At 41.3% G+C, this 144,179-nt stretch overlaps 2 protein-coding genes and 1 pseudogene across 9 annotated transcripts; 1 reads left to right on the top strand and 2 right to left on the bottom strand.

Moving 5' to 3' along the window:
* Nucleotides 1–25,929: 25,929 nt before the first annotated feature.
* On the top strand, nt 25,930–119,961 carry ARHGEF6 (Rac/Cdc42 guanine nucleotide exchange factor 6). 8 transcript variants are annotated; one of them, XM_036919164.2, is made up of 22 exons: nt 25,934–26,339; nt 27,701–27,784; nt 53,644–53,728; nt 55,835–55,959; nt 57,260–57,461; nt 68,026–68,096; nt 79,094–79,188; nt 81,825–81,920; nt 83,355–83,477; nt 97,860–97,998; nt 100,648–100,707; nt 102,641–102,787; nt 105,128–105,214; nt 106,008–106,086; nt 107,090–107,235; nt 108,270–108,395; nt 109,984–110,004; nt 111,171–111,264; nt 112,450–112,539; nt 114,818–114,917; nt 116,321–116,375; nt 117,542–119,961. In XM_036919164.2, the coding sequence occupies exons 1-22, from the start codon at nt 26,175–26,177 to the stop codon at nt 117,680–117,682; spliced, it is 2,331 nt and encodes a 776-aa protein (XP_036775059.1). In that variant the 5' UTR covers nt 25,934–26,174; the 3' UTR covers nt 117,683–119,961. The 8 variants fall into 8 exon arrangements, with proteins under 8 accessions (XP_036775063.1, XP_036775060.1, XP_036775061.1 ...); XM_057496090.1 differs by lacking the exons at nt 25,934–26,339; nt 27,701–27,784 and adding exons at nt 34,707–34,826; nt 34,882–35,051; XM_036919165.2 differs by lacking the exon at nt 112,450–112,539 and having other exon boundaries at nt 25,931–26,339.
* On the bottom strand, nt 89,120–89,606 carry LOC118929236 (40S ribosomal protein S25-like; annotated as a pseudogene).
* Nucleotides 119,962–128,700: 8,739 nt separating the features above from the next.
* On the bottom strand, nt 128,701–140,579 carry CD40LG (CD40 ligand). Its single transcript, XM_036919184.2, has 5 exons — nt 140,351–140,579; nt 138,347–138,478; nt 134,604–134,664; nt 132,571–132,633; nt 128,701–129,835 (listed from the first exon to the last, which is right to left on the bottom strand). The coding sequence occupies exons 1-5, from the start codon at nt 140,504–140,506 to the stop codon at nt 129,459–129,461; spliced, it is 789 nt and encodes a 262-aa protein (XP_036775079.1). The 5' UTR covers nt 140,507–140,579; the 3' UTR covers nt 128,701–129,458.
* Between the last annotated feature and the right edge of the window lie 3,600 nt (nt 140,580–144,179).

Below are 144,179 nucleotides of genomic sequence, written 5' to 3'. Positions count from 1 at the left end.
CTCAAGACAGCAGAGTAAGAAGGCAAAATAGAAACCTCCTCCCACACTCACACCAAGGAAGCAACTTCAGCAAATACAACTGAATCTGAAAATGACCTGAAGACTGCAGAACAGACCACCTACACCTGGGGAAGAAGAGAAACCCACACAGAAAAGGGTAAAGTGGCAGAGCTGTGATCCAGCAGGACCCAAGCCCTTCCCCCTTCTCACCTCACAGGAAAGAGAAGAGGAACAGAGCAGGGTGCAGATAGGAGCCCAGAAACTGCACACCTGGACCTGGAGATCTGCTCTGGGAACACAAGTCCACACTGCATTGGGTTCCGGTGATTAGCAGGACTGGATACCAGAGGCAGTTGGAACACTCTGGGAGGCTGTGACCCCAGCCTGTGGAGGACAGGCATGCTCCACTGGTCCTGCTGAGACCCAACACAGAGGCAGGAGTTTGAAAGACTTGCCAGCAGTGGGAGGAGAACCAGAGGGGTGAGGGTTGGATGGAACTCTCTCTACACTAGAAAGGGCAGGTGGGCATACCTCCTGAGCCTTAACTCAGCCCAACAGATCAGGCACTCTTGGGAGCCCCAGATGTTCCATCACCCTTTCTGGTGGCTCAGCCCTGAGGTGATTCTCTGTGCACCACCTATGCACCAGCCCACTCAGCCAAACAGTGTTGGACTTAGCTGCCTGACAGGCAGAAGGAGATTCTCCCAGCTTTCATTGGCCTGTTTCAGCCCAACTGGGGAGGCACTTGCAGGAGCCAGCTCCAAGAGCTCTTTCCTCCCCACCATGGCCAAGCTTGGTGCTGTGTGCCTCACTGCTGCTAGAGAGCCTGTGTGCAACTTGCTGCAGCAGCTTCATGCTGCTGAGGTGTGACTAGCTGCCTCTGCCTCAAGTGGGGCCTCCCACCATGCAACTTGCTTGCTTTCACACCCTCCCACTGTGCACATTGTGCTGCCTCTGGGAGCCCGCTCACCCTTACACTGTAGGAATTGCTGCATCTGTGCATTTGTGCGCCCTACCAGTACATAGCCTGCTGCCACTGCCAAGAGCCCTGTATGCTCTGCAGCTGGGCAACTTGCCACTGCTCTGAGCCCATGCACCCTGCCATTGTGCAACATGCTGTGCAACTGCCCAGCCCACCCCATTAACACAGAAGCCTCGGCAGCACTTCAGGGCAGGCACAGGGTAGCCCCACCCACAACAATCCCAGAAGAAGCCACTGCTCTGATCACAGAGGGCCAGCTGAGGCAAACTTCCAGCCTCAGCAGAATGAGATAAACCACTGCTCACAGACAGAAAGGCAGTGCCATCCATTGCCCACCAACAGCAACTGGGATTCCACAGCAAAGGAGAAACCAGGCACTGGAGAGGAAAGAGTCCTGAACTTCTGGGCACCACAGGATACCTTCATAAAGCCATTACTCTCTAGCCCAGGGAGCATAAATTAAACTCACAGAAAAATAGTAGAACAATTAATTACCAAGCAAGTATGAAATTAAAACAAAAGTAGCAAAATCAACTATACACAAAATCAATCACATAAAATGGAGATTATGACATCTCATACATAAAGTGTGGAGGAGGAAAAAGAAAAGTACTTCTAGATTGTGTTTGAAATAGAGCAATCTCATACATAAAGTGTGGAGGAGGAAAAAGAAAAGTACTTCTAGATTGTGTTTGAAATAGAGCAATCATTAACTTAATATAGACTGTTACATAGTCAGGAAGCCATTCATGAACCTTTGGTAACCACAAACCTAAAGCCTATAATAGAAAAACAAGAAATTTAAAAAGAGAAATCCAACCACAACACTAAAGGAAACCAGCAAATAACAAGAGAAGAGTATTAGAGAGGAAGAAAGGAACAGAGAGAAGCTATAAAAGCAAACAGAAAACATTAATAAAATGGCAGTAAGTACATACTTATCAATAACTACCTTAAATCTAAATGGACTGAATGCACCAATCAAAAGACATAGAGTGGCAGAATGGATAAAGAGACAAGATCCACCTCTATGCTGCATACAGGAGACCCATTTCAGACCCAGAGACATACAAACACTGAAAATGAAGACCTGTATGAAGATATTTCATGGAATCAATAGGGATAAAAAAGCAGGAGTAGCAGGTCTTATATCAGACAAAATAGACTTCAAAACAAAGAAAGTAACAAGAGACAAGGACATTTCATAATGATAAAGGGTAGTCCAACAAGCAGAAATAACCATTATACATATATCTATGCACCCAACATAGGAGCACCTAAATATATAAAACAAATACTAACAGAATTAAAGGGGGAAATAGACTGCAACACATTCATTTTAGGAGACTTTAACATACCACTCACATCAATAGACAGATCAATCAGACAGAAAAGAAATAAGGAAACAGAGGCACTGAACAATGCATTAAATCAAACCTATTTCACAGATATGTACAGAAGACTCTACCCAAAAGCAACAGGATACATATTTTTCTCAAGTGTACATGGAACATTTTCCAGAATAAATCACATACTAGGCCACAAGAAAAGCCTCAATAAATTCAAAAAGATTGAATTAATTCAATCTTCTCAGACCACAGTGGTATGAAAATACAAATAAATTACACAAAGAAAACAAAAAAGCCTACAAGCACATGGAGGCTAAACAACATGCTTCTAAATATTCAGTGGATCACATGGAGATAAATGAAAATAAAAATACAACAGTCCAATGTTTGTGAGAAGCCACAAAGGCCATTCTAAGAAGGAAGTACATAGCAATACAGGCCTACCTCAAGAAACAGAAACAATCCCAAATAAACAGTCTAAACTTATAATTAAAGACACTAGAAAATGAACAAATGAAACCCAGTTAGTAGAAGGAGGGACATACTAAAGATCAGAGCAGAAAGGAATAATATAGAGAAGAATGAAACAATAGAAAAATTAATGAAATTAAGATCTGGTTCTTTGAGAAAATAGGCAAAATAGATAAACCCCTAGCCAGACTTCTCAAGGAAAAAAGGGTACACAAATAAAAAGAATCAGAAACAAAGAAGGAATAGTCACAATGGATACCACAGACACACAAAAAATTATTAGAGAATGCAATGAAAAATTATATGGCAATGAACTGGAAAGAAGAAATGGACAAATTCCTAGAAAAATACAATCTCCCAAGATTGACCCAGGTAGAAGCAGAAAATCTGAACAGACCAGTCACCAGCAATGAAATTGAATTCATAATAAAAATCTTCCAAAAAACAGAATTCCAGAACCAGATGGCTTCACAACTGAATTCAACCAAACATTTAAAGAAGAGCTAGTACCCATCTTTCTTAAAGTATTCCAAAAGGTTGAAGAGGAGGGAGTACTTTCAAACTCATTCTATGGGGCCAGCATCACTCTAATACCAAAACTAGGCAAAGACAATACAAAAAATGAAAACTATAGACTAATATCCATGATGAACATTGAAGCAAAAATCTTCAACAAAATACTAACAAACCACATTAAAAAATACATCAAAAGGATCATCCATCATGACCAAGAGGGATTTATTCCAGTAATGCAAGGATAGTATAACATCTGTAAATCAATCAATATTGTACACCACATTAATAAAAAGAAGGATAAAACCACATGATCATCGCAATAGATGCTGAGAAAGCATTTAACAAAATTGAACATCCGTTCATGATAAAAACTCTCAACAAAATGGGTATAGAGGGTACATACCTCAACATAATAAAGACCATATACAACAAGCCCTCTGTGAATATCATCCTTAATGATGCAAAGCTGAAAGTTTTTCCTCTAAGATCAGAAACAAGACAAAGATGTTCACTTTCATCACTTTTATTCAACATAGTACTGGAGGTCTAGCCACAGCAGTCAGACAACACAAAGAAATAAAAGGCATCCAGATTGGTTGGTAAGGAAGAAAAACTCACTATTTGCAGATGACATGATATTATACATAGAAAACCCTAAAGACTCCACCAAAAAACTATTACAACTAATAACTGGATTCAGCAAAGTTGCAGATACAAAAATTAATACAGAGAAATTTGTTGCATTTCTATATACTAACAAGGAACTAGCAGAAAGAGAAATCAGGAAAACAATTCCATTTACAATTGCATCAAAAAGAATAAAATACCTAAGAATAAACCTAACTAAGGAAGTGAAAGGCCTATACTCTGAAAACTATAAGACACTCATGAGAGAAATTAGAGAAGATACAAATAAGTGGAAATCTATCCCATGATCATGAGTAGGAAGAATTAATACTGTCAAAATGGCCATCCTGCCCAAAGCAATCTACAGATTCAATGCAATCCCTATCAAAACACCAACAGCATTTCTCTTTTTTTAAATTTATTTTTCTTTTCTTTTCTTTTTGCTATCATTAATCTACAATTACATGAAGAACACTATGTTTACCAGGCCCCCCCCCACACCCCACCACAGTCACTGTCCATCAGCATAGCAAGATGCTGTATAATCACCACCTGTCTTCTCTGTGTTGTACAGCCCACCCCATACCCCCCCCCACAACACTATACATGCTAATAGTAATGCCCCCTTTCTTTTTCCCCATCCTTATCCCTCCCTTCCCAGCCATCCTCCCCAGTCCCTTTCCCTTTGGTACCTGTTAGTCCATTCTTGGGTTCTGTGCTTCTGCTGCTGTTTTGTTCCTTCAGTTTTTCTTTGTTCTTATACTCCATATATGAGTGAAATCATTTGGTACTTGTCTTTCTCCACCTGGCTTATTTCACTGAGCATAATACCCTCTAGCTCCATCCATGTTGTTGCAAATGGTAGGAATTGTTTTCTTCTTATGGCTAAATAATATTCCATTGTGTATATGTACCACCTCTTCTTTATCCATTCATCTACTGATGGACACTTAGGTTGCTTCCATTTCTTGACTATTGTAAATAGTGCTGCAATAAACATAGGGGTGCATCTGTCTTTTTCAAACTGGGCTGCTGCTTTCTTAGGGTAAATTCCTAGAAGTGGAATTCCTGGGTCAAATGGTATTTCTATTTTGAGCATTTTGATGAACCTCCATACTGCTTTCCACAATGGTTGAACTAATTTACATTCCCACCAGCAGTGTAGGAGGGTTCCCCTTTCTCCACAACCTCGCCAACATTTGTTGTTGTTTACCAACTGCATTTTTCAATGAACTAGAACAAATAGTTCTAAAATTCATATGGAAACACTGAAGACCCCAAATAGCCAAAGCAATCCTAAGAAGAACAAAACTAGGAGGGTTATACTCCCTGTCTTCAAGCTCTATTACAAAGTATATTAATCAAAACAATATGGTACTGGCACAAGAATAGACCCACAGATCAATGGAACAGAACAGAGAACCCAGATATAAACCCATGCATATATGGTCAATTAATATATGGTGAAGAAGCCATGGATATACAATGGGGAGAAGACAGCCTCTTCAATAACAGGTGTTGGGAAAACTGGAAAGCTACATGCAAGAGAATGAAACAGGATTACTGCCTAACTCCATACACAAAAGTAAACTCAAAATGGATCAAAGACTTGAATGGTAAACATGAAACCATAAAACTCATAGAAGAAAACATAGGCAAAAATTCCTTGGACATAAGTGTGAGCAATTTTTTCCTGGATACCTCTCCTTGGGCAATGGAAACAAACAAAAGAAGAAGCAAGTGAGACTACATCAAGCTACAAAGCTTTTATACAGCAAAGGACACCATCAGAACAAAAAGGCAACATACAGTATGGGAGAATATATTAGTAAATGATTTATCCAATAATGGGTTAAGATCTGAAATATATAAAGAGCTCATAAGCTTCAACACCAAAAAACCAATAACCTGACTTAAAAATGAGTGGAGGTCCTAAAGAGTCATTTATGCAGATAGCCAACAGGCACAAGAAAAGATGCTCCACATCATTAATCATCAGGGAAATGGCAAATCAAAACTACAATGAGATATCACCTCACACCAGGAAGAATGGCTGTTATCCAAAAGACAAGAAACAACAAGTGTTGGCGAGTATGTGGAGAAATTGGAACCCTCCTACACTGTTGGTGGGAATGTCAATTGGTATAGCTACTGTGGAAAGCAGTATGGAGGTTCCTCAAAATACTAAAAATAGAAATACCATTTGACCCAGTAATTCCACTTCTATGAATTTACCTAAAGAAAACAAAATATCTGATTCAAAAAGACATATGCTCCCCTATGTTTATTGCTGCATTATTTACAATTGCCAAGATATGAAAGAACCTAAATGTCCATTAATGGATGGATAAAGATGTGGTATATATGCACAATGGAATATTATTCAGCTATAAAGAAAAAAGAAATCCTGCCATTTGCAACAACATGGATGGATCTAGAGGGTATTATGCTCAGTGAAATAAGCCAGGTGGAAAAAGACAAATATCATATGATGTTACTTATTTGTGGAATATAAATACAAAGCAAAGCAGATTGAACAAAATAGCAGTAGACTCATAGACACTGAGAAGGGACTGATATTTACTGTGGAGGAGGGGTTAAGGTGGGTGGGTGGAGAGGGTGAGGGCAATAAGGGGGCACAAAAATTCTCATTCATAATGTATGTTGGTCATTGGGATGGTAGTACAATATGGAGAATATAGCCAATGATTCTGTAACATCTTCCTGTGTTGACAGATAGTAACTGTACCAGTGGGGCTGAGGATCTAATAATATGGGTAACTGTTGAACCACTGTGTTATACACTTGAAACTAATATAAGATTGTATGTCAACTAAAAAAATTAGAACAGTAAAAAAAGAAATTCATATGTTGATGTTTTAACCCTCAGTACCTTGGAATGTCACTGTATTTGGAGATACGGTCTTTAAAAAGATGAATATGTTAACATGAGATCTTTAGGTCCTACCTAGTATAGTGTAACTGGTGTCCTTATAAGAAGAGGAAATTTGGACATAGAGACTCCAGACACAGGTGCAACAGAGACGACTGTGTGAAGATACAATAAGAAGGCCTCCATCTACAAGCCAAAGAGAGAGGCTTCTGAAGAATTCTAACCAGCCAACACTTTGATCTTGGACTTCTAGCCTCTAGACTTGTGAGAAAATAAATTTCTGTTGTTTAAGCCCCCTAGTCTGTGGTATTTTTGTTAGGGCAACCATAGAAAACTCACATAAAAGTGTTGCAGGAAATATGGGGGATAATTGTAGAAGCAAAATCCTTGAGTAGGTGAGATCAGCATAGCCAGGAACAGACAGGTGGTCCATTATAACAGGAGGGAAGGCAGAATAGATGGGTACAGAAGCTGGCAGGTTGGTTAATTTGGAGAAGGGGATATGACTGGTTCTATTTTCTCAGTTAAATAAGCAAGATCATCAGCTGAGAGTGAGGAGGGCAGAGAGGAAATTGAAGATGTGATGAGAGAAGCCTGTGTTTTAAATAATCTGGTAAGTGGGGAAATAAATAACCAGGGGAATTGGCAAGATTGCCAGGCAGTGCTAAAGAATCCAACTGAGGTGTCAGGTAAGGTGAGTCCAGTCATCACTATTGTATTTTTTCTCCAGTCATGTTCAGCTAGTAGAAAGTTCAGTTTAGCCAGGGCTGGGATTCTGGCAGATGAATATGGTGGAGGGAGAGTGGAGCCAAAAAGATGACGGAATTTCCAAGGAAATAATTATAACAATGGGTCATGAGATCTAAGCAGGTTAAGGAGGAAAGTGATGCTACGAGGGTGGCACCAGGCCATAAAGAGGTGTCGGGTCAAGTGGATAAAAGAATGGTTGGATAGGGATATCAAAAGAAATTATGTGGAAAGATATAAGATTGCATTTAGAGTGTGGATTGTTTGAGATTGAGATTTCAGAGCTGGAGCATTTTGGGTAATGATGTGAATGTGAATACGCCTGTGAGAGGTGGTGGATAGAGGGAAAGCCAAGATAGCTGGAGTGAGAGAGTTCAGAGCAGTCAGCAGCCAGTTTTGGACTGATCTTCTATGTGGACAGAAAAGTTACCAAGAATTATGGCAGGAGTAGTGGTAGAAACAAAGGCAGCAAGCCAGGTGCTAATGATTATTATGTTAAATGAAAAAAGTAAAAAAGAGAATAAGATTTATGGCACAATATCATTTATGAAAATAAAAGATACATGCAAAATCACACTGCAAACTTTATAAGAGAACACATATATTTCATGACATTTATCATGCACATTAGAATGGGTGTCTATGAGGGGAGTGGTGTTTGTGAATGAAGGAAAAAATAAGAGTCCTTTTGTAGAATTGCATGTATGGTAAACTGAGGATTAGGATTAATCCAACCTCTGCACCTGAAAGTGAAGAAATATAATGAGCGTTCAGAGCAATAGCTGTGGTATAGTCTTCAATTTTATGTATACGTAAACATTTATTTTTAAAAAGAGAGATCATACCATATGTTCTGTTTGTATCTTTCTTTTTTTAACTTACTATAACTTAGACATCATTCCATGTCAGTACATTTTATATCATTTTTTAGAAGTTGTTATAAGTACTTGATTTAATGGATATTTTATAATTTAAATCAATCTCCCATTGATGGATGTTTGCTTTTTTTAAGAAAGTGTTCTGTGTATTATTTTATAGACCATCCAACATAAAACAAAATTGCAAATAGTCAACTGTGCAAAATATATACTATTTTGCATGGTGTTTAAGTTTAAATGGGATTTTAAACATTACTTAAATACAACTTGAGGTCCTACAAGAAGCATTTAAACTAAATGATTTCTAGATATGCTTAGCTTGAGCTTCATCTTCTGTGTTCCTATAATGATAGTCGCCCCCCATTCCCTCACCACTGAAATGATCAATACACAGAATCATCAGTTTCAGTGGTCAAATTTGATCACAAGTCTCCTTCTCTATATCTTTCTACAGACATGTCTACAGACATGATCTGGCTTGCTTAAAAAGACAATGGTATTATGCTCAGTGAAATAAGCCGGCGGAGAAAGACAAATACCATATGATTTCACTTATTTGTGGCGTATAAAAACAAAGCAAAACAAATTGAATGAAACAACAGTAGATTCATAGACACTGAGAAGTGATGAGTGGTTACCAAGGGTGGGGGAAGGGAAGAGTGGGGGGATGGGAAGGGAGATAAAGGGGCACAATAATTCGCAATCACAATATAAGTTGGTTATGGGGACAGTAGTACAGTATGGAGAATATAGTTAGTGATTCTGTAACATCTTTCTATGTTGATAGATAGTAACCAAAGTATAGCAGGTGAAGATTTGATAACGTAGGTAACTATTAAACCACTGTGTTGTATATTTGAAACCAAATAAGATTGTATATTAACGATTCTTCAATAAAACAGAAAAGGTAATGGAAATTTCTCACTGGCCAGGAAAATAATTGTTGTACACATTCTTATGATTCTTTTGGTTCCTACTTCTAGTTAGACTGCACTTAGATGGTTTTCTTCAATTTGTTCTACAGAATGAGTATTCCACCAGTGCCTCTAAGAACATTGGACCATGTACTCTTGATAAGGCTTTTCCACATTCATGTCTGAAAATCTTCCACTCATCACATAGGATGTTCCACTATATATGATGTCAGTTTTTTGTGACCAGAATGCACCATCATCCACAACTTCACAGTATGAAATGGGAGGTTAAGACCATACTGCCCATCCAATTTGGTGATTTTCACAAGACAGTCTTCTGTCTTTGAATTTTTTTTCAAACAGAATGTCTCACATATTTATTACTGAATCAACCTACTAGAAACCAAGAGAAAAATCATTTTCCCAATAAAACATGTCCAACTGTCCGGGTAGTGGTAATGTTTTCAGCTTGATACAAGAAAATGCTAGTAACCTTGACACAGCATAAGTAGAGGTGTTCCATCTCATGTGCGATTCCTTTTAGACCTGGCTTGGTTCTTCTCCAATGTCTCCCTTTGGAGTTATACCTGATTTTATAGCCATTTTTCATCAGAATCCACTGGAGAATAGGATGATACTGCTTTTGTTTCTTGGCCAGAAATTACTTGGACTTGAAAGTCTCATGAGAAGACGTGGCAGGGAACAGAGTGAACTGCACACACCATGATGGAGAAAGGGAGAGAGAGATGGATTTTCTTTCCTTGAAAGATTTCCCAATATTGACTGACAAATGGGGTCTGGCAAATTTAAGGAGTAGAAAAAGCTGAAAGAAGTGACTCCCAATGTACCACCAGAGGCTAGATTGTCAGCAAAATACATCCAAAACTGTATGTGCTTGTCCAATTATCCTAAGAAGACCTGCTTAAATTTAACCTTAAAGGACAAGTTCATGGATTGTTTGGGGATATATATGATCACTTCCAAAGTTCCCCTTCCAGAAGGAGAGATTCCACTTCTCCTTGGAAAGCAGACTACATAATCCTCTCTATCTTTTTATTGTTTGTCAGGAAAGTTTTTACATGTATGTTGTACCTCTGGCATTGTGAGACCCTGGGCCATCTATCATTTCAAGAATTCTATATAAATGAAATCATACAATATGTAACTTTCGGAATTGGCTTTTTTTCCCCAGATTATTCCCTTCAGGTCCATCCAGGTTGTGTGTATCAATGGATCATTCCTTCTTATTGCTGAGTAGTATTGCATGATATGAATGTACCACACTTTGTTTAACCATTACCTGTTGAAGGAAGGATATTTGCATCATTTTCAGTTTGGGGCTGCTGTTATGAATATTCATGTATAGGTTTTTGTATTTTCATTTCTTTCTGGGATAAATGCCCAAGAGTGTACTTGGTGGGTTGTATGGCAACTGCATATTTAGTTTTTCAAAGAACTGCAAATTACTTTCCAGAGTGGGTGTAACATTTTACATTCCACCAGCAATGTCTGAGTGATCCAGTTTCTCTGGATCCTCAGCAGCATTTGGTGTTGTCACTCTTTTATCTTCACTTTTCTGATATGTGTGTAGTGACATCTCACAGTGACTTTCACATGAGCAACATTGTGATTATTACATTCACCCATATTATCAAGTCCCCCCCACCCCATTGCAGTCACTGTCCATAGGCATAGTAATATGCTATAGACACATTACTTGTCTTCTCTGTGGTATACTGCCTTCCCCATGCCCCCCTACATTGTGTGTGCTAATTATAATGCCCTTCAATCCCATTCTCCCTCCCTCCCCACCCACCTTCCCAACGTCCTTAGCTTTGATAACCGCTAGTCCCTTCTTGGAGTCTGTGAGTCTGCTGTTGTTCTGTTTCTTCAGTTTTGCTTCATTGTTATACTCCACAAATGAGTGAAATCATTTGGTACGTGTCTTTATCCACCTGGCTTATTTCATTGAGCATAATACCCTCTAGCTCCATCCATGTTGTCGCAAATGGTAGGATCTGTTTTCTTTTTATGGCTGAATAATATTCCATTGTGTATATGTACCACATCTTCTTTATCCATTCATCTACTGATGGACACTTAGGTTGCTTCCATATCTTGGCTATTGTAAATAGTGCAGTGATAAACATAGGGGTGTATATGTCTTTTTGAATATGAGATCTTGTTTTCTTGGGGTAAATACCTAGGAGTAGAATTCCTGGGTCAAATGGTATTTCTATTTTTAGTTTTTTGAGGAACCTCCATATTGCTTTCCACAGTGGTTGAACTAATTTACATTCCCACCAACAGTGTAGGAGGGTTCCTCTTTCTCTTCATCCTTGCCAGCATTTGTTGTTCCTTGTCTTTTTGATGTTGGCCATCCTAACTGGTGTGAGGTGATATCTTATTGTGGTTTTAATTTGCAATTCTCTGATAATTAGCAATGTGGAGCATCTTTTCATGTGCCTGTTGGCCATCTGAATTTCTTCTTTGGAGAACTGTCTGTTCATATCCTCCACCCATTTTTTAATCGGGTTATTTACTTTTTGGGTGTTGAGTTGTATGAGTTCTTTATATGTTTTGGATGTTAACCCCTTGTTGGATATGTCATTTACAAATATATTCTCCTGTACTTTAGCATGCCTTTTTGTTCTACCGATGGTGTCCTTTGCTGTACAAAAGCTTTTTAGTTTGATGTAGTCCCATTTGTTCTTTTTTGCTTTTTCCCTTGACCAAGGAGATGTGCTCAAGAAAAATTGTTCATGTTTATATTCAAGAGATTTTTGCCTTTTTTCTTCTAAGAGTTTAATGGTTTCATGACTTACATTCAGGTCTTTGATCCACTTTTGAGTTTACTTTTGTGTATGGAGTTAGACAATAATCCAGTTTCATTCTCTTACATGTAGCTGTACAGTTTTGCCAACATCAGTTGTTGAAGAGGCTGTCATTTCCCCCATTGTATATCCATACCTCCTTTATCATATATTAATTGGCCATTTTTGTTTGGGTTTATATCATGGATCTCTATTCTGTTCCATTGATCTATGGGTCTGTTCTTGTGCCAGTACCAAATTGTTTTGATTACTGTGGCTTTGTAGTAAAACTCAAAGCTGGGGATCATAATCCCCCAGCTTTATTCTGCATTCTCAGGATTGCTTTGGTTATTCGGGGTCTTTTGTGGTTTCATATGAATTTTAGAACTATTTGTTGTAGTTCGTTGAAGAATGCTGATAGGGATTGCATTGAATCTGTAGATTGCTTTAGGCAGGATAGCCATTTTGACAATATTAATTCTTCCTATCCATGAGCACGGATGTGTTTCCATTTATTGGTATCTTCTTTAATTTCTCTCATGAGTGTCTTGTATTTTCAGGGCATAGGTCTTTCACTTCCTTGGTTAGGTTTATTCCTAGGTATTTTATTCTTTTAGATGCAATTATAAATGGAATTGTTTTCCTGATTTCTTTTTCTGCTAGTTCATTGTTAGTATATAGGAATGCCACAGATTTCTGTGTATTAATTTTGTATACTGCAACTTTGCTGAATTGAGTTATTAATTCTAGTGGTTTTGGGGTGGATTCTTTAGGGTTTTTTATGTACAATATCATGTAATCTGCAAACAGTGACAGTTTAAATTCTCCCCTTCCAATCTAGATGCCTTTTATTTCTTTGTGTTTTCTGATTGCCATGTCTAGGACCTCTAGAACTATGTTGAATAAAAGCAGGGAGAGTGGGCATCCTTGTTCCCGATCTTAGAGGAAAAGCTTTTAGCTTTTTTTTTTTTTTTTGTAGGAGAGCAAGGCACAGACTTTTATTTAGAGATAAAGTGAAAGGACAGAGTTCCTGGCTCATGCTAGGAGGGGACAAGAGAGTCCATAGTGGTGCATTGTCTAGGGTGTTTTATAGGCAGTTGAGGATTTTTTGAGAACATGAAAAAAAGCTTAGGGGTGTGGACTTACTAAGTGGTCCTAGGATATTTACAAGTAACCTGATACAAGTAACCTCCTGCTCTGTTGATTTCTCCCTGAGATACCAGCATCTTGGTCTGGGGGCATATGAAACAAGCCCACCTGCTCAGCCTGACCCCAAGGTGGGCTGAGGCATTATTTGCTAAAGAGTAAGTTAAGTGCAATCTTATCTTTAAGGTGGAATCCTTCTTGCCTTTTACTGTGTTATGGCTGGGCTTGCATGCTAAATTAGTTTGCCCAGTTTGCAAAATCACCTCATTAGATCTGAAGGAGAAAAGACCGCACATAGGCCTGGGCCTTTTAGCATGTTAAAGTGAATCTTATACATGATTATAAATAATTAACATAAAATAAACATGTGCTACTCTTCTTTATATGGGGTAGACCAACTGATCTCACTGAAGAATGACTCTAGAGCTGAAGATTTAACACAGAGTTTTAGTAAGGGGTTTCCTTGCATGTAGTTACATTGCTCTAACTGCAAATATCCTGCCTTGCTTTTTCCGGAGGCCCTCACCCTACTCTGACTACACCCATTGGTCCCTGACTCATTCCCCCCTCTACAGATAGAGACCCTAGCTGCTGCTAGGGAAAGGGGGCGATGACTGCTCTGGCTGCTTCATGCTGAGAGGGGGCACAGTAAGGGGTGCAGCTAGATCTCCATCAGTGGTCGGGAGGGAGGGCCTCAGAAGATGGGAGTTTCCATCCTGGGTTCTATTGCCATCACCATTTGCAGTTTCTTGGCTTCTAGGCGAGATAGAATAATAAATCATGTTATTAGGTTAAGTATACAGGGGCCAAATATTAGTATGAGGATGATGATAAGCCCAATGAGTAAAATGGATTTCCACCAAAAGGACTTAGAAAGCCAGTTTCCTATTGTAGTAGTCTATTGGATTTCTGGGCTTGACATAGTTTGAATTCGCCTTTGGAGATCCTGGAGTGAATCAGAGATATTTTTTGTGAATAATTTGTGAATAATTTGGAATATACACACAACACTTAACTTTGATTGTGGCACAGGTCCCTCCTTGTGCTGCTGTTAAGATGTCTAGTGCTATTCTTCAGATAGTATCATTTAAGGCCTTTTGTCTTTTAAGGTATTATTAATGGGCCAGAATTTTACATTCCAATTAGTTATTTCAACACTTAATACTTTGTGGGCAGTGTACACATCATTTTTAAGGATTTGTCATTGTAACCAATTATGTCCCTGAAGAGGAGACACCCACTAAGGGATTTCTGAAGTACTAGAAACAGGAAGTACTCCACATATCTAACAGGATGAATTTCCATTTATTCTAGCTATGTTTTCAGCCCAATTTAAGGAATTAGATTCATTTATTATGAAGGAAGCACTAGAGAGCAGCAAGTAAAAGAGTAATGTAGACTTCATATTGATTACTTATAAGAGGAGGGAAAAAGAAAAAAAACATATAGTACTTATCTCAAATATTGGTAGTTGAGGATTTTCATTTGAATAGTACTTTCAGGTCCTCTATAGGTTCACAGGCATACTCGGGTTCCCAAATTTTGGTGTCCTGTGCAATGGGTTTTTCTTTATTTATGTTGTCTGGGAGGTCTTGGGAGTTTTTCCAGGCCTTTACTCTGGAGTGGTGAATCCAAGCCATGATACCTGTGACTTGCAGTGGTGACCATTGGGTTCCGTGAGATTGATGAAGTTAGAAAAGAGTTGGGAACTGAAGAAGCAGGCCTCTGAAGTTATCCCGGACGAGCCCCCAAAGATGATGCTGGGGTTCTTGTTCACAAAGCTGAAGAATGAGCTTCACAAACACTCAAGGTAGGAGAGCAAGGTACAGGCTTTTATTTAGAGATAAAGTGAAAGGACAGAGCTCCCGGCTCATGCCAGGAAGGGACAAGAAAGTCCCTAGCTTTTTGCTGTTCAGTATGATGTTGGCTGTGGGATTGTCATGTATGGCCTTTATTATGTTGAGGGACTTGCCCTCTATACCCATTTTGTTGAGAGTTTTTATCATGAATGGATGTTGCATTTTGACCAATGCTTTTTCAGCATCTATGGAGATGATCATGTGGTTTTTGTCCTTGTTTTTGTTGATGTGGTGGATGATGTTGATGGATTTTTGAATGTTGTACCATCCTTGCATCCCTGGGATGAATCCCACTTGATCATGATGGATGATCTTTTTGATGTATTTTTGAATTTGGTTTGCTAATATTTGTTGAGTATTTTTACATCTATGTTCATCAGGGATATTGGTCTGTTATTTTCTTTTTTTTGTGTGGTGTCTTTGCCTGGTTTTGGTATTAGAGTGATGATGGCTTCATAGAATGAGTTTGGAAGTATTTCCTCCTCTTCTACTTTTTGGAATACTTTAAGGAGTATGAGTATTAGGTCTTCTCTAAAAGTTTGATAAAATTCAGTGGTGAAGCTATCTGGTTTGGGAGATTTGTTCTTAGGTAGTTTTTTGATTACCAATTCAATTTTATTGCTGATAATTGGTCTGTTCGGATTTTCTGTTTCTTCCTCGGTCAGCCTTGGAAGGTTGTATTTTTCTAGAAAGTTGTCCATTTCTTCTAGGTTTTTCAATTTGTTAGCGTGCAATTTTTCATAGTATTCTCTAATAATTCTTTGTATTTCTGTGGTGTCCATAGTGATTTTTACTTTCTCATTTCTGATTCTGTTTATGTGTGCAGACTCTCTTTTTTCTTGATAGTCTGGCTAGGGCTTTATCTATTTGTTTATTTTCTTGAAGAACCAGCTCCTGCTTTCATTGATTCTTTCTATTGTTTTATTCTTCTCGGTTTTATTTATTTCTGCTCTAATCTTTATTATGTCCCTCCTTCTACTGACTTTGGGCCTCACTTGTTCTTCTTTTTCTAGTTTCATTAATTGTGAGCTTAGGCTGTTCATTTGGGACTGTTCTTCTTGAGGTAAGCCTATATTGCTACCTATTTTCCTTTTAGAACTGTCTTCACTGCATCCCAAAGGCTTTGGACTGTTTAGTATTGTTGCTTTCATTTGTATCCATATATTGCTTGATCTCTGCTTTTTTTTTGGTCATTGATCCATTGATTATTTAGGGGCATGTTGTTAAGCCTCCATGCGTTTGTGGGCTTTTTTGTTTTCTTTGCATAATTTATTTCTAGTTTCATACCTTTGTGGTCTGAGAAGCTGTTTGGTACAATTTCAATCCTTGTGAATTTATGGAGGCTCTTTTTGTGGCCTAGTATGTGATCTATTCTGGAAAATGTTCCATGTACACTTGAGAAGAATGTGTATCCCGCTGGTTTTGGATGGAGTGTTCTGTAGATGTCTGTTAGGTCCATCTGTTCTAATGTGTTGTTCAGTGCTTCTGTCTCCTTACTTATTTTCTGTCTGGTTGATCTGTCCTTTGGAGTGAGTGGTGTGTTGAAGTTTCCTTAAATGAATGCATATATGTTCTTATTGCCATTGCAGGCTTTAGATTTGTGGTTACCACAGGTTCAACGGCACCTTCTTTACTACCTAACAGTCTAACTTAACTCGCTTAGTATGCTGTTTCAAACGCAGTCTACAGGTTCTTTTTTTTCCCTCACTTCTTTTTCTTCCTCTTCCACTCTTTATATATTAGGTGTCATATTCTGTACTCTTTGTGTGTCCCTTGAATGACTTTGTGGGTAGTTGATTTAGTTTTGCATTTGCTTAGTAATTAATTGATCTACTTCCTTTACTGTGGTTTTATTTTCTCTGGTGTCAGCTATTTAGCCTTAGGACCACCTCTATGTATAGCAATCCCTTCAAAATACACTGTAAAAATGGTTTGTCGGTCGTAAATTCCCTCAACTTTTGCTTATCTGGAAATTGTTTAATCCCTCCTTCAAATTTAAATGATAACCTTCCCAGATAGAGTATTCTTGGTTTGAGGCCCTTCTGTTTCATTGCATTAAATATATCATGTCACTCCCTTCTGACCTGTAAGGTTTCTGTTGAGAAGTCTAATGATTGCCCGATGGGTTTTCCCTTGTATGTGATCTTTTTTCTCTCTCTGGCTGCTTTTAGAACTTTGTCCTTGTCCTTGATCTTTGACATTTTAATTATTATATGTCTTGGTGTCATCTTCCTAGGGTCCCTTGTGTTGGGAGATCTGTGCAATTCCATGACCTGAGAGACTATTTCCATCCCAGATTGGGGACGTTTTCAACAATTATTTCCTCAAAGTGACTTTCTATCCCTTTTTCTCTCTTATTCTTCTTCTCCTGGTACCCCTATAATGCATATATTGTTCTGTTTTCATTGGTCACAAAGTTCTCTTAATATTCTTTAATTCCTACGGATCCTTTTTTCTCTCTTTGCCTCAGCTTCTTTGTATTTCTGTTCTCTAATTTCTATTTCATTTACTGTCTCCTCTACCTCATCTAATCTGCTTTTAAATCCCTCCATTGCATGTTTCATTTCAAATGCTGTATTTTTCAAAATTTCTCTCTTCCTTGAAGTCCTCCCTGAGGTCTTGAATATTTTTCTGTAACTCCATGAGCATGTATATGATTTTTATTTTGAAAACTTTATCAGGAAGATTAGTGATTTCAGTTTCACTCAGCCCTTTTTCTGGTGTTTGAGGGATTTTGGTTTGTACCAGGTTCTTTTGCCGTTACATTTTTGTATTGACTACTATGGAATAATAACTTTGTATAGGTGGCACCCTCTAGTTCCCAGAGCTCTACTCTCTGGAGCTGCCCAGCCCCTGGAGTGATGGCGGGTGTCATAGGCACCTGGTGCTAGTGCCTTCTGGGAGAAAAAAGCTCTTTCCAGCTTCCCAGCTGCAGTGTCTACCTCCACTGCCAGGGCCAGTGGGCCAAGAGCACAGGGAGGAGTGTCTATGCTACACCCCGTAGCTGTTGTAGGCAGGGCTGCCGTCAGGCTGGTCTGGTGCAATATTGGGGGCAGCAGGTTTGCAAACCAGTGCTGACTGGGAGGCAGGAGTGGCAGGCTGTGTATCACAGTGGTGGGGGTGCCTCAGCAGCTGCATTGCCAGCTATGTGGATGGAGTGTGTGAAGCCTTTGAAAGTTCCCAACCTGCTGGGCTGAGTGTGCTAGGACGATTTTTGCCCACCCATCCTTTCTCCTGATCAGCAAGGTCTGTGTAATCCTTGCCCCTTTAGCAGCCCTCTCACTGTTGGGAATTCTTTCAAAGTGTCCACCTTTCTTTTGTCCCAGAGCAGCTGGTTGTGAGTACCTGTTCTCCACAAGCAGCTGGAATCTCAGTCTCTCCTAGTATTCTGCCTGTCTTTGCTTTCCAACCCCTCTAATCTCCAGAGCACCATGTAATGTGGGTTCTTCCTCCCAGAGCTAATCTCCAGGGTTGGGTATTTAACAGTCCTGGGCTTCTACTTCCTCTGCACTCCATTTCTCTTCCTCTGCTAGTAAGCTGGGGTCGGGGGATGGCTTTGGTCCCACCAGATCATGGCTTTGCTACTTTACCCTTTTCCGTGAGGTCTTCTCTTTTCCCCAGATATAGGCCATCTGTTGCAGTCTTCTTTCCAGTCACTCTTTCAGGATTAGTTGTGTTTGCTATATTTTCGTGTTATATATATGCTTTTAGGAGGAAGTTTCTGCCTCACTTCTCACACTGCCATCTTGTTTAATCTCTTCACTGTGACTTTAATTTGCATTTACCTAGTGGCTAATGATGCCAAACATCTTTTCATGTGTTTATTTGCCATCCTCATATCATTTCATGAAATGTCTGTTCATGTCTTTTGCCCATTTTCTGTTGGATTTTTTTTTTTTTGCTGTTGAGTTTTGAGAGTTTTAAAGCATATTCCAGATAGTAGGCCTTTATCAGGTATGTGGCTTGCAATGTTTTCTCCTTGTCTGTAGCTTATCTTTTCATCTTCTTCAAATGGGCTTTTACAGAGCAAAACTTCTTAATTTTCATGAGGCCTAATTAATTAAATTTTTTTGTCCTGCAGATTGTGATTTTATTGTCATCAATATATTTCTTCTGAGCCCTCCATTATTTCCCTAGGATAACTTTCTAAATTTATCTAGAATTCCTTGAGGTAGGAATTTAAGCATGATATAAACTGTGTATATCATAAAGGAAGAGTTTGGTATATTTAATTATGTACAACATTTAAAACTTCTGTAGAATAATTGTTAAGAAATGAGTAAAATTTAAAAGACAAATGCTAGCTACAAAAAAAATGTAAAACGTATATATCAAAAAGTTAATATCTGGGGCTCTCTTGTTCCCTCCTGGCATGAGGCAGGAGCTCTGTCCTCTCACTTTCTCTCTCAATAAAACCTCCACCTTGGCTTTCAAAAAAAAAAAGTTAATATCCTTATTATCAAAAGATCCCCTATAAATTAACAAGAACAAAGTGTATTAGGTCTCATTTGTTGGTGTGGTGTAGAAGACATAACTAAAATTGACTAAGCCAACTTCTGCTTTTACCCATGAAGGATTGCATGGTCTGGACTTGTCTTCCCAATGTAAACAACTAGAAAACTGGGAAAAAATGTATGAAATAACTTTTCAGACATTGAGACAGCCGGCAGTGCAGGACTTTGATCCCCAGGAGAAAGGAAACAAATGAGGAAGGACCCTATGGTCACTCAGATTTTGCCTAGGAACAAATTCAGTACTATGTCACAAGTAGGGTCATATTGATTGGATGCTGCTTTGAAAAAATATCTCAAAGACATTTTAGGGACAACTGGGGAAATCTTAACATGGACTGAAAATTAGATGTCATTAGTAAATTATTGTTGTTTTTAAAAATTGTGATAGCAGGTATTTGGTTATGTTGAAAATGTCCTTAATTCTAGGAGAGGCATGCTGAAGGATTTCGAGTGAAGCAGGGTGATACCTGCAACTTACTTTCACATAGTTTATTTTAAAAAGCCACTGCATCTATATAGGCAAGTGAAATCTGGCAGAATATTATTAATTATTAAATCTGGATGTAGGTACAAAGCAGATGATCATACCAGTCCTTCAATTTTTCAGCATGTTATATGTTTTTCCTACTAACCTCTGTGTGGGGGAAGGAGCACCATTTTTATTTCCCCTTCCTCCTTACTGCTGGCTGGAATGCAGATGTAATGGCTACAGCTCAAGCAATCTTTTTTTTTTAACTCACAATGGCCTTTTAAAAAATAATAGCTTTATTGAGATATAATTCAGATAGCATATAATTCACCTATTTAAAGTATACAATTTAATGGCTTTTAGGATATTCACACAGTTTAGGATTGTGCAACTATGACCAAATCAATTTTAGCACATTTTCTCCCCCCCCCAAAACCCTCATACCCATTAACAGTCACCCTCCATTTCTCCTCAACCCCCACCCCAGCCTCAGGCAACTGCTGTTCTACTTTCTCTCTCTACGGATTTGCCTATTCTGGACATTTCCTATAAGGGGAATCACACAATATATGATCCTTTGTGCTTGGCTTCTTTCAGTTAACATAATGTTTTCAAGGTTCATCCATGCATGTATCAGAACTTCTTTTATGACTGAATAATATTTGATTGTGAAATTTTATTCATCCATTCATCAAGTGATGGATATTTGAGTTGTTTTCACTTTTTGACTATTATGAGTAATGCTGCTATGAATATTTGTGTCCAAGTTCTTAAGTGAACACATGTTTTCATTACTCTTGGAATAGAATTGCTGGGCCACATGGTAACTATGTTAACTTTTTCAGGCACTCCAAAGCTGTTTTCCACAGCAGCTATACCATTTGACATTCCCACCAAAAATGTATGAGGGTTCCAATTTCTTCACAACCTTATCAACACTAGTTATTATCTCTTTTTGATTAGAGCCATCCTAATGAGTGTGAAGTGTAATCCCATTGTGATTTGGATTTGCATTTCCCTGAAAGCTAATGATGCTGAGCATCTTTTTTTGTGCTTATTAGCTATTTGTATATCTTCTTTGGAGAAATGCCTTTTCAGATAATTTGCCCATTTTTAGTTATTTGTCTGTTTATTATTGAGTTATTAGAGTTTTTTATATATTCTGGATACAAGTCCCTAATCAAATATATGATTTGCAAATGTTTTCTCCCATCGTGTGGGTTGTCTTTCACTTTCTTGATGGTGTCCTTTGAAGCATAAAACTTCTTAATTTTGATGAAGACCAATTTTTCTGTTCTTTTTTTGCTTGTGGCCTTGGTGTGAGACCTAAGAAATCACTGCCAAATCCATATTAATATAGACTGTCATTTTGGACTTTGAGGTGGGAAAGTAAAGATGGCAAAGAAGCAGTAGAGCAGAATTCTAGTCTCTGATGACTAAAAAGCTGCATGCTAGCCTTGGACTGCCAAACTCTGGATGTATTTTACATGAGAGTGACATAAAGTATTTTATTTTTAAAAATCAAGAACATCTGTTTCCTAAAATATACCATAGAATGAAAGATAAGAGTACAAGAACATAATTCACAAACACATATAACCCACGTTGGCTTAGTATCCATAACGTATAACAAAATTTTACAAATTGATAACAAAAGAGAAACAACCCAGTAGAAAACTGGGCAATAGAAATGAGCATTTCACAGAAAAGGAAATACTTGTAGCCAATCAGTATATGAAAAAAATGCTCAAACTGGTTAATAATCATAGAAAAGTAAATTTCACACTCACAAAAATAACAACATTTTAAGTCTAAAATATCTATCAAGTGTTAGCTATGGTAAGGAGCAATGGGAAATCATTCCTTGCTTGTGAGAGTATAAATTTGTATAATCGTTTTGGAAAACAATGCTTTGAAGATCTCTATGAGGGTAAGGGCTAGTTGTAGTGGGAATAACTGAACAAGCAAGCTGGAAAGGTGGTAAGTTATGGTTAGAAAATGTAATGTTTGAATTCGTGATTTAGGAGGCAGAGAAGTTTGTGATGACAAAGCATAAGGTGTGAGTGGTTGGCTAAAGTGGAGGAGTGTTCACTGGATATAACAAGGCATGTCAGTCTGGGTCCAGTCAGGACAGAGGAAGCACGGAGGGAGTTGAACAGGAAAAGTTAAACATAAAGAATTATTAATGATAACAGGGGATTGGAGTAATGAAGGATTGCTAGTAAGAAGTAAAGGGGACTCTAAAAGAATACAGAGATAGCAGATGTAATATATAATAGCAGGCAATATAAACATAATATATAATAGTCACTCCCCTAGAGCTGTGATAATAACCCTGCTCTCCATTTGCAGCTGAGATTCAGGCCTTGTTGTAGAAGTTGCTCTGGGGCTGAGTCAGTGAAACTTGCTGGACATCCGCCCTCTAAATAGTCACAGAAAATGTGCCCTTCCAGCGTGCTGGTTTCCCATCCACAGGGGAGGTGTCTCACCAGGGACACTTCGCTACAGAACCATCCACGGACGGTGCTAGTGGAACGGGCTACCCACTGTGCATTGAGGAAGCTGGAGCTGCACAAGGTGAGCACTAGTAAAGCTGGGAGTCCGCAAAGAGCCTGTGGAGTGAGCACACAGGAAACCGGAAGTGAAACCCCTTCTTCCTGCAATGTCTCTCCACCACCGTCTACTGATAAAACTTCATATCATGCCAGCTGGCAAAGTTAAAATTATTTAAAGGTCCCAGGTCCATTTTCCCAGAGCAGGCATAAAGAGGGGCTGAGAGGTAATACATCAATTACAGGAGGAGGAGGTCAAGGAACAGAGCGGTCATGATGTCGGATTGTTCTTGTGGATATTGACATGACCTAGGTACTGGCAGAAATTGGGGTGGAATGGAAGGTTATAAACCAGCTTGTTTCTCCAAGTGTGACCTTGGTCCACTGGCATCGGAATCAGATAGGAGACTTTAATAACACAAATTCCTTTGCCCCATTGAAGATCTTTTGAACTAAGGTACTGGGGACTAAGCCCCCAAATCTTTTTAATAAGTGCCCCGATAGATTCAAAATTTTAAAAGTCAATTATGATATTTCCAACACATAAAAGGAAAGAAAATAGCGTACACTAGCAAGCAGTTTTAACAAATGTTAACATTTACCTTACTTCCTGCAGGTATTTTTATGTTTAATAAAATGCGGCCTCTTTTGGCTCAAGTTCCACTTTCAATCCTGTCGGCGAGATATTTCTGGAAAATCAACTAAACTGTGCTCTGTTAAAGTCCGTTAGGGTGAGAGGATGAGGGAAAGCCAGTGGGTAAGGAAGCAGGCTCAGTGGCTCAGGGCAGATCGTCCAAAGGAGCCCTCTTCGCTTTCTTTACCCACTCTCTTGCGTGGAGCTTGTTGCTCTTTGTGTTACTGTGATCTGAACCCCCTACCCTATGGCCCAACTTCATGAGCTCCTCTCTATTGTCACCTGCTTCCCTCCCGAGCCTGGATTGCATGGATAGTCATTTCACCGAATGCTTGCTACTGCTCTGGGATTCCTTGCTTTCTTGACATTTGACTGTACCAACCCTAACTTTGAGTCTTCATCCTAATAGAACTGTTTTTTTCTGCCTTAAGGGAGTAGCCTTGCCCTTCTGATTTTACTTCGTTTCTTAGAGTAATTTTCTGCAGCCAGTGTCCAAAATGAGGCACATTTTCATCCAGGTGACCTTAGTGGGCTCAAGCCTACTTTGGACTAGGCTGGGTTCCTGAAATTACCCAGGCTTTGTTCTTTATCAGAAAATGTGATATCTCGATAATACTGCCAGATTTGTTTGTCTGTAGAGTACAATCTTGATGAGCAATTATGAAAACTGTCCAAATGACATATAAAAATGTGTCTAAGTAGGTCTGACTTGAGAATTTCATTTATCAACAAATAGATTTTATATTTTTTTCTATTACACAGGTTTGGTCATGGGTCAAAAGTCAATTAAAACTTTTGACTGACTGTACTTGCTTTGCTTATAAGTATAATAACATCAAATCGAATATTTGGAGGTCACATCTTTGTTGTAGAACTATTGATATACACAACAAATGGATGAATCTCAAAACAATGATACTGAGTGGAAGAAGCCAGATAAAAGTAAGTAGCATCCTGTATGCTTCCATTTATATAAGATTCTAGAAAAGGCAAACTCATCTATAGGGACTGAAAGCAGATTGGTGGTTGCCTGGGATTTGAGGGGAAAAGAGGCAAGAAGAGGTTGAGAGAGCACAAGGACACTTTTGGGGGTGATGGAAAGGTTTATTTGGAGTGTGTGTGTGTATGTGTGTGATTGTATTACAGGTGCACATATGTGTCAAAATAAGTAACTTGTATATCTTGACATACGTTCAATTTATTATCTGCGAATTATATCTCAGTAAAAGTATAAAAATCACTATTAGCAAGGAAAAAAATGTTTTAAGCCATTAAAAAATTCTTATAATCAAGTAGTGCCAATACCCAGGATACCATATGAGTACATTCATTCATTTGGCATTTTTTAAAAAACATCTACTGTGTACCTGGTACTTTGCTGGGAACAGTATTAAACAAGACAGACCAGACCTCTACTCTAGGGTGGTTACATTCTGGTGGAGGAGACAGATTAACAAGTAGTAATGGGAAAGTGTGATAAAAGTGTTATGAAAGGGCAAGAAGGGGATGCTTTGAAACAATTTAGCAGGGTTATCTAAGCTGATTATTTGGTAGTAGATGACTAAAGCTGTGTTGACAAGGATTCTGAAGTTTAGCAGAATCCCATGCGTAAGAAGGGATTGGCCATATAAGGCTATATTGTTATAGCTGAATTTATACATTTCTCAGTAGTATGAGTATTTCAACTGGTTATGAAAGTGTTTGATAACAGTAAAGATCTCTTGTTGTAGACCAGTTTTTTTTCCAGAGCTGCAGTTTTAATGCAAAATGTTTCTTGTTGGGCAAACATCAACCTTCCAGACTGCAGTGTAGACAAGACAAGTACTCTTTTGTTCTCAAAAGTTCTGTTTTCAAGTGTTTTTTACCCACTTATGTGACTGTGTCTGAGCCTTTGCTAAGGGTGCTGCAGCTGGATTGTGCAGTGGAACCAGGTCCAGAAAAAGAACTGCTAAAGAATGTAAGTAAACAGGATGTCAGATGTTATCCTTAGCCTATTTCCCTAAACATAGCTTTTTGGCTGCAGAGTTAAATGCCATTCTTTTAGCTTCTGCTTATACACAGTGATGGCTGACAGCAGCACAATTGTCATTTGCTTGGCATGTTATCACCATGCAACTCAATGCATTTTGCAAGGAATGATCATGACACACCATCTCCGTGAGACAGGATGAGGACATCCGGGCATTTCTTGGGAGAATTTCTCAGCACCACCTTCTTTGAGCCCTGTTGTGCCAGCACAGATCCCCATGAGGCTCAGATCTGTCTGACCTAAGAGGCAGTTGGCATCTTCCTCCTAACAGAAGCCAGATTTTTCACTGGGGTGAGACTAGTTATTGACAGCGTTTTCCCAGACTGGCCCATGAGTGTCTCATTTCCAAGGTCCCCTGAAGTGCTGGCTCACCTCTGTTTTCCAAGTGCACTTGCTTCCTTCTCTCTCCTCCCTCCCCAGCATCCTCCTCACTTCCTTCCCTTCAGCTTCTTGCACTGTTTTGTGTGTATGTGTGTGTTTCTCCTTTTTTTTTTTGTTAAATCTTAATGAATGTGTTTTGCAGGTTTGGAAAAGAAAAGCAGTGTTGTCCAGTATTTTTACATTCATTCTGTTTCCACCTTTTGAGTGTGATCTCTGCAGTTTTCAAATCCCCTAATTTGAGTGGGTTCCACCCTTGTCTAAGAAAAGTGGTTTAAAAGCTTTGCCCGGCAAGCACCAGAAGAGAACTCAGAAAAAGGAAGACAGCAGCACATGCAATCGCGGATGTGGCTTAGTCCTTGCTGCTGCCCCAGAGAGCTGTTCCAGCGTGCCGTCCTCAGTAATGAATCCAGAAGAGAGAATCGTGACATGGCTGATATCCTTGGGAGTTTTAGATTCCCCCAAAAAGACTATCTGTGACCCAGAGGAGTTCTTGAAGTCCTCGCTGAAAAATGGGGTAGTGCTGTGCAAACTGATCAACAGACTCAGGCCTGGCTCTGCAGAAAAGGTAAGGGAAACGTGCAGGGTCTCCGTGATTGCTCGCCGCCAGAGAGCAGCAATAATGTGACTCTTGAGATATTCTATTGCCCAGGTCATGGGACTCTCCTACTTTCATCTCTATGAGTCAGACATTCTTTCTTACTGTAGTTGGTAGTTTGAGAAAGTCAGAAAATGAAATGTTATCCTTTAGTAATTGGTGCCCAACTATTAGTATAGGAAAAAACTGCTACACCGCTGGTACCAGGGGACAAGGAGGACACCCGTATCACAAGCTTGCTTGGTCACAGAGATACATGGTGCACTTCCCTGTGTACCGAGGACGCTTTGAACTTAAAGTACATGTGAGTCTGTGTGTAATAATGGAATGACTTAATAGTTATACGTATGATTTATTTGGTGTTTATTGACAGTTTGACTGGAATCAGTGTAGATTTTCTTCTCAAAGAAGATATATATTGAAAGATTGAATATTTAGCAGCCAGGAGAAATAATCCAGAATGTCACATAGGCTTGTTAAAATAATAAAAACCAAATATACGTTTCGAATGCAACATGTGATCAAAGTGAAACTAACCATAGTCTCTCTTAAAAATCCACAATTTTTAAATTCAGAAACCCATGATCACAAGGATGGATAATTTCTACAGTAGATGCTTTAACTTTAAAATTAGAGTCTTACAATTATTTTCTTAAGATGGGCAGGAAATGTGACTATAGTTCTACCTCCTTGAACCACGTTGTATTTTTACTGAACAAACTGATTTACCTGTAATTTTTGAACTTGAAAAACAGAGATAAACCAGTGGTAGAATATAGAGAACTGTGATCAGATGTAGAGAACAGCAAAGGAGAAAATAGAGTTTTAGTACATTATCATAAAGAGGATGGAGGGAGGGAATCGGTTAAAAGCAAGAACCAAGCTTAGTAAACTGTCTGAGTCTCTGTCGTTTGCTATCACCACACTTAGGCAGAGGGCATGAAAACAATTTGTAAGTGGAAATGGCTTGAGACTAAAGGTTTGCTGACATTTGAAACAGAGACCGACCGTTTAGATTTTGCATCACTTCCTTCAGTGGTTACTGTTCTTCCTGGACTGACAGCAATGTTGTCTCCTGCCTTAAAAGGCCTACCTATCTATGACGGGGGACAAATTAGTGAGAATGTTTGGTATGTTGATCTGGGTGATGGGTATATGAGTGTACACACATGTCAAAATTCATTAAGCTGTACATCAAGGTTTGTGCATTTTATTCTATGTGCCTCAGTTTTAAAAAAAAGCCTACCTATCTACTTATCAGTGAGTGATGAGTATGGTATGTTTGGCACGGGATGACAGTCTCCAAGTGACATGTGACTGTGTTTCTCTAGTACTATCTGGAGCCCCAAACTGAAGCCGACTGCATCGCCAACATCAGTCACTTCCTGAAGGGAAGTGCAACCCTTCAAGTGGAGGTAAGCCTGTCCAGGTTGCCTTCTGCGTGGCCATCATCTTTTGCTCTGCTAAGGAAGATGTGTTGCAATAAAAGTACTTGGTTTATTTGCACTGTCAAACAGAGGTAGCATTTGCTGGAAGCCACGGTTAAGTTTGGTGCTCTCCAGTGGCGGCTTGCTAATTTGTCTTTTCCAGAAACCAGTTCCAAAACAAAATCAAACTCAAAATCTGGTATCTTTTACATACAGCATCCAAGCCCGGCAAGCAGGCTTCTGGGGATAGAGCTCCTGTGCGGTGCTTTGCTACTAAGGGGAACCAAAAGTGAGCTACTGGCTGCTGTACAGGGTCACTGTAACCCCCTGAGTTGAGAAGAGAGAAAAGCTTACTGTCACTTTTTCCCATTAACACTTTAGAACAGAGGCCTTGAAAAGGTGAGAGAATCTGGCCCTGAGGTAGAAATTGGATATGAAATCACATTGCATTGTTTTATTTATATGGATCCTTAGGGAACCATAGGAGGAGTTGCTGAAAAGGAGGTGATACTTTCATCTGTGTGTCAAATTACATAACTTCTCTGTTCCTTGGTGTTTTTATCTAGAAAATGCACACAGTAATAGCTACGTCAAGGGGATGTTTTAAAGATCAAATGAGTTACTGCATAATAATTTAGAGCTAGGAGCTGCAACCCCAAAAGATATCTTAGATAATGTATATAGAGTGCTCAGTGTGAGACCAGGAATATGGGAAGCATAGAGATAGTATTTGTAGTAGTGTTTGTGGAGAAGTATGTGTAGTGGTTTGAGCATGGACTCTGTCTGACATTAGATTGCTTGGGTTCAAATATCAATTCTCTCCCACTAGTAGCTTTGTGACCTTGGGCATGTTACTCAACCATGCCTCTATGCCTCAGTCTCCTCACCTGTCAAATGGGAAAAATAGTAGCACTTATCTCATAGCATTGATGTGAGATGTCAATGAATTCACGTACCAGGAAGAGTCCCTGGCACACAGTAAGTATTCTCTGAGTGTTAGCCAGTAGTAGTAGTCATAGTACAGGTAGCTTTGCTCCAGATAAGCTTTGCTTGCTTAAGAATGTTTCCTAAAGTTAGCCATAGGCTCAGGTTACACCTCTCTCTGAATTTTTTTTTTCGAGGTTCCCCTACTGGCCAATTTTAGCTGTGTGTGCATGTATGGTTTTTGAGGTCGATGTAGCTTGAGACCACTTTGTATGATGTCTACTATGGAATAGGTCATGGTGTTTTCTTTTTGATTTGTCAAATAAAAACATGGTGAAGTTGCCAGTGCTTTCGGCACTTGGAAGCTGCCAGAGGGTATATGGAGCTTCTTTGCAGTTCCAAGCACACTAGATGATACAGGCACACCTCCTGGAGTTGGCATTGCTGCAGAATGAATCGTTTCACAACAGTGGATTTTTCTGATAACTAATGCTTCCTCCATTAAGCGCCAATGCTTTAAATATCTTTATCCACTCTGGATACAAATCTAAAAACTGTATCATAATTTTTGATTTCTTAAGTGAAAAGCACTGGACATTTTTATCTCCTTTTGATAACTCAGGCTGGCCTGAACATTGTATGGATATTGTAGTAAGGCAATAGCTGGTGTCATGGCTAAGGACACACCTTCTCTAGTTTGACAGACTCGGGTCAGCATCATGGCTTGGTCAGTTACTGACTGGGTGACTCTGGGGAAAGTTTACTTGGCCTTTCTGTGATCTAGTTTCCTCATCTGTACAATAGAGACATTAATAATATCTACTAAATAGGATCGTTTTAAGGATCAAATGAAATAATGCAGATCATCTCAGGCACTTAGTATATCAGGGCACATAAGACATGCATAAGAGCTGCTGGCTGCTGTGTTAGTGCGAGGTAGTATTGTATGCAAAATTATGCCTGAAAGGGGTATACAGGAGCCTTATGGAGCACTCTTAGAATGCTGAGGGAAGTCTAATAGAATCATAAGGAATGAGACTGACAGCAGACCTGGGGTGAACCCAGCAGCCCAGAATACTGATCATCCAGTCTCAGGCTCCCAGGGAGAGAGGAGACAGATCTAAGCACAAATATTTTGAAATAAAAAAAATTAATTTTTATTGACTATATTTGACATATAACATTGTGTCAATTTAAGGTGTATACACTGTGTTGCTCTATATTTTTATATTGTAATATGATTGCCATTGTAATATTTATCACATCACATAATTATAGTACAATATAATTGTCTATATCCATTATAGTGTGCATTAGGTCACCATAGCTTATTTACTATTTGTTGCAAATTTTGCCCCCTTAAATGTCAATTTTTACCACCCCCATCCCGTGGTTACCACCATTTTACTGTCTGTTTTTTTGTTTGACTTTCTTAGATTCCACAAAGTGATATCATACCGGGCTTGTCTTTCTCTGACTTATCTCACTTAGCATATTGTGCTGAAGCTGCATCCATGTTGTTGCAAATGGCAGGATAGTCTCTTTTCTGTGGCTGAAAAATATTCCATTGTGTGTCTCACTTGTACACTACATCTTTTTTGTCCAGTCATTTGTTGATGGGCACTTCGGTTGTTTCCATAGCTTGTCCTTTTGGATTGAGTATATCTCAGGCCTAAAGTACCTAGCTCAATGCCCAGTACAGGACACGGTTAGTAGATTTTTGCTGATGGTGTAAAAGTATTAATGAAAAGCAAGAAGAGTAGGGCCTGACTATTGCCCAGCACGCACTATTATTTATCTAAAGAAACAGTGCCAGTTTGAAATGGTTGGTTTGGAAATGCAGAAAAATGGAGCCAGAGATGCAGCAGCACAGTGACAGTCTGAGTATTGGCTGTGAGGCATGGGGCCAGATTAACAAGCTGCTACCTTTTACTCTCTAGGTGGCCAGTTGGCCTTTCCAAGTGGCTTCCAGCGTTGTGTTCTCCTATGGCTATAATGTTCTAAGGTCCCCAGAGTATCACACAGCTAGCAACTGGTCTGGGAAGTCTGCTGAGACACCTGGGAGACAAAGCATTCTTTGAAGTGCCTCCTCAACTTTGATAATGTCCTTTGAAACATAAAAGTTTTTTAATTTTGATGAAGTCAAATTAATCTATTTTTTATTTTGTTGCTTGTATTTTGGGTAGTACCAGGTCTGAGAAACCATTGCCTTATGCAAGGTTATAAAGATTTACTCCTGTGTTTTCTTCTAAGAGTGTCATAGTTTTAGCTTTTACATTTAGGTCTTTGGTCCGTTTTGAGTTGATTTTTGTATATAGTGTGAGACGGGATCCAAATTCTTTCTTTTACATGTGGACATCCAGTTGTCACAATACCGTTTGTTGAAAAGACTATTCTTTTCCCCACTGCTTCAATTAATGTAGCTGGGAAGTAAGTTTCCAAATCAGAAAGCACGAGTCCTCCAGTTTTGTTCTTCATTTCAAAATCACTTTGGCTATTTGGATCCCTTGTGTGCCCATATGGATTTGAGGATCAGCCTGTCTATTTCTGCAAAAGAGCCAGCTGCAATTTTGATAGGGATTGTGTTCAATCTGTATATCACTTTGGGGAGTATTGCCATCTTAAGAATATTAAGTCTTCTGTCCATTAACACAGGAGGTCTTTCTATTTATTTAGGTCTTTTTAAATGTCAGTCAACAGTGTTTTGTCGTTTTCATTGTACAAGCCTTGTATCTCCTTGGTTCAATTTGTTCCAAAGTATTTTATTCCTTTTGATGGTATGGTCAATGGAATTGTTCTCTTAATTTCACATTTGCAAGTATTTGGCAATACAATTGATTTTTGTATATTGATCTTCTTTCCTCCAACTTTGCTAAACTTGCTCATTAGTTGTAATGGTTTTTTTTGATTCCTTGTGGTTTTCTTATACAAGATCATGTCATCCGTGCATAGAGATAGTTGTACTTCCTTTCCAATCTGGATGCCGTTTGTGTCATTTTCTTGTTTAATTTAGCTGGCTAGAACCTTCAGTACATGTAGAGTAGAAGTGAGGAGAGTGAACATTCTAGACTTGTTTTTGATCTCAGGGGGTGGCTTTCACCATTCAGTATGATGTTAGCTGTAGGTTTTTTATAGATGCCCTTTACAGGTTGAAGGGGTTTCCTTCTATTCCCAGTTTTTTGAGTATTTTTATCAATGAAAGGGTGCTGGATTTTGTCAAATGATTTTCTTGCATCTGTTAAGATGACCACTGCCTTCTGTCCTTTATTATATATATATATTGTATTATTTTTCATGATTAATTTTCATGTTAAATCAATCTTGCATTTCTGGAATAAATCCCAGTGAGTCATGTTGGATATGCACAGAGATTTGTGCACATCTGTGATTACTCTTGAAGCATCTTTCTTCACAGAAATGGAATTACTATGTGAAACTTTGATACTTTCAAATTCCCCTATAAAAATGCTATATGCAGTTATAGTCCCAGCAATAGTATAGAAAGTGCCTTCTTCCTCATGTCCCTGGCAGCACTGGATATTAATCTTTAATGTTTACTAAAATGTTGGGTGAAAGTGCCATTTATTGCTGTAATTTGAATTTCATGATTCCTAGTGAGTTTGACATCTTACCCCTTTATCCTCCATACGCATTTCCTTTTCTGTGAACCAAATATATCTTTCATATTTGTTTACAGAATGGAGAAGGCAGGGAGGACACCCAGGCCTCAAGAGAAAATCTTCCAGAACATATTGAAAAATTCTCATGTCTGGATAGAGTGCCACTAATGTGACCAGGAAGTCCTTTGACAACACTATTCTAGCAATGGTAGTTTTGTTTTTGTTCTACCTTTGAACTTAGTGGGAGTCAGGGACATACAGTTCTTCTGAACACTTGAGGGTGGGCTGGGTGGAACTTCTCTGAACACACTGTCTTCACTACAGCCCCTTGAATGATTGGCCTGTCACAGCTCTAGTCCTGTGGTTTTCCGTTCAGCTGGCCTTCCCCTGGCCTTATCCCCAGCAGGTACTTCTGCTTTGCCTCCTGCCACCCTTACTACCAACACATTGCCAGGGATCCCCTACCATCTCCTATTCTGCTCCTGGGCCAAGCCTACTTTGTAAAAAGTCATTTTGTTCAGGAAGGAGTCCATTGAATATCTATGAGGCTCAGTTAGTGCTTCTTTCTCTCTTTATCTGCCCTCAACCCCCTTTCTCCATGTCTCTCCCTCCTTCTCTCTCTCTTCCCAGTACCAGCTGGTATCAGTATGGCTTTTTCTTTGCCCCCACCCCCTCACTACCTCCTGTCTCCCTGAGTCACTCCATCTGCCTTGTCGCTGGAGCAGCATGGGTGCCCTCCCCTAAGTGGGGCCCGTGGGTTAGGCCATGTGCCATTTCTCAGGGGCTGCTCTGTAGGGAAGCAGTTCTGGTAGGACAGAAGGCAAGGATCAGGAGGCAAGGCTAAATCTCCCATAGGACAGCTCTGCTTCAGCTCTAGGAGTGCAGAGTGTCCCTGGAGCAGGAAGGCATCAGGCCAGGCAGCTATCGCATAGCTGTGATGGGTACCAGCAGACCTTCCTTCAAGCCCTGAGCCTGCCACTTGTGTGAAGTCAGAGTCCCCTTCCCTAGGCCTGAGTTGATCCATCTGTAATATGGAGAGACTACAGTAGGGACTGGTAATGTCTAACTGTTGAACACTGTTTTTAACTGGCCAGTTTCCATCAGTTTCCACTGGGCAAAGCTTTGTATATTTAGCTATTCAGTTTGAGATGGAAGACAGGAAAGAAGATTTTGGTAAATTTTTTTTCCTGTTGAGCAGATTTGACACTCTTAATGTGTCATGAGTTACATTAAATGACATCCACGACTCTTTAGGCCATCCTAATTTTTTAGCAACTGCATTGTATTTCCGTAGAAACTGGACTTTCCATCTATCAGGAACCTTTGTATCCTCCCTCAAAGAGACTCTCTGGTTTGGGGCCTGTTATCAGAGGGCCCGGGAAGGGCGCCCGGATAGTTGGTAGGGGGAAGGGAGGTATGTGGAGGGCCGCAGGGGAGCCGTTTCTTGCGAGGTTGTCTCCGCGGCTCGGTATAGAGCTTGGGGTTCCGAGGTGCGTCCGGGGCTGGAGGAGGAAGCGGACCACCGCGAAGGGCTGGGCTGTGGGGCTGCGATTCCCGCCGGCGGTCCTGGGCTCGGGGCTGGAGCGGGCGGCAGCAGCATGCGCAGTCTGGCCGCCGCCGCTCCACCGCGTCTTCAGCTGGAGCGGCGGCGGCGGCTGCTGCTGCTGCTGCTCTGCCCTGCGTCGCTGTCACTTCCAGTTCCTACTTCGGCGATCCAGGTCCGGGTCACTGCGGCCCGGCCGCTGGCCCGGCCCCTCCAGGCCTCTCTCCCTCCCAGGCTCTGGCTCCGGGCAGGAGGGGCCGGCGCGGGCCGCCGAGCAGGGTCCGGAGAAACCGCGAAGACAGCTCTCCGGGCGGCCGCTCCCCGCCCTCGCCGCCAGCGCACCCGGCGGGCGCATCTTCCGCACCCGCTTTCTGCCCTGCGGGCTTCCGGCCGCCCAGCGGCGCGGCTCTGGAAGCAAGAACTTGAGGGCAAGACTCTGGCTTCCCTTTAGATTGCACACACACACACACACACACACACACACACACACACACACACACACACACACACACACACACACACACACACACACACACCCCTGGAAGCAAGAACTTGAGGGCAAGACTCTGGCTTCCCTTTAGATTGCACACACACACACACACACACACACACACACACACACACACACACACACACCCCTGGAAGCAAGAACTTGAGGGCAAGACTCTGGCTTCCCTTTAGATTGCACACACACACACACACACACACACACACACACACACACACACACACACACACACACACCCCTGGAAGCAAGAACTTGAGGGCAAGACTCTGGCTTCCCTTTAGATTGCACACACACACACACACACACACACACACACACACACACACACACACACACACACACACACCCCTGCACTAGAGACGTTGCGGGCGCGGAGTTTGGAGACGGGCGCCCCCTCCTCGCCCGCGTCCAGGAGCAAAGTTGCAGCCCGACCGGGTGAGCCGAGTCCAGCTGTCCAGTTTCGCCCCGGTGGCGGCTGCGCTCAGGTCAGGGTCCCGGTCCCGGCCGGGTGGAACGGCTCCCGCAGCCTTGGCACAGGCTCGCCCGCCCGCTGGCCAGCCTGTGACTCGCAAGGGCGAGCCGCTTCCCGGAGGCGGCGGCGGCGGCGGCGCGGCTGGACTGAGCGAGCAGCGGCAAGACAAGCGGGCAGCGGCGAGCCAGGTGACCGGTCTGGGGGCAAGGGGTCAGGGGAAGGGGAAAGCGACGGCCTGGGTGGTGCCGAAGGACCCCCGTTGGAGAGGAGCCGGCCTTCATTTTCCTGCCGGGTCTGACCTCGGCCGGGGCCTCCCAGTGCACTGAGATCCCGCGTGCCCGGAGCGGGGGCGGGGGCCCAGGGCGCCGAGCAGGGACACGCCAAACTTAGGGGCGAGTTGTCCGGCTCTGGCCGCAAGGTTTGCATCAGACCGGATTCCTTCTTCCCACCGGAACCACGGACGGAGACAAGAGTACTATTTTTGATACTAATTTGATGCCTTCCCCACCCCCTTCACCCGGCATCCGAACACTTTGGGATATTTTATGCGTTGAGCACAGAGGTCCATCGCAGGAATGGTTTGTGGGTGGGGGAAGACCTCTACTCTATAAGGTGTTCTGACGTGCCTATAGTTAATTTTCAGTTTTCATTTTCCAGTCATTTAGGAACCCAACAGGTATTTGAGCTACTTTGTTTTTTAGCTGTAGAGTTGGAGAGCCCTTAAGTTTATCTCTGTCTCTTCAAAAATATTATTTTTATTTTCGTTTTTGGATGTAGGGATGGCTCACATAATTTTTCGTTTCTTAATATGTAATGGGAGTAAAAATAGATAAGGAAATATATTTGTCTATGCCACTATGTACATTTTCCAATAAAGGCTTTACATAAACCAAAGAACATTATAGACTATGATAAATTTCAGTTGATTCTCTATAAGGTATTGACAGTTTTAAAAGCAGGATTCTAAGGTCCAAACTGCTTTTCTAACTTATGTTTGCCTGGAAATCCCACAATTTGTCCTTGAACTTCCTATCTTAATTTTGACATTGACCATGGTAAGAGGAGTGCTGATGACATCATTTGCTCCAGCCACAGTTATGGTATTTCATGGCTGAGAGTACCTCTCTCCAAAATGTGAGGCCTGGGCCTGCCCTTGTACTTCAGCTGAGGCATTTCCAGGGATTTCTCTTAAGCAAAGTATTATGCTACATGCCAGGCAGTGCTGCAGTCCCTTACATAAGTGAGCTTCAGGCTGGTGTAGTCTCCGGGTGTGCTTGGAGCAGTTAATACCAGACTCCTCAGTCTTGGTGGCGGTGGTGGTTGGTGATAAGAGTTTAAAACAAAGTAAATCTCCAGCTATTATTTTCATCCTACATTTCTTTGCCACTTAAGTTTTTGGAATACCTTCTACTTTTCTTATCTGAAACTTACTGTGCCCTTGTAAAAGATGTAGGAGAGGTGGCATTACTTTCATTTGACAGAGAAACAAAAGTTTACTTAAGCAAAGTCCTCCAGGTTACCAGTGGCAGCATCAGAACCCTAACCTGGATCTCCTGTTCACAGCCCAGAGTTTTGTTTGTTTGACTAAAACTTGACAATTTATACAGATGTATCATTTGGCACATTTTATGGATGATATCTCTCCCAAGCCACTAATTCTTTTCTATTCTTTTTGCCAGCTCACTCCTTGGCCTTGTCTTTGCTCGCACAGGGCTGGCACTGTTCTTAGGGGTGAGGACAGGAACAAAGCTTGCCAAGGAGGGTCTGTGGTTTTTATTTACGTACAGGCTGCCTTCTCTCCATTCATCTTCAGGGATTGCTGGTGCTGAACACAGTGAGCACCTAGGGCCCAGAAATGTCTGATACTTGTTTGACATCATTAGTCTAAGTATAATATTACTTCAGTCTTTACAAAGAAACTCATTCATGAGGAGAAATTTGAGAGCATGAGTTTCACTCGCTTACAGGAATCTGCTCATCACTGTACTTAGGAACTTAGACACATAAGAGGAAAAGGAGTTGAGTACACACCATTTCTCAAGCCCCTACTATGTTCTAGGTTCCATGTTAGGCGTGTTAAGTATATTATGTTATTTAACCCTCACAACAATCCTGGGAGGAAGGTGGTCTTGTACCAGTATACAGTAGTGGAAAATGAGGTTTGGGGATAATCCAGAAAAATGCCTCACACTGCCAGTGCAAAACAGGGCCTGAACACAATTGCTGGTGTATCTTTCTCCAGAACTTATTCCCTTTTCCATGTGCCAGACTGTCTCCCCAAAGGACCTATGACAAAATACAGGAACAGCTAGCCCCTTCATTTTCAGACATGGCTGTACATTAGAGCCATGAAGGGTGCTTTTAAAAAATTCAAATGTGTGGGTCCCCCCCTACTGAGCTTCTGGGTTAATTGGTCTGCAGTGAGACCCAGGTGTTGGTAAATTTTTTTTTAATGGTTGGGCAAACTTTATATTGAAGACACTACATTCAGGAGATTGCACAAATCCTAAGCATATAGTTTGGTGGAGCTCTACAAGGTGAACTCATGCAGGCAATCAGCACTCCTTTGAAGAAACACAATGTTGTCAGCAGCCAGCAGCGCCCCTTGCCAGTCCTTTCCCCTCGCCAACAGGTAACAGTGCCCTGACTTCTAAGACAATAGGTTTGTTTTTTCTGTTTTGCTTCTTTTTATGAGTGGCATCCTACATTATGTCCTTGTTTGTATAAGGTTCCTTTCACTCAGATCATGTTTGTACAAGTCACCCATGTTGTTACAGATACTGGTGGTTCATGCCTTTTTATGGCTAGTAGCATTCCATCCTGTGGATGTACCGTATTTTGTGGATCCATTCACCTGTTGATGGCTGTCTGGGTTGTTTTCCAGTTTTGGATGCTATGAACAACCCTATGATGAATATCTTTGGGCATGTCTTCTGGTGTACATTTCTGTTGGGTTGATACATAGGAATGGAACTACTGGGTCATAGACTACATATATGTTTGGCTTCTGTAAGTACAGCCCAACAGTTTTCTGAAGTGGCCAGGTCTTGTTACTATTTTTTTTTTTGAAAGTTCCCAAGTGATTCTAATGTGTGGCCAGAGATGAGAACCATTTCCCTGGTTTATCTGAAGTTTGGCAATCTAGCAACCTCCAGTGTCTATACCTAGCTGAGAACCATGAATGAAAAGACCGGTTTCCTCCTGTGCCTTGGATCTTCTAGAAAATCTTCTCTGTTGAATTGGTCAATTATTGTCCATTATCCCATAATCCTGTGTGCCAAGCTACCTTTATGCTGCCCACCTATTCTCTCTGCAGTAATCTGTGGACATATTTATCTCTCTACTAGCCTTAGAACTTCTCAAAGGCAGGAACCAGAGCTTGATCACCCTCATAACCCCTGCACTCAGGATAGAATGGGGCCCAGCAGGTGCTCAGTACATTTGTATTAAATGAATGATGGACAGAATGACTGAATGGGCAGAGAAGGTCTGACCCATCTTTGCACTAAGACTTAGGCACTTTATTTCACTGCCTCAGGCCCTCAATCGGAGCCTAATTACTTTTACTCACCTAAGCATATTAGAATTATGGGTAATCTGGTTGCTCATCCCAAAACTGATTAGAAATACAAATTTAATTAGATATGGCATGTGGATGCACTTTGAAAACTGGAAAACAGCATCTAAATAGAAAGTTGTGATAATAGGAGGTGGGAGGGTGCAGTTATAGATCAGCCACGTGGTCCCTTGCAGAAGTATGTCTCTCTGTACAGCATGGAAGAAACGCAACCAACACATCAGGAAAGGAGACAGAAAAACTAGGAGTAGCAGACTCCCAAATGTATAACCATGTGGAGCCTTTTGGGGTGGGGTCAGGCAGCCCAGCACATGCTGTGGGGTCTAGAGGCTAGAATTTGTGACTTTCCCTGCCTTGGCTTTTGTTTGGTTGCTAGTCGGGGAGATCTTTGTTCTAAAGAAGTAATATAGTAGTGCAGTGGCTAAGAGCTTGAGCTTTGGACTTGAACTGACCTGGTTTGGCCACTTACTAGGTATATACTAACTTCCTTGGTGGTAATGGTAGGTAAGTATTAGGTATATACTATGTTGTCATTATTAGGTATATGCTTAGTCAGTATATGCTCCCTTTCAGCATTAAATGAGAGAAAGCACAGTGCCTGGCACAGAGTAAACTCCGAATAAAAGCTAGTTCCTAACTGGAATTCTGCTATATTCCAGTAGACTAGTGTCCACAAGTAACATTGCATTGTCACAAAAACAGTTCACTTAGTTCAGTTACGCTCAGCAAACTCCGTTTAAGAAGTGAGTCATGCTTTATAGAAAGATTTGCTTTTGAAATCCTAACGTTAAAAAAATGTTGGATACAGGAAAGGGTAAACTGTGGGCTCTGTGGAATGGGGGTTTCTCCAAGGATTCTGAGGTTTTTACACTAGTTACATTGAGAATTTAGACTGGGATCAAACGTAAAACAGGAAAAAACAATTCAGCCATGTTGCTTCTCAGTTCCATGCTTTATTTGGCAGAGACTGCTTGTTTTTGTAAAAACATTCATAAAAAATAAAGTCAAGGGTAAAATCCCCACATATTTTCTAATAGTTAGCACCCCTCCTCCAAAGGCAAAATAAAGTTGGACTTTCTGGGATTTTCAGATGAATAGTGATGGCGGGTTTGGCCTCTGTTCTCACGTTTAACAGCAGAAATTAATCCTTTTAACATTATTAACATCTTTCACTCATTAATTGAACAGCTTTTTTTCTCTGGACTTGAAATTCTCAGTGCCTTGCATCATAGAAAATAATCTGAATTCAGATTAGTGTGTTGAAATGTGTTCAAAATGATTTATATGTCATATTTAATTTGTTTATGCATTTTGTTTAAAGGCTACATAAAGACAGTTTAAATTTCCGTGATATTGTAGCCCAGTGATATTCATGGAATTAGAGATTGGAGTTTTTAACTATAATTTTTGACAATATATGTGTAATCTTAAGAGTTTTATGAATGGGTTATAAAAGTTCACGTTAAGTTTCCAGCTTATTGTCTTACTGATGTTCTCAATGCTTAGCGTGGCCAGTTTTGAACTGTTGAACTGTTGAACTATATGGTTTCCTTTGTAACAACTCAGGAGTAGATGTATGTCTGGGGATCCAGTTTTAAGAGAACTGGAGAAGGCAAAGCAACAGAATTCTTCAGACTATGAATTATTCAGTTGTTAACCACAGTAACTTCTTTAGCTACCATTTTGTGTGCTAATAATAGAGACAGTTTGGACAGATTCCTCTTCAAATTAAAAAATCAGGAAAGCTTTTGACCCTTTTCTAGTCTATGCATAAACTAGAAGATGTGAAAAAGGGTTTTCAGCTTCTCACATTCACCTGGATGAAATAGTATACTTTTTGCATCTTTTTCCAAACAAGCATATTTATTTTATAATTACAATAGCTCGAAATTTAAAAATACACCCTAGAGCAAGATGCTTGTTGTTCTAGTTAAATGAAGCAACTCAACAAATGGTTTTTGATTTGGGGATGACTAACACAACATTCCTCCTTGCCCCCAGGAAATAAGTAATAAGCTTGTTGAACTGGGCATAGTTGAGGGGAAATATCAGAATCAGTTGCCTCTGTATAAATAGACACAGAGTGCAATACCTAAAAAGGAAACAGGTTGTTTCTGAGTTGGGCTGGATGTATCTTGATAATACCAAAAGGAATGTGTTTTGTTAGGAAATCTGATCCACTGCATCTTCTGGATGGGAGATGTTAAAATGACCTTGTTTTAAATCTAACTCACTCTAATTTGGTCTTAATGTTGGTTCTAACCCAGGCTGTTTCTGGGGACAGTGGAGCACAGTATATATAGCTCTTTATTAAAACCACACAATCTTGGCCAGCTACCCCGTGCTCCAGCCCCATTCTAATTCGGTCATCTGTTATCACCGAGGTGGCCCTCAAGGAGTCAGAGAGGTGAGGCCACGGCCAGGACAGCATAAGGCAGGCCGACCCGCTGGTGTTGACACTGGGGTTAGTACCAAAAGGAAGTGGAGGGTCTGCCCGTTGAACTGCAGATGAGGAAGTGTGAGGGCACCTGCAGTTTTTTAGGGCCTTTGCTTACCAACCCTTTAGAGGAGGTGTATGTCCACTCAGTCTAGAAGTTGTCCATATCTACATTTCAACATTGACAGTGCCACTTCCTCTGCTGTCATCTGGAAGAAAGACTTAGGACACCAGACAGCTCCAGTCTTTGTCATCCTCTGGCAAATTGGACCCTCCCACACAGAGGAGTGTGTGTGTTCAGAGACGCGGACCACCCAGAACAGCATATGGGCATGCATCATTTCTATTTGACTTCTGGCAGGAGATTTCCCTTCTTAATTAAGTTCTGCTTGGACAAATAGAGTGAAATCCCAGCTTTATACATTCTTGGGAACTTGAATATTATTAAAGAGATCAGACATGTCAATTGAGGGATTGGATAGGGCAATACGGAAAAGAAGGGAATAAATGAAGGTGGGATGGAATGCAGCAGTTTGCAGAGCAGTGAGCGAAATTGTCATTAAGGACTTGTCTCGCCTTAGACAATAACATACAGGTTTCCCTACTCCTTAGAAGTGTGGACATTATTTTAAGAGGCATCTTTAAGGTGTCAGATTCTTAACATCTTTTATGAAGAGCTCAGCCTGTGAAGCAAGCCTGAACACTGTGGAATATTCCATCGTATAATTTGTCTGTTATTCGCGGTTAGGTCTCCAGCAAACTGGGGGTATTTATCAGTAATTTCCGAGAAATGTGTGCAAACCAAGAATATGCAGTATTTTGCCAACAAAAGAAATTGAACCACTTCTTTGGGGGTAGTGTATGTTGTGACAGTGTAAATCCACATTTGTAATGTAATACAACCAGTTTGCATTCTTTGAAGACATGCTAGTGTTTGGGAATGTGTTATGGACTGGGAAAAATCTTGATTTGGGATTTAAAAAATCACCTTCAAGGAGAAACAGTAGAATGGAAAGCAATGGTTTAACTGTTGGTATACTTGCGGGTGACCTCTTTATTTGCCAGAGTTTATATAGCGTCCTTTTAATTTCTCATCTTAAAATGAATTATTTTTTAGTGCCTGGCATATACCAGGTATTCAATAAATATTTGTTGAATGGATAATGAATGGATTAATTTTTTTAAAGTATCATTGATATACAGTCTTATGAAGGTTTCACATGACTAACATTGTGGTTTCAACATTCACCCATATTACTGAATGGATGAATTTTTAAAAATTTACTTTAGATAGCTTGTATATCTAACAGTCTATATGTAGATTATCACGAGTTGACTTTAATTCAACTATTGATATAAAATAACGAGTTAGTGGATGAAAATAAGGATAAAAAGAAAGCTGTGTTTCCCTTAATATAGTATTGCACAGGTGCTTTGTGCCAAGCTAGAGTGCCTGTTTCATGATCGTTACAAATAAAAAAAAAAGAAAGGAAAATTAAAGGTACATGAGAGTAGGTCCCATAATGTCGCATGGAAGACCTTCTCTATTCTTCTAGTCCTCAGGCCACTTCTGATTTCTTATGTTACCCAAACTCTCTCAGTGTCATTGGGCATTCAAGGTGTGAAACGGGCACATGAAGATTCTGTAACTTTGATTCTCCAAAGTGTTCCTGGGCAGTGACTTGACTTCCTTTTGGGGAGCTAAGTGCTTTGTCAGCATTCTCCATTCTCACAGGCATAGTCTTCAAAAAGAAGAATCGATACTATCCAGTGATGGGAAATAATATGGTCCCTGATTTATCAAGTTCTACCAGAAAAAATTACCCTCTCCCTGTCTTTCCTTCTGGGGAAGGCATGCCGAAAGGGCAGGCGTTTCTGGTGGAAGAACTGTTTGGGGTTTTGGCTGAAAGGAAGAACTAATAGTCAGTAGGTACTTGTTCACCGTCTACATGGTGAGTGCTGTGCCTGCTACTGTCGAAAGAGGCCATGTTTGGGGAAGACCGCATGGCGAGGAGTGATGTAGGATGGCCTTGAAGGACAGCTAGGATCCAAATAGTTGGGGGAACTTTTCTAGTAGGAGAAGTGTACCTATCCAAGAGAGGCACTGTGAAGAAGGTGAAGGATTCTGGGGCATACAAGGAGGTGATGGTGAGAAATAATGGGCCTGCTAGGGTGGGACCAGCTTGAGAGGAGGAAGTTTGAATGCTGCCCTGAAGAGTGTCAACTCGGTCTTGTAGGCAGTTATGGGCTGGGTTACATCAGGCTGAGAGACATGGATGTCAGTTGAAAGTACTCTTACTAATGGCTCTAATATCTGAACTCGCGAATGCCCACCTAACCATGTTTGGATTGTTTCCTAAGCACACATCTTGTTTGGTATCAGATAGAAGAAAATTAGTTAATTGATTGTTTGATGTCTGTTAGACATTGATGGGCATCTCTGAATACGACATACTTTTGAAAAAGTAAAGAAGAAAGTCTTTGCCAAATGTATTGTTGAAGGTGATCTCTAAATACAAAAGATGGCAGTAACTTTGGCACAGCCTTATTCCCTCCCATGTTAGCTGCTGTAAGAGGGACTTCGGACATGTGATTTGTAGTCTTTCAAATTGCTTTTCACATCTTCTTGCTTCTCATGAGTTCCTTTGCCGTACTATGCCTTGTGCCACTGTGCTCTGGCAGCAACTTGGAGCCTATTGTGGAGCAGGGTATGAATAGGTGAGTGTGACTGATGGTGTTTTCCATTTAAATAATTAAAAAAAATAAGACAGTTCAAACAATACAGCCAAATCCAGCAAAACAGTAAAAGCCCACAGTTCTTTCCAGCTTCACTAGAATGCTTAGGTCATGGTGCTGTGTGAGGAGTTTTAGAGGAACCTGTAGTACCTGGGAGAGGCCAGCAATTACGGGCTTTGCCCATACCCTACACGTCCCCCCCAAGGAAATCCACAGTCATGGAGTTTGAGGCATCCTTGGCCACTTCCCAGTCACAGTGCTTAATTTTGCAGACAGTTCTATGTTATTTTAGATCACACATTTCTTGCACTGAAATTGATATTTTTCTTCCTTAATGATATTGAAATATATTTTTACTTGAAGTATAGTTAACCTACTTTTACATTAATTTCAGGTATGCAACACAGTGATTGGACATTTATGTGCATTATGAAATGCTTAGCACAAATGTAGTTACCACCTGTCACCATACAAAGTCATTACAATATTATTGACTATATTCCCTATGCTGTACTTTTCATCCCTGTGATTTATTTATTTTATAACTGGAAGTTTGTACCTCTTGATCTCCTTTACCTATTTTGACTATCCCCCAACTCTCTTCCCCTCTGGCAACTACCCTTTCTGTTTTCTGTATTTATGAGTGTATTTCTGTTTTATTCCACATGTGAGCAAGATCATATGGTATTTGTCTTTTCCTGTCTGGCTTATTTCACTTAGCATTCTACCCTCTGGGTCCAACCATGGGTTGTCACAAATGGCAAGATTGCATACTTTTTGATGGCTGAGTAATATTCTGTAGTATATAGCTACCACATCTTCTTTATCCACTCATCTGTCAATGGACATGTAAGTTGTTTCCATATCTTGGCTATTGTAAATGATGCCACAATAACCATAGGGCTGCATAAATCTTTCTGAATTGGTGGGGTTTTTTTTGTTTTCTTTGAGTAAATACCCAGAAGTAGAATTACTAAATTGTATGGTATTTCTGTTTTTTATTTTTTGAGTAATAATATTACTTTTTTTAACTTTTTTTATTTTATTGTGATTTTGGCAATGCTTTTTCTTCAATTAGGATTAATCATCTATTGATAAAAGCATCTAAGCTTTCATTAATTCATCAACTATTTACTGAGTGCCTACTTTGTGACAGGCACTCTTCTAGACGCTGAGGATACACACATGAAAAAAGTTTTTTTAGCCAACTGGCCTCATGGGGCTTACATTCTAGGCACAATTTGTATTTAAGTTTGTCTGACAGTGCATCCTCTCAATCAGCCCACGAATGATTATTTATCAAGTGTCTCATGCTGAATACTGGGCCAATGCTTTGGGGTAATTTGGACTCCAAAGAGTCTGCCTTCCAACTGGAAATCCAGGGCAATCTTAGCACCCACAGAATCAATAGGGAATATTAGGGTGGTAGGTGATCTCGGGCTTAAGTGTGCAGCATCTATACAGATTGTAAGTTTGTAGTTGTTCAGAAGAAAGAAATGGGAGGGTGAGTCACAGAAGGTAGCAGATGAAGCCGCCAGAGGAGCTGCTGCTTAAAGCTGCAGGGGCTCCTCTCCTCATTGCCTGCCCTGCTCCCTAATCTTTGCGTGGGTGTCATTTAACACAAGTCTCTCCAGAGCTTGAATTCATAGTGGAGCACGCACTTCTTTCAGGCTCTCAGGCTCCAACCCTAAATTCTAGAAGGCTCCTAGGAAAGCAGGGGTTGCGGGAACCCTATCTTCACAGGTAAGTCTCCCTCCTTAACTGCCAGGATTTCAACAGCTAAGAGCTGTCGACTCTTACCATTTCTAAGGATAGTCTTATAGTCTTCATACATTCAGTGTGACTCCTGCATCACAGGCAGTTCTAAAATAAATAGTACTCCGGTGGTTACACTTGTCAAAATTCATTCAGCTATACACTGAGATTTGTGCATTTTCTTTTATGTGCCTCAGTATAAAAGTTAATTATAATTTAAAAATAAGTACGGGGAAAAATAGTACTCAGTTTCTAAGGTGTGTGTTCATCCTTTATGTGAAAGGACAAGAATGAGGTATGAAGGATGTGGATGTTGATTTAGGACCACACATCCAGGCATTCTTTCGTATAAAAACATTATTTTCTACAAGTTTATTTGTAAGTTACTGTTAGGTGCACAAAAATCATTTTCCCATAGAAACAAAGTTCTATGTGGTGATTATGTTTTCTGGCTGGCTCACAACAGCCCGTTTAATAACTAGTGTGGCTGAACTATAGACCTCACAGAGACTAAGTGGCAGGTGTGACACTATGTCTCTGGGAAAATGTGTTCTGCATTCCATTTGGAAGACTAGGAACCAAGTCCCCTTCTCTGAAGGCGCAGGGGTGAGGGGCTTGCGGAGGGTATCCCCAGCTCTGGCACACAGATGCTGCAGCAGCTGAGCATCACCTGTCCACCCCCACCCTTCAAAACTGGCAGCCAGTGTGGCTCCTGCACAGGCTGTAGTGACCGGAGCAAGGAGGAGGGGCGGGCGGGGGCAGGCGTGAAGGCTGGCTGGCTGGGCAGCAGCTGGTTTCTAGGCCTCCCACTTCCTGTGCTTGGCTTGGCCAGCACTATGGACAAGAGAGATTTGATCTTCCCCTTCCCTTCATGCCTGCTCTTTTTGGTGAGATTATCCAAAGCCAGTTGTTCTCTCTTTCTTTTGAACCCTATGATTGTCCTCCCTTACATGCCTATCTCATTCCTTACTCATCCCCACCCCCTTTCCCAAACACTTAATACTCAACCGAAGATAAATCTCTGTTGTGGAGAAAGTGGCTTTTCCCCTAAAGGAGTGCAAGAAACAATGGAGGTCATCAGCTGTGACGTGTTGCTGTTGGTGATGCCGAAGTGGCCATCAGGAAGTAGCTGTGGTGACTTTACAATGCGGTGTGAGCAGTGAGGGGTCACACTCAGTTCTTCCCTCCTGTCATAGGAGATCTATGGGGCTGAACTTCCCACCCCTGGATTGTATGCGGTCCAAGTAATCTAGAAGCCCATATTAATTGTGTCAAGTGACAGTGCATAAATCCACAGAGAGTAAAGAACAGAGATGGTTGAAACTATCCCCAGTCACAGTCCAAGTCCCACTAGGCAGTGGCAGCAAGATAGAGCCAGAATTTATAAATAAGTAAATTTTTTGTTAGAACCAATTCTTTTTTGTTTTTTATTAAGTTATCACTGATATACAATGTTATGAAGGTTTCACATGAGCAACAATGTGGTTACAACATTCACCCATATTATCAAGTCCCCCACCCCAACCCCATTGCAGTCACTGTCCATTAGTGTAGTAAGATGCTATAGAGTCACTACTTCACCATGCTGTACTGTCTTCCCCGTGACACCCACACCATGTATGCCAATCATAATGCCCCTCAATCCCCTTCTTCCGCCCTCCCCTCCCCTTCCCCTTTTGTAACCACTAGTCCCCCCTTGGAGTCTGTGAGTCTGCTTCTGTTTGTTCCTTCAGGTTTTGCTTCATTGTTATACTTCACAGATGAGTGAAATCATTTGGTACTTGTCTTTCTCCAAGTAGATGATTTCTACTCCACCCACGTTGTTGCAAATGGGAGGATTTGTTTTCTTCTTATGACTGAATGATATTCCATTGTGTAATTGTATGTATCACATCTTCTTTATCCATTCATTAAATAGGTAATTCTTTAAATGACATTTTGAAAAAGTCACCTTATAAACAGGTTATGATTGTGGTCGGCTGCAATACCCCAGACTCTCTTTGCTTTGATTCTATACTATCCAACAACTTTCTCATTCTAATTTGGCTTACCATGTAGATTTCTCCATTGGGAGAGAGTGATCTGGCCATAAAATGGGATTACTTAACCTTCTTAATGGTTCAATTTTTTAGTAAAAAAATAGCCAGTTGGCATTTTGGTTTGTGCTTTGGCCTTTTGTGACCTTGGTTAGCCTGAGTCCATTCTGAAGACCCTGAGAATAGGAGACCAGATTCTGGACTTTGGGAATGCAGTCAAGATGCTGCCTTTGAAAGCCCATATTCAGATGATGGCCAGCAGGCCTTTCACTCCACTTGTTTAGTTCAAGACATATCTCACCTTCCAGATAGGAAATAGAGTCACCAAAACATCGTGTTGCTTTCTTAAGGTCCTTGCAACTGCTCAGCAGTGACAAATCTGTCACCCGAGTCAAGGTCTTCTGACCTTCACACCAGTGCTCTTTTCAGTACCCTGGTGTAATTGCAGCTACATGCACAAGTAGATCTTGTTCCCTAAATGGCTGAAATGGAGAGAAATGAAGGAAATAATAGAGGAGTAGAGAGCAGAGTTTGCTTTCTTAAGTTTGCTCCATAACAAATAGGAACAGCTATTTTTTAAAACCAGGCAGGGTACAAATGCCATCCGCTGTATTCTAGTAAGTGGAATACCAGTGGCTGAGTCCAATTTCTGAGCTAAGAGCATTATTTGTGGCTGATTTGGGGACTGCTTTTAGTAGGAGCTATGTGGAAGCATCCTGGGTTGTGTTCACAGAGCCAGGAGCAGTGCCATCCAGTGAAATATGACTAAGCAGCTCAGATTTGCTTGCTCTGTTGCACAGTGTAATGACATTTCCTGCAAAGTTCAGGGGTTAACAGGGAATGTGCTCAGCTGGGAGAATTAGAGAGTGGGATTCAAGATGGGCTAAGTTAATTTAAGATTTTATTCAGTAAGGACAATCAGAATGAGGGAGAGATGGAAGGCTCCTAAAATATCTGGAATCTTTTTTTTAATGGGCCTGAAACATAAGCTATGTCCATGTGGTTCCACTGAATCACTTGCTTTTCAGTCTATTAGATTTTAACAGTTGAGTGATGGAGCTTATTGTGATCACTCCAAACCCTAAATCAACTTCAAATGGAAGTCCTTGAATGGTACTAAAGCCATACGACACTGGACACATTACCTTGTTCTGAGCTAGTATATGGTACGGCTGCTTCCCTTAAGGAGGTGGTTGGGGCTGCGACTAGTGAACTCAGGTGGTTAGAGCATGATGCCAAGTCACGGTTTAGTTTGGTTCTGTGACCATGGGTGGGACCCCAACCCAACCCACACTTCACACATGAATGCAGCTCCCAAGGCGGAACCAGATGACCAGAGAGGAGTAGCTCAGTGCAGTCCCTCAGTGCCTAGTGGGTCAGGGCGTGAAAGGACAAGAACAGCACGGGAATTAGGCACGGTCCCCGTGGACAGTCTTGTCACACGGGAGATTTTCTTTTTGCTGTGATTAGTTGAATTAGCCATCCTGGAGGTTGTAGTACTTGCTGTAGATGGTACAGATGCTGCTTATACTGAAAGCAGCAAGGGATTTATTTTCATGTGTAAACCCATGAATTTCTTTTTCATTTTTTTTAATGTCTCATGAAGACAAAGTATGCAAAAGGGCTGAAATGCCTCTCAGGGAGCTTTCTTGTGTATTTTTTTTGGTTCCATCACTTTCTTGCTTTGTGACTTAATTACTGTGATTCTTAGTTGACTCATCTATAAAATGGGGGAAATAATTGTACCCACATTACATACACACATTACAGGCTTGCTGGGAGAATCAAGTGCACTGAATGGATATATATATGTATATATATATATATATACATGCACACATATGCATATGTACACATGCACACATACATATAACTAAAAGCATGGTGCCAGCACATAGCAAGGGCTCAGTAAATCAGTAAATTGCAGCTGTAAGATTAGTGATGGAATGGAATAAGGGGGTGGGGGAATTTGTTCTTATAATGCTTCCTTGTGTTTGTCAGTTTAGGGAAAATGTCATAAGGTAGCATGTATGTTGAAACTGAAAACGACCCCAAAAGGCTGTATTTGTAAAGCCATAAAAATATTAACTTCTGTGCAGTTTATACTGGCAGATCCCCAACAGCTCAAAATTAACACCTGGTTTTTAGTGGATAGAAAATAGGTTTTGCTGTCATTGTGGATATCCAAAATGGAAAAATGTAGGGAAACATTCAGTTATTTTATTTTATTTTGTTTTGTTTTATTACTGAAATATAGTTGATATACAATATTCTGTTGGTTCAGGAGTACAACATAGTGATTTAACAATTATGTACATTACTAAATGCTCACCACAGTAAGTGGTTACCATCTGTCACCATACCAAGTTATGAAAATACTGTTGATCATATTCCCTATGCTGTACTTCCATCTCTGTGACTAGTTTATTTTATAATTCGAAGTTTGTACCTCTTTAGCCCCTTCCCTTATTTAGCCCATCCTCCCACCCACCTCCCCTGTGGCAACCACCAGTGTGTTCTCTTGTGTTTATAAGTCTGTTTCTGTTTTATTTGTTCATTTGTTTTGTTTTTTAGATTCCACATATAAGTGAGATCATATGGTATTTGTGTTTCTCTGCCTGGTTTATTTCACTGAGCATAATAGCCTGTAGGGCTGAGGAATATTCCATTGTATATATGTACCACATCTTCTTTATCCATTCATCTGTTGATGGACACTTAGGTTGCTTCCATATCTTGGCTATTGTAAGTAATGTTGCAGTAGACATAGGACTACATATATCTTTTTGAATTAGTGATTTTCTTTCCTTTGGGTAAATTCTCTGGAGTGGAATCACCAGGTTATATGGTAGTTCTATTTTTGTTTCTTTGAGGAACCTCCCTACTGCTTTCCCTAGTGGCTGCACCAATTTACATTCCCAGCAACAGTGTAGGAGGGTTCTGTTTTCTCCACATCCCTGCCAACACTTGTTATTTCTTGTTTTGTTTTGTTTTTTCTTTTTGGCCATTCTGACTGGTGTGAAGTGATATCTCATTGTGGTTTTGCTTTGCATTTCAATATGGGGAAACATTTAAAAAATAAATGCCTTGTCTAACTTTAGCTGCTGATGTAGGATTGGCCCTTAGACTGGCTATATGTAAATACCTTAAACAAACCCTTAATGACATTTGATCCCTCTCTGTCCTATTGCTTACCCAGGGAGATACAATGTTTTGTTGTTGTTGCTATTGTTATACTTGAACCTTGCCTCATCCCATTGCAGGAGTGGGACCTTGAAACCATCTAGCAGTAGTCTTAAGAAGCAATCCTTTTTTTCTTGTCTACATCACAGTCATGGTAAATGGAGGGAGGGAATCCTGCTGTTCATCTGACCTTAACAGATCCAACTGGAAGTCACCAGCTCATTTCTGGACCAAAATAGGTATAAAGTTCAGCTAATCTGGGAGTCTGTTTCATACCATACTAAACAGGCTAGTGAGGCTTGCACAGAGCACCAGAAGATGAGTATCATCATGGTTTTCTACTGGAAAATCGCACACAACGTCAATGTGCACATGAGCATTCGCTTTTAACAAGTCCCACTGCTTTGCTGATAGGAAAGGGAATTGGTTCTCCATCTTGTATGTATATACAATTGGGATTAGTTGAAGGCACATGGCCTGTACTGTAATAGAATTTTCCTTGTTCTCCTCCAGCCTCTCCACGGTGGGGGATTTTCTCTGCTTTTTCACACTTGGCGCCAGTGCCCTCAGTTTTTCTCCACATTGTCGTCTCTAAAGTTGGTCTCATGCCTCTCCTTTACACTAAGGTATGAGAGACTGATAACAGCTGAAAGTGTTGCACAAGCTCCAAATACTATTTCCATTTTAGTAGAGAGCCAATCTCAAGATCATGAAAGAAAGAAAGAAAGGTCTGGGGTGGAATTTTCCATAGCATTCAGTTTGAGGCCTGCAAGGGTGTGGTGCAGTGGAGGGTGTTGGTGGTTCTATGTTCTCCTTCAGCTGCTCTGAAATCATAACCCTTAGGCACTGTCTTCTCTACCAGTCCCCGGAGGGTTCTTCCAGCTCCTTCCTGTGCCATTCTTAGTGCTCCAGAATAGGCTTGCAAGGAGAACAGTGTCCATGGGTGAACTCGAGTGTACTGCAGTTTCCTAAAGAGGGAACTGTGTATATAGTCCAGGCAACTTCCCTCGGGCAGACACAATGAGTCTTGATGCACGTTTCATTTTCTGATCAGTGTACTCATTTTCAAATTTGGTCAAGTACTGGCACAAGTGAATAATGACAGTACCAAGTAGAAGTTGCCACATATAGGCAGTCGATTAACCTGGATAAGGAACAACATAAAAAGAAAGGAGACATTTTAATCACAGCTTTTGCTATTATGCCTTATTCTGTTAATACTTACTTCCACTTATTAGGCTCTACTCATCTCCACCATGGCTACTGAACACTCACATCTCCACATTCACACATGCATTTGTGTTTGCATTAGAAATTATGGGCTAAAAATAAATAAAGTTTGTGTTTTGTTGCCATTTTGGCATACATGTCATTAACTCTTTCCCATTGATCAGTTCTAAGGGAGATTCAATAAGTCTGGAATCTCCTGGGATACTAGATACTCTCTCCAGGGTCTGTTGCATCTTGTTCACCCAGGCTTCATGAAACTAAAGCAGATGCCTATCAATTTATTCCAGGAAAACTTTGGATTTTATATTGTAGCATTCAGAAGTATATTTGGACCATAGTGTCATTTCACTCCTTAGTAATATTGGCACTATGCCTTTACTAAAAGTATATTTGTGTCTCATTTTTAGATGTGATTGGGCTCTTCAGTCATTTTAAGTTTAATTGTAAAACATTCATTGACTAAATGCATGGTGGAGCTGTGGATCCCAGAATAGGCAGACTTCTGTAGGCTCACGTTGGCATATATTATTTGTATTGGCGGGTCCCCTAAATTTGGAAAAAAAATAGATACTACATATTTTCATTCTAGAGACATATTTTAGGTCTTCAAGAATATATACACAAAGAAGATAAAATTGTGTCTTGACGTGGTTCCCAGAAAACATGCAGACTAGAGACAAAACAAATGGCTCTACTTAATCGGAAAATCCATTACCAGTCATGTCCCACATGCAAAGATACATTTTATTCCTGTCACCACATCTGGGAAGAAAGATGTAAACTTCTAGATGAACAAAATATTTTTAGAAGGTGCATTTCCATCTAGATGGTGGGCATCTGGTTACCTATAGCTCTTTGTATCTACATTGTTGGCTGGCCGATTAATAGATTGTGCCTGTGCTTTACAACACTTCTAGTTTCAAATATACACATATGAGATGGGAAGAAGTCTTAATACGCTTTAATACATGGAATACATATAAAAATGAACAAATTGTTTTTAAAACAATAGCTGATTGTTATCTTCACTAGGGATAGTTGCATATCAGAATGATGACCAGCAAAGTGAAATATTGTATTTATTAAATGTTTTGTTTCCGAAAGTTGAGCAGTATCACAAGGCCAAAACTCCTATCTGGGAAAGTCACCTGAGGCCAGGAAGAACCTATAGGCTCAGGCAGGCAAGAGTTCAAATCCATGAAGAGGAGCCGAGACGGGCAAGGTCAAGCTGCAGAAACCAGGAGCTGGAGCTGGGAGCAAAAGGCAGACCTAGGCAGAAAGCTTGGGCGATGTGGAGTTGGGATCCCAGGCACTTGGGACTCAGTGGGTGGCAGTGGGGGGACGGGAACGGAGGGAAAGGGGACTGCTGACAGTGTCCTTACTGAGGGCAGTGAATCGACTGGACAGATGAAAATGTGTCGAAAGGCTCCACCGTCCTTCTTTGTGACTGTAACAGTCATTCTGTAGGTGCTGGGCATTAACTGTAACCCATGCATACAAGTTACGGTAACTGGGCTGAGAGCATTGATAGGCTCCGGTCAGAAGAGTGGGTCTGAGTGTGCACTGTGCGTTTCCCGGCGGGCCCTGTGTTCTCAGCTTGGCTCTCATTTCCCATTACTGCCTCGCTCTGACTCACTGATGGCCCGCCACATGTCATTAGGCAGCTCAGCTGCTGCTTTCATTTCTCCCCACGGTATGCAGAGGTTTGGGTCGTGGCTTTTACGTTTTTTTTTCTCCTGAGAGCTGGAGGAAGCAGCCTTTTGATAGTTTGGTTTGGTGAGTTGAATACTTACAGTGTCTTATAGTTTCAATTTCCTTTCTCATAGGTATTTGATCCTGATGACCTTTATTCAGGGGTCAATTTCTCTAAGGTTCTGAGTACTCTTTTAGCTGTCAACAAAGCAACTGAAGGTAAGCAGGGTCTGTGAGTAGAGTTCTGGGTGATATATTTGGCTCCACATGTTTCTGATTACCCCAGGAGCCAACTATGGCCAAAATTGTTTGATTGGTGCAAATTTCTTCCTTCTCTCCAAGTAAACCCCAGTGGGTATCAAACACTTTAATTTTTCGTGTGTTAAGATTTGAACATACCTATCAGAGAAGTTATTCTAATGCTCTTAATACAATGAGAAGAACCAAGAAACGATTTCATTCAAAGCTATTGAATAGGTAACTGGGTATAACAAGCCAGAAAAGAAAGGCATAGACCAGCTCCCTTTTTCATACTTTACAGAATATAGCTGTTACTTCTCTTTCCCGGTGAGACACACATTTTTCCCATAGTTTTCCGTATGCCTTCATCCATGTCAAGGGACCCCCTCAGTGACCTTGCACTGGAAAGGAAACTTCAGGTTCATAATGAGTGAAAAGACTACCTTCTATTTCAATGTTTAATACCCACCACATTGGACATAGTAAATATATGTCCTAGTAAATGCAAGGCAAGCAGTGATAACCTTAGGGTATATAACTTCCCTCCTTCTGTGGTATTGTATCTTCTCTACAGCTGGGCTGTAATAGCCACAGTTAACATGCTTTGAGCCCTTACCATGGGTCTAGGCTACCCTAAGAGCCATAGCGGTCTCATTCAATTTGAAACAACACTGGGGGTAAGAATTATTATTAGGTCCGTATTACAGATAAGGAAAGTCAGATGCACAGTTGCCCAGCTAGAAGTAAGTGGCAGAGCTGGGATTCAAACTCACATCTGATGCCAGAGCCCTTATGCCCAAACATGGGTCTTGCTGCTTCAACTGCTTTAACAGGCTATGTGCCCAGCCAGCACTGCCAGGTGCTACAGAGGGAAGTAAGATATGGTGTCCGCCCTTGAGAAAATTGCCATCTATGTAGGGAGACTCAGCTTACCCCATGAAACCTTTAGAGAACAAGAGCAGACAATATAATCAAGTGCCAAATAGGATGGAGCATCTAGGAAGCTATCAAGTAATTATAGTTTTAGTCAAAAGAGCTGTATATAATAGCAATAAATGTAAAAATACTTCTCCGAAGTTGTTCTTTTGCTATTTGGAAAAAAAAAAGCTTTTGAGCTATTGCAAGGCGTATAGCAGAAAGTACAACTAATTCAAGTAACTATATTTAACACACATGACAGCTATCCAGTTCTGGGCAGGGAGGATCATATAGTTCTAACATTATGCCACACAAATTATACGTTCCTTTGCCAAACTCTCCTAGCAAGTTTTACAGTCTCTTCCCTTGCCACAGATATTTATAAATATAAGGAGGTGAAAGTTAAAACCCACAGCATCAAGGAAATTACTTGGATACTGAGCTTGTCGCCTAGGGACTGTTTGGGCTTTAGACTTTTGCAGTTTATATCTTTTAAAAATAAATGGAGAGGAAAAGAACCCCTGTTTGAATTTGTCGAGAAGCCAGCTCCACTCTTCAGTACATTCTCAGCACCGGTCGGATCGAATTTCACACGGTTTCAAGGAAGAAAAGACTCTTGAGTTTGACTTAAAAAAATTTTTTTCTACTATCAGGATTGCATCTTTCCCAGACACACATTCTCTCTCTCATCCTCACCTCCCAGGCCAGGTCAAGGGGGTTTTACATTATATATGTCACGTACATTGCTGTATGTGAGCAGGAAAAGAACACTTAGTATGGGCCAAAAACCAAAGAGAGAAATTTGAAATATTTCAAAGTAATAAGAGCACAAACAGCTGTTTGGTACCCAATATAGTTCTTCCCTGGTTTTTCCATACTGTTGCGGCTGGTTCAGGAGGGAATAGTTGTAGGGAAATGGGTTAAGAGAAAATGTGGTTCTGTCGCTGTTTTTCATTCTACTGGAGAGCAATGGCCAGTAAGGTTAAGAGAAAGAAGTTGGCCACCAAAGCGGGAGGGGGATGAAGTACACTTGGCATGTTCGTAATGATAACAGTTGAATCATGGCTAGGTTGCCTTTGATAATGTCCCATGAAAGATAATGTCCTGTTGTAGATGTTTTTCTGATGTGAATGGTTCCCTTTACCATGCCTTTTCCTCTTTTCACAGATCAGCTATCAGAAAGACCATGTGGACGTTCCTCTTCTCTTAGTGCTGCTAATAGTCCTCAGACAAACCCACAGGGAGCAGTTTCTAGCACAGCTCCTGGGCTGCAAAGGCAGTCAAAGGCAGTGGTAAGTATAGTCCCCCTATTCTCCCTGCCTGTTTCAAAATACATAAAGTTAGATTGATATCCCCATCGCAGCCCCATATGTGGTGAGATAGCCATCCTGTTTATTTGGGGCCTTGCAGAGAAAACTAATTTTAAACCTAGCAGCAGTTCAGGCTGGCCTGCTGGAACAAATCAAAGGCATGTGGGGCAGAGAGTCAGGAAATCAGGGTTGAAGCCCCAAAGTTCTTTCCCTTCCTAGAATCAAGCAAGTTTTTTTTTTTACCTGAGAATGCTGTGCAAATGTAAGTCTTTATGACTACTTGCTGATGGCCACTTGGCGTTAGTTCCCCTACCCGTGGTTTATTAGGAGATCTAAATAGTGCTTGGCACATAGTAGGCAAGCAATATTTCTTCCTATGATCATCGCGATTTTATTTATTTCTTTGCATTCCTACTGAGCTTTTGATGAGCTACTGTATTGGAACAGCCCGGGTATCTTTGCATTTGGTCTCAATGGGTGCCTTTATTTGGGAGGAACTGCTCCATCTTCTGCTCTTTTGAGACCTTTATTCCTTGTCAAAAGCCACCGACCTGCTTTAAGCCATCAAGAGTTGTTACTTCCAAAGCACTTTAATTATTTCCACAGCACTTAACCTTTTGAAATCACAGATCCCTTGGAGGAGCTGATGAACACTGTGGTTGCACATGCCTTGGACCCTCTCAAATGATACGCAAAAATCTCCTGTGTATGAACATACGGGTATGTGCTTTGGTAAAGATGTGTTGTGCTCATTAGCTTCTCAAAGGGGCCCGTGACAAGTTAAGAACTCCTGACTTCGGGAACTATGGGGTATTTGATCTTTGCATATGACTAAGTCTTAGCCAATTTAAGATATTCTTAGTGATTGTGAGGTGGGAGGCAGGTTTTATGAGTAGGTTAGGATCTAATCTTGGTCGTATCATTATGTAAGACTATGTGTGTTGGGTAGAGGCTGGGTGGAATGGTTTGGCACTCTACTTTGTCTCTGGGCTCATTTAAATAGTATCTTTAGATAATTGGTGAGGGGAGAGGGAAATGAAAGCTATGGCCCCTCCACAATACATAGTCTCACAAATGCAAGTTTGCATACAGTTGAGGGATTTGTTAATCCCCCCTGAGGGTTATACATGTTAGGGCCACCTTGAAGTTAAAAACTGGAAACTGAGATGGACTTGGGGCTTTATCTCTGGCCACCTCACTTTATTTGCCTAAATTCATGTAATTTCTGTCCCTGTCCTATTTAGATGAATGCTTCATCTGGTGTTGGTTTTTGTTCCTCTAGGAGATGACAGAAAATGGAAGTCACCAGTTGATAGTAAAGGCAAGATTCAACTTTAAGCAGACTAATGAAGATGAGCTGTCCGTTTGTAAAGGGGACATCATTTATGTCACTAGAGTTGAAGAAGGCGGATGGTGGGAAGGCACATTAAATGGGAGAACAGGCTGGTTCCCTAGTAATTATGTTCGAGAAATTAAATCCAGTGGTAAGTGAATCTTTTAAAAGTCTTTTTGAATGTGTCTTGTACTTCTTAGTATTCTTACTGAAAATCTTGTAGTTTTAACTGGTTGACAGAAACTATACTTTTATGCATATGTCAACAATAAGACTAGAATAGAACTGGGAAAAATCTGCTATTAGATATTTTGAAATGCAGTTGTATTTAACTTACATCAAGGCAGCAAAATATTTAAAAAGTGAAAGAATTCAAAGCCCAGACACCTGTTCCACCCCTTCTGTTGACCAATTCTAGTCCATTCCATGTAATAGAGTACATAGGCCTTCCTGCTACTCTAAGAATCAGCATGTGCTAACTTCCCTTTTCTAGCCTTAAGGTCTTGAAGCAGACCTAAATATAAATGTCTCAGACGTGTGGAGAAATAACAATCATAGGACAGCAGGAAGCTGCCTGGCCACTTTGATTCTGAATGAGATTGCCCTTAATTCATTGCATGCTACTAACTGCTTATCATTTTCCAAAAAAATATCCAGAGAATGAAATCTAATCACTCTTCAGTAGTGTTTCTAGAGCTGTCTTAAGTAACTTACTTGCCTTTTATTATTTAAGAAAGTAAGCCCTGGATGAACAAAACAGCAAGAGATTCATAAACACTGAGAAGTGACTAGTGGTTACCATGGGGGAGGGGCTGAGGTAGGTGGGTGGGGAGGGGGAGAGGGATAAAAGTACACAAAAATTCTCAGTCATATTGTGAGTTGGTCACGGGGGTAGTAGTACAGCACTAGTGAGGCAGGTGAGGATTTAATAACATGGGTAACGGTTGAACCACTGTGTTGTAAACTTGAAACCAATATAAGACTGTATATCAATGAAACTTCAATAAAAAATAAATTTAAAAAAAGAGATCCTGTGATTCCATCGTATTAGAATGCAAATGAAAGTAGCTAAAGGAAGCAGGTTCTCACCAGGTAATGAATAGGAAGTCACCTTCATCTTGGACTTCATAGCCTCCAGAACTGAGAAAGAAATTTCAGTTGTTTATAAGTCACCCCCTGGCAAAAAGTAGGTAAAATAGGCCCTGCCTATATTACCAAAAAAACCCTGATTTATAAAAATATGTCATAATACAAATAAAATAGTACTTAGTTATTCACATTGTTATATCTCTTCACTTTTCAAAAATATTTTCCCAGGGGCTCCTTTGAGTGGTTTGCTCCTCAGTGCATTTTTTTCTTTTGTAGGTGTCTTTGCTGCTTTTTAAATGCTTCAAAATTAATACTATTAATTAATGCAATTATAAGCTCACTATAAATAAATTAAAATATTGCAGAAATATATAATGTAGATAATAAAAATTCCTCTCTCCTTTGCCCCCTCCCCCAGATAACTAGTATTAGGAGCTTTTCCCTAAAGCATTTAATATTAAATTTGGTTTGCATACTTTTCTGTGTTGTGTGTTTGGTTAAGGGGTTGGGTAATGGAGTAAGTGTTTACTGACAGACTTATCATTGTAAGCACAGATTTTCAGCATTTTTTACTACCAGAAACCAAGAAGACCCTGTTCAACCCTGAAGTATTTTCTCAGGCCTTATTTGGAATTTCTGTGGTTTTGATGATTTTCACCACTATTTTTACCCCTCGCTACATCTTTCAATGGGTATAAGCTGGTGGCTAGGGCCGCTGAATAACTTTCCAGATTCACTTGTACTTTGGTCCCTGATTCAGTGTCTTCATCTGCAAAACTAAAGCCACAGTGCTTGCTGCCTTGCCTGGTAATCCCAAGCATTGTTGAGGGGACAGGGGACGTGGACAGACAGCACACCTTCATTATACTGTCCCTCACTGAGATGCCTTGTAGCACAGTCGGGCCACTCCCTGGTGTGTTTGTCCTGCTCTTCAGACCTTTCCCTTCATGTTTCTCCTGTCCTCTCTTTGGTTTAGAACTCAGTTAAGGACTCACCTGGTAAGCTCTGGCTCTGATTTGAGCACCTTGGTAACCCCTCAGAGCATCTCTTACCCAGCTGACAAGAGTAGGTCTGGACAGATGAGGCCAGAGGCCTGCAAGGATGTGGAACATCTCTCACCTGCCTTATTGCAGTAGCTTCCTAACTGGCGTCCCTACTCCTGCCCTTGTCATTCTTATAGGCTGCCAGAGTGACTCTTTCAAGGTGTAACTTGGGTAATGGTGCCCTATCTCAAAAAGAGTAAAGGCCAAGGTCATCCCAACAGCCTACAAGGCTCTCCAGGATTTGGCCTCCCATTGCCCATCTGACCTCCTCTCTGACCTCTCTCCCCCTCACTCATTCCACTTGAGCCACACTGGCCTCCTGGTCGCCTGTGCCAAACAGACATCTACCTCACTAGCTGTCCCCCCAGCTGGCCCAGTCCCCAGATATCAGCTTGCTGGTTCCCTCTCCTTCAGGCCTTTGCTTACCTGTCAGTGTCACTTGGGGCTTTCCCCGGTCATCTGGGAGAGAATTAAGCCCTATCTCCACTGCCCCTGGCCCCCTTCCCTACTTGACTTTTTGTTTAGCATTTCTCTCCATCTAACATAATATACATTTATTTCTTTCCTTCATTATCTGTCTGTGCCTTATCATTAAGATGTAAGTGCCATGAGGGCAGAGATGTTCTGCTTTGGTTAGGCTCAGTAAATATATATAAAATGAATGAATATTGTGAGCTAGTTCATTAAATTCTGTTCAGCTTGCCCACTGAGCATAACCTAGGCACTTGGTCGGGGAGGGGGCTGTAATCATCTGTCCTCATGGACCCCGCCTCTAAGGCCCCTACAGTCGAGTAATCAAGATATTGTGTACACAATGAGCTATCACAGGATAGGACAGAATCAGTAACACAGGCAAAGCTCTACCTCTAAATGAGATGCTGTTGAATCAGTAAAAGAAATGATTCAATTAACAATAACGTCAGGGGATAAAAGCACTTGAATTAGGCCTTGAAGGATGGAAAGAATATTCTGACTGGTAGTAGAAGGTTAGAGGGAGTAGTTAAAACAGCATGGAGGGGGGGTAGGATGGTTTGGGTTGAGGGTAAGGTGAGCGAAGAGGAGTGGGGCTTTGAGCTGGAGCTATGTTCAGACGGGTGCCAGTGAAAAGTTTTAAGCAGGGGAATAGAATAGCATACGGGTTGCAACGATCCCTCTAGTGGTGGTGTGGGGCTGGATTGTCAGGAAGGGGTGAGAATAACCAACAGGATGTAGGGAAGCCAGGAGAGACTCTTGCTGGGTCCAGGCAGCCCAGATAGTGGTTTGGGCTACAGTTATGATAGTGGACAGGAAGAGAAAGTGGATGAAAGCAGTGGACACTGTTAAGATAGAATCAAGAAAACTCGCTGATGACTAGTTATGAGGACAAGGGAAGAGGTGAAGATAACTCTGACTCTCGGGGTCCAGGTCAGTGGTGAGCTCCTTAAGGGCATGCAGTGTCACCCACCTAGCCAGTCTTTGTCCTGGGCACCGCTGAGGCAGAGAAACCTAAGACATGACTCTGCCCTCCTGAAGTTCAGAGTCTGGTAAGGGGGTGATGGCATTAGAATACAGTATAAGTTCAGTGCTGGGGCCAATACAGGGTGCTGTGGACAGTGGTGAGCATAAGAGGGGTGCCGAACTTGTCCTGACAGGGAGGTCAGGTGGCACTTGTTCATCTTTGAATACCTTTCTGTCTCCATAGTGCCTGACAGTGGTCCTTTAGACATAGGGAATATTTGCTAGATGCAGAACTCCATTGATAGAGAAGACTGGAGGAGGAGGGTATGAGTGTGTGTGTGTGTGTGTGTGTGTGTGTGTGTGTATTGGGTGGCTGGTTGGCACTGAAGATGATTTGTTTTGGACTTGTTGAGTGGAGGTGCCAGTGAGTCATGGTTCTGAGAATTGCCAACAGGTCGTTGGCAGTATGGATTTGGAGCTTGGGCGAGAGATAAGAGCTAGAGATGAAACGGACAACTGATAGGACAAAGTGGTAGATGATGAAGTGTAAAATATGTAGCACACTATCAGTGGGCAGAAGGGCTTCCTGGAGGAGGTGGGGCTCAGGGACACAGAAGCCATGGATAGGCCCACCAGAGAGGGGAGGACAAGCTAAGTCACAGTGATTGGTTGGGGAGAACAGGAACCACAAAGGAGCTGTGGTAGGATGGCGGCACAGAGGGAGCTCAGGAGACAGTGGAGGAGATTAGCTTGGTGAATTGAAAATGTCCTGCTGGGAAGTGGGTGTCAAGTCTTTGCTGACTTGATTTCTTTCCTATCCCAATTCTTGCTTCCTCCACAAAATATTGAGTAGGCCAAGACTTATCTAAAGGCTGCTGAGGGACATATTAAATTCAATGCTGTGCTATTTTATGTTAGGTCTAGAAAATACCTGCCATTTTTAAATTTCTTGCCGGAAAGTTCATACTGATGTGTGAGCTTATGAATGAAGATTTATCTTTAAGGAGCTTTAAAAATGATTCATAGATTAAATGCATATCTCATAGAAAGAAAACCTTCAATTTGGAGCTTTAAACTCCACTTCCATACAACCTCTTGGGTCAATTATGAAGTTGAATCAGGCATGCAACTAAAGAACTCCTGTGATCTCTATTTGCTTACAATTGGGTCAGACATGTAACACTGAGGTCACTTGAATAGTAATTCTGACATTCATTCATGGTAGCCTGTGGTACCATTCAGGCTCGTATTACACATTCTTTTGTATTGTCTTAAAAACAAAGTGAAGGAGCCCCCACCCCATACAACCTTCACCCCACAGATCGCTGTGCCGAGGGACTGCCATGCATGGATTTCTTCTCTGGAGCCCGTCATTGACCCGAGCACTTTGTCTTCTTGTAAATATGCCCTTGGGGACTGGCATTTTAAGTTTTGATTCCACTGTAGCTTTTGTTCAGAGATCATTATGGACGAAGTCCTGGGGATAGCTTCTTTCCTTTCTGTAGGAGGAAGGCTAATTTCAGAAGACTTACAGAACTACCAATCTAATACTGTAGCAAGTTATGAAATAGAATATTTGAGTGTAAAATACACACATACACACACATCTCCTTTCAACATGAGCTTGAAGCTGAAGGTAGAGTAGGTTTTTGTGACTAAGATGATAAAAGCTTCTCACCAAGATGGTGGGATTGGACACTGGTGATATTGTGAAGCCATTGTTACCAGTCCTGACTGCCTATGTCTCCATTTCTTGTTATTCTTGAGAAGAATACACCCTATTTAAGCAAAATTGTTTTACAAAGATCTTACTTCATGAAAAACACATATATGAGTAACTCAGTCATTATATATACAAACAACAGAAGATATATTAAGGGCCTTTCTTCCTTTATTTCATTTGAGTCAGATATATGTTTTTTTCTTTTTTAATTAATTACTTTATTTTTATTTTTATTTTGTTATCATTAATATGCAATTACATGAGCAACCTTGTGATTACTTGATTTCCCCCTATTATCAAGTCCCCACCACATATCCCATTACAGTCACTGTCCATCAGCTTAATAAGATGCTATAGAGTCACTACTTGTCTTCTCTGTGCTATACTGCCTTCCCTATGGATCCCCCCACATTATGTATGCTAAACATAATGCCCCTTTTTTCCTTTATCCCTCCCTTCCCACCCATCCTCCCTAGTTCCTTTCCCTTTGGTAACTGTTAGTCCATTCTTGAGTTCTCTGAGTCTGCTGCTGTTATGTTCCTTCAGTTTTTGCTTTGTTCTTATGCTCCACAGATGAGTGAAATTATTTGGTACTTGTCTTTCTCTGCTTGTCCCATTTCACTGAGCATAACACTCTTTAGCTCCATCCATGTTATTGCAAATGGTAGGATTTGTTTTCTTATGGCTGAATAATATTCCATTGTATATATGGACCACATCTTCTTTATCCATTCATCTACTGATGGACACTTAGGTTGTTTCCATTTCTTGGCTGTTGTAAATAGTGCAGCAGTAAAGGTAGGGGTGCATATGTCTTTTTCAAACTGGGCCCCTGCATTCTTGGGGTAAATTCCTAGGAGTGGAATTCCTGGGTCAAATGGTATTTCTATTTTTAGTTTTTTGAGGAACCTCCATACTGCTTTCCACAATGGTTGAACTAATTACATTCCTACCAGCAGTGTAGGAGGGCTCCCCTTTCTCCACATCCTTGCCAATGTTTGTTGTTTCTTGTCTATTGGATGTTGCCCATCCTAACTGGTGTGAGGTGATATCTTATTGTGGTTTTAATTTGCATTTCCCTGATGATTAGTGATGTGGAGCATCTTTTCATGTGCCTGTTGGCCATCTGAATTTCTTCTTTGGAGAAGTGTCTGTTCAGATCCTCTGCCAATGTTTTAATTGGATTATTTGCTTTTTGTTTGTTGAGTCAGATATATTATAAATAAGAAAATTTGCTGTTTTATACAATTTCTGTCTTTTACTTAAAAATCAGTGGTAACCTCTGTATATTAACATGTTATTTATACATTGAAATAATTTCTGCCCATACATCAATAGCATAGTAAATTATATGTCTTTTTTATTTTTGTCTTTGTTACTGAGGAAAGCTAAGGGTCTTTTCAGACTTTGCATTAAAATTTTTCTCGTAAAATTTCCATTGCAAGGAAATATTGAGGCAAGTATTATTGGAACAGATATTTTAAGCAAATTCTGTTTTCTGCAACTGTTTCAGTTAAGGAGTCATTAAATCCTTCCTCTAAAACATATTAGCAGGCAATTATAGGTATCAAATGAGGGGATTAGGTAGATGGCTAATTAAATTTGTATTAATGCAGATTAAGAAATGTCTCTTCCTACTGATTATAAACCAAAAGTAGGATTGAGCTTTATATTTAGACGTCCTCTTTTAATCCTCTGGGTGTATCACATAGATGTTTCACATCTAGAGAGAGTAGTTACTGTCACTCGATTTCTTTTTGTCCTATCACCACCAACAGGCAATAAGAATTTCACTGTCAGCACTGGCGGGGAAAGAATAAAAAATTAGTTTGTAAAGGATCTTTACATCAGGATTAGGGGAGTTCTTACGGCTCTGTGTGAGACTGTTGTTGAGTTAGATTATGCCAAGCAACCCACTGGAATCCTTCACTAACTTGATGTTTCTCAGTGATTGCATTGCCTTAGAAACCCCCCTAAAAGGTTTATGTTTTCATGGTAGTTCTGGTTGGGTCACTCTGAACCACCCTAGGGACTGAACTTGTCTCACTGAACCTCCACATATTTATTCCTTCTGTGGCTTTCAGAGCGAACTCATGGCAGGGGCTGGAGGTGGGGAGCAGCGGCAGGGTGGGTGTGGGGTCATAGAGGAACAAGAGGCACGAAGCTGTCACTGAGGCATAGTGCTGGTGCTTTTCTCTCTGTACCCACCCCCTGAAGCTTGTCATGGGGCCAGCCGTTTGCAAGGGCTGTATTTTTGAAGATTCTCCAAGTTTGATCCTTCGACTCTGTGTTGATCCCCCTTCCTGCATTCAGACTGCCGGGAGGCCAGAGCCTCCAGCACTAGGCTCAAGGAGAGTGTGAGAGCAGACCCCCTTCCCTGGCTCCTGATCTGAGGGTGAAAGCATGCAGCAGTCCATCTTTCACCATTGTGTAACATACCAGCTGTACGTTTTTTGTAGATGCCCTTAATTGGGTTGAATAAGTTCCACTTTGTTCCTGTTTTGGGGGGAGATTTTTTTCCTCTTGAATGGGTGTTGAGTTTTGTCAAAAGTTTTTCTGCATTGATTGATATTATCATGCAGTTTTTATTTTTAGACTATTGACATTGTGGGGTCACATTGATTGAATTTTGCATATTTAACCAGCTTTGCATTGCTGGGATGAATTCCATGGTATGAAGTCTTTAAAAATATTGCTGCATTTTATTTGCTAATATTCAGTTAAGGATTTTTGCACCTAATTCATGAGGGAGGGATAGTGAAGATTTTTTTGTACTGTCTGGTTTTGGTGTCAGTGTAATAATGACTTCATAAAGTGAGTTAGAATGTTGTCCCTCTTTTATTCTCTGTAAGAGATTAAGGATGGGTATTGCTTCTTCCTTGAACCTTTGGTAGAATTTTCCAGTGAAAGTATATAGGCCTGGCGATTTCATTTTCCAGAGTTTTAAACTTATAAATTCTATTTCCTTAATTGTTGTTCAAATGGTCTATTTCATATTGGGTGAGTTGTGGTAGTTTTTATTTTCTGAGTAATTGGTTTTTTTCACATCTAATTATGAAATTTACGTGTGTTGAATTGTTCATGTATTGCTTTGTTTTTTGACATCCTCAGGGTCTGTATTGACATTACCTCTTTTACTGTTGATATTGGTAATTTGAGTCTCCTCTCTTTTTATCTCTATCAGTGCTGCTAGAGGTTTGACAATTTTATCAGTCTTATCAGAGCACTAGCTCTGTGTGTTATGTTCAGCCACCCAGAAGTCTGCAAGGCAGCCAGTTCTTTCTCTCCAATTCATGTTTCTCTTCTCTGCTTTACATAGTTAGCATTCTGTTTCAATCGCACTTACTCATTCCTGTGGCCTTTCCTTTCCTCTTCTTTGCCTTGCAAGTTCTCCATTACTGTTTTTCCTTCCTTTCTGCCTTGCTTTTGAAGCATACCTTTTGACCATATCTTGCTACTATCTCTACAAAGTTTCATTTTTAATCAAGGCTAGTTTACATCATAATTGTACCAAACAACTGTGAGTTCTAAGTCAAACCATTATAGCTACATTTGTGGAAAACTTGGAAAGCACACCAGGCTTGGTGGATATACTTGTGTTGCAGTCCTGGCTCTGCCAGTTAGAATCCCAAGTATAGGCAAGGTGGCTCTGATTGCTCAGGTTTGCTTAGTAAAGCCTTGTGAAGCCACCAGGTAGATCCAGACAGATCTTGAAATAGCATAAAGCTTCCAGACACTGGCCATGCCCCACTTGTCATCACTAGGAAGTGACAGAATTGTCCCTCATTGCTACCTGTTTACCTTACTTCCACTCTACCCTGCCTGGCCTAGATGGATGATCCACTGTCATAGGAACAGTACTGCCTTGAGCATTGAAATTTCTATAGCTGTGCTGTCTAGAAAACTCTCTACTGTCTTCTCTGCCTGTTTGAATGCTGGCCACCCTCCCAACCCTGCACAGCAAGGTCATCTCTGACCACCCCATTTCAAAATGATGGCCCCTCTGAGCTCTGGTAGAAACTACTGCTCAAGCCATTGATCGAGCCTTTTGGGAACTTTCTCTCTGGGTATCATGTTGGTGAAGGAACACAGGCTCTTGTTAAGACACACCTGGGTTTCAATCTTGGCTCTGCCCTTTCCCAGCATGGCCAGTTTCTGTTAGGCAACTGACTTTACCTCCTGGAACTTCAGTGACCTCCTCTGCAAAATGAGAAGGTCAGCTCTGCCTGATAGGGTTGTTGTAAAGACCAAATACAATGTCCTAAAGCTATTAAGTGCCTAATAAATATAAGGGATATTTTTTCATATGCTCATTAAAAATCAAGGTTAAATGAGAAAATACTCATGAAATAATGCTGTAGTAAGGAGAATTAGAAAATTGTAGGTAAAGTAAGAAAGAGCCATGTGTGTGTTTGTTCACGAGCACATATGTAGAAGAAATGGGAAGATACACTTCAAAATGTTATTCTGGGTGTTGATTAGCTATGGCTGATGGGCTAATCATCAGTTTTATTTTCTATATTTTGCAATTTTTAGGGTGGGAATGTAATAGATTTAAAAGTGGGAAATATTTTTAAAAAGGAAAAATCAAGGTCTGATGGTATCTTATTCTTTAGTTATTTATATTCCATCATATTTCAGAAAGTGTTTAAAAGCAGCATCCAATACAGCAAGATAAAAATAGAATATAAAGCAAAGGGAAGTAAAAGAGAAAACGAGGGTAGAAAAGATAGTATGTAGTATATAAGTATGTAGTATGTAAGATAGTAATCAGCTAATCATTTATGATCACTGTCTTGTATTTTTTCTTAAGTGGTTTTCTTTTTTAAGGAAACACTGTCCTAAGATGTCTCTTAGTCATGAGATTAATAGATAAGATTAACTTTGTAGAAGAAAGGCAGTGTTTTATAGCACAATGGAATGATACTAAAATGATACATAAAAGGGAGAAGAATTTTCTGCTAGTTTTCAGTGTATTAAAGATTTTGATTATTTTGGCACAGCAGACGGCCTCAAGAAAGGATGGCTGCTATTATTTATATTATATTATACTTGTATAGCAATTTGCAAGTTACAAATATATATATAATTGGTGAGCATTGGCTTTGCTTATCTGTTTTGAGTAAGTTGAGTGGAGAGGCAGAAGGGAGTAAAGAAACAAGCCCACACTGGGAGCAATGTTCTTCATCAGCTCAGCGTTAGCTCCTTGACTTATTCTCCCCCTCAGAAATTGAGGGGCCTGGATAAGAAGATCTAACTTTGACCACCTATAATTTAGTAAAAGTGTAGTTTCCCTTGTTTAGGAATATACCTTTGCACTGATCCTTCCATTTGACAATATTTATAGTATGTCGGTTGACTATTATAAAATGTACATCTCAGTCTTTTATGATATTAAAATAATTTAAATGTCTTTTTCACAGAGAGACCCATCTCTCCCAAGGCTGTGAAAGGATTTGAAACTACTCCACTTACTAAGAATTATTATACCGTGGTGAGTGTTCAGATGATAAACAAAAGTTTTCTTGACTCTCATGGACCCTTTTCACCTGTTGATTCACTGATGTGTTAAGGTGACACAGCTGGAAGGCTGGATGCAGTTGCATGGCAAGAGTCTGCTGCCTTGCACTGGAGCTCTTCTAGAAGTTTTACACACACCACAGTGAAAAATTCAAAGGCAACACAAAGATTCAGAGCACGGCCTATGAAACAGCAGCAGAAGAGAAATTGGCCAATACGTAGGCATATGGGGAATTTCAGCAGTTAGATATAGCCTTACCACAGCTTTAGACGGTGAATTCCCAAGTTCCTCTAAAGCAGTAAGTTGTACGTGATTGCACGCTGTGATTTTATTTTAGAATCAATCAATCCATTGTGATATCTTCTAAAATACTGTCACTCTTGTTTTTGAGGCGCGCCCAAAGGGAAGACTGCCCTTTGGTACAGAAGGAGGAATGAAATGGCTCTGGCTTGAACACAGATACGTCAAAATATATTAGCTATAAATAGGGCATGTGCAATACTCAAAATAAGTTCCCATTTGAAAAAGAAATCACATCATCCTCCTTAATCTTCTCTCAGCTTTCCTTCATGTGTCCTTTCCAGACTTGGCTCTGTCACTAATGAAAAGGTTAAGTCACTATAACCTCTACGATTCTCTGTCTGGTAGCTTTGTTGTTGTCCCCCACCTCTGCTGAAATAGTTTCACTTTTCACCCAGTATTCAATGTGTGTTTGTACTGCATGCTCCTTTTCATTTTGTGCATGGATAAATCATTTTAAAACATCTCTATACATTTGGTTTCAAAAAATTGAATTTCACTCTTCAGTGAATTTGCTCCATAATGATTACATGAGTGGTAGTTGGTGTGAAAAATCAAGAAGGATCATAGGTAACTTGAACAGTAATCACAGGCAACAATTTTGTTACTATTTTTCCTCTTACATTTCTGAAATTTAAATATATGACCCAGCAGAACTTGACTCCCTCTTCCCTTCCTCCACTTCACTTCTTTTAGCTTCCAAATGACCCCCAGTGATTTAATTTTTTAAAGAAAGGACAGAGTTGAATAGCGGATGAAAATTGTTACCATAGTTTCTTCTCCCCATGGATCTGGAGTACACCAGGGCTCTGCTTTGGATGTTTCTCTGCCTCTGCTGATTCTACCAGTTTAAAATGTTTTAGGATTATCTGAGGTGGATTAACCTCTGTGGTTCTTATGGGCCCTATGTAAATCCTATGTATACTATACACAAACTCACCCACCTGTAAGTCTGGGGAAAGGAAATCCCAGGGCAAAATACCTCTAAAAACTGAAATCAGTCAAAGGGAGAAATCAAGTTTAAAACCCGTTTATTGCTTACAAACTGCAGTCCAGGGCCCTCTTTCCTCTGCTCTTGAAGAAGCAAAACGGGCCCTCCCCTCACCTCTCAGGTAGGATAAGCCCTCCTTGCCCAGGTACTTACCCATTGATACCGATATGAACTTCTCTCCACCTCTGAGGAATGATGCAAATGCACTAAGGCCATACTTCTTTCCACCTCTGAACGCCTGTGGATATGCAGATGTACTATAAAGCCAGGCAAGATATTCTGGAAATATTACAATTTTACCCATACCACCTCCTATTGGAGTTCATGTGCACTGTTTATACTTCCTACTATTAGAAACAATTCTGTGGTGAACATCTTATACATGGAACTTTGGCAAAGCATATAAAGATCTGTAGAGTAGATTGCTAGAAGTTTAATTGTCCAAAGGCCTGAGAACCAGGAGAGAAAGTGGTGTAAGTTCCTGTCTGAGGGTAGAAGGCTGATGTTCTATGTCAAGGAATCAGGCAGACAGCATATTCTCCCTTCTTCAGCCTTTGTGTTCTACTTAGACCCTCTGCAGATTGGATGACACCCACCCACATTGGGGACGGCCATCTGCTTTACTCACTCTACCAGTTCGAAGGCCCATCTCATCTGGAAATACCCTCACAGACACACCCAGAAGTAATGTTTAATCTGGGCACCTTGTGACCCAGTCAAGTTGACACATAAAATTAACATCACATCCTATAAAGTTGGGCAGGATAGAGACCTTTTGGAATTTGCAACTCTATGGACATTTTCTTCTCCTTTTTAAGTTTCCAAGGGATTGTCTGCTGATGTCAGCCCCATTCAGTACTTGATACAATTCTGGTGGCACATCAATTTTGAAATGTGAGAAAGTTCTCCAGCGTGATCACAGTTGCTCTGGGTGCCAGGGCAGACCTGCATCTGCCATGGGGCATATTTTATGTGTCTAAACAAGGCTTGGCTCCTGCTGGTGTGTTGTTTTGAATGGGAGTTTGGCCTCCTTTAGGGATGTGGCAGCGCAGTGATAGCTTTTGCTGTGCTGACCTTGGTTCTTTCATTGTCCTCAGAGTCCATTGCCATTTGTTACGCTTCTATCACCATTGAAAAATAGCAGGTACTTTTTCTAATAATTTTCTTCCGCTCATTGTAACTTGATGTTACGTGTCAGGAGGGATTACAAAATAAGTAACAACAACAAAAACAGCACAAAGAAAATGGTAATTGTATAAGGTGATGCATGTCTTAATTAGCTCTATGTGGTGACCTTTTCACTATGTATACATATATCAAAACATCAAGTTGTTTATATTAAATATATACAGTGTTTATTTGTCAATTATACCTCCGTAAAACCGAAAAAGGGAAGTGCAGGATAAGGGATCTCTAGTTTAGCTGTCAGGCTCCGTTTGTGTGCAGCACTTGGGTCTTGGCATTGTTGGTCTCATTGGGAAGACAGGACAGACATGATGGTGTAAGCCATGTGGCAGAGAATGATGTAAAGTTATAGTGTCCTAAGGCGGGTTTCTCACAGTGGGTTGGGGAATACTTTGCAGAAGAAGCCCCTGGGGAGCTTGTTAAAACTGCAGATGTCTGGGCCCCACAGCTGACTTGCTTCATCAGAACCTGGCAGTAGATCTCAGAAAACAGCGTTCTGAACAACGTGCTCAGCCACACACCACTCGCCCAACCTCCCCTTCCCCCCGATTCTGATGCTTACTAAACTAACATTGGAGAACAATAAAGGGAAAGGTTCAATCCAGGAGATAGGATTCATGGAGTGTAGGCACTTAGATAAGCAGAAAAGAGCTGAAAGGGAATTCAGGCGGGGAAGGGGAACTGTATGCGCGGATTACCAGGCAAGGATGCATGTGCCTGCCATCCACGCCCGCAGGTGGTGGCGCGGACTGCCTTCTCTTCTTCCCCCATCAAAATGCTCCTTGGAAGCTGGAATGCAGCTCCTGCCGCGCACTGTCACAAGGCTGTGCTTTGTGCTGCCACCAAAAGGCAGACTCACAAGATCTGAATATTCAACTCTGAGGATGAGCAGGGTGAGAGTGAGAGATGATTTTTCCCTACATCGAAATAGGAAAATACGATCAGTAAGGGCCAGTATTACTTATTTTTACTAACTTTCTTCAGTTCATTGTAACTTATGGTAGACGCCTAAATGGTATGCCTTACAGAGCCTACATGCACTAGGAAAGGTGGGATTTTGCAATCTATGTGTCGATGATAGGCTAGGGCTGCTTGTTCTGTGAGAGCCCAGGACCTGCAGGTGTGCTGCCAATCACTGCACTTGAAGGTGAACAGGCAGCTGTGTCGGCAAACTAGTCAAGTAGGACAGAAATAGAGTAATAATCACCTTTGACATTAACTCCACTGACATTAACTCATTGTTATGGGCAGTATAATTATCTCAAAATTTCTATAATAGGATGTTTTTGCTTTGATTCCAAGTTTCCCGAGGCCATCATAGCCTTCCTTTATCATTGGCCATCATCTCCATTTTCAGCTTTTGTTTATGCATTTTAGCTTCATAAAATAATTTCCTCAGACTTATATAACTCTTTCTCTTTGGAAGGCAGTTATAAAAATGAACTCACTCTAAAGCCTTTCCAGGAAATATCTGTTACTGGAAAATCAATAGCCCAAAATGGAGTACCAAAGGCCTCACCTCTTCTGCTATGGCTTCTCACCATCTGTTTTATTTTGGATTTAGTCAAAGGTTAATTGAGTGAAAGGATACTTCAGCTGCTGTGGTGAAGGCAGAGTCAGGGAGGCAAGGGCGATGTCTGGACACGGTCTATTTTAGTAAGTTTGGATGGACTGCATCTTGATCCAGTTGTACTGCTCTGAGGTTGGTTAGTTTGCCAAACACCTTGCCTTCTGACTCACCACTGAAGCTTTCTGTTTCGGAGCACATAGCCTCCTCTGTCTGCTTCCCTTTTTATCCTTTTATAGTAGATGCCCTGTGGCCTGAAAAATAAAGAGCCAGTCTCAGAAGTTCATCAGTTGTTCTTTTGAGATTGAGGAAAGCAATAAAAGCACAAGTGAATCTGGGAAAGAATCCCAAGCGTCCACCTCCATGAGCATTTCTACCAGTCACACCACAGCAAGGCAGTGCTATTTCACACCTTACCCATCACAGGTTTTTCTGCATTATTTAATGAAGGACTCACTGATCACCTTTGTCAGTTTGGTTTTGTAAAGTCAGCATTCAGCCACCCTCAAACTTGCAACAGCATGAGCTTAATGTACATTTTCCATTTAGCTGTCCCATGCTAATGGTTCCAAGAGAGACAGGACTCCTAGGAAGTGTGCTGCCTCACCTAGCCGACAGACCCATCGGAGCAGGACAGTTGGCACCTAGCTTGCAAAGTCTTGGTGATTTCTTTTAAAGGAGCCCTAGGTGACAGCGTTTTAAAGGAAGTTGAAACAATAAAACTGTTTCAGTGGGGAGAGGGAGGTTGAATTAATAGCAACCATGGAATTCAACCAATGTTGTTGAACTGCATTAAAAGTCACATTTTACTATGGAAATAGTACCTGTGAGTTTTCCAATCTGAAAATTCCCTTCAGGCAATGACTGGTTTGTGTTTTCCTTTTGCTTTTTCCCAACCGGCATTATAATTTGGGTAGTGTGACAGTTACAGACAACAGCACTTGAAAGGACAGTGAGGATGTGAGATGTGAGAGGTGCTCATTAGCACACGTGGGCTTTTCAGGAAAATGTGAGCAACAGGAGATGATAAGACGACCTCATGCCCTCCTGAATATTAGTGGGAAGGCATACACCATCCTTTTTCTCCCCCAGTACAGATACCATAGACAAATAAATATTGTTAATAACACAATCTGCAAATGAGTTTTACCCCTTGCTTAATAAAATATGGTACCGCTGAATTCTAGTGTAGTTCTCATTTCTAACAATAAAACAATGAATACTAAATGTGGAGCATGAGTACAAGTGCTTGCTTGAGGGACTGTGGTAAACAAGTGCCCAGCCAGGCAGAGAGCTGTCCTGATGGACAGATCGGAGTCTGGAGGGACGCTGTCCTGGATAAGAACCTGCAGTCAGAGGAAAAGCAGAAAAGTTTCTATTAGCAGATGACAAATTTGTGCTTTGACCTTTTAAAATAACAGCTTTGTTGACATATAACTCACATACCACAGAATCTACCATCTTAAAATGTATAATCCACTGATTTTTAGTAGATTAACAGAGTTGTGTGGTGATGACCACCATCTTATTTTATAACATTTTCATCAGCCAGTAAGAAACTCCGTACCCATTAGCAGTCACTCCCTTCAGCCCTTGACAACCAATCTACTTTCTGTCTCTACCGATTTTGCCCATTCTGGACATTTCATGTAAATTGAATCATGCAATATTTGTTCTTTTGTGTCTTCTTTCACTTTGCATGGTATTGTCAAGGTTCATCCACATTGTAGAATATATCAGTACTTCTTACCTTTTGATGGCTGAATAATCTTCCAGTGTATGGAGAGATTACATTTTGTTCATCCCATTCATCAGTTGATAGACCTTCGGATGTTTCCACTCTTTGGTCATTATTAATAATGCTTCTGTGACAATTCATGTGCAAATTTTTGTGTGGATATATGTTTCCATTTCTTTAGGAGTGGAATTGCTGGGTTATATAACTCTGTGTTTAACTTTTTGAGGAGCTGCCAAACTGTTTTTCACAATAGCTGTACCTTTTGGCATGCCAACCAGCAATGTATGAGGGTTCCAGTTTCTCCACATGTTCACCAGCACTATATTATCTGTCTTTTTTATTGTAGCCATCCTAATGGTCATGAAGTAATATCTCATTGTGGTTTTGATTAGCATTTCCCTGATGGTTAATGATGCTGAGTTATCTTTTCACGTGCTTCTTGGCCATTTGTGTATCTTCTTTGGAGAAATGGCTGTTCAAATCCCTTGCCAACTTTTAATTGCTTATTTTTACTGTTGAGCTGTAGTACTTTATAAACTCTAGATATTAGACTCTTATCAGGTATATGGTTTGTAAATATTTCTCCCATTCTATGGGTTGTCTTTTCACTCCTTGATAGTGCCCTTTGACACAGAAAGTACCCTTTGACACACAAAAGTTTTTAATTTTCATGAATTTCAGTTTATCTATTTTTATTTCCTTCTGTTTTCTTCTAACAGCTTTGTAGTTTTAACTCTTGAATTCATTTTGAGTTAATTTTTGTATGTGGTGTGAAGTACAAGTGCAAATTCTGTTTTGCATGTAAATATCCAGTGGTCCCAGCACCAATTGTTGAAAAGACTGTTTTTTTTTCCCTATTGAAAGGCCTTGGCAACCTTGTCAAAACTCAATTGACCATGAGTTCATTTCTGAACTCTCAATTCTATTCCACTGATCTATATGTATCTATTCTATATTAGTACCATACTGTCTGTTACTATAGCTTTGTGTTAAGTTTTGAAATTGGAAAGCGTACTCTCTTTGTTTTTTTTTTTTCCAAGATTTTAAGAGTTTGTGAAAGGTTGGTGCAAATTCTTTAAACTTTTGGTAGAATCAACCAGTAAAGTCATCTCATCCTGGGCTTTAACTTATGGGAAGTTGTTTTGAATACTAATTCAATCTCTTTGCTTGTTACAGGTCTATTTAGATTTTCTGTTTATTTCTGAGTCAGTTTTAGTAATTTGTGTCTTTCTAAAATGTTTAAACTTTCTTTTTTCTAGTGGTTGCCCTGGAGACATCAATATACATTTAGAACTAGTCCAAGTTCACTTTTAAGTAACACTATACTGTTTCACATGTAGAAAAGGTACCTTATCATACCAGAATATTCCTAAGTCCTCTTGCCCATCCCTTGTATCATCGCTGTCATTCATTTCGCTTATACATGAGCATCGTAAGCATTATATGTATGCTTATATACATAAGCATATATAATCTAATAGTGTTTCTATTACTATTTGAACCAACTGTTATCTATTAGATCAAGTAAGAATAAAAAACATAAACGTTTTTATTTTTTTCTTCACTTATTTCTTCTCTCATGCTTTCTTTCTTTTATGTAGACGTGAATTTCTGACCTATAACTTTTTCCTTCTCTTGGAAGACCTTTTAAAAAAACACTTCTTGTAAGGCAGGTGTACTGGCAAAAAATTCCCTCACTTTTTGTATGTCTGAGAAAGTCTTTATTTCTCCTTGACTTTTAAAGGAGAATTTCACAGGGTATAGAATTCTAGGTAGGTGGGGTTTTTTTCCCTCAACATTTTAAATATTTTACTCCAGTCTCCTCTTGCTTGCATGGTTTCTGAGAAGTCAGATATAGTTCTTATCTTAGTTTCTCTATAAAAAAGCTCTTCCCCAACCCCCAGCTTCTTTCAAGATCTTTTCTTTATCATTGCTTTTTCTGGAGTTTGAATATGATATACCCAGGTGTTTTTTGCTTTTGTTTTGTTATTTATCCTGCTTGGCATTCTCTAAGTTTCCCAGATCTGTGGTTTGGTGTCTGATTTAATTTGAGGAAATTTTTAGTCATTATTGTTTCAAGTATTTCTTCTGTCACTTTCTCTCTTCTGCTCTGGTGTTCTCATCACACACATTACACATTTAGTAGCTAGCTGTCCCACAGCTCTGTGACATTCTGTTTCATTTTTCCAGTCTTTTTTCTGTTTGCTTCTCAGTTTTGGAAGTTTCTATTGATATATCCTCAAGCTCAGATTCTTTCCTGAGTGGTGCCGTTTACTGTAATGAGCCCATGAAAGGCATTCTCCATTTCTATTAGAGTGTTTTTGATTTCTAGCATTTCATCTGAATTCTTTCTTAGTATCTCTCTGCTTACAATACCCATCTGTTCTTGCATCTTGTCTTCTTTTTCCATTAGACCCCTTGGCATATTAATCATAGTTCTGTTAAGATCCTGGTCGGATAATTCCAACATTCGTGCCATATCTGAGTCTCATTCCAGTGTCGGCTCTGTCTCTTCAAACTGTGTTTTGTGTTTTAGTATGCTTTCTAATTTCTTGTTGGGAGCCAGACATAATGTACTAGGAAATAGGAACTGTGGTAAATAGGTATTTAATAATGTGGTGAGGTGTAGGGACAGGGGAAGTGTTCTAGAGTCCTATGATTAGGGCTCAGTCTTTGGGTGACTTTATGTCCTTAGATTGTGAACTTCACCAGTGCTTCTCAGTTTTTTCCTTCCTTAAGTGGGATAAAAAGGCTGGAGGGGGCTGGAGAGGTCTTTCCCTTCCCCCAGGTGTGTTAGGCTCTGATAAAACCCCAATACGTTAGCCTCTGGTAAAAATCGTTTCTCTCTTGAGTGCAGACTTTGTTACAAAGAACAGAATTCTCTGGTGTATCTCAAAATGGCTGTTTTTCTCTTCACCCTTCTGAAGCACCAAGGGGACTTTCCTCCTATCTTTATTGTGAGAACCTGGGAATGCTACTGGAGGTAAAACTCACAGAAGTGTAGATATGGTCCCCTATGACAAGGTCTCTGGAGTTTTTAACTCTCAGGCTTGTCTGCACTGAGCCCCTAGCTATTCATCAATTACAGCTCAGGTTTCCTGCCCTTATACTGATTCCTGTGGAGGTTTCTTCTCATGGTTTCTGCTCCAGCAAGTTTTGGCTCTCTGTATCTGCCTGTCTCCCCAATTTTGGGGGTAGCATTTTTCCCTGTAACCTCAATTCCCTGACAGATGTAAGAAAAGTTAATGTTAATTTTTTTTCAGTTTGTTTGGTTATTGTTAGGATGGAATAATGACTTTGAAGCTCCTTAAGTGGTGTACCAGAAACCAGAAATCCTCTTTCTTCTTTTTTGATTTAGACATTTACAGCTGTATATTTTAACTATTTTTAAATTATATTTTATTATATTTTAACTCTTTATATTAAAACACTGTTTTAACTACTTTCCATAAGTTTTTTTCATCTTGTTTTCTTTTTTATTCATCTCAAGGTAGTTTCCAATTTCCTCGGTTCTGTAAGGCGTAACATTCTAGTCCATCACTGGATTAATTTCAGAGCTCATTAGTACTTCCAAGTCCCCGGATTTACACTTACACCTTTAGCGGGTAGTTCCTGAGGAATAGAGGAACTGAAAGTGAACATGAGTGGCTGGGGAGGAAGGGCTACAACTTAAGTCCTAGCTTTTGAAGCCACCCTGTGGCCTGTGGCCTTTTAAACCAGTGGTTTTCAACTAGGGATGATATTGCCCTTCAGGGGACATTAGGTGATGTCTGGACACATTTCTGGTTGCCATAACTGGGATGCGGGGGTGGCATGCAACTGGCATCTAGTGGACAGAGGCCAGGGATGTTGGCCTACAGCACACAGGGTAGCTCTCCTGCACAACAGAATTGTCTGCTCTGAAATGTCAGAAGTGCCGCCATTGAGAAACCCTTTTTTAACCCTTTTAACTGGTGGGACTGTTTCCCACTCAGCCAGCACCTGCCTGTACAGTGTCTCACGACCTCTGCATAATGGTCTCTGAGGCAGGTGAAATGTCACAATCTTAGATGGGGCAAGTGAAGCCTTAAAACTGAAGCAACCTGTCGGCCAGTAGCAGAGTCCAGACACCACCCGCAGGACCAGCTGGTTCCCAGAGAGCCCACAGCTATCTGGGCCTCTACTGACCTCTGAAAAGCACATCATCGTGCATTGTCTTGTGAGTATATGTCTGGCATGTCGGTGGGCCAAGGGGCTTCTCCTAGCTAAGAATGCTCCGCTTGTCATGTGACCTTGTTTAATGACACCCTCTGTGAGTAGAGCGGAAACTTCCTGCAGGCAGCATGGCATTGGCCCAGAGCAGGCACTCGGGAAAGTTTTGTTGAGTGAATTAGGAGATGAAATTAGAGAAAATATACCCAAATTGAGCTTGGTTATCACTAGGAGCTTGAAGTGAAGGTTGTAGCTGCCTTCGGAAGAGGCTGGGAAGTGGGGCGTGACTTTAGGACTGGTGAGGGAAGGGAAATTGTGGCCCTGTACATTGGTTGTTTTGTCTATAGGATTTTAATGTGCTTATCATTAATAATACTGGTAAGTATTATTTCCCTTGTAAATTCCTCACATTGCAACTTCTTTTTCTCTTTGGCTTGTTCACACTAGTAGTACCTTTTACCTTCATTAAAAGACCAATTATAACTCTGCTTAAAAATTCACTGTCCTCAGATTTTATCCTCTAAAGGTCTTATCAGAAACATAAAGAAAACTCTTTTGTGATATTTGATATCAGTTATCATTAAATTATCCTGACTTTGAATCTCTATGTCTTAAGGTAGCTGGTCTCAATTTTCTCCTCCGTAAAATGAGAATAATGATCCTTTGTTAGTTAACTGAGACCTTTCCTGAGGATAAAATGATTGAAAGTGCATGAAAGCATTCTGAACAGTACTGTGGAAATGGCAAGATCCCTCAGTTATGGGTAATTCTGAAAAATTGTGTCCGTATGTGCAATGCACTATAACTAGTTGTCATATAATTATTAAAGGAGTTTGGTAGAATGAAACCAAGTACATTCAGATTTTGTGTTCCTTACTTACAGTGCTAGTTCGACTACATAGGACTTTCCATTTTTAATGTAGTTAAAAGATCTAAAGCTATATTTTACCTTGGACTGTCCTGAAAATTAAAATATCCTGACCTTTGTTCCTCTGTAGGTGTTACAGAACATCTTGGACACCGAAAAAGATTATGCTAAAGAACTCCAGTCCCTTCTTGTTACTTACCTAAGACCCCTGCAGTCCAACAACAAGTAAGATTTATATTTTAAACCCCTTGCTAAATAAAGCAAGATAATGTCAGCATATGGAGTCATTACTCTTATGTCACTGAATAATTGATTTTGCTCTTTAGAAGAATTTCCACAGATCACAGGTTGCCAAGAACATGGTCAGGACAACAGAAATTATGCAAGATGTTGCTTTTGGAGAGCTTGGCTCTCTTTCTCTTCTGGCTGTGGAAGGAATGAGCAAATTCCCACTTCTGTCTGTCACAATTTTTATCTTGTACGTTTTACAAGTCATATATCTGTGTTTTACCTTGCAGAAAAAGGAATCACTAGTGTTTTTATGCAGAAAGCACATAAACTGGAAATTTTTGTGCTCACTCTGGCCTTTGCTCGCCAGGGCAGAAACTCCTTCCCATGCTCTGAGAGGGGAAAGAGTGTGGCATTTTGTGAATGTTCTCAAGAGCAATTGAAGCCCGTATTTCATCCAGGCAAAAGGGAATAATAAAGAGATGTTAAAATGGTTTTTAAAGTAAAATGTTCAAACCGTGTCCTGGTCTTAGAATTCTGGAGTGATTGTCTGAGGCCTGAATCAAAAACTTAAGTTTTCACAAAAGAAAAATATTAACCATTCATTTTTTTGTGTGCTTGTAACATGAAATATACAACAAGTAGTGGCTAAATGCATTCATTTCTATGTTTATTTTAGTTGATTAAACTTTACTAGAGATTATGATCTATAAGTCAAATAGAAAATGTACCAGTCAGCCCCTATAATGGACAATAAAAGCTTCCCCTTTTACCTCAGTAAGAGTTTGATTTGCTGGACGGTTGCCTAAACTATGGACTTCAGGCTTAAATAAGCTTACTATGTTTCACTATTTTTCTCCCTTTTTCTAAATCATGCTTACTTAGGTATAAATCTTGCTAAATTTCCCACTTGGATATTTTCCTGGCACTGTGGGAATCCTACTTAAGTATAAAAGGATTTTGTATTCCTGTGTTTTGTAAGAGTTTGAACATGATCAACCACAAAGTGTTCTTTGTTATTATTATATAAAAGATGGAGTGTTCTGTGAATCCTAGTTCTTACAGCTGAATGGAACATCAATGACTCATTGGGTCTAGTGCCTTGGAAGAAATGACTATCCCCATTGAATAAGTAAGAAAAGCCCAGAGAGGCTCACTGCCATGCCCATCACACAGCCAGGAAGTGGCCAGACCGGACCCACTGTGCCTCCTGCCACGGAGTGAAATGTGCCCTCTGTTTCCTGGAGGTGACAGGCGGAGGAGGAGAGGGAGACTGAAGTGGTAACCCTGGGAGGGCAGATGGTAAGATTTCAAGTGAAGGAGTGACTGCTGCGCAGTCAAGAGCCGTGAGAGGCAAGGCAAGGAAAAGCGCGGGGGCAGAGGAGGTGAGAGCCCTGGCTCAGAATGGCACCACCCTCCGGAGACTCTGACTGCAGTCAGAGGACGCTTCCCTGCGCTCTGTTAGGCTCCGGAGCGAGTGGAGCAAATTGTCTCAAGTGATTTGTTTATTGTCTGACTGAGAAGGGGCCAAATGAGTCCCCAGCCAGGTGGCAGTCAGGTTCTTGCTGCCACGAGCGAGCGACAGCTAGGCAAGCTGACTGGCTGAAAGTTTCACTTTTGAAACCCATAATAGGGGTTTTCCAGTTGGTGGTTCAAGAGGGCATTATAGCGAGGAACTGGGAGCTTTCTATTCTCTGGGGTTACTGGTAACATTTGTTTGGCTCTTCCTTTTCTTTGTCAGCAAAACATCACTCTTGGAAACACTCCCCTAATTGTTACTGTATTAAGGAGAAAGAGCATGTGGCAGATGCTGGTCTTTTAAGTAAATCTTCAGAAAAGTTTCCTTCCAAAAAGTGGTTAAGAGCATGGACTCTGGAGCTACAAGATTTTGATTCAACCTTTGCTGGCTTTGTGATGTTGGGTGATTTGCTTAACCTCTTTGTGCCTGGATTTCCTTACATCTAAAATGAAGACAGCAACAGTACCTACCTCATAAAGCTGTTGTCAGGTTAAAATGTGTTATTATTTGGAAAATGCTTGCCTAAGTGCTGCCTATAGTTGTCCACTTTGCCTTTATTTCACTCCATTCTACTCCCCATATCAACCAACCAGCGAGTACTATTTTCTTTCCCCTACTGCTTCTCATAAAGGTTTCCTTTGATTGATGAACATTTTAAATTAGGAGAAACTGGATTTTGCTATTTTCTCCATGCAGTCTGTGAGCATATATAATATCTTTCAGATACTTTCCCAGCTCTTCTAGAAGAGTACACCAAAGCTTTTACAATTATTCCCATCATGGATGATCTTACCTATTTAGATACTTAGATATGAAGAACGTGTTATTCATTTACTCATTGCATTGTAAAATACCTAAATGTCCCTTATAAGCATGAGTTTTCTTTAGGTTCATTATTCTTATTAAAGAAAAGGGAAGCCAAGGAAAGAATCTTTAGAAACTTGCTTAAGACCACAGAGTTGGTGTAAATTAAAAAGCAAAAGTTAAAGTATAAATTGCTTCCCTTGTCCCATGTGCCAGTTATTAGCCAACTGTCAGCTAACTGGACTAGAGAGAGATAACTAGAGTTATTCTCCAGGTCGATTCACTGAAGCCACATATATATTGTTTTCAGCCTGAGTACTGTGGAGTTTACATCTTTATTGGGAAACTTCGAGGAAGTATGTACGTTTCAACAGACGCTCTGCCAAGCCTTGGAAGAATGTTCAAAGTAAGTGTCGCATATTGCCATTAGGATAGCCAGCAGTGTTGTTTTGTGTGTTTTGTTCCCCCTTTTAACTGTTGTCTTGGGTAGGGGTACATTATTTTCATATATTTGTTACATCTTTTGTAAATTGTCCGAGTATAGAAAACAATGCACTAGGTAGTGGTATTCATAGGATCAAACCACTAGTTTTCTATCAGTGCTCCACATGTAGTCAGTTACTTCTGACTTTATTTAAAAATCCTATCGGTTCACAGCTTCTGGTCAATATGAGACAAGGAAGGTCTCCACTGACAATGGATGATGCCTTTGACATTGATTAGATATTTTCTTTTGTACACTGCAAGATTTACTTGGACGAGTTATTCAGATTATTCATTCAGTTTCACAAGCTTGTTCTTCTCCTTTAATCGCTCCTGGTATCATGGCAATTATATTAACGATTGAAACACGTAAAGAACTGAGAAAGGACAAGTATATCTTTACGTGAACCACAACACATACTTGATGTCTAGCTAGATTGTTGAGATGTTCAACTTCATACTGCAGGAGGAACTGTAATGATTATCAACCACTCAATTTCTGTAGCAAGATTAATTTTCCATGCAGTGTATCTTGGAGAAGTTGGTGATGTTCTCCATCAGTAGGGAAGTTGGGGCGATTGCCTGTTTCCCGAGCTTTATGGGACATGGGTGGTTGTCCAGGGAGGAGGATGGTGAGAGGCCACAATAAAGAGACCTGAGGAGCCACTCCAAACGCTGATAGGGATCCAGCTTATTGATATGGAAAGATGGTCACTGAGAAGAACAGATTACAAATTAGATTTGTAATCTTTGTTTTCCATTTTATAGAGAGATATGTAGAAGAAAGTCCAAGGAATATGCCAAAATTGTTACAACAGGTATCTCTGAATGGTGGAATCCTGAGTAATTCTTTTTTCTTTCATATGCTTTTCTGAGTTTTCTACAAATGAAAACAGGTGACTTATAATTTAAAAAATTAATTTTACAAGTCTTGAGGCCACCCTGCTTAGCAGCCACCAGGCTGCTAAGACTACATAATAGTCGTCTGTGCTGTGTCATTTTTGGATTTGATTAGTTTCATCTGTACTTGAACTTCATATAAATTAGCCAAGAGTATTTTTAGTGTGTCCAGGTAAAAATTTGAATATTATAATTTGAATAAGCATCTTAAAAGAAAACCTACCTACTCGTTCCCAATAAGTACCTTACCCTGTGCACTGGTACTATGTTTGGTACTTACAGTTTAAAGCAGTGGTCAAGTACTTGCATTTCATGGGTAAAATGATTATAACATAGTTTTTCGTACAACTTTGTAAAAGAACTTAGAAGGTTTGCATGTTGCCAGATTTAACTGGAATCATCTCCTTCTTTCTTGTTTCCTATTTTACATTCTGTGTTTTACTTGTTTTACTTACAGGTTTCCAGAAAACCAACACAAAGTAGGAGGTTGTCTACTGAATCTCATGCCTCATTTTAAATCCATGTATCTGGCTTACTGTGCAAATCACCCTTCAGCTGTAAATGTGCTCACCCAGCGCAGGTAAATCATTAACATTCCCCCAAACAGGCTGTTTTCCAGTGAGCTCTTTTCCTAGGGCTGCTGATTTGGAAATCCAAAGTCTCCAGTTGAACTTGGGATTAACCCGCTTCATCATGCTAGGAATCGATTCACTGTTATATGGATTCATTGTCTGTTAAGGCCATGAGTAATTTACTGAGCACCTACAATGTGCAAGGTCCTATATGGGCTCATGGGGGTACAGTAGTGAACCAGGAAGAGAAGGCTCTCCCCTCATGGAGCATAGAGTCTTGAGGGATACACAGACAGGCAATTAAATGGTTTAAACATGTTGTATTACAAAAGGGTAATTGAAAGGATGCTGTGAGACTTAGCTTTGCAGTTTCACCTTAGTGTGGGTGGGGGAAGGATCCGGGAAGACCTTCCTGAAGTAAAATTCTGTTAAGATCCAGTGATTTGGCCTTCCCCGGCCACAGTGAACATTTTATCTGAGTTGCTGTCAGAAAGCTAACCCGCATAGTGCATAGGTTCATCTCCTTTCCACTGTGCATTTGTCTGGTAGAGGAAGTCTCAAAGAGTCCACTGGCTAAAAGGCAGGTGTTAACATGGAGAGGGAGAAGGAAACCAACGTTGTGAGCTTAAGCAAAGGGCTCTGATAACAATTATACATAAACATAAATTATTTCAGGTTCATGGAGAACAACACAGTAGTGCCTCCTTTAAGAGTCCTGGCAAGGGACCCGGAGAACTACTTCTCTCTCTAGTCTTCCTTACCCTCTGATTACCCAGCCCTGACGCATTTCCTGACACATCCATCTCGGCCAGGACACAGTATAATCAACTTAAAGGTGCATTTTATTTTTATTAAAAATTTTTTTTATTAAGGTATTATTGATATACACTCTTATGAAGGTTTCACATGAAAAAACAATGTGGGTTACTACATTTACCCATATTATCAAGTCCCCACCCATGCCCCAATGCAGTCACTGTCCATCAGTGTAGTAAGATGCCACAGATCCACTGTGTGCCTTCTCTGTGCTACACTGTTTTCCCCGTGACCCCCTACACCATGTGTACTAAACATAATATTAAAGGCGCATTTTAAACTTTGAAATCATGTGTAGAGGATTCTGGAGGCTGCTTGAGATTGTAAAGAATATTCTTCTCTCAATCCAGCCCAGACTTGAACTCCCAGAGCTAGGCGAGGGCACTAGTTTACACCAATCCTCAGAAGTGGTGGAAATTTTGGTTTTCTCGTACTTTATTAGGACCTTTCTTGACTTTATAGAGCTGTTATGTAAGGATACTTTAAAGGTAGAATTCTGTAGGTCCTACTTCAAGGTCCCTTGTTCTGATCAGAACTGTGAGCTTTTGTGGAACAGTAAACATGGAAGTTGGAGTTTAAAGAAGGAGAAGCCAGAACTCTGGGTTATTTAGGCAAGTGGCTCAACTGCTTGGAGCTAATATTAGCTAATAATAACACTGACAATGTGCCAGGCACATGATATAAAAGCCTATGATGAAGTTACTATTATTACCATCTCTGCTTTACAGATAAGACATTAGAAGGTCAAGTAATCTGCCCAAGAACTCGTAGCTGTCAAGTGGTTGAGCCAGAATTAGAATCCAGGTCTGTCAGACTTCTAAAACAATTTTTTTGTGAAGATTTATGTTTTACCTGCCAAGAAAATAATTTAAATGCAAATTTAAAGAATTACAATAAAATGAACACCCCTGTACACACCACGCAGCTTAAGAAATAAATATTACCATTTCCTCTGTAACAGCTTTATTAAATAAAAATTTGCATGCCAGACAATTCACCCATTTAAAGTGTACAGTTAAATTATTTGTAGTATATTCAATATATTCAGGGTTGTGCAAGCATCACTGTAGTCAATTGCAGAATGTTTTTATCCCTCCCCAAGCAAACCCCTGCTCATTAGCAGTCACTCTCCATTGCCAGCCCAAAGCAACCACTAAAATACTTTGTTACTGTGGATTTGCTTAGTCCGGACATTTCATTTAAGTGGAATCACACAGCACAGTGCCTTTTGTGTTTGGCTTCTTTTACTTAATGTAATGTTTTCAAGGATCATTCCTGTTGTAGCATTCATCACTACCTCATTTTTTAAATTGCCAAAATACATTCCATTATGTGGGTATCACATAATGTTCCTCCATTTCACCAGTTCATGGACATATGGATTGTGAATAGTGCTGCTATGAAAATATATGTGGACATATGTCCTCATTCCTTTTGGGTAGATACGTAGGAGTAGAATTGCTGGATCATAAGGTTAATTCTATGTTTTACTTTTATAGGAACTATCAGATTGTTTTCCAAAGTGGCTGCACCAATTTGTATTCTCACCAAGAGTATAAGAAGGTTCCCTTTTCTCCACATCCTCACCGACATTTGTTTTTATCAGTCTTTTAGATTACAGCCATCCTACTACTACTTGATTTGCATTTCCCTAATGAATAATGATGTTGGGCATCTTCCATGTGCTTATTTTTTTTATATCTTCATTGAGGGAAATGTCTATTCGGAGCCTTTGCCTATTTTTAAATTGGGTGGTTTGTCTTATTGAGAAATTATTCACAACCATAATCTCACCATTTTAAAGTGTACAACTGAGTGGTTAGTATACTCACGAGGTTGTGTAACCATTACCACTATTTACTTCCAGACTGTTTTCATCACCCCCAAAAAAGAGCTCATACCCAGTAGCAGTCACTGTCCATTTCTCCATTGGCTAATGATATGGAGTGTATTTTCACATGTTTGTTGGCTATTTTAATATCTTCTTTGGAAATATGTCTATTCAAATCCCTTGCCCTTTTTTTAGTTGGGTTATTCATCTTTTCATTGTTGAGTTACATGTAATGCTTCTTTATATACTCTTATCAGATATATGATTTGCAAAAATTTTCTCCTACTTTGTGGGTTGTCATTTCACTTTCTTGATAGTGTCCATTGAAGCACAAAAGTTTAATTTCGATGATGTCCAAATAACTATTTTTTCCTTTTGTTGTGTATGCATTTGGTGTTACATCTAAAAAACTGTTGCCTACTCCATGTAATGGAGCTTTATGCCTAAGAATTTTATAATGTTTGCTTTCACATTTAGCTCTTTAATCCATTTTTTGAGTAAATTTTTGCATATGGCGTGAGGCAGGGGTCCAGCTTCGTTCTTTTGCATATGGATATCCTATTGAACCAGCACCATTTGTTGATTCCTATTCTTATAAATTTGTTGCATTATGTTTTATGTCCCAGAATTTGATCTTTCTTGGTGAATGTACTATGTGCATTTGAGAAGAATTTGAATTTTGCTGTGGTTGAATGAAGTAAGCACTCTAAATGTCAATTAGATCTTCTAGACTGATGGGTGCTGTTCAGTTCAACTATATCCTTACTAATTTTCTACCTGCTGGATCTGTTGATTACTGATGAAGGGATGTTGAAGTCTCTAGCCATAATAGTGGATTTATCTATTTCTCCTTTCAGTTCTGTCAGTTTCTGCCTCATGTATTTTGATGTTTTCTTATTAGGTGTATTCATGTTAAGGATTGTTTTGTCTTGTTGGATAATTGGCCCTTTTTTATGTAATGCTCCCACTTTATCCCTGATAATTTCCCTTGTTCTGGTGTCAGCTTTTTCTGAAATCAATATAGCTAGCCCGGCTGTCTCTTGATTACTGTAATACGTCTTTTTCCATCCCTTTACTTTTGATCTGCATCTTGTAGACAATATACAGTTGAGTCTTGTTTATTTACCCACTCTGACAGCCTCTGTTTTTTAATTGACATATTTAGATCATTTACATTTAAGGTAATTATTGATATAGTTGCATTAATATTTACCACGTTGTAACCATTTTCTATAAATTCTTTGTTTCTTTACTACCCACCCTACTGCCTTCTTTGGTTTTAAACAGTTTATATTATTTTCTGTTCTCTTCTCTCCTAGCATATTATACTTCTGAAAAAATTTTAGTGGTTTCCCCTGAGTTTGTAATATCCATTTACCACTAATCTAATAGAACTTTCACTAACACTTTACCATTTCATAGGTAGTACAGGTATCTTATAACAGAGTATTCTCAATTCTTTCCCCCATCTCTTATAACATTGTTCTCATTCATTTCGTTTATCATAAGATAAAACCACCCAATATATTGCTATTATTATTTTGAACAGTTATATCTTAGATCCATTAAGAATAAGAAAAAAGAAAAGATTTTATTTTCCTTGCATTTATCATTCTCTGACACTCTTCCTTTTTTATGTATGTCCAAGTTTCCTTGTCTTTGAAAAACTTCTTTTAGCAATTTTTGCAAAGGTGGTATACCAGAGACCATTTCCCTCAGTTTTTGTTTGCCCAAGAAAGTTTTCTCCTCCACTTTTTTTCTCTTTTTTTCCTCTTATTTTTATTGTGGTAAAAAAACATACATCATGAGATCTACCCTCTTAACAAAAATTTTTAAGTGTACAGAACTGTACACAAGGGGAATTTTCTCTCATCTTCACCATGAGAAGTTGCTTGGGTGCGTGGATGCAAAACCCACAAAAGTGTTGGGGTCCTCAAGACGGTGTCCCTAGGAGTTTTTAACTGTCAAGCTAGTCCCCACTCAGGCTTTTACAATTCATCAAAATTACCATTTGAGTGTCCCTACCAGTTCCTGGCTTCAGTGGCTTCTCCTTCAGGGAAGCTGATCTCAGCTCTAATTCTCTCTATTTGCTTCTTTCCAGATTTGTGGTGGTGGTTTTCCCTGTGATCTCATTTCTCAGGGGATCTGAGAAAGTTTGTTCAGTATTTTTTCTTGCCGTGAGGACGGTGATTATGACTTCCAGGCTCTTTACGTGTGAGAGATGAAACCAGAAGTCCTTCAATGATTTTTTAAATTCCTTTTTTGGTGGTTGCTTTGAGGCTTTCCATATATATATTAACTTGGTAGAATCTACTTTATATTTACACTGACTTAATTCTAGTGAGGTATACAAACATGCTTAGTATAGCTGTTTCCCCTTCCCATTTTGTGCTACCATTGTTATGCATATTACACCTATAGGTTACAAACGCAATAATACACTGCTATAATTGTTAATATAATTTTTTGTGTATTAATGAAACTGAGGGGAGAAAGGAGAGCAAGGATATATTTATAGTATTTGTCATATGAACATTCTCATTTACCATTTGCTTATCTTCATTTCTTCCTGTGAATTTGAGTTACTATCTAGTGTCATATCCTTGTTCCAACAAAGCTTTCTTCCCACTCATCTCCACTGTGCTGTTGTAGAATATATTACATTTCTACATGTTATAGGCCCAACAATACAATGATGTAATATTGCTTTATATAATTGTTTTTTATATAAGTTAAGGAGAAATGTGCATTTATTTCTTAAACATTTTTATTTTAATTAAAGTGTCATCGATATACAATCTTATGAAGGCTTCACAAGAAATGTGTATTTATACTCTCTTAACTGCAAGATTATCTTTACTGGTACTCTTATGTTTTTATATGTGGATTTGAATTTACATCTGGATTTACTTGATTTTACACTGTAACTTTAACTTATAGTGAAGAATTTAGTATTTCTAGCAAAGAATTCTCTTGTTTATCTGGGAATGTTTTCATTCCACCTTCTTTTTGTATGATTTAATAAAGTTTCATTTTTCAAAATGTAGTTGGTGGGACCTCTTCATGCATCTTCACCAGCAGCTGGGTCATCTCCACCCTTGGTGTTTCTGGTATAAATTCCTTGAGCTCTGTGCTTTGAAACCAATTTAATAAGTCCTTTACTAAGGAGCTCCTGAAGGGCTGCCTGGCTAGGGAACCATGAACCTTCAGTCTCTCAGAGACAACAACTGGGGTTATAAACTTATAGTTGGGAACTTCCTTACAGAGCTTGTCCTGTGTCGCTTTGTCAGACAAGACTAAGTTATTGAGCTTGTCCCGAACTTTGCCTTTGGACCACTTCTTCTTTTTGGCCTCGCCCCCAGATTTGTTCACTGGATCTTTGTCTTTCTTGGCCAACTTTCTGGCATCTTTCTTCTTCTTCTTGTCCTTGGGGAGCATAATGAAGCTCAGAGAGCAGGGCTGCCATGCCAGCCTCACTAAGATGTCAGACAAAAAGCCATTCCACCTTCATTTTTGAAACATAGTTTGGATAGATAGAGAATTGGTTGGGAGTTTTGTTTCTTTCCGTATTTTGCGTATGTCATTTCACCACCTCCTGGCCTCCGTTAATTCTGATGAGACATCAGCTGTTCATCTTATTCAGGTTCCCTGGCCCATGATGAGTTTTTTCTCTTTCTCTTTTTAGGATTTTCTCTTTTTCTCTCACAATTTTACTATAATTTGTCTGTGTATGGATCTCTTTGCATTTATCCTGCCTGGAATTCACTGAGCTTCTTGGAGATGTAGATTAATATTTTCCTCAAGTTTGAGAAGTTTTCAGTCATTATTTCTTCAAATTTTGTTTCTGCTCCATCGTTTCTCTCCTTTCCTTTTGGTACTCTCACAATACATATGTTGTGCTTAAAGATGTCCCACATTTCTCTGAGACTGTGTTAATTTTTCTTTATTCTGTTTTCCCTGTTTTCTCAGATTGCTTTAGCTCTATCAAGTTATCTTGAAATTCACTGATTCTTTTTCTGCCAGTTCAGTTCTACTGTTGAGTACCTCCAATGAGTTTTAAAATTTCAGTTATTTTACTTTTTAATCCCAGAATTTCCATGTTTTTTAAAAAATAATTTGTCTTTTTATTGATATTCTCTATTTGTTGAGACATTATCGTCATAGCTTCCTTTAATTCTCGAAGCATGATTTCCTTTTGTTCATTTATAGTGTCTATTTTGAAGTCTTTGTTAAATCTGACATTTTGTCACTGTCACAATTTCTGTCACCTATGCAGAGTTGTCCGCCCCCCACTCTGCATATAGGTCATGCATTGCTGTTTGTGTAACACATATTTTTTGTTAAAAACTAGACACTTTATGCAATTTTAGGTTATCAACACTAGATACCGATTCGTTTCCCCCACTGTGGGGTTTGTTTTTGTTGTTGTTTGTTTATTTGTTTAGTACCTTGATTAGACTATTTTAGTGAAGTCTGTTTCCCCCACGGTGTGCAACTCTGAAGTCACTCCTCAGAGAATACAGCCTTGGTTATTCACGTTTTCACTCTGAAGTGACAGTGGTTTTAGTAGGGTTCTCTTTGTCTCTCTCCCTGATCTTTCTGTTAAGTGTCTGCCACTATTTGGTAACACATCCAGCTGTTAGGCTCCACTAATTTCCGGCTGATTGTTCTAATGTTTTTGACAATTTCCTGGGGCATAAGCTGATCTGCCATCTGGTCCAATTAAGTTCAGGCTGGAGTACATTTTTGAGCCCATTCTTTGAAGTTTTTTCTGACCCTTCCTAACACTTCTTAGCTGTCTCTTTCCCTGGTTCTCTCTATTACCTAGCTGGCCTGTGGTTTAGCTTGCTGCTTTCAATTAAGAAGTGCTACCAGCATCCTTTTATTTGCCTATTGCCAAAATATTCATTGTTTTTGCAAGAGCCTTTAGGCTTGAATTGCCCCACACTCTTTTTCAACTAAAACTAAGTCCCCTGTGGGGAGCTTTAGAGCTCTCTGTTCCTTTCCCCCTGGGCAAAATCTTTGAGCCACTGCTCTGGGCACGGGGGCGGGGCAGGGCTGGAGGCTCTGGTCTTTGCCTCTCCCAACATGGAACCTCTACCCTACAAGTGAACTGGGCTGAGAGTGATTGGGCCCCCGTGTTTTTAGCCTCCCACTCCTGGGATACAGACTTCTCCCTATGTGTGGGGGCCGAGTAGAGGAGAGTAAGTAACCTCTTAGCCACACTCACCAGGAATGTGGCTTCTTTCACTCAGAGTTGAAGCAGGTGAAGTGCGCTAGTGAGAGATTGCTTCCTTGGATTGGAAGCTGAGGGCACAAGGAGGCCTGTCTTCTTGGCCTCACTTGCCCAGAGTGGAGCTTCTGTGAAGCTGGGCTGGGAGGGGAGGAGAGAAGAGGATGCCAGGTCATGGCTGAGTTTTAGAATATTTTTTTGAATAATTTTGTTTTCACTTATCATACGCCATTAGGACAATTTCTAGAGACTTTAAATGGTTGATTGTATAATTTCCACCAGCTCTGTTTGTTTCACTGGAGAGTAGGTTCATGGACAATCTCATGTCACCTTCCTGAAAGTGAAACTCCTCAGCATTTCCTTTTAAGGCCCTTTGTGCCACATCTTGATCTCAGCCCAAACTTTTTACCACTTTTTTATTGTCTCATTACAATTCTGCCACTGAGAAGCTGTTTTATCCCAAGTAGTTCACTTAATTCTAACCCTTAGTTTCCTCACTTGTAAAATGAGAACAAAGTCATCTACATTACAGGGTTGGTGTGAAAATTCCCCCACATTGTACCCCACAGAGTACCCCAAATTCAGCACAAGGTCACCACTTTCTATTTCTACTTTATTCATTTTCTACCAACTCCCAGTTGTTTTTTAGTAAAAACTTCTGTGCTATTGCAAGCATACAAAGAACAGAGATTTAAAAAATTAAGTACCCCCACATACCCATAATTCAGCTTAAGAAACAAATTATAGCCACAGTTGCAGTCCTGTGCGTTCGCCAATATTTCCTGCTCACTGGAACCACAGTCCTGCACTGGTTTTTTATCAGTTTTAGGAATCTTTTCGTACTTTGCTACCTATCTTTAATAAAGAAAAAAATTGCCTAGAGACATTTTTCCCATGATGGATACATAAACATCCTGTGTGTGTGAGGGCAACTGTCTTAATACCAGTAAAAGGAGATACCCCTCATGTTAGCTCTGCGTTTTTATGAGCATATATCCTTTTTTTTTTAATCTGAGAAAAGCAGTTCTGGGTAAATATCAGAAAGAAATGGTGTACCTCAAAGAGCAGACTTAAAAATAATTATTATAATTTTTTAAAAATTATTATAACTGTGGGGTACAAAACCCCATGTGTACTAAACATAATACCCCTCAAACCCCTTCTCCTTCCCTCCCCACCCGCCCTTCCCCTCCCCTCCCCTCCTCCCATGCTTATTTCACTGAGCATAATACCCTCCAGCTCCATCTATGTTGTTGCAAATGGTAGGATTTGTTTTCTTCCTATGGCTGAATAATATTCCATTGTGTATATGTACCACATCTTCTTTATCCATTCATCTACTGATGGACACTTAGGTTGCTTCCATTTCTTGGCTACTGTAAATAGTGCTGCGATAAACATAGAGGTGCATGTGTCTTTTTTAATCTGAGAAATTATATTCTTTGGGTAAATTCCTAGGAGTGGAATTCCCGGGTCAAAAGTTATTTCTATTTTTAGTTTTTTGAGGAACCTCCATACTGCTTTCCACAATGCTTGAACTAGCTTACATTCCCACCAGCAGTGTAGGAAGGTTCCCCTTTCTCCGCATCCTTGCGAGCATTTGTTGTTCCTAGTCTTTTTGATGCTGGCCATCCTTACTGGTGTGAGGTGGTATCTCATTGTGGTTTTTATTTGCATTTCCCTGATAATTAGGGATGTGGAGCATCTCAAAGAGCAGACTTTTGTAGTGTTTGGAGAAGTTTCTGTTGTGATTCTGTGTGCTAAAATGTTACTGACTGCATTTACCCATATTAGGAATTTAAGTTATAAATAACAGTAGAGATTCCTTCAAACATTATGATTTAAAGTTTGTTGCATAGTTAATTTAAAGATTCTCAACTTTTGGGGAATTATACCCTGCTTGCTTGGTTTTAGTAAGTGGTGTTTTTTGAGAATTTTATATCTCTTGAAATGATGATAGACTCACTGGAGTCCCAGAAAACTGAATTTTTATCTTACTGGGTTATTTACAAGTAAGGGATGAAAATTAAAGTACTTGGGGTTTTCCTCAGATATGTTTTTAGCTATTTTACATGCATCTTGCAGTAATTAGTGCTGACATAGTAGAGGCAAAACCTAGTTGAACGAAATTCACAGAAAATTTAGATTAAGGTCCTGTATTAGATGAAGGTTTCAGCTAAACCAGGGACACTGGTGGATTTCTTGTTCTTTCCCTGCTGAAGCTGTAGATGCTTAGAAGCAAAAAATCACTCTGAGCCCGAGCCGGCCAGTCAGTTGAGCTTCTTCCTTTCGGCCAGCAGGTGGCAGTATCATACCAGAAATGTTCGTGACAATTGACAAAGAGAAGGGCTGCAGCCTTAAAATTATAAGGTTGCATCTGGGTGCCTTGTTAAAAAGGCAGTAACGTATTGTCTAAATGTGGACATGTAAGCAGACCCCAACCTTGGTGTGTCCCCCATATTTGCATATATTTGAATGGTGCCTCAGTCTTTAGCTGTTCCCTGGGTGAGGTCTTTTGGGATTTCCCCTCTCTCTCCCCTTCTGGCTTATTTCTGTAGCCGTTGTTTCTTCCTGGGAATAACCTCTGCCTTACAAAAATACCCACTTCTCTCCCGTGCTTTGGCGTGACATCTGTCCTTTGCACGAGGGAGACGGACCCGGAGGTAAAAGAGCAGGGAGAGGACAGGAGTAACGCGAAGACGGATCTGGACCTGACTTCCATCTCTGTTACAGCGCTCACCACAAACACCACTGTGTACTTTTCCTCTTGTTAGTTTTAGTCACTGATTGCTTACCATTGTCAGCAATGAAGACTTTGAGAAAAACCCAAAGAATTTTGTACTCGCTTCTGGGACAAGGAGCAAAGGAAAAATTCTGAGGCTAGGTTCCGTTCCGTTTCGTTGAACCAGGGAAGGGAGCAAGTGGGAGTGAGCACAAGCACCGAGTGGTGCGCCCAGAAGAGAAGCAGACAGCCTAGTCCCTGGGACTGGATCCGTGAGAAAGGGCTGGTAGAGATCCATCCAACCGAGTTGTCTGGCATCCCTGGGATGGTCCCCTGGCCAGAGCCCCACGCCTGCCAGCTCCTCTGGCCTCAGCTCCCCTTTTTAGGCCACAGCGATCCCCATGAAAGGCTAGTGGGGAAGGAAGGAGATAGGGAAGGGACATATCTGAGTCTTTTCCGGCTGTTCTAGGGAGAATTATCTCTCAAAGTAGAAATCTGTGCAAAGATTCCCCAGCAGCACTGTTATGTGAGATGGCTAGGCTGTGTGGTGGTATTATAATGTAAGAGAATTTTCTTGAACTTCCCAGTTCAACCCAGAACACAGCGGAACCCCATCCCCCACGTGTTCCAGGAGGTAAATGTACGTTGAGTTTCAAACAACATTCATACATTGAGAATTACTTCCATTGTATCACATCACATATACAGACACATTAAGCTTGAAAAGCAAGTCCTAACCCACTAACATTTCAAACGGGCTGTGTAAAATTAAAAGCTGCATTTTAAAGACCGATTGTTCTTTGCTATAAGGATATATGTTTGTGTACAGTAACATTAACTTGTGTATTACATTTATTTGGCTAAGTAAAATGTGTCCTTTAGGATCTGTTTCTCTGTTTCTAAAGCAGTGGCTTTAGAAGAGACTTTTGTTCTTTTGGGGGCACTAGTGAAATGTTCTTTTCTTCCCAATAGCCAGTGACACAATAACCCAATCTTGTGTTATATGGAAAATTTTTTGAAAATTAAAAAAAGTCTTTTATAATATTTAACAAACCTAGAGGTTAGAAAACTGCATGGAAAGTAATGACAAAACACACATTAGCATTTGCTTTTAATTGTTGTAACCTATTGCATCAATTAAAGTAGAACATTGAGGATGTGGGCAGTTATTTAGCCATGGAAAGAAAAAATAAGACTTGTTTACCAAATAGAAAAGAAATCAGGAAAGTGATTTTCTCTAAATTACATTTCTACTCAAATGCACTCTCCAAATTCGAGTTATTTTCCTAATTATATTTTATGTGCAATGAATTTCTAAACCTCTTTGTACATTTACTGCTCTTGGTTGGAAATTTAATATCAATTGACTTTCCATTAAGCTGGAAACCACAGCTTAATGGTAATTTTTAAAGATGTGATTTGAGCAAAGTATTTGCCTTGGGATAATAATAATAGCAATAAAAATGAATCTATTGATTACTTTAAAGTTTACTAAATACTTTCCTGTACAGAGGCACTGTGGTGTCATGGAAAGACCTGAGGCTTTGACTTCAGGCCTGGCTGTGCCCCTCAGCTGATCTATTTACTTGCTGTTATTTGCCCTTCCTGAGTCTCAGGGTTTTCATCTGTGAATGAGGACGATACCTGTGTTGAAATGGTGTGGTGAATGTGAAGCAAGAATGAATGCATGCAAAGACCTCAGCATGGAACAGCAGCCTTAGAAATCCCCATATATAATCTTCACAATTTCAGTAGGAAGTCGTTTTTATTATTTGTTTTACAGATGAGTCAGCTAAGGCGAGGTAACTGATCCAGGGTGGCCAAGTCTGTTCTATGACTTCCAAGTCCAGGGCACTTCCCTCCTCTTGGCTGCTTCTGGACCAAGATAGCAAAAATTGATAAAGTACTCAACATGTATTGTTAGATGTGAGCACTCAGATGCGATCTAACTTCTGTTAAGGTAGTGATTCCTGGCTCATTTTCCCTCTGATGTACATGTGATACTGTGGGACTCAAGGCTGCTGGTACTTTAGCTGAAACTGTCCTTTTCATTTTTTAAATTGAAGTGTAGTTGATACACAATCTTATATTGCTTTCAAATGTACAACAGAGTGGTTCCACAGTTACCCACATTGCTAAATGCTCACCCCTACTAATGCAGTTACTGTCTGTCAAGATTGGAAGGTGTTACAGAAACGTTGACTATATTCTCCATGCTGTATGACTATCCCCGCGACCGACTTATATTATGATTGAGAATCTTAGTGACCCTTTATCCCCCCACCGTCCCCAAAACTGCAACCTTTTCTGTCCTGCTCACAAAAACCCAAGGAAGGAGAGTGTCTGTAATAGGGATAACCTGCAGTCCACCCCATTCCAAAGCCACTAGTGTTTTATTGCTGATAGCATGTTTCTTTAAATATATGTCACAACTTACTGCAAACACCACATTTGGAAACTGCTGCAGGAGATGTGCTCTGGGGAGAAATAGGTCATTTTCTAGTAGAGGCCCCTGTTGGAGATGGTGAGAAAGATCGGTGGGGCCAGTTGGAGTTTAAAAAGTTAAGACTTGACCTTGTGGGCAATCTGAAGTTCTTCAAGAGAAAAGCAACAGGATTAAAGTGCTGGTCTGCAGGATGGGTTTGGAAGCAATAAAGCCTGGAAGCAAGGAGGCCAGTTGGACTGTTGAAGTGAACCGTGGCAGTGGGAATGGAAAGGAATACACAGACTCAAGAAAGCTTGCGGCTGATTGGATATGCAGGGGCCAGCAAGGAGTAAAGGGGTCAAATAATAAGGAGAAATTTCCAAATATGCTGTCAGGTAGGCATTAGGTGTACTTTTGTGCTTATATTTTGTGTTAAATGAGTATTAAAATGCTCATGCAGCCCCAGGACTCAATATCTTATTGATGGAAGGAGACAGTCCAGAGGGTGCTAAAGGGCAGGGAAAGCACAAGCTTAGAATTAGACTTTTGCAGGACATAGTCATAAAATATATTTTTTAAATTAAGGTATGACTGATATGCAGTCTTATGAAGGTTTCGCATGAGCAACATTGTGGTTTCATCATTCACCCATATTATCAAGTCCCCTCCACACCCCACTGCAGTCACTGTCCATCAGTGTGGTAAGATAGTCATAAGATATTAATACAATTTTTTTTTAAACCAAGTTGTTGCCTTATGGAATTGTTTGGGTAGCCAGTTTCAGATCCTAAGCTACAGTGACTTTGTGGTTAGTCATACAAACATGCTGCTCTCTGAATTTTGAACTTGATTCTGCAGCATTACAAATGGGTGTCTTGGAGATGTGAAGCACGTGGTGAGTTGCTACACTTGGCTTCTGACCAGCCAATAGCCAGAATGTTTAAAGTGACTAAGAAAATATTGTTTTAAATCCTACATTGAGGTCTGTATGCCCTATATCTGTGGGTGCAGGCTTCTTAAGGACAGGAAGTTTTGTTTTGTTCATTGCTGTATCCTCAGTAGAGAACAGAGCCTGTCACTTAGGAGATGCTCAATAAATGTGGCATGAGCAAATGAATCTAGGGGTCATGAGCTGACTGGCTCACCTCTGTAGCCCCAGGGCTGGGTGTGATACTGATTGCATAGGAGGATCTGAATAAAGGTTTGTTGAATTGAGTTGAAATGAGTTGGACAGCATTCGGACTAGTGAAACAAATTTTTGCTGGGTTTTATATTGTGTATAATACAGTAAAATAATGTTCAGTTGGTAATTCTTGCCTCAGAATATTAAGTGGTAACAAAACAATATTCGTTTTTTTGCTAGTGATGATCTGGAACAATTTATGGAAAAGCAAGGTGCATCCAGCCCAGGTATCCTCATTTTAACAACAAGCCTCAGCAAACCATTCATGCGGCTGGAAAAGTATGTCACTCTCTTGCAAGAGTTGGAACGGCACATGGAGGTAAGGGAAGGTGAGCTTTTTTAAGCTCATGCACAAAGTGTGGGCCTCTGTCCAGGAGTAAGCAACCGGTCTGCCTCCACAGCAACCTTGCTGAGGAATTCAGAAAAAGCCTTGGCTTCAACATTTACTTGATCCAATCTTCCCACTTTCCAGGCTCCTAGTTTTCCTCTTTATGCAGCAACATAAGAAGGGGGCATTATTTTTCTTTTCTTAGTTTTTTTTTTACTTATTTTTGTTTATCTTTTCCAGCTTTATTGGGGTATGACTGACAAAAATTCTATATATTTAGGTTGTACAACATGATATTTTAAAGGTGACAATGTGACAATTCGATATATGTATACATTATGAAATGATTACCACAATCAGGTTAATTAATGCATCCACCACCCTACATAGCTAACATTTCTTTTTATGGTGAGAACTCACAATCTACTCTTAGCAAATTTCAAGTATATAATACGATGTTATAAAGTACAATCACCATGTGCAGGAGATCCCCAGAACTTACTTATCTTATTACTGAAAGAGCCCCATCCTTACTGCTAAATAGTCCTGATCATTCTCCCTCCCCACTCCGTACTCCTCCCAGCCTCAATCCTGTTACATCTCTCAAGTCTGTGCTAACTTGTTGACTTAAGTTTTCTTCCGGCCTCTCACCTGTAGATGGTGGTTCAATCAAAAGCGACCAAGAAATCTTCTGTTGTTGTGGTCTATGAACAACTTTATTGTGGGAGATAAACAAAGCCAAACAACATCAGAAAATGTAAAGTACACTTTCACTATACACAGGAATATGTATCTCTAGAGCACTGTGATCATTCAGCCTTCTGATGCTGGATTATGACGGAAGATTCTGGTGTTCCCTGAAGATTAATAAATGGGTCCAATATTAGTTTATCTCTCTATGCATCCATTCATTGATATTAAAGTTCCCTCACGTTTTTGTTTATAAACTTAGAGTTTACTTGCAACAGCTGTAGCATAGCTATAATCTTTCTAAATATTAAGGTTTGTAATAAGACCTGATAATTGAATATTTTTTCATCAAGAGCCCAGAGCCTCTTATTAAAAGCTAATCAACAGGGATGGCTTCTGGAACCATCCTTGCGCTATCGAGCATGGGGGACTGAGGTCGTGGGTGGGGAGGCTGCGTTTACCCCACTTGCTCTTCCTGTGTCTGGGGAAAGGTTTTGAGGTTTTAAAGGGTTTGATTATCTTTAAAGAAAAAGGTTGCACACTGCCAGTCTTGTCAGCATTTATAAGGATTGAAAGCATGTACTCTGAGCGAAACCACATTCTCAGGTTATTTGACCTACCGGAAAGCTGGAGGCAGTGGCGAGCTAGTGCGGAAAGCCTGCCGGAATGAAATTTCAGTTAAAGCTCGGGAAGGTGTTGACCTCTGGATGCCTTTCCAAAAGCTAAACCAGTTCACTGAACCGTTTGAGGTTTGCCCCACCTTGCTTATCACAAAAATCTAGAAATTGGCAGCCTCAGTTTCTGTGACTGCTCAGTGCTACAGTACTAAGATACACTTAGTTGAGGAGAAAAATCCCCAGATGCTCCCACTGCCTGGATCCTTTATTTTGGCCTTCCTGGTATCAGGGCCCATTTCCATGCCTGCCTCTGTTTGCTGTTGGTCACCTGCCTCTAACTGCCTTCCACTTCCCACCGTCACATAATACACACCCTTTAGGACTGGTTCACCATCCGGTGACACCCTTGACCCCACTTTCTGTTCGTTTACCATGGCTGCTGGCTAATGGCAGAGTAGAACCTGAACAGTCATCAGCTGATTTGTGTAAGGATCAACTTAACTCTAAAAGCACCTGACCTTTCTTTACATAAGTAATACTGTTCTTGGCTTGGGTCAGACCCCTTGTCTGTTCAGCTCCGTATTTAATCACCCAAGGCTGGTCCAGCAGCAGATTTTCTCTTCCCATTATTCCAGCTAAATTCCAAAGGTTTGGTATACATATACCCCTAAGAAGCTCTACTTGTCAGGTTGTAAGTACCATGGAATTGCAGACCATGTGTAATAACCTTGCTTAAGAAGGAGCATGTGGAATAAAACTTGGAATTTTTTCCCATCTGCCATGTTGCAGCTGCTGAAAGAAAATGGAGGCATTTTAGGAAATGAGAATGGATTGATTTTTCTCTAACCTCTATTCTATTTCCATAGTTCCCTTGTCATTTACCAACAGCATGACCAAATGATGTTCTCCAAATAATTAACATTTATTATCCAAAGTAGGACAGCCAAAAGGCAAATGGGGCCTCTTGTCTCAATAACCACACCTAGTATGTTGCAACCAAATATATGACGTGCTACCAGCTGTCTTAATTTCTTAATCACCTAATAATTGGGGGTGCTGAGATTCCAAATGCTCAAGTGCTGTTTTATTTTTTTAATCTTCAAATTAGCATACAGTAAAATGGCCTTTTTTCTTTTGGCATACGGTTCTGTGACTTAAAACACATGCATAGATTCATGTTGCCACCACCAGAATCAAAGTACAGAACCCTTCCATCATCCCCCGATTTTTCTCTTTCTATCTCTCCACAGCCTCACCCTCCTCCCAGCCATTACCCCTGGCAACCACTGATCTGTTCTCCTTAATATTGTTTTAAAATGTATTCCTTTCATAGGACACACATCCAGATCATCAGGATATTCTGAAAGCAATCATCGCATTCAAAACTCTCATGGTAGGTGATGTTCTAAAATTGTAATTCTCCATTTTGTATGCTTTGCTCCTAAAAGAGCAACTTATGTGTCACGTTTATTTCCTTATGCAAAGGTCTTGAGAGTGGAAACAGTAAGCTTTAGTGACAGTATCACAGTGATTGTTTCATTTAATTTCGTCTTCCAAAACTCATGCTTACCTGTGAAAGGTTGCCAGGCTGGGGGTGTAAAGCACTCACATTTGAAATCTCTGCCACATTAAGCGTTGCTGTGTAGGTGGGGGGTTTCCTTTTGTCTCTTTGTCTTTATTGCCACCCCCCCACCCCCCATTGCTCACCTGACATCTGTGCAACTTGTTCACTGATTGGCATCAATACTGGATTCATCTACTTATGCCAAAGGGTGTGAGTTTTTTCTTTGCATACGAGGAAGAAATCCATCAAATCTAAAGGGGAAAAAAACTACTAAAATACAATTGCTTTATATAGATTGCTATCAAAGCTACCTGTAATCTTGTTACCTTGAGCGTGATGGTTAATGTCTTCTTGAAGCCACTGATGTAAAACCACTTGGTGGCATTTTAGGAGGAAAGGGAACATTATTTTAGGAGAGTGATTATGTTTACCTTCTAGGCAGACATTTCTGTAGCATTCCAAATGATTGGGATCAATGTTTAGTTATTGATTCTTGCTGTAAGGCTGTGATGCAACATTCACCATCACCTGACATGTCCACGATCAAACAGCTAGTAGATCAGGATAAGGTACTAGGTTAAAATTGCTGTTGTCGTAGGTCAAAAACAGTTGAATGTTGGCAGTTTTACATGGTTCAACCTAATAGAACAGCCCATTGAAATCCATGACATTTATTATCATTTGTGTCCCCCTTATTTTGTCCTATGTAAATTGAATAGAAAATGCCTCTTTTTTAAAAACAATGTTTCTTGCTGATCATTTTACATGTTGTAAAACTAGCTTTGATGGATAGAGTGTATTTTTTCCCATTATAGATGTTTGAAAAATATGTGCACAATGAATTTACTTCTTCAACTTTCCATTTGGCTAAAAGGCAGAGATTTTATAGAGAATACTCCCCCAAAACTATGATATTCATTTGGAAACAGTAACATAACTTATACTTACTTACAGATTCAGTTTGGGATAAATACTGTTAAATTTCTCTAAGAAAATGTCACATTTTCTGAAGCAGTGATGTGATCTATCTGTCTGTCTGTCTATCTCCCACATAGTGTTTCTTGGTTTGTATTTTGAGTTTGTACTCATGAAACTTAGTTGTATTTTTCTCCAGTTCTTTTAGGAATAAAAATTAATGTAGTGCTTTTTCATAATCTACTACTCATCCCTAAGTGAACTATAGGGCAGTGTATATGTTTCATTATAAGATCAATTTGATAAGCTGTGGCATAAGGAATTTAATCTTCTCTTTATCCATAACTCCTGGAGACTATTTTTTGTTTTCTTATTAAGATGTTAGTTGGTTGGAAACGGACTATATGTTAGAAAAATAAAATTGCTTTGTAACTAAAGCGTGATTTACACAAAGACAGACAAGATGGAGAGGTGCTAAAGCAGGTACCCCAGCCGGCAGATCTGAATCTGCTTGCTGCTCTCCTGGCCCTGTTTGATATGATTCTGCTGCTTGGCTCCCCATATCCGTTGCAGTGAGGGAGAAACAAGCCCCTTCTACCATTTCATCCTGATGTTTTGGCAAAATGAAAAGTACCTCTTCCTCACAAAACTTTTGGGGTCTCAAGCCCAGAGGTGAGGGTAGTGGATCTTTCTGTCTGTCAGGAACAGACCTGATGATGGGATTCATGGTGAGGAATAGGGGCTCAGTGGAAATCTGAGAGTCAAAAGTCCCGTCTCACTTTAGTCTCGCTTTAGGCCTGTTTCACAAGAATTCTTATATCTGTTATGTTCTATTTCGGTTCTGTAGGGGCAGTGCCAAGACCTAAGAAAGAGAAAACAGCTGGAGCTGCAGATCCTTTCAGAACCTATTCAGGCGTGGGAAGGGGAGGATATTAAGACCTTGGGCAATGTGATTTTTATGTCACAAGTAATGGTGCAGTATGGAACATGCGAGGTAAGATGTTTCAAATTTGAACACCATTTCTTCCATTTTTCATGTTTTTTTTGTCCCTTATTCATTCTTCCATCAAGTCAAATGCTTGGACAGTCAGAGAGCACCCATTCTTGGCCCAACACTGCCAGCTGCTGTGAGAGGGGGGAGGCAAGAACTCCCTAAAAACAGACTAAAACACAGGCTGCACCTAGAAAACAGACCAAAATAGGCAATGCCAGACTGGGTAGTCTCAGCAATGGATTCCATAGAAATTATGGAATAACTTGAGAGGGAGGGCCACAAAGAGAAAAGGTGAGGCTTTCGTAAGGTAGAGGTCATTCTTGTCTCAGGAGAGAACAGGAACGGGGCCTTTGTTCTGCAGGACAGTGAGGAAGCCAGTCCGTTATGAGCAGAGGAAGGACGTTGGGTGGAGTGAAAGAGATGGATGGAGTCAGATGCAGCCAGGCTATGAGGAACCCCAGGTGTCAGGCAAGGGGCATTCAGACTGACACAGCGGGCACCTGGAGACCAGGAGAGTCCTGGGTACTGGAGAGGCACATGCAAGGGGTGTTCATGTTACTTCATCTGGCAACCACATATTTCAGGTAAACTGGAGGGATGGGGCTAGAGACAGAAAGGCCAGTTGGGCTGGGAAATGGTAAGCCCAAGGAAATGAAAGTTAAAGGACAAATCTGAGCCACATTAGAAGGGGGAGCCACAGGAAGTGGTGACCCACAGGCTAGAGGAGATGACAGATGTAATTTTAGACCTGTTGCCTTTCAAGTGACTCCAAGTAGGTATCCAAGTGGAGGTATCTTGTAGGCAGCAGGTAAAACAGTATAGAACTGTGGTTGGGGGATCAGGGTTAGAGGCAGAGATTTAGATGTCCCTGACGACAGCTGTGTCTTCCTAGGAAATAAAGAACCAGAGAGAAGCACAGAGAGCTGAAGATGGATTATGTCTTTTAGGAAAGGGGCAGGGGAAGGGAGGAAGGTTGATCGTGTCACCTGGTGTGATTTATCAGGTGGTAGAAACAGCCTGTACTCCCTGGCAGGTCTCTGTCAGAAATGCATTACTTTGAGTTAATAAATAATCTCACTGAAAATGCAGACCCCTGGGGAAGGTTAATACAGCAAGTGTGACTATTAGCCTTTTGCACCTTTGGGATAAGCCTCTTGAGTGAAGGGAGGAGGAATCAGTGCCAGAAAGGGAAGACAGAGAGGAAGACAGAGGAGCACTGGGGGAGAGTGGGGCCATGGAAATTCCCGGAGGAGCATTTGAAAGCGGTCAGCCTGCTGAGTGCAGCAGACGGTTCAGAGGTCAAGGAGTACGGAGACCATGACGAAGCCATTGGATTTTGCCAGAAGGCAGTTATTGATGACTTGGAGAGGGCAGGGGGTTGCAGTCAAGGCGGGATCAATGGGGAGAAAATGAAGGCAGCAAGTAATTTGGCAATAAAATGTCAAGAAACGGGGCATTATGTATAGGGAACCACAGGGCAAGTGAAGGCCTATTAGGGCCGGGGTGTGCGTAATGTGGAAGGCAAAAGAGAAAACGCCAGTTGAACAGCAGAGGCTGCTAGAAGAGGGTGGAGGAGATGAGGTGTCTGTAGAAGAAAACAAAATAAGAAAAACATGTGAGAGATACAGAGCACTTGTTAGAAGAGTTAGCCTTGAATGCTTGCTCTTCCCAAGTAGGAGGAAGGAGGAGATGGGGGCTGATTGTAGCTAAGGCAGTTGGACACAGAAGCTGAATGTCACTTTCTGTATCTATTAATTGCGTGTCCATCTAGGGTGTGCAGAGAAGCCTGACATGTAAACTTTCCTTGTAAATTTTATTTGTAAAAATTTGTGCAAAGGTATGCACTTCTTTGTGTTACATAGGTACAGTAATTATTGTGTTCTTCCTGATTAAAACGTAATTTTCTGAGTAAGAATTTAACATACATGTTAGAGCATAATCACTTTCCCAGCACCTGAAAAACGCCTTCATTTTGCCACTTCTCCAAGTACAATCCTTTTCACTGTGCAAAACCTAGAGCCTCACCATACGCTCGGGCTGCAGCTTGGGTGGGATGGCGTCAATGCTGTGACTTCTCAGGCTTACTCCTGAGACAGCAAGCATGGTCGTTTGTCTTTAGCTGTTATTCTGTATAGGAAGGAGAGAGAGAAACTGTTTACATCTATTTCAAAGTGAAACTCAAGTAAGTTTGTGCTTTTAACTTAGGTATCTTTTTTTTTAAATCACTGCATATGTTTCATCGCCTTATTTAAGATCTGTGTTACAAAACAGCGGTTCCAGAAATTTTTAGCCAACAACATGTCCAACTTCTATTCTCTAACATTTTTCATTCCACTTCAGGAAAAAGAGGAGCGGTACTTCATGTTGTTTTCCAATGTCTTGATAATGTTATCCGCAAGTCCTCGGATGAGTGGCTTTATCTATCAGGTTGGTTGATGTCATATAAAACAAATTGCAGGACCTCTAATGAAAGTAGGTTTCCATCCAGATGCAGTATTTCCACTACGGCGTTAAAAGCTCCAGCCAGAAAAGGCAGAATGTTCTGACCCTTCCTCGTAATTTAACAGCTTATAAGAGCAGATGTTCCTTAGATCAAAACCTTTGTATTACGATAATGAGTTTACCCTGAATAGCCACCGCTCTGGTTATGAGCTAGGTCATGAACGTGTAAATAGAATTCTAAGTCTGCAACTTGATAAACCAGTCCCAGCATTTTAAAGGCCCAGTTCATGTCATTGTTGCTGAGAAAATATACAGCTGGGGCTGACTCCAATGACTGTCTTATTACAGTTTCATCCCATGATTTGGGTTCCTGAGATGCAAATCCTTAATGAAACTTCCTCCAGACTGCTCCCCAAATATGGGGTATTATGTTACTGCTCCCTATTATATCTTGGCCTAGCAATTACTAATTTTCATAAAACTCGACTCTTTACTTTGTTTACTGAGTCTCTTGAAAATGTGTTAGAAAAGTAAACTGTTTGTAAATCCTGACCATATGGTTTAGGGTGTGTTAGTAAAACACAACCCACATTTTCCCTACATTGCTTTGTTGTCTGATTAAAATTTAAAGCAGAGACATATATTATCTATGGACAGACCAGAGAAATGTGTCCAGCCATAAGTCAGCAGTGATTCCGGAGAGGGTCAGAAAATGTAATAGAAACACACAGAGACACGCATAACCACAGAATTAATGGGAATGTTCTTTTTCTGGTAGGGAAAAATACCAATAGCAGGAATGGCAGTGACGAGATTAGATGAAATTGAAGGGAATGACTACACATTTGAAATCACAGGTAGGTCATTTTCTCTTTTTGATGTAGCTACTTCAAATCCTTTTTGGAATGAAGTGGGGTTTAAATAGGTAAGTGCTATTATTTTCTATTATAGAGTCCATAAGAAAGTTTTACATGGGCATGGCAGCATATATTCCATTTCCTGGGATAATTAAGGGGCAGCAATAGAACAGAGAAGTCTCTTGCTCATTCAAAAGCCTCAGCTTTGTCATTAGTTTCCATCTTCTCTTGCATAAGAACTTCTTGGGAGTACCAAGAAATAACAGAATGGGCTGATGTAAAGGCAATTTTCTCTCCCTTCTGTCATCCAGTCCTCGGTGAGAGGAGCCAAAGATGTGGACTTTTATCATCAATTTTATCATCAGCCTGTGAATTAGCAAGATTTGGTAGGGTTTCTAAAAACTGCTGAAGAACCATAAAACTTTCTTCACAAATTGAGCAAAATGCCAGGCTTTGGTAAATGCTCCCTGACATTTTGACCTGTGACTTTGGCCAGGCCTGTGTGATCTACACGTTAATGGTTGCACTTCTTGCACGGATATGGAACAATGCCTCCAGGCCTTAGCCCCTTCCTTCCTAATAGGGAGTCCAAGATTTGGTGTTGACCTAAAGACTGCAACCAGTCGCAGTCGGATCTTGTTTCTACTTTGAATTTGGGTGAAGCAATACAATACACACGTTTTAGTCTTAGAACTAGGGGGACTCTGCTTAAATATTTCCATTTTGAGTTGCTTTAGAGTCAAGTTTTACACAACTCCTAAAATTCTGTCAGTAGTAGAAATCAAGGACAGCTTTATAAGTCAGATATGAATATGTATTTCTTAACCTAATTATCACAGCTTAGCTGTTCCTGGTGAAAGTTTCAACAGGGTCATCCCATAGGTATGAAAACTCCTGAAAATAGAGACCCAAGTCCTAGTTGCCTGAAGTGTGTTTATGAATGAGGCAAGCTCAAGGTTCGCTATGCCTTTTGTTTCCAAACGCTCATAATTGGGCGACGCAGGTAACGTAGCAGAGAGACTCGTGGTCCACTGCACTACCAGCCAGGACTTCCAGGAATGGCTGGAGCAGCTGTCCAGGCTGATCAGAGGGCCTGCGTCTTCCAGTTCATTATCCAAAACGTCATCGTCCTCTTGCAGCGCTCATTCCGTAAGGAGTCCATTTGTTCTTTCCGGGGGTCACTGAGTTGCATCACATCCTGCCTGCTGAGGACTTATAAGAAGTAGTGAGCATGCCCTTAGTCTTTGGGTAGTCTGTATTTGTAGGTTTTGAAGTACAGTTAGACCTCACTAATTCTGATTTCTTGTTGGGAAGGGAGGCCCATCCAAATTTTTAAAAGTTTTACCTAGAGGTGTATGGCTTTGTTTGACAGGATTATTTGCTAGCAAAGTTTTTCTAACCCGAAGTCCTGCTCTAATGCAAAATGCAATTTACTTTAATTAGCAGCCATTATTCTCATGTTAATAATGTGCTAAATCAAAACAGTTTGCCTTCGTTAAGTACTTAAACATCTCCATGTAATTTCACTTGTGCTATCACATTCACCCAGTAACTTTCAAGGATAAACTTTTAGTTGCCTTCTTCCAAGTTATCCCAAATTTAGAATTCATAGAATTTGGATTGATGAGATTTTACTGTACTTGCTGAGTGAGAGCGAAGATATGCCATGTTGTCTCTTAACATTCAAACCCGTGATGCCAAAATTCCAGTTTTGAGCACTATGTGTTGTGGTGGGAAGAACCAGGGCTTTGGCATGAGATCTGGGGTCAAATCTTGACTTTGTCAATTGCTATCTAGTTCACTTTGCTAAGGTTTGTCTTAGGTTGTTCTGATGAAATCACCTATTTAAGCTCCTAGCAGAGTGCCAAACACGTGACTGAGGTCATTAAACGTTGACTGGTGCTCCACTTTCCTCCCTTATAGAGGAAAACAAATCTGACTTAAATGGAATTCTAGAAGAGGGACAGGATCATGGGATGTTGAGTCAGTTTTGTGCTGTTTCTTAAGAGACTGGAAATCTTGACTGGAAAGTGCCAGTTCTCAAACTGGAGGCTTTTGTCTGCCCATCTTTCTCTTTCTATGGCTGGCTTTGCTGAGCCAATGAAGCTGTTGTTCCCTCACTGTGTGGCACAAGGTCGGGTTCAGATGGCAGACTGCCAACATCTCATCAGACATTTTCCCAGTCTTTTAGCTCTACTGGACAGCCCCGAGGACCCTTGGAGCCTCCTCAGATTGTAAAACCGTGGAGTTTAAGTTGTCTACGGCCTGCACCTCCACTTAGACCATCAGCAGCTCTAGGTTATAAAGAGGTAATTTTGCTACATACGGTATATAATGCTACTGACAAGCTTATTTTGTAGCTTATTACAAATAGTTCTGTGGGAATGTGCTAGAATTTATGATAGATGATACATGCCAGTCAGTCTTGAGTTGCTAGACTCAGTGATTTTTTGTATTTCCTAATCTTCCATTTCCCCATTGCCCATCTACAAATATTTATTGACTCTCGACGGGGTTCATGTACACTGCTTGAGTTTCCTCGGGCTCCTCCTGAAGGGCCTCTGGTTTACCTTCATAGCAATATGATGGTTCTATCTAGTGGTATTGATGTGCACACATCTCAGACAACGGCCACTTCATTAGAGTTGAATTTCCAACCAGGCACACCCAGTTCTACATTTTGCATTTTTCTGGTCTATTAAATCGAATCAGTAAAGTCTTACCAGGCTAAGCCATGAGTCTAAACTCTGAAAGTCTCAACTATTTATTTGCTGCAGCTGGAAAGGGAAAAGAATTTAATAAAAGGAATGTCTTTTAAAAAGAGGATTCTAAATGACAACCTTAGAGGACAGTTGCTATTTGGGTAGTGTGTGGGCAATTCAAGGTTTTTTTCCTCTCAAAGTTGCAGTCAGGAAATGGCCATCACTAGCTTCTGTAACACTGTGGAGTGTTACCTTTTCCATCCAAACAGTGTTTTGTTTTGTTTTGTTTTTGCTCCTAACCTGTTTCTCATCGTTTCAGCTTTCAGAAAAGATCCTCATTCGTTAGTAACAGTTCTTTAAATAGGTCTTACTGAGTGAAGATTTCAGTTTGTGACAGTTGCGAGATGCATCTTAGAATCATGGTGCAAAAGGGAGCCTATATTTGTATATCAAACGTGTGTTTTGATGAGTGACACAGCCTTACCTCAGTTTAGAGTTTGTTTTCATTTAAAACACCACACTGTTTTGATTAATTGTTGCCTCCAATTCTTCGTGCAGTAAAAATAGAACAATATTTGGCCACTGGAGGATTTTTTGATCCTTTCAACCTGACATGACAGGAGCAATAATCCTTTAGCTGAATCTTTATTTTGTATGTTTATTCAGAATTTGTTCTGGAAATGGTCCCACAGGTTTACTCTGGAAATTGACCCATGATACCTGCAATCATCCCATTTTCTTATTTGATTACCTGAGCCAGGTGTGCCACTTCATAGTTATCTAGGTCCCCTTTTTAATGATGGATATTTTGTAATTGTCAGGTACTAAATTCAAATTAAGGTGAGCTTTGAAGGGTAAAGTTGACTTAATCCTTCTCAGAACTAATCCATTAAAACCAAGGCATGATCACTTTGTTTCTGCTGGGAGAAGAGTTATTAATATGTTCTTACTGTGTAGTGTGTATTTCAGTTATTTTCAGCATTTGTTATTCTGCACAGAACTGTGTTCCTTGGACTTTTGCATGATGATATTGCATCTGAAACTAATGTGGGAAACATGATGATATTCTCTCTGTGTAATTTATGGTAACACTAACATTTCAAATGTTGTTTTAGAATTATTGATAAATGGATTTGGTCATTATAACCATCGGCCTCTCACGCTCATCTTCTCTTTCTTTACATATTCACTTTAGAGGATGTCTTATATCTTAAAGGTAAGGGTAGAACAAGATCTTTGGCTTACAGTGAAATCATAATGCTGTGCTGTAACCTTTGATGAATGAAGCCCTCCTTTATGCTTGTTTTGTCCCTTGTTATAATTGGTGGCTAAATATGAAGATGCAATTCTGACATGTAAGTACTTGTTTTGCAAAGCAGGCTCTTGTGGAAAACATGAAAATGTCACCTTATAATGCCTTAAAAAAATACCTGTGCTCCTATTTTTCTTACTGCTGTTTTCCCTGTTAGTTTTGTCACATGTCTCTGTCCAAGTGGAGGAAATTAAAATCTTTGTTTCATATATTTTTAAGGCATTAATTATTCTCCATGCATCACATATATATAGTGCATGGGAGATTGGAATAAAAGATAATAGCTAGGGTTTTGGTCTAAGTGTAAGGCTCTACTCTGTTTATGTGATTACTGATAACACTTTTTTAGAGCTGCCATTTATTCATATGGCAAAAGCAAATTCAATTAATTCATTACTAAAATTAAAGTAATTTTAAAAATGGCTTTTTGTATGTATATTTAAGCATGGCTATAGGTACGTTACCCCTAACCCCAAATTATTTATCAGGAATCCTTCCTATGGCTCTTCTCTCTGACTGTGGGGAAATTACTTAATCTCTCTCCCTTAATTTTCCCGTGGGTTAAATGGAAATGAATAGTCTTTGTGTGACTGTTGCTATGGAAAGTTTATTTAAATCGTTTAGAAGCTCTTTGAAAGGCAGTACATGCTGCATTAGTAGTGACAATTGTTATTTAATTCCCTTAAACTGTATCAGTGGGGAGTATAAACCAAGTTAGGAACATGGTTATTTCTCTAGGATTGCCGTCCATTACTTTCTCTGCAAATGGTGCCCTGAGGGCATTTGGCCTTTTGGGAAATCTGCCACATCTTCAGAAGGCACACTCCATTCTTATTCCCATGCCTATGGCAATTGAGAGGATAATGTCATTGACTGTTTTATGTAACCTTTTAGAGCTGATTGGAGCCATTTTTACCATGTATAGTATTAAATTCTGATGCACTACTGAGACTGTCAAAATAAGAGAGAGCCATCCTATTTAATTTCATTTGCTCTTTTTAACCTGTTTTTTTCATGTGTGTGTGTAAGGGGAAGAATTTTAATTCATAAAGAAACCTCTATCCTTACAGGAGTCTAGTAAAAGCCCCAAAACGATGAAGAAGTTTCTTCATAAGAGAAAGACTGAAAGAAAGCCATCAGAGGAGGAATATGTGATTCGGAAAAGTATGTGTTTTGTACTTTTTGAAAGTTGGTTGTGCATGAACTAAGAAGAATTTTTTTTTTATTTTGGTATCATTAATCTACAATTACAGAAAGAACATTATGTTTACTAGGTTCCCCCCTTCACCAAGTCCCCCCAGAAGAATTTTTTGAAAGCAGATGATTAGAACAATTTGTTCTTGGCATAACATGTTACCTAATCAAAAACGCATGGCAAGGTTTGGTCACCTCTAAGATTTTTGGATAAGCTGACCCTTGGTGCACTTCATGTTATCTTAGGCAGACACCATCTGTATGATTTTTGTGTTGAATATTTTGCCCCACCTGGTTTAGAACCACTAAAGGGACCCATTTGCTATGGACATATTTTTTTGCTCTTAGTTTCTGATGCCTGAGATATTTTCCTCTACGGAGATATGCCAAATAGACCTGCAGGCTAGAATCCTAGAAGTTTCATTCTCAGTTAGCCCAGGAATCAGCCAGCTGACATGTAGAAACATGGTTTGCTTTAGAGACTGACTGCACAGTCGCTCAGCCAACCAATATGCACATATTTCCCTCTCCGCCTGGGAACAAGGTATCTTGGGACACACATGAAGGAGTAAGTGATGCATCACAAAGGGGTGACAGAACTGTGTGCATCCGTTGAAAATACAGTCTGGATAAATCTTTGCTTGACTCTCGATTCTGGATCCCCCCATGCCCAGCCCACACCTGGGTGTGCAAGGCAGCTAATGTTAACACGGTTCTGCCATACATTCATTTCAAGAATGAGTTGGAGTGGGAGGAGGGAGAATCAGTGACTCTGCTGGCTGGTTGGAAAAATGGGTGGGGCTAATGGGGAAGGCTTCCTAGAGAAGGTGAGCCTTGACACGTGAAGGAGAGGCAGGATGTGGTGTGTTGGTGGGGGCTAGCACCCAGCCCAGTGCTCTAGCTATGGCCTCGAAGAGATGACTGGCAGGACTCGCCTGTCTGGAGCTCTGGGCGGGCCTCTGGGGCAGGCCACTCTTGGTGCTGAATCACTGACGCTGACCCCCGAGCTCCTTGCAGTGCTGTCCCTCTTGCTCCATTCAGGTTAGACCGCTTCTTCTCATGCCTTTCTGATGTATCCCTGGTTGGAGAAGCCAGCCCTCAGCGACGAAATGGCATATAGCTCTATGAAAAGTCATTATTAATTCAATTTGGCAGGTACTGTAGCCCTGGAAGAGGATGCTCAGATTCTTAAAGTGATCGAAGCCTATTGTACCAGCGCAAATTTTCAACAAGGCCATGGTTCAAGTAGGTTCCTCCAAACCACTTTCTCTAATGAATAATGTTTCCTTTTCACTGCTCACTGCTTCTTAGAAAAAGAGAAGAGCAACCCAGATGGGTTGCAGGGTGTGTAAAGCAGGTGACTTGGGGCTGAGGAGCAGGACTGCATCCTCCAGATAAGGTGGTTTTAGCTACTAGGCAGCTTGTTTACCCGCTGTTTCTTTTCACCCAGAGAGAAAGAGAGATACAAGAGTAAAAAAGTTGGAGGTGATAGAAATGAAAAAAATTTTTTTGAGTCATTCTCCTTTGAAGTACACACATACCTTCATCAACACTAGTCAGGAATTAAAGAGCCCAGAGAGCTCCTGTGCCTGTGAACTGATGCTGATCTCTTTTTATAGGCAGATTTGGAAAGGAAGTCAGAATACTATCTTTGATCAGCTGCATATTTAAGCAAACAGTGCTTCACCAAAAACCAAGTTTCAAAGTTTCTCTGAAAATCTTGAAATGTAGCTGCTCAGCAGGGACTGTTTGGAATGCGTATGATTTATTAGGGAACCATTAGGTGAGGTATTTCCCTGAACAACTTGCAGGCTACAAACTGAAAGCAGGGCCATGTTTTCTGATTTATCCTTGAGCTTTTTGAAAAGCTTTGTCTTTTGTCGCCCATTATGAGACATTCAGGGTACCCTGTGTGAGGTTTTGGCTTCTGCCTAAGAAATGAGTTCTCTGTAATGCTCCATTTTGCATGGCCACTGACCAGTCTCTTGCAGGTGGGAAGGGATTCCTTACGGGGACTGCCTTGACATATGCTTTCAAAGTCATGTGTCTCCAAGGCTGTTGTGAGGAAAATTAGATGTGAAAGTTAACACATCCGACCGAAGACGGGACTGTCACACACACCTCCCGCTTCACAGACAAAACCTGGCTGTGGCTTTGGGCATGCCCACCTCTGCTAACAAGTTCCAAGGAACCGGAAAAGGGAAGTGAGAATAGCTTTTATCATGAAAACTAGGAAAGAGAAGGGAATGGGGAGACACCAGAAGAAGCGGCCCTCATACAAAATCTGACCTCCTGCCCCGCTGCTCCTCCCGCCCTTCACATCCGTAGTAGATGTGCCTTGGAGGTGTGGCATGCGTTTGGGCCTCATGAGCCCCGTTTTCTCCCTTGCCCCTGAGCCTGCCTTTCACATGTGGAAAGTGCCTAGCTCAGTGCTTGGCATGCTGTGGACCTTTTAGCAGCATGGTGACCCTCTAGGCCTCTCCATCCAGAAATCCTGAGAGCGTTTCCTGCTGCATTCAGTCAGTTGGTCAGCCAGTCAGTCTGCTCTCCACTTACTAAGCATCTATGAAGTGTGAGGCCCTGTGGAAGCAGAGATGCATCCATCTCGGGAAACAGGAGGTGACCCAGTGAAGACAGTGGGTGTGCACAACTGGGAGGAATTGGGCTTAGAAGAGAGTGGCTCAGGGAGGCTGAAGATGAAGGGCTCAAGCTCTGAGAGGAAGGATCCAGAAGTGAGGGGGACGTGGGAGGGGCAGGACTGCCATTGCTCAGGTCCCTTATGTGTTCTGTCACCTCTTCCATCACCGAGATGGAGACAGTCTGAGCTGAGAGTGGTGTGGACACCTGCACGTTTGCTGCTGATGTGATCGTCTCCCAGCCCCTTCACCAAAACGTTCTTAACTGAGCCTGCCTTACCCGGCAGGCTGTGCGGAGGACAGGGGAGTGAAGGATACCCTCAGGCCCTTGAAGCACATTGTGTGCCAGTGCAGTGCTGTTCCCTACGAGATTTTTAAAAATCTTTTTGTTTACTGAAGCATAGTTGATATACAATATTATATTAGTTTCAAGTACACAACATAGTGATTCAACAGTTATCTACATTATTAAATGCTCGCCTCACCTCGTGTAGTTACAGTCTATTTTACTACAGTTACACAGCGCCGATGGTGTGGTGGGCCTTCCCTGGAGACGTGCAGGGGCACGTGATCACTGGCCGGCTCTTCGCTCTGGAGGAGGCCAGACAGGAAAGGGTGGGGTCCTGGCTGAAGACAAGTATTACAATGACCCTTTGCCACTATTTTTCTGAATACAGAATGCCCCCACCCCTGATTGAATCAGTATACATTTGGCCATTTGGAATTTGTCATGTCGGAAGTGTTGGGTGACTGCTCTTTGGGTGCAGGGCAGCAACATGCTATCAGCAAAGACCCCTGGATAACAATAGTAGGAAGTAACTAACACCTATAACTAGTTGTCACTAGTAACTCTCCACTCTCCTCCCCCTGGCAATCCTTGTTTGAAGGTACTCGCAAAGATTCAGTCCCACAGGTCTTACTCCCCGAGGAAGAGAAACTCATCATTGAAGAGACCAGAAGCAATGGCCAGACCATCATTGAAGAAAAGTAAGCAGAGTGGGCTACCCCTTTTCTCATTTGTCTGGGGGCTGGAAAGAAGGTTCTGGCAGGGCAGTGTGGCTCTTGCAAAGCCTTCACTGAAGGGCAGCTGCTTCTCGTCTGTGAGTGTGGCCCTCTTTGCTGGTCATGCAGTTGGTAGCCTTGGGAGAGCTGCCCCCCAACAAAGGGAAGACAGAAGGAGAGGCACTGGGGGCAGAATACTCCATGTGGTGGCTCCCCCGGGCCAGCTCCCCATACAGAATGGCGCTGCTGGGTGTGCAGGAATATCACTCTAGAGGGGGAGAGGCAACACTTGGGAAGGCCACAGCACTAGTGTCCCTACCCACAGGGGTGCCTCTACATGTGTTGAGTCAGGCACTGGGCTTTCACATACTTGACTTCATTTAAAATCCCCTAGCAATGCAGTGAGATAAGCATTACTTTCACCACTTTGATAGATGAGGAAACTGAGGTTCAGGGAAATTATGTCCCTGGCCTACCTTTGCACAATAATGAGGGTGACCTAATGGGGGGAAATCAGGTTAAGTACCTTACAGTTCATAAAACAACCTCAAACTGGCCAAATAATTCATTTGTTTGAACTTGAGTCATTTCCGAAGTCAAGTCTAAGTTTGCATAGGACAACATATCTCAAAGTCCATGTATTCTTTGACTTTGAAACACATTGACTTGGCATCCTCAAGGTATCTTTCTATCTGGTGTATGAGGTGATGTGGCAAAAGGAAAGGTAAAGCACTTGCACTCAGTAGAAGAACAGCCTGTCTTCAATTCCAAAAGCTGCCACTCAATTGGCTGTCGGTAAATGATGGTGGTTATATAATTATTACTATTACAGCCATATTAATCCCCACAACAATTTTGTGAGGTTTTCAGGGAAGGTGGTGTAGCCCCATTTTGTATGGGAGGCAAATAGGACCCAGAGAGGGTGAGAAGGAAACTGGTTCCTCAAGGTTAGAGGACTGGTAAGTGGCAGGATCAGAATCATGTAGGATCGTGTAGGGTCAGGTAGGTGAATAGGGCGATGGCATAGCACAGACGGTGTAGGACAGGTAGGGCCTTGTGCCACCTCTTACTAAATGTTAGGCGATGTTCAATCCTGCCCCAGAGAGAGAAGCCAAAACCTTATGAAGAGCCTTAGTCTCCGTTTTCATACTCACCCAAGCTGGGAAGCGAGCAGCAAAGGAGGCAGCGTTTGACCGAGCCTGTGTGGTGGTGGCTGTTAACCCCAGGAAACGAGGAGCCCAAGGACCAGTCATAGCAGTTCTCTCTCCTGATCAGCTAGAAAGTCCACTACTTCTCAGGATCTGTATTTCTCTAAAGCTGCTTTTATTGTTAAGTGTTGCCTAACAACACTTCAGTCCAGCTATTAATCTCTGACCTTTATGTTCTAGGAGCCTTGTCGATACTGTTTACGCCTTGAAGGATGAGGTCAAAGAACTGAAACAGGTAATGAAATAAACAAGTCGTTGCTCAGATCGTAACAGGACCCCTCCGTCTTCCTCGCCACATGCTGGCAGATGCTCTCAGCAAAGGGCCACGAACAAGGTGGGGAGGTGGGGAGTTTTGTTTTCCTTGTGTCATCAAGGTGGGTTTTGCTGATTTTACCATCTGGCCTTGGGTTTAAATTTCTGAGGCTTGCTTATACACCTCTTTAGTGGCTTACTGTAGGGTCCCAAACTTAGTTACAAGTTGCACGTTCTCTGACGTTTATAAACAGAATTTAAAAGATAAGTCATTTGTGAGCATGTGAGTGTTAAAAAGAAGCATAAACCACAGTTTGTGGGCTCCTCTGCAGACGTGATCTGGTACTCCATGATGCACGCTCTTCCTCATATTTGATGACTGACTTGTACCTGGTGACAGGGTAAAGGATGGATTGGAGGGGGAGAGAGACCAGAGACTGAAAGATGACTTAGGAGGTTATTACAAACCTCAAAGTGAGACATGAAGGAGCTCTGAACTAAGGCAGTGCCATTAGGGCTTTGGAGGAGGAGAACGAATGTGAAGGTGGGTCCATCACAGAGTTTGAGCTTGTGGATAATGTTGCCGTGATACTGTGGTTAAGAAGGCCAGGGATTGAAGAGGAAGCTTCTCACCTGGGTGTCTAGTTTGGTATGTTGGTGCCCTTCATGGAGATTAGGAATCACAGGAGGAAGAGAAGCTGGGGGTGACAGGGAGGTGGTAAGTCCACTTTGGGACACACGAGTTTGAGGCACTTGTAACATATCTAGGTGGAACTACCCAACTGGCAATGGGAACCGTTACACCTAGTGCTCGTGGATGAGATGGCGTCAAGCACCAGAGCAATTTGGGAGGCCCCTTAAGAGATACTTGAGTTGAAAGAGAAAAATTACTAACTGAAAGGAGTGTTGAACTACCACAGGGCCAGGGCCAGAGCCCAGGAGAATGCTTGGCTTTCAAGGAAGAAGAATGGAAGGGTTGGTCAGAGAGAGGAAGGACAGTCGGGAGGCTGCCATGTCTTAGAAGCTGAGGCAGTGGAGTTTGAGGAAGGAAAGTGTAGTCAGTGGTGAAGGCTGCCAAGGGCATGAGCAGGAGGAGCCCTGGGAAGGGGCCACTTGGTTTGGTAATCAACAAGTCTTTTCCCTTCACAGGAGAATAAAAGAATGAAGCAGTGCCTGGAAGAAGAATTGAAATCAAGAAGGGACCTAGAAAAGCTGGTCCGGAGGCTGTTGAAGCAAACTGATGAGTGTATTCGGGCCGAGTCCAGTGGCAAGACCCCCATTCTTTCATAACCATCACTGTGCAGCTGGGCAGAGCGTGCCTTTGGGGCATCTTGAAATGTCCAGCCAAACAATTTGAGTCAGTTTGCTCCCTTCTTTGGTTTTTATTTTTGGTCTGTGTCAGTCTCTCTCTCTCTTTCTCTTTCTCTCAATTTGTTTGCTTGAGTGTTTGCTGTTGGTTATTGGTTGGTTGTGTATTTTTTTTCAACAGGGATGAAAGCAAGAGGTGGTGGTAGAAATCTCTCCAGAGTCTCTTCAGTTCAGTAAGAAAAGGAAAGCTAATATAGCCAAAGGACTTAAGTAGTCTTCAGATGGCCTTCCATTCACAGTGCCTCTTTAGCAGCCATTACCGCTGGGTCACTCCTGTTGGGCTGGCTGCTACCCCAGAGGAGCTGGCCATGGCTTTAGTGAATGTGAACTTGACTTTTCCCCCAATGCTTTCCTGTACTTACCTAATTTACTGAAGGCAAATTGAGCTCTGACTAGAGTAGGTGAAAGACTAATACATTTAGTCTTTCACCAGACCCAGTGACCCGGCTTCCCTTTCCCAGCCCAATATGTGCCACCCCCTCAAGCATGCTTTCTTTCTTTTTTTTAATACTGCCCTATATTGTCTATAAGACCAAGAAAAATTAGTGCCCGTATTCCTTTTATGTTGGTTTACATTTTAACTCTGTGGGGCAGAAGCTCTGGTCATCCGTGCCAACACCCAGTCCATTAGCAAATTGCACTGGACAGTCCTGCCCTTTAGCAGCAGAGCTGACCATCTCTTCCCAATGCATGACAGGTTTTTCCCCTAGCCTTCTGCCTCTTGTATAAGTTTTATATTTCCCCAGTGCTTTTAGCCAGCATACCAAACACTGTGTAAAGTAGTATGTGTGTGCTTTGCCTACTTTTTTAAAAACACAGACTGTGAGCAGTTACTTTATCTACATTGTCTATTCTAATGATGACTTCTCATGCTTCAAAACAATCTGCATTGAGGAGATATTGTGCCCTAGTAGACAGCTTTAATTCAGTTTATTGGTCTCCTGTATATGCTGTGAGAAGCTGAAATGTTCATCCGCCTCTTTGTGTAGGACTCCAAGCATTATTTGCAGAAATGTGCCGTTGGTCCAGTTTGTATATCTGGAAAGAAAGGGCCCCTCTAATAGCTGTGTGCTAGTTACTAGTGAGGCTGATAATTTGAAACTGGTTTACTCAAGTTGCTCATTGAAGCAAACCATTGCTTTTGTAAATGTCTCAGAAATTAGAACTGTGATAAACCAAGTTTAGAAGAGGGTCAGAGAAGGACAGCACACGTCCCAATTTTGCACAATTGAAAGTCAGCCCGAGGTGTGAGGACAGAGCCATGCAACCCACCCTCTCTGTCCCAAACACAAGTGCAGCTTGACTGGGTGGGGAAGATCACTGGAGAGAGAGGCAAAGGGCCAAGGGGCTCATCAGCATTGTCTTTCAGGTACATTTGATGGATGCCTACAAATATGGGTTTTGCAAGTGTTGGTTAGAAACCAAACTTGAAGCTTGAAACCCCCAGGTTGCTAAGCCCTTTTTTTTTTCTAGTACGGGGGTCTCAAGTTCCCATAGCTATACGGTACAGGGCTGTTGACTGCATGTTGCACAGCAGAAATTACACCATCCACAGGAAATGGACTATTCCTGCCATCCACCATCAGCCAACCACACACAGCTGGCTTTGGAAGCTGAAGAGTAAAGATTTCTGGGAATGGCTGTTGTTGTGTTTTTAAGCACAGCAGTTTAGATATGCAATCCTTAACCTCAAAATTAAAAACAACCCAGACGTTAACATCTGCCCTGTCTGTGGTTAGTCAATGGCTTGCAATAAATGAGCAAACTATATCCATAGGAAACATTTTTGTGATTATAAAATACTTACTTGATAAGGTATAGGATTGCTTCAAATACTGAAAGGTCTTTATTTTAAAGTGACATGTACATACGCGTGTTTTGGGGACTTGGCCCTTCTGACGAGAAGCCCTGAGTACCCTCGGGTAATGATGCTTGTGCAGACTGGTGTCCGTGGTTACCCACTAAACAATAATATAAAGGAAATGAAGCCATGTTAATCTGAGAGCAGGGTCTCTGTAGCTGAGCTGTTTACAATGGGTTCCTGTTCCCTTGGAGCTAAACTGCTGCCTGAGAGGCCTCTCAGGCCCTCTTCTGTTACGCCCCTTCTTACACAAGCTCAAATTTTCTAACTTGTTTTTATTTTGAAGACTTTTGAAAAGGACATTTTCAATAAATAAAAATAACAGTGCTTTATAAAATCAGTCCACTGTTTCTTTTGTGAGCTGATGTGCTGCGAGGTTTCTCAGGTAGTCAGCTCCTTATCCTGTTTCCCTCGTTAGGTGTCCACTGTCATCAGGCCCCCTCGGCATCTTCCACCTTTTACACTCAGGGCACATGACGGTGGATGCCCACTTTATAGTGGTGATCCATGCCTGTAGGCAGAACCTTCCTTAATTTCTCCACTCCTCTCCTGGCCCCCACCTACAAACTCTTCTTACCATTTTCCTTCGAGTTTTAGAGAACAAGTTATCCATTTGCCTGTTCAACCTTATCCCTTGATCTTCAGTCTTGTTTCCATCCCCCTTATATTTTGTAAGATTTAGTCAGTGATATCCTGTATTTTGACCACAGTTTGGAATGCTGGTATCAATGGTCAGGATGAAAATATTTGCTCCACCTCAAGATACATACACTGGATATTATCTGTTGCTAGTGAGCATCTATTCCTACCCCTCTTTTGTTTCCCCTGGAGAAAGCTACAAAAGCACATATCCCAGACTCCCTTGCAGCTAGGGTTGTGGATACAGTGTGGGTTCTGATACATTTTCAGTTCTTCCAATGAGATACCTTTGTACCATGTTTGGAAGGCTTAAGTTAGGCAGAGGCTATCTTTCTGGGGCTTGGTGGCTGGCAGGCCAGTCCCAGGGTATGTCTGTGGCTTCTGTCCTGTACACTCTAGTGTATCTACTCGCAGCTTTGTGGGAGACAGACTGTAGCGGCAGCAGTGGGGGTAGCAGCCTTTCCATTTGAGATGTGTTTCATACTTGGAAGCAAGAGATAGAACATTGCACCTCCCAGGTGCTGGGTCCTATACTGCATGTTTTACATGGCTAAGCTCATCGAACCCTCACAACAACCCTGTGAGGTACTCACTATTGTCTCCATCTTACAAATGAACAGAGGCACAGATGTTGAAGAAGAAGCTGGGGTTTGAAACCCTGGTCTGTCTGCCTCTTCAATCCACACTCTTTGTACCACATTTCCTCCTCTGCACTTGGCACCTGCTAAGTAACTTTCTTGTAAAATGACTAATGAGCTCTTAACTGACAAATCTGATGAACACTTTTCAATATCCATCTTGACCTCTCTGCAGTATTTGACTGTTGCCTCCTTGATAAATCTCTTCTTCCTTGGCTTTCATGTTCACAGCTTTCCCAGTATTCATTGACCCTTTCTGACTAGCCCTCAGTCTCCTTCGCTGGGTCTGCCTGCTTTGCCTGTCCTTTGAATGTTGCTGATCCTTGACACTCTTTTTCTCTTCTCTTCCTTTCTATTGCCTCTTCCTGGACAACCGTGTCTACTCATATGACTTTATTTATCAAAATGCAGATGACTCCCACATTCATATTTTTCCATCTTGACCTTTCTCCTGAGCTCCAGACCCATGGATACAGCTGCCTTCTGGACATCTCAGCTTGGATGTCCTATAGTACCTCAAACTCAGCATATCCAAAATTGGACTCCTCATTCCGATTCCCAAATCTGCTCTTCCAATGTTTCCATACCAGTAAACAGCACCCCTGGCCACTTAGTTCCCCAGGTCACAAAAATGGGCATTATCCTTCATTCCATCCTCTCCCTTGACCCTGTATAACTTTATGCTTTAACCCTTTATTAACCTAGTCATCAAGTATTACCATTTCTAACTGTGTTGTGTCCCCTGAATTCCTCTCCATCCTCATGACCATTGCCTATTTTTGGCACTTAACATCTCTCCCTCAGGCTAACACATCTCCTTGCCCCTCGCATCACCCTCTCTAGTCTGGCCTCTATGATTATCTAAAATGCATATACGTATGTGTATGTGTATGTTTGTATGTATTAAGATTGCTAGGTAAAATACAAGATGACCAGTTAAACTGAATTTCAGCCATACAAAAAAAATTTTGGTATAGATCATATCCCAAATAATGCATGGGATATACTTATACTAAGTTTTCAAAAGTTTGCCTGAAATTGATATCCTGAACTTTTATTTGCCAACTCTGACAGATTTAATATATACTTACATATGTGTATGTATACAAATATATACACACACACACACACACACACACACACACATATATATTTCCTAGGGGCAGTGACCCCCTAATAGCAATGAACACAGTTAGTGCCTAGAACTTGGTTTCTAAACACTTATACTCTGCACCAAAAGAACCACAGCTCCTTGGAGAAATGGTTGATCCTATGGCTGAGGCAGGGACAGTACAAAATGAACCTAGAACATCTTGTTGTGGCCGAAGAAAGTAATGGAATGCTCAAAAAAACCCAATAGGGGCATGTTGCAAGGACACAGGTGCCAACTTGAAGAGGCTCCCACTGGCCAAATAAGGGAAAATCTGAACACTAAAATAAGGACAGTAATACATTGGAAAACATTGAAAAAGTAGAGATCTATGCACCCATACTGATACATAAATAAGTCGGGAGCAAGGGAAGGCTCTTGTTTACAGTACCATGCTGTGTGTTGACCGGTTACTGTGGAAGGACCACTGGAGTTGGAAAATCATTAATTTGGATCCATCAAAGTAAATGTGGATTCGGGCAAGAATTATCATGGGGCACTAAATATAGGGGTGATGATGAGAAAGATAGTCTTAGTTTCCCCAAAGGCTACTTACTAGTTGCAAGGGGGGAAGTAGTAAGTATAGACTGGAGAAATGGGACACCACCTTAACTGAGTGATCAAAATGAACATCAACAGTGAGAGACCAATGGACATCATGTGCTTCCAGATGTGATACCTGAGAAGGACACACCATTTATGTAGTTTTCCACCCCAGAAAGCATCACCTGAATTTAACCGTGAAGAAACTTCAGACAGACTCAACATAAGGAACATTCTTTTTTTTTTTTTTAAGGGGAGGGATTGTTACTATCATACTCTAAAATGTCAATATCATTAAAGGCAAAGAAGGGCAATGGAAATGGTCCAGATTAAAGGTAACTGAAGAGACATGACAACTGAACAAGACCTGAGCCTAGACTGGGTCCTGTGCTGGAGGGAAAATGCTAGCAAAGGCATTATTGGATCACTTAATTGTATTGAAATGCCAATGGAAGACCAGCATGAATGTTAAATTTCCTGACGTTGATAACCGTACTGTGCTTATAGACAAGAACATCTTTATTCTTGGGAAATGCACACTGAGGCATTTAGAGGTGAAGGCCATGATGTACGCAACTTACTCTTGAATGGGTCAGAAAAAAAGATACACTTCTTACTTGCATTGTTCTTATTTTTGCAACTTTTCTGTAACTGTGAAATAATTTTTAAATAAATTTTTTTAAAAGTCAGCTTAAGCATTGCCTCCTTAGGGAATCCAGACCCCAGCAGCTCCTTTTGCTCAGCCACCACATTACACTTTATTTGCATGTGTCTTTTTCCATGCTAAATGTTACTTGCCTTAAAAAGAGGGATTGACTCCTTTCATCCATGTGAGTTCAGGGCCTGATTGATACAGGTTCAAGCCCATAGAACCTATTCAGTATTTATTGAATTAGCAAACGTTCCAAATAATCTGAGGTCTCTGCTATTTGTATGGGAACACTGTAAAAACTTGCCTTGATGCCAAGACCAGAAGCCATCTGGGGTCCTTAGCTTTCTGCAACCTCCGAGCTTGCAAGGTCCGGTCTGGACCCAGCCTCCTCTTCCCCTTTCTCACCACTTGCCCTGCAGGCCACCTTAGCCATGCTGTCTTGCAGGATGCTGTGCAGCCAGCCCCTCTGGGAAGGCAGGCCAGAGGGCAGCTAATCTCTGGTACCCTAGCACAAAGCCTCTTCCTAGGTTGGGTTTTAGCATGTGCTGTTTGGCCGGTATCCCAATATTTTTTCTCTCTTAAGACCCTCTATGAGCTGACCTCTACCTGCTCCCCTGACCCTTTGATCGATTTTCACACCTCTGCTTTTGCATATTCTATCCTCTGCCTCTGGGACTCGTTTCTTCCCTATCTCGTGCTCTTCGCTTCCCCGGCATCCTTCAAGGCTCAGTCTGTGCCACCCCTCCCGGAAAGCCTTTCCTGACACCTAGCTTCCCCTGCTTGTCTGAGTTACCTGTCCTTGCTGTGTATTCCCTGTAACCTCATCCTTACCCCTGCTGTAGCATGGACGCCGGACTTTAAATGCTTGCACACGTGTTATGCAACAGGCTGTAAGCTACCTGAGGGCAGGGACTGGATCGTAGTCATCCCATGCATAGATAGCACACAGCCCACAACCTCAGTCTGTGTTGGACGGGTGGGTGGATGGATAAAAAGAAATCTTTAACTCGTAGTAACAAGAAATGTGAATCAAATCCAAGATGTGCTAAAGTTAAAAAGTTGCATGTTGGACTTGAAAGAGGTTTACAATCAGAGAGGTACAGGAGATAGGAGTAGAGCTCGTGACCAAAATTTACTGGACTTTAAATGGGGTTACATTAGCAGGCAAAATGTGAAGGATAATCCCAAGGGAAAGAAAAGCAACTATGTATTTAACTGTTTTTCTTGAGGGTTGCTAATTGCCTACTGGGGTACATTTGTCCTTTAGATTGGGGATCACTGATAATAGTTTTTTAAAAGGAAACCTTCCTAAATATCTTAAATATGGAATTGCTCAAGCCTACTGAGGAGTCTGGTGACCCCAAGCCTCCACTGGTTACTTGGTTTTGACAATGAAACTTTAAGAGTCTTTACTATACACAGTTCTACTCTAATGTTCGGTAGATGTTCTAAGCCTTTTTTTCTTTCTTTCCTTTTTGTTTTATTTTTCCTTTGCTTCAAATTGATCTTTGCTCTACTCCATGGGCAAGGCCTTGTGGACTGGGGCTGCCAGGCATTCATGGATTTCAACCATTTTAAGATACCATCCTGTCTACTTGTACCCGTGGGTGCTGGGGCCATTGGAGACCCACCTTAGTGTTTTTTATATGATCTGTTCCAGAGAGCAGACTGTGGGGAACTTTTTATGAATGATCAAATCCTCATAAACCTTGCAAAGCAGGTGCTCTTATCATGCTCACTTGACAGATGAGAACACTGAGGCCCAGAGGAGGGGAAATGACTTGCCTATGGTTATAAAGTTGGTAAAATAGTGGACCTAGATGAAGACTGTCTTTGTCTGACTCCAGAAACCACTGCACTACGCTGAGTATTTCTGGTTTTGTTTCTAAGAATGGAGATGTGGTTCACAGAGAAAAAGAACATAATAAAAATCATAGTAAAATAATAAAACTATAAATATCATAAAATGAATAATATAGTAAAAATCATTAAAAAATCATAATAAAATAAAACCATTTAGTTCCATGTTCCATGTTTCTGTATCTCCAAGTACTTGAGACTGCTCTAAGGGCCTAAGGCAGTACAGCTTCCAACACAGTGGTATCAGGCCCTATGAAAACAGTTAAGTTCAACACAAAACATACTCCCTCCCAGAGCCCTGGAGTCTATGTCATTTCCCGTTAGCTGGGACACCCTGTACTGACAGCTTGCTAGGGCACATTGTTTGCATTCTGAAGGCATTTGCTTCGTATCAGGTAAGAGAGGCAGTAATGTTATACACTTTGTTTTCTCTTTATGTGTAAATAAGAATTATCTATTGATCATTTCAAGCATTCCTCCTCCCACTTAGATGGATTGCAGAAATGACATGTTTATAAACATGGAATTAAGTTAGGTAATTCATGACTATTACAGGTAGATCAGAAGTGTATTCAAGTCTTCATTGTTTATTGGAACAACTTTGAAAATGTTCCAGTGAAGTCCGGAGCAAACATACTATGTCGCATGCTGCTAGGAAATATATAATAAAAAGGGGTTATCTATTTTTATCTACAGTATAATCCTCAGTCATTCTCTATTCCTTGAGGACATTTTTGTCATATAGATGTTTTTGACATAATGAAGGTTTTTACAGTATTACAAATTTTTGCTTTAACCCACATACAGAATTATTTTGTAGACTACTGAGTTATGACCAGGTGCATTTATTCATTCATTGCTTCCTTCATGCGGCAAATATAGGGCCAATTCTGTGGCAGGCCCTCTGGTAGACACTGACGTTACTGTGGTGAACAGGACAAGGTCTTGGCCCTCAAGAAGCTCACAACACAGTAGGAAAGACCTCAACCAAGATCAGTGCTCCGAAGGGTGCAGTGGGGGAGGGGCTGGGTGCTGCAAGAGAAAACAGCATGCTTGGGCCCTAAGGCAGGAAAGCTTTGGTAGCCTTGCTTAGAGGAACTGAGGGTTAGAACGTGACACATGGAGAAAAATCCTGGTGGAGATTTAATAAGTTACTTTGGTCTTTTTCTAAGGTCAATAAGAACCAAGGGAGTGTTGAAATGTGACCTGCATTTATGAATTCACACTGGCTGTGCGTGAACAATGGCTGAGAGGGAGCAGGAGTGGAGGTGGGGGATCCAGGAGGCTGTTGTGGCATTCCAGGAGAGAGATGATGGCAGTTTGGCCAAGGGTAGTGGCAGAAGAGGCGGAAAAACATAGATTCATTTAAGAGCTGTTAAAGAAATAGGGTTGACCAAGAGTGGACTAACAGTTACCAAAGGGAAAGGGACTGGAGAGAATGGGAGGGAAGGGAGGGATAAGCGGGGGGGAAAAAGAAAGGGGGTATTAGGATTAGCATTTATAATATGGGGGGGCACAGGGAGGGCTTTGCAACACAGAGAAGACAAGTAGTGATTCTACAGCACCTTACTACACAGATGGACAGTGACTGTAATGGGGTTTGTGGGGGGGACTTGGTGAATGGGGAAACCCTAGTAAACATAATGTTCTGCATGTAATTGTAGATTAATGATAACAAGATAATAAACAAAGAAAAAGAAATAGGGTTGAGGTGTGCAGGCTGCTAGTGTTGGCCATGGGAGTGAGGACTGAGAAGTCAAGCCAGGTTTCTGGCTTGGGAAGCAGGGTTGGAGAGGCCATCATTCAGAGGAGTGGGAAACACTGGATGAGGGTCCCCTGTGTGGGGCGAAGGAGCGCGAGTTCCAGTTGGGTGACTGGGCTTGAGGGCCCGGGCCCACCATGTGCTGCTGCAGGCCATCGGGGACAAAGCCCAGGGGTCAGGTCAGGGCTAAAGGCATGACGTTCATAGCATGAAGGGGGTGCTTCACCCATGAGTGAGGCAGACAGCCCACTGTGATCAGGGAGGCCAAGAAGGGAAGAGGGTGGAAGGTGGGACCTGGAGTTCTTGAGACGAGGTGACCTTGTGAGGAAGCAGTCTGAGGGGCCAGAGCCAGTGGGCTATGTGAGCTTAGGGGAAAGCTCTGGGCTGGAGCTATGGGGAGAGGGCGTGCATTTAAAGAGCAGTAGGAAACATGGGAGCAGAGGAGAGAGCCTAGAAAATGTAGAGTTTTTCTAGCTATAGCATTCCTTCTGATAACAGGTATCTTTAGCAACTTGGTTACTAGAGGTGGAGATAATCTGGAAGATAATGATTCCCAAAGAAGAAGGCAGGGTGACGTGCAGGTGCAGTGTTTAAATCAGAGGATGTGAGTATATAAAGGCTATCAAAGACTTGTTCACTCTGGACATGGACTCACTTCTGATGGACCCCTACTAAAAGGGCAACACCTCTTGCCCTCTGCCCTGCCCTCACTGCCTCACTCAGACAAGCTGGCCAAGTATGGCCGTGCTACACGTAGGCACAGTTACTGGGAGAGAGAGTCACGGCCTTGTATTGTCTTCTTCTCTTTGGACTGGGCTGAGCCCTTTCCTCAGCTAGACCTGAGTCCTGGCCTTCGTAAGGGGGGCTCATCCCTGTGAGAATACTGCCGCCGGGGTGGTTCAGCCAACTCACTGCCACAGCCGCTGCCCCACTTCCTTCCAGCCTCCCATGCGGAGGATGATGCTGTGCAAGGATTTTCGCTGAAGAGGATAAGGTAGCACTTGTGGATACACCCCTAAGTGAGTCGCTCACTCAAGGGATGTTACCCCCGCATACCGCATACCGGAAGTTCTCTTCTTGGAGAAAGAATGCAGCCAAGCGAGTTTTTCTAGCACGCTTTCTAGAAACCTGTGTTGGAAACTCAGGCATGCTTGTAGGTCTTCACAGTCACTCACCCAAAAAGGGACGGTGCTGTCTGCAGGACTGAAGAGCAGGGCAGTGGCCAAGAACTGGCCCCACCTCTCCCCATTCCCCTTTCTTATTTCCACAGTAACGTTTTTCTGCTTGAACATGTGGGGTCTGTCTTAAGCAAAGCACTCTACCGGGAGAGCGAAGAAGCCACTCTGGATTTCTGACATGAACAATGCCTCAAGTGGAGGTGACAAGGAATGGCTCTGTTGACGTCAGTGGAAGACGGAGGGTCCGATACCTCCCCTCAGTTTGTCCCAGCTCCATTTCCTCTTCCCTAAGGCGAAACCACCTAGACAGCTATTAGGAAGATCCCATGACTGCTTCTCATGTAATACCCTCCCTCCAGCTTCATTCAGCTCTGATTAATCAGGAAAACAACAGTCTCTCGTCAGTCCCCTGCAACCTTTCCAGAGAAAGCTGGAAATCAAGACCCAAACGGCTTTTCACTGAATAAACTCGCACATCATCCCTCAAAGGCTGTCACAGACTTCCAGGGAGCGTGCTGTCGCCAGGCTATTTTGCGGGGCAACAAGCTGAGAACCAAGTTCATGAAAACATCACAAAGGTTGGGAAAACTCCCTCCAAATCTTTCCTCCTCCTCCAACTGGCTCAGGGCATTAAATGCTAAATAACAACAATAATGTTAAGGGATTTTTATTATTCAAAAAATAAATAACAAGATAATCACAAGTTCACTCTGGAAACAATGAAGACTGCAGGTAGATACAATAGATTTCCTTTAAACACAGTCATTTCGGGAGGAGGAGTGGGCAGGCTCACAGCTGCTCTCTCTGCTTCCCCCTCCCGTGGTAGAGTGGTGGAGATAGGACAGGGTTGAAATAGGATACCTGATTAGCAACAGCCTGACTGTGTGTGTGTGTGATGGGGGCAGGGTTTTTCAGTTCTCCAGTACACTGGACTTTCTAGAGCTTGCCCCCTCCATCTGGGCCACAGGGCCACAGGAACCCAGAATCGAACATAATTATGCGAGCTGAGGCTCCCTGTCTCCCTTCCACATCTTCACTGATTAAGTCAAATACATCATCCACTGAAAGACACTGCATGCAAAGAAACACAACTAAACTTGGCTGATTATCTGCTGTTTACTCAGAATTCGGTCTGTGCATAATGGCCTGGTCTTTTCATAGGACTCTGGATGTCTGCATCAGTGGGATTGCTGCTTCAGAATATAAGCTCTTATGGAGCAGGCCCGTGTGAGTTTCACCCGCCCTGTAATTCAGTTTTTGCAGCTTTACATGCCTTGGGGTGTATAATAAATAGTTCTCCATGAGGAGGATCCTAGGGTTATAAATAGGCAGTTCAACAGGGTGATCTTAACTGCTTTGCTGTATTAGGAAGACTGCCAGCATCGGCTGGGCCACAGCCTGCGAAGTTACACTGTTCAGAGCTTGAGCAAGCCGAAAGACGTGAAGCCGGTCCCATGGCTTACTTGGCTTGGATCAGTCACATTGACAAACACCGAAGCACCTGGGTGCAATTCAAATACTCCTCCCAAGTGAATGGATTGTTGCCCGCAAGGTTTGGAGGAACTGTGGGTATTTGCTGCTCTAAGTAAGATTCTCTCGGATCCACTCGCGGACCTCAGGCAGAGGCTGGCTATGAACGGAGCGTGACTCGAAGCTTCTCTATTGGAACAGAAGGTGACTTGGGCATAGATATAATAGAGTCCTTGCCTTTTAACGGCCAGCTGCTTCCCATTTTCGAGGGTTACCAGGTTGCTGCTTATGGTGTAGTATCCTTTGGGGGCCCACTGTAGAACTGTAATGGAGAGGGAAGAGATTGCTGGTGAGGTGAAGCACACATGGTTTACATCCTAACAGCAAGGCTGGTTTAAGGTTGGGTACCGGCTTCATGTAGGAATGGAAGCATTGGGCGTCAGGGATTCCTAAGGACCCGTCCAGCCATCAGAGTCTGTGGATGAGCTATGACTTCAAATCAGCATGGACTCACTATCGGATGGAGCTGGGCTCCCATCCGGGCTTTCTTCGGGCTTGGGCAAGTCACCTAATCTCCTGAGGAACCGAGCTTCAGTTCCTCATCAGCAACATGGGGCTAACGTGACAGGGTATTCCAGAGACTTGGTTTGAAAATTAAAGTGACAGCACAATGAGTTGCCTAAACCTTTTAGAGTTTTTAAAGCCAGTTTTCCCTTGAACTTAAGAAAGTGCAAATGCTCTCAAAAGCCTACGTCATAAACTGTGCATGCCAAAATATTCAGATGGATTATTGCTAATATGGACACGGAGAACTCACTTTCCTTGAACGTTACAAAGTCAAAGAGTTGCCAGTCTCCTTAGCTCAGTCTCAGCACAGAGAAAAGGAAGGACCCCCTTGCGTCCTACTTGATCATGCTGTTGCCAGCCCAACCTCCCTCCCACAAGGACTAAAATTAGACAAGGAGGTATGAAAATAAACCTGTCATTTCACTGTGTGTTTTGATCTCCCGTTGTAGTGGGCGCCACCGACTTGAAAGTACCTGCGTTCTTGTGGCTAAAGCGGGGTACCCACCGACAGTGTGCCATTTTCTCGGCTGGGATGTTGAGTGGGTTCAAAGTAGTGTGTGTGCACCCGATTTCAAATCTCAGCTCCCACAGAGAGCTAGGCAGCTGGGGCTGGGGGCTGGGGAGAAGGGAGAGCACTGCTGCACCTGCTCCCTTGAGCTTTTTAAAAAACAAAGAGGAGTTTGGTGGCCTCTCGGGGTGTAAGCTCCAACCTGTTAAGGCTCATCCTTTAATAAGAGGAAAAGCATCCCCCAAATGCCAGACATTTCTTGGCCCTCCAGGCCACTCCAGAAATGATGCCGCATTATCGTGTTTTCACTTTTGGATCATTTGATGAGAAAACAAGGGCAGGTTCCCATCCTCTAGTCCACTAAGTTTCTGTTTGTAAGTCCTTCTCTAATTTCCATCGTTGTTGTGGGAAATAGGTCAAGTCTGTAGCAGCACGACCAGGTAGGAATGAGAGGTTGGGGACTGATGTGAGGTGAGGAATGTTAACTGTCTTCCCACCTCATCCCCAGCAGACCTTCTGTGATGCAGGCTGAAAACTATGTTTGGACCAATGTCAATTATGGGCTTTTGGTAGAACCTGAGCACTGTGAAATATATCCAAGGGCAAGAATTTAAATATAGGTGGGTAAATAGCAGTGGGGAACTGTTCTTTAAGGAGGTGTGTCTGTTGCTGTCACCCAACCCAGATGAGGTGTCAGGTGGATGGCCACCCTGGACATGCCAATATAGTTGTGATGTTCTCCCATAAGTGTATTTTCCAAGAAAGGGGTACTTGCAGAATTATTAAATATTGTGGGCATAATCAGTATCAATGAAGGGCTTTACCTGACTCTTGTGACGTCTAAACTACAGCAAGGTAAGCTAAGTAATGACATCTTACACTTATATAGCACCTGACTGTGTAACTTTCCTCCACATTAGCTGATTTGGTGCTCAGAGTTGCCTGTGAAGTAAGTGAGGCAGGAAACTGCTGTGTAGGTAAAGGGACTTGCCCAAGGTCACCCAGCAAGTGGTAGTCCTGGTTCTCGAATCTCAGGATTCCAGAACCTTATTCCTATATCATGATCCATGACAGCCTTTATGTGTTACACACTGAGAAGCCAAGCCATCTCAGAGATGAAGCAGTATCTCCTCTCCTCTCTTTCTCTGCCTTTATCTAACACACACACACACACACACACACACACACAGACACACACACACACACACACACACTGTTTAGAACTCCATTCGGTAACACGGTGTTGAATTTTTCAAAGACTGCTCTGATGCTCTCAGAATGCATTCACGTAGATGGGGGATTTTATGCTAGTACGTATGTTTCCATCCATTTATCAGATGCAACACACACTCCAGCACCAGCTATTGCAAGGTACAGATTTGGGAAAAAAGATCTAAGGGCTCAAATGATGGCAGAACGTATATGGAAATAAAATCATTCAGAGTTGAAAAGATTACAGTATGTCATCTGTTGTTACTTCATTGGAAAATCTAACATCCTGGCACCTATTGATCTCTGCAGAATAATTTTACCTTTAATTTCCTTGGGGTTGGCCCCAGTGAGGCTGGGGTTCATCACACAGGGATTGACAGATGGCAGGAAATACCCCCTAAGGCCCATTTGCACACAGTGAAGAGGGGTTCAGATGAGAGATGTCCCCAGTCAGGAGGGCACTACCTGCCATCTCTCCCAGGTTGTCAGAATAATGGTCCTGCCACCCAGTAATTCATCATTCAGAATCAGCCATTGAGCAAGAACATAATGAGAACATCAAGATTACTTCCCCCCTTTTGTCCCTCCAAGTCCCAGCTGTGCATTTGAGCTCATTTTGAAGACAAAGGAGAGCAGATGAGAGGTGTATGGGTGGGTCTGGAAATTGGGCCCCAGAGGAAGAGGGGAGCTGAGTCATTAGGCTCCAGTGCTCCAGCTTCCCAGTCTTCCCCCTTGGGTGGCTGAGCTCAGATGCCTTAGGACTTACTTACCAGATGCTGTTTTACTACTGGCCTCGCTGATGACATGTGCCGCAATTTGAGGATCCTGATCACCTGAAATGAAATCAAAAGCAAACCGTCAGGCCAAAGTAACCCAAAACGGCCTGCAAAACTATCAGGTCTATTTCTACAGCTGTGTCATAGAGACTGGGCTTTCATATGTTATTAAAAGGTTATCAAAATCCTGAAAAAGGTCATTAAAGACCTATAAGAAGGTTATTAAAATCCTTAAAAAGGAAGGATAAAGGTCTGAAATCCCCCTCAGAGAGGGAAAAATTGGTTTCTAAAATCTGAACAATTGAATTGGCTGTTCCCTCCAATCCCAATCTTTTAAGAGTTGCTGAGTGCTTGACTGCACTTTACGTAACACTGACACAGGCTGTAAACACTGGGCTTCATTAAACAATTTTTTAATCTTGCTTTTAGGAATGACTCCCATCCATTGGAAATCATGGTGGGCCCCCAGGTCATGTCTGCACTCTTAGCTAGTAAGATGCTTCTGGTGTCTGATTTGGTCAAGCAACTAGAGCCTATCGTATCTCTCTTGGTTTCTCATGTAAGAGCCTTACTCCTTAATTAGATGTGCTGATCTCCCAAGTATAGAGACTGTGTGGAAGTTTCTTTTTTTCCAGTAATGAGCCCAATAGTGGACACTTTGTAGGTGCCCTATAAATATCAAGTCAAACTGCATGACCTACATTCACAGTTTTGTTAAGTTTATTCTTTTCCTGAAGACTGCCAGGCAGCATCTACTGCTACTGAACTCTTACCTCAAATCTCACTGTAATGAACAAGCAACATGGTAGCATTCAAAATATCTTAAGTCATTCTAAAGAAAAAAACCTGCATGGAAATCAGATGACCCTTTGCATCCAGACCAACAGTTAAAGCAAGGTCTGAGTACTCCCTTTGCTCAGAAAACAGTATCTGTATCTCTGTATGTATGTATATATGGATTTCTCTGTGTGTGTTACATTTATACAAGCCACAGCATCTTCGTCACTGACTTCATGACATAATAGTCAGACGACACCCATCTATCAACACACCATCTGTCCCATGCCCCACTGCTCAGGTCACCCCAAGCATTGCTGTGTTTGGTTTGGAGTGCTACATTCTAAGAGGAAGAGGGAAAGTTAGTGTGTCCAGAAGGGGAGGTAACTAGGAGAGGAGAGGGCTTGGAAAGGGTCATAGGAAGAATCATGGAAGACATTGGGGAGGTTTAGCCTGGAGAAAAACAGGTTCAGGGGCCATGATTGCTGTTTCCAACATCTGGACAGCGGCTGTGTAGAAGCAGAATTATACTTAGTAGGGCCCCAAAGAGCAGAAGTGAGTCCAGGGAGTGAAGTTTACAGGAACGAATTTCCACTCCAGGGGAGAAAAGATTTCTCCAGAGTAGTATTGTAATCTTCCAATTATCAGAGCCATTCAAAGATGGATGAGGCTGCTTTATGGGATAGAAGGTGCCCGGGCATGTTGCCCCAGAGGCCAGATGGTCAATGCTGCTGGGAAGGAGATTCGTGCTCTGCGGCTGGGGCTGGACTGGAGAACCATCAAGGTCCCTTTCAACCCTGAAGTACTGGAGAGTCTCTGACATCGAGGACAGGGCAAAGTAGGATATTGTCACACCAAATCACCCCCTGATCCCAGAGGTTCCAGTGGCCATGGTTTCCCATGAAAAACTGCTATCATTGAGTCAATGAATGCCACTGCTACCAAATGATGACTTTCTTGTCATCTTAGCCTCTGTAGGTGCTATAGGCTGTTATGGTTGCTTTGATTTAAGGTTTTGAAAATAATAGGGTTTCTTCATACTTGGTAGCGTCAGCATTAAAGGAACAGAGCCACCCCCATAAATATGTACATACAAAGCCTTTCCAAACCACAGGCACCAGAGAAGGGGTTGATTTAGCCACTGTGTTCTGTTTCATTTCCAGAGCTTAAAGTTCCCTGATTTCAACACTAGGTTGTTCAATAAAATCTGCCTAAAGCATATTCATAGAAATTGGAACCCAGCAACCTACCTTTTTGCCTTTCAAAGTTTTCGTCTTTCTTCTTCGGTTCCTCCTGATGTTCCATCATATTCTAGAAAAAGAATCATTGCCAGTGTCATTTGGACAGGAGCTCTGGTGTGGGGTTTAAGAGGCATTGTGCACTCGGCATCTGCCATTGCTCTGTTGTGTATTTCTGGTGAGGGTCATCATGCAGACTCAGATCCTGTCACTAATTTGACCTTAATCACTGGGAGCCCATGGCTCTGACAGATGAGCTGACAGCCCAGGAAGCCCAGGGGTGACCTTGGAAGCAGAATTACTTTATTATCTCCATTCTAGTGCTCTCTCCAGACCAGAGGCTGAGAAGGTGACCCCTCCTATGACCCCGGCCTCCCTGGCTTTGACAGGTATTGACAAAGAATGCTGAATGGGGAGATGATTCTACCCTGGGAACAGGTGTACAGAATATTATTAAACAGAAAGCCAAGTGTGTATCTATTAAAATAAAATTGATCTGGAATCTATAAAGAAATGGCCATAGGAAGTTTGATCTTGAGAAGAAATCTCAGACTATGGAAAGACCTTTAGACGTATTTAATTTTGTGGACCCTTTCAATGGGCTGAGGAGATTCTCTTGGTGCTGGTTGCCTTGTGTGGCCTGTATATATTTAGAATCAACAGCATTTAGGAAACACAGGTCATCTCCCAATGCTGCTGATGTTCAAAGGCAAATGCAACATTTCTCAAGGGGTTTCTTCTTACTCAGCAACAGAAGGAAGGCTAGAGGTACTTAAAGAAGCTAACAGGGACTGCCATCAACAGAGGTTGGAAGGTAATAAAAGCTTTGGCTGCTATATACTGAATAAAAGGCCCAGACGGCTTTAGTAGCTGGCGTGAAGTCCCCAAGGAGTCTGAGGTTGAAGCCAAGAGTAGAAACTGTGAGGTCACATTCGTAGGCCAGCTTAGCTCACGCCATTAGCCTGTACTCTGAGCACAAAGGAGGAGGACAGGCATATTTTCACATCTCATGACCTGATAATTCCCATTACTGGAGTCAGTTCTCTACAGTGACTTGCTTTTTGTTCCTCCCCTAGAAGGAATCAGTGTTGTTACTGTTGAGCGTCTTGGGGTAGGCTCAGCTCAGTTGCCAGATGGGAGGGTGTAAGTCACACAGCCCAGAGGGAACCTGTGCCTCGAGACGCTCACATGGGCCACAGAGCTTCAACTTTCCACTCAAGCTGAAGTGTGGCCCTGTGAAAGCGCAGCAACAGGAAAATGTTTGTGAGATAACAAGTAAACAAATGAGTATTCAGTGCCTTTGCAGAACCTGGAGTGTGGTGACTGAGGTGGAGACACTTTTAGGCTGGGTGCTTGCATTGGTGTCAGGGCTTGGCCACGGTGAAAATGTGAAGTCAGCAAAGTGTCTTTTATGCACCCGGCCTCGCCTTTCCGTGAACTTTCCCCCAGCCACACTCCCCAGAGCCCTTGTTTTTGCTCGCTTCACTCCCCACCTCAACTGAAAGATTTTTTAAAGCGGACTTTCAGAAAATCTGGGAGCAGTTATTTCTCTCTTGGTGGGAACTCTATGTGGCAACGATGGACAGGTTGACCTTCCACTTGAAAAGGAAATGCTTTAACCCTGTCATTGCAGCCACTGGGGGACAGACAACCGTGGAACTGATCATTCCGGCAGCAGGTGGGGTGGGTAGTCAGGTTCAATGAGGAATTGCACTATTTGACATGCTGCTTCCACTTACCCTAACATCAGCCCTGACCCCCATCTTCCCCCAAAGTGACAGGGTGGTGCCACCTGCCTCAGGAGGTAAGGGGTGAGAGCTCCTTCTCACTAGAGGTGTTCAGAGACAGGTGACCACTTGGTAGAGACTGTGGGGAGAAGACTGAGGATTGGGGATGATGATTGGGCTGGGTGATTTCTAAGACCCCTCAACTCCTATGATTCGGAGCCTCCCCCAGATTAAAACCTTAGGTTGCTCTAGACCGGTCAGACCGTGATCCCTGAGTAATTCGGTCTTTTTAGACTATGTATCTGGGCCGTCACTTTTTCATGTAAGCGTAAGCAAAGAGACCAAACTGGCTGCTTTCTCGACTCCTATCCTGGGCAGCTGATCTAGGAGGCTTTACTTATCTGACCTGAAGTAAAGACATGAGGAATTGGCAGTTCAATTGTAAAACTCTCAGTAAGAACGAGAGAGGGTGGGTAAAAACCCAACAGCCACTCTCATCGCCAGTGGGGGGACCTGAAGCCTGAGCACGTAATTACAGAATGTTGGAGCTGGTAAGTGCCCTTACAGATAATTTCAGCTCTTTCATTTTGTAGGTGATAAAACTGAGGCCCAGAGAGGTGGAGTCATTTGCCCAAGATCACACAGCCAAGCATCTTAAATATGCTGTTTGGATTATTTATCATTGTCCCCAAAGTGGTTTTATTCCCATTTAGATTTGCAAAAGCCCCAAACCTTGTAACACTGGCCAAAATCCCCAAAGAACCGGAAAAACTCAGATCATTCCCAAGCCTTGCAAATAAAGAGTTAGAAATCTTTCATCTAAGACCTAAATTGGGGTAAAGACCCTAAAACTCAGCAGCAGGTTTGAGCTGTATTCTGATTCCCACACGTGACCCAGGAGTAAGCTCTCAGAGTCTTCACTACTGGGTTAAATTACACATTGGGGACGGTACAGAAAGACTGGAGTAAGCTCAGAGGTAAGATCTTAAGCCCTCCAATCCTGGATTAAACTGCACAGCATCTGTATGTGAGAACTAGCTCATTGCTTTACCCAGATATCCACCCACCTGGCACAGAGCTGCCCTCAATGTGGGGCGCTGCCCCCTATTCACAACCCCAAAGGGGGCTGAGAGCCAAGTGTATTTGACTCTATTCTGAGAGGAAAACAGGCTGAAAGACGTCCTGATATTCTGCTTTAGGAGAAAGAGCCCCTAGACCCCTTGGCTATGATGGTAGAATTAATGTTGTAAATGCACCCACAGGAAACAGTCTACCACTGCAATGACTTCATGTTGGGAGCTAGCCTGTTGGGCTAGAAGCCTTCAAACTCTGTCTGCCTTGGGTCTTGATTGGCCCCAGAGTGGGCTGGCTTCACAAGCAGGCGGTATTATATGACGTATGGTTCCGGCCATACTGAGAAAGTCCATCACCCATTCCCCATTCCTCTCCTCACAATAAATCACTTTCACGGCACCTGAAATGCCACCATCAGAGAAGCATTCCTTCCTACGCTGCAGTGTATCAGTCTTGAGAAGTTCCTGCTACCCCTGGTAAAGGCAACACCTTAACTGTAGTGGCCACTGGGTATCGCTTCACTGGGAAATGGGGACCAGGCCATGGATCCACAGTGAGAAGCCATCAAGGTTTAGATGGAAAGAAAAGAAAATGCAGAAAACAAACATAGGGTACTTCATAATTCTCCCAGAGGCAGCTGCAAGGATGAGCTTGCGTGCATGTGTCAACATGCCCGCGGGAGTGGTTATTTTCTTCAGAGGGCCTTTTTGTTCTTCTCAAGAACATTCCTATGACTATACACACTTCTAGCTGCTTTCCTTTCCCTTCAAACAGAGAGTTTTGGCTTCGTTTTTTGCTTTTCTCTTTTTTATATACATCCCCACATATGTATGAATGTACACAAATATATATAACAAATATTGACACTTTTATGTTGTTGGGCTTCAGTTTCCCAAACTAGAAGAAGTAGTAAAACTTTTCAATGATATTTTTACCAACAGTGGAGCACCTTACCTTGACAATGGTTTCAAACTGTTTTCTAATTTCCCCACAGTTCAGTAAGGATACGGACCCATCTTCTTTGTGACATTTCTGTATCATTTTCATGAACACAAAATCGTCATGAAGATTCCTTTCGTCTTCTATCTATGTGTGAAATAACAGGGACATGAGAAATGAGATTCTGAAGGTGAATGCAGCTAATGAGGCTGGCCTCTACATTGACTTCGTGGCTTCAACAACAGGAGGAGGACTTTGCAGACATAAATAGGGACAAAAGTTATTACACTGGATTATTGATATTTGGTATTAGCTGTTAAAAAATCTACAGCAGCCAGCAATTAAAATATCATATTATCTGAAGCTCTAGGTAGAAATCACAACTGTTCTAACAAAATATCACCACAAAATGTACTTTTTTTCAATGTATTAGAGCAGCAACATTCTATAGTTGTCATATTACCCATTGCTCCGGGAATGATTGGTCATTAGGAACACAGTCTCTAAAACAGTTTTCTGCTGAGCTCATTTGCCCACTTCATTTCAGTGTTTGGTGCCACGGTGCTTTATAAAAAGAAGTTAATTTGCAATGTATGTCAATTAACTCGAGTTCTAATCACATCGCTTGCTTTTTAATGCTCGTATTTGCAGAAAACGTGCATTTTTTAAAGCAATCATCTTTCATTGCAGAGTTAGCAAGATACTTTATTTTCCAATGTCTTCAATTAAGCGTATAGAATTAACTTGCATAACCAACTAATACTGCGCTATTTTCTGGTTTTAAAATTAAATTTTTAGCAACAAGATACAGGTGGCCGGCGGCTTTCACTATCTTGAAGAGCACACCTAAAGGCTATGGCAGATTTGAGTCTATCCAGGTCAATGTTGCCCCTGTAGAAGCCAGGCACAGGTCCAGGCAGTTGGGTGGCAGAGCCCACCAGGCCAAACACAAACAAACAACTAGACCCAGAATCCCCCTCCTTTCTCAGTGGTGAAAACTAAAATCTGAGTAACCCAGTGAATTGCCTCAGCTGTCACTGCCCCACTTTGTCCTGACAGAAAACCTCATGGCTTTAATTCTAGGTTGGCGTCCCAATTAGAAGACCCTCAAACATCCCTAAGAAAATCTCCAGATGCCGTGCAGCCACAGTTCCCACAGGCAGACTTGTAGGGGCAGCCAGACGATGGATCAAATTTCCCCTTTATATCTATGAGTGATATTGTGCCAACACAGCCACCGATACCCCTCAGTGAAAGTAGGGAAACACACTGAAACAGGATACATCCTAAGGGTCATCTTTTCCCAAGATGCAAGACAACCTCCCAAAGTTAACTCTACTCTTTTATTCTTGCAAGTCCAACCATTTAAGAATGAAAGCATCTCAGAGGGAAACTAAGCAGCTTGCGACCACAATCAGGTTTGAAGAATTATACAGACACCACTTTGACTAAAAGATTGCGCACTCTGGGACTTATCCATGTCTATGCTAATCCAAAGTGCTATGAAATTTCAGATCAAATTGATGCTCTCCTTCTCTGCTCAGAAATTTAAAAGAAAAAAGTTGTCTTCATCAGAAAAAAGAAGTTGACCTTTTAAGCAAAACTTTAGCAAATAATTACAGTTAATGCCTATATTAGTGCTTACTTTGTGCCAGGCTCCGTCCTAAGCTTGTTACAAGGCTAAATGTATTTAATCTATGAGGTGGGTACCATTACTGTCCCCATTTCTCAAATATGGAAACCGAGGCATAGAAATGTAAAACAACTTGCCCAGGATCACAGAGCTGGTAGGTGGCAGAGTCTAGATTTGAACCCGGGCAGTCTGACTCCAGAGCCCAAGTTCTTGACCAGCAACAGGAATACGATACCTCACTAACTACACAACAGACATTATGCCACCAGACCATTTACCTACTTGGGTCCCTACCACTGTTCAACATTTGGAGAGAACTAAAACCAACCAACCCACAAATCAATAAGGACCCCAAATTTAGTTAATAAAGGCTCAATTCATCTTACCTTGTCCAATCTTCTGTGAAGGTACACAGCAAAAAATGCTGATCCAATCATCTGGGTGATAAGAAAAACAGTCAGTAAATACATAAAAATCTTCATACTGACGGGTGGTCCTGTGGCCACAGATCTGGGGGAAGGTTGGCTGTATGTTTCGATCATGCCGTGTTAGAGTTGAACTGATACCTTCTGGCCAAGAAGGTGGCAGCATGAGAAGACTGTCAAAGTGGCCACCTTACTCTGGATTAGTTAAGAGCACACAATCGTCGCAGCCCACACTTCCTGGAAAATGTGCTTCGTAGTCTTCTCTCCTAGCAAAAAAAGTTACGTAAAGGTTTTTTTTTCATTATACCCATATCATTCACTTCCAGGCTTTCCCTTTTGTTAGTAAAGAAGAAACAAGTTTCTTCTTCCATACATTCATTCTTGCCTTGAAATGTCATAGACTTCTTAACAGACAATGGCAGTATTTTCCTATCGCTGTCAAATGTTTTGGGTTCACCAGTTTCAAGGAAAGTGACAAATGAATCCACCAGCAACAGACTTATTTCAATTTCAATCTTACTAATATAAAGCGGGAACCTGGTATATGGGGAAAGAAACAAATGTTAACAAAAGTTTGGATTGATTTTGTGACTGGTGTGCCACTAGCTAATTGTGTCTCAAGATTTCTTCAATCTTTAAACTCAACAAAATCCCAGAAGCTTTTCAAGTCAAGACTCCATGGCATAAGGTAAAAAGAAGCACTGACAATTATTAAATAAAACTGAGCTGGAAAGACAATTCGAGAAAAAAAATTTCTTAAAGGCCAGGAGATGTAGAGTCTTGAGGGAAATCAGGCCAAAACTCTGGTATTCAGGTTAAAATAGGAATAGTAGCTTAAGTTAGCCAAGCTTCCAGTCTACACTCTTCCAATCCAACAGGTAAATGTTGATGCCAGTGTAAGGATTCAGAATAGAGATTATAGACTATGGTTAAAGGACCTGAATTCTGGTCTTGGCTCTACCAGTAAATGGCTCTGGACCTCAGGCAAATCACTTCACCTCTCCAGGTATCAGTTTCCTGATATCCCAACAGGATAGTTGCACCTGCCTTCCCTATCCTATAGGTTGCTTGAAAGTCAAACAAAGATGTGCATGAAAGATCTTTGAAACATGTTAAGCAATAGGCAGACAATTCTCATTCTGAATTTTTTGGAAGTTTTTAAGCCAAGATATGATTTTCAAATAATTGCTAATTCCTTAAAAAAATAAAAGAACAAGAACATCAAAAACACCCAAAGTTTTGACAAAGAATTGAATCATTGAGGTGTGTAGGATTATATATTTCTGAACAGCTTTTGCACTGTCTTATCAGATTGCTTTCAAAATAAAAGCAGCTGTGGAAATCCCTACCCCACCTCCCAATCTAGTCAAGAAACCATGATAAGACTGTTTTGGTGATTCCTATAAAATTGTTTTAAGAGACACATAGGAAATGTAACAAGCTGCTCGGATGGGCATGCTATCTGTATAGTTAGCACCTGCTCTCTTCCCCTCCCACGCCCCAGCATCCTGTCCTGGGCCCAGATCTGTGTAGCTTTTCACTACATCTGCCAAGTAGGTGGCTTCAATGCACATGATAAACTTTGATCAGTCAAGTCAGATGCTTTGGTTCTTAGACAAGTAACCTTACTTCCACTGAAGGAAAATTATCACGAGAGCCAAAATGGGCTCGAGCACTTCTCCAAGGCCAGTTTCATACAATTACACAATGCCAGGGCTGCAGGGACACTGAGAAGATCAGCTCAGCCAAACCCCCAGGGACAGAGGTCCCACTGGAGGGACCACAGAGATGCAGACAATGTCAGGATTTGTTCACAATACAAACGTCAAGAACGAACTGTTGGTCACTCTCTCTATCTCCACTTCCTGATCTTCATCATCCTGCATCTGACTTCTGCCCACAATATTCCTTCGAAACTATTCCCACCATTATTAGCTCCACAGATTTGGTGAAATACTTTTTAGAATTCATCTTTCATGACCTTTCTATTCACCTGGGGACCTGTTATTCTGTTATCCTTCTGAGAACTCTCCCTTCTTGCCTCTCAGAATACTTCTTCATGTGATTCCCTTTTTAATTTGGATCCCTTGAAACTTTGGTATTCTATCCTCTCCTCCCTGCCCCCCTTCATTCTACATGTTTTCCTTGGGGGATTCCCATCCACTTTCATAGTTTTCACTATCAACTTCATTGTGGTAAATCCCAAATCTGTAACTGCACCCCTGAACTTCTGTGTAAGTACAGCTACCTTTTTAAAATTGATATTTCTTGTATTAGTTCCAAGTATAAACACAGTGGTTCAACAGTTCCCCATATTATTAAATCCTCACCCCCACTAGTACAGCTACTATCCGTCAACATAGAAAGATGTTATAGAATCATTGGCTGTATTCTCCATGCTGTACTACCATCCCTGTGACCAACTTATATTATGACTGAGAATTATTGTGCCCTGCTGTCCCCCTCCCCCTCTCCTCCCCCCATGTGCCTCAACCCCTCCCCCTTGGTAACGACTAGTCACTCCTCAGTGTCTATGACTCTCCTGCTGTTTTGTTCCTTCTGTTTTGCTCTATTTTTATACTCCACAAATAAGTAAAATCATGTGGTATATGTCTTTCTCTGCCTGGCTTATTTTACTGAGCATAATACCCTTAGATCCATGCATTCTGTTGCAAATGGCAGGATTTCTTTCCTATTTATGGCTGAATAGTATTCCATTGTGTATATGTACCACCTCTTCTTTATCCATTCATCTATTGATGGATGCTTTGGTTGCTTCCCTATCTTGGCTATTGTAAATAATGGATATATCTTTTCAGATCAGGGCTTTTTTCTTCAGGTAAATTCCTAGAAGTGGAATTCCTGGGTCATACAGTACTTCTATTTTTAGTTTTTTGAGGACCCTCCATACTCCTTTCTGTGGTGCTGCACCAGTTGACATTCTCACCAACAGTGTAGGAGGGGCCCATTTCTCCACATCCTCGCCAACACTTGTTATTTCTTGTTTTTGGATAGTGGCCATTCTGACTGGTGTGATGGATATCTCATTGTGGTTTTGATTTGTATTTCCCTGATGATTAGTGATGTGAAGCATCTTTTTGTGGGCCATCTGTAGTTCTTCTTTGGAGAAGTGTCTGTGCAGGTCCTTTGTCCATATTTTTAATCAGGTTATTTGCTTTTTTTGGTGTGAGGCTAAGTAGAGTTACCTTTGAATATTTCCATTTGGTATCCCAAAGCCACCTCACATATTGCATGCCCAAAGTGTAACTCATGTCGCCTCTCCACTTCCAGCGCACACCTGACCTCCATCAGGGTTCTCCCAATCTCCGTGAATGGTACTACTATAGCCATCTAACTGTCAAGGCCCGAGACCTGGGGGTCATCATAATTCTTCCGTCTGTCTTGCCCAGATTACTCCCCAGTCCCAGTGTCTTATTCCTTCCCAAAGCTTCTTGATTTGCCACCACTTCTTTCCATTCCGCCTGCCCCCATCCTAGTCCAGGCCCACATCTCTTCTCTCTTAAATTACTGAATTGTACTCTCCTAGTTTATCTCCTTACTTCCGTTTCTGCCCGACCTCATCCTTTTTCCATATAGCCAGCAGAATGTTAATTATAAACCCTATAATCATATCAAATCTGACAGGAGCTATCACGTTTCTGCATGAGACCCAGGGAAGCAGACCGACAGAGTGCCGTGGCATGTTCAACATGCACGAGCTTGTCTCCAGAAGATCCTGCTTGTACTTCAAGCCTTGAAGCCTCCTCTTTCTCTCATCCTTCTCCTGCCT

This window comes from Manis pentadactyla, chromosome X (assembly GCF_030020395.1).
Source record: "Manis pentadactyla isolate mManPen7 chromosome X, mManPen7.hap1, whole genome shotgun sequence".
Classification (NCBI taxonomy): domain Eukaryota; kingdom Metazoa; phylum Chordata; class Mammalia; order Pholidota; family Manidae; genus Manis; species Manis pentadactyla.
The sequence above is the reverse complement of the archived record's forward strand: the minus strand, read 5'-3'. Positions and strand labels throughout refer to the sequence as shown.

Bases quoted from the DNA above. Each gene is read 5' to 3' on its own strand.
- ARHGEF6 (XM_036919164.2), top strand. From the start codon at position 26,175: ATGAATCCAGAAGAGAGAATCGTGACATGGCTGATATCCTTGGGAGTT. The intron at 97,999-100,647 runs GTAAGGGAAGGT...TTCCTTTCATAG, and splicing joins AGTTGGAACGGCACATGGAG to GACACACATCCAGATCATCA. The intron at 111,265-112,449 runs GTATGTGTTTTG...TCAATTTGGCAG, and splicing joins GGAATATGTGATTCGGAAAA to GTACTGTAGCCCTGGAAGAG.
- CD40LG (XM_036919184.2), bottom strand. From the start codon at position 140,506: ATGATCGAAACATACAGCCAACCTTCCCCCAGATCTGTGGCCACAGGA. The intron at 138,479-140,350 runs GTAAGATGAATT...TTTCACACATAG, and splicing joins TTCACAGAAGATTGGACAAG to ATAGAAGACGAAAGGAATCT. The intron at 132,634-134,603 runs GTAGGTTGCTGG...ATTTCATTTCAG, and splicing joins AAACTTTGAAAGGCAAAAAG to GTGATCAGGATCCTCAAATT.